Below are 144,179 nucleotides of genomic sequence, written 5' to 3'. Positions count from 1 at the left end.
CCTAAACCTACAACTATAACAAATATTTAGAATATAACCCCCCACCTCTCCTTTTAAAATATGTTTTATTGTCTATATGTTCCTGTTTTTACTTTGTGTCAGTTACATTTGAGCATTTTGAAGGGATGGTTATATGTACGGTGATCTGTGCTAGCTTGACATCTACGGATGTTGAGTGTACAGTCGTGGCCAAAAGTTTTGAGAATGACAAATATACATTTTCACAAAGTCTGCTGCCTCAGTTTGAGTGATGGCAATTTGCATATACTCCAGAATGTTATGAAGAGTGATCAGATGAATTGCATTTAATTGCAAAGTCCCTCTGCCATGCAAATGAACTGAATCCCCAAAAAACATTAGCTGACATCATGTCAGTGATTCTCTTGTTAACACGTGTGAGTGTTGACGAGGACACGGCTGGAGATCACTCTGTCATGCTGATTGAGTTCGAATAACAGACTGGAAGCTTCAAAATGAGGGTAGTGCTTGGAGTCATTGTTCTTCCTCCGTCAACCATGGTTACCTGAAAGGAAACACGTGCTGTCATCATTGCTTCGCACAAAAAGGGCTTCACAAGCAAGGATATTGCTGCCAGTAAGATTGCACCTACATTAACCATTTATCGGATCATCAAGAACTTCAAGGAGAGCGGTTCAATTGTTGTGAAGGTGGCTTCAGGGCGCTCAAGAAAGTCCAGCAAGCGCCAGGACCGTCTCCTAAAGTTGATTCAGCTGCGGGATCGGGGCACCACCAGTACAGAGCTTGCTCAGGAATGGCAACAGGCAGGTGTGAGTGCATCTGCACGCACAGTGAGGCGAAGACTTTGAGGATGGCCCTCCAGGAAAAACATCAGGGACAGACTGATATTCTGCAAAAGGTACAGGGATTGGACTGCCGAGGACTGGGGTAAAGTAATTTGCCCTTTCCGATTGTTTGGGGCATCTAGAAAAAAGCTTGTCCGGAGAAGGCAAGGTGAGTGCTACCATCAGTCCTGTGTCATGCCAACAGTAAAGCATCCTGTGCCCATTCATGTGGGGGGTTGCTTCTCAGCCAAGGGAGTGGGCTCACTCACAATTTTGCCTAAGAACACAGCCATGAATAAAGAATGGTACCAACACATCCTCGCAACCATCCAGGAACAGTTTGGTGACGAACAATGCCTTTTCCAGCATGATGGAGCACCTTGCCATAAGGAAAAATTGATAACTAAGTGGCTCGGGGAACAAAACATTGATAGTTTGGGTCCATGGCCAGGAAACTCCACAGACCTTAATCCCATTGAGAACGGGTGGACAAACAAAAACCCACAAATTCTGACAAACTCCAAGCATTGATTATGCAAGAATGGGCTGCCATCAGTCAGGATGTGGCCCAGAAGTTAATTGACAGCATGCCAGGGCAGATTGCAGAGGTCTTGAAAAAGAAGGGTCAACACTGCAAATAGACTCTTTGAATCAACTTAATGTAATTGTCAATATAAGTCTGACACTTATGAAATGCTTGTAATTATACTTCAGTATTCCATGGTGACACTGAAGCAGCAAACTTTATGAAAATTAATATTTGTGTCATTCAAAACTTTTGGCCACGATTGTACAGTCCCCTAACCTAACCCTCTGAGTGTCGGAGTGAATCGACAAGGCGTTTCTGAAACCCGCTATTCAAAGCACTCTGAACAAATTAAGGGAATCGTTCACAAACATTGGCACATTCTAAATCCGATGATTGTCTCGTAATGTGTTTTCGGACCTTCCCCTGGTCGTATTCTCGCGGGGCAGAAATCTCAGACCAATTGGTACACTCTGATTTACCCCCAAGATATTCCTGAACGTCTATTTGCACCCCTACTAGATGGAAATTACAAGTGTAATGGCTGTGCTCAATGCAATGGCACTTATAAATGCAGATCCTTCAAACACCCACAAACAGGGAAATCGATCCCAATCAAAGGTGTTATTACGTGCTCCACTAAGGCAGTTATTTATCTTATAACAGTTACAATCTTTTCTTTCTGCTAACAGTATTCTTAGTACCAATCAATCTGGTTTTAGATCTAAACACAGTACCACATCGGCCACTATGCTTGTTGTAAATGATATTGCAAATGCCTTAGACGATAGAAAGCACTGTGCTGCGTTGTTTGTAGATTTGTCAAAAGCTTTTGACACTGTAGACCATGCTATCCTTTTGAGTAAGCTGTCATCCATAGGACTGGGCACTGATGCCTGCCGATGGTTTTATGACTATCTTAAAGATAGAACTCAAGCCGTCATGGTCGATGGGGTCAAGTCTGACCCCTTACAGTTACTTAAAGGGGTCCCTCAGGGTTCAATAATTGGCCCACTATTGTTCTCACTTTATATAAACAACATTGGTGATGATGTCAGATATTGTAAATTCCATTTATATGCAGATGACACAGTGATGTACTCTATTGCTCCAACAGCGGACCAAGCTTTAATGCAGTTGGAGTCTGATTTTAGGATACTACAGGGGTCTCTTTTACAGCTTAAACTTGTTTTAAACGCTAAGAAAACAAATGTCATGTTTTTTTCTAGGCCTAAACTCTCAGTTAGAAAAACGTTTGTAATCACTAGCTTGGATGGTACTCAAATCAATAAGGTCTCTGCATATAAATACTTAGGGGTATGGTTAGATGATAGGCTTTCTTTTAAAAAACATGTTACTGAATTGGGAAAAAAGCTCAAATTCAAGATAGGATTCCTATACAGAAACAGGGCTTGTCTGTCCTCTGTAAATAGGAAAAAAATTGTGCAGGCTACTTTTATGTCCGTTTTAGATTATGGTGATATTATCTATATGCATGCATCGGGAAACACATTAAAACCACTGGATGCTATTTACCATTGTGCACTCAGGTTTATCACGGGTGATAGTTACAGAACTCATCACTGTATCCTATATCAACATGTGGGTTGGGTCTCTCTATCTGTGAGGCGAGAGCAACATGCTCTCCTGTTTATTTATAAAGCACTTCTTTTAAAACTACCTCCATATATATCATCATTAATTTCCACAAGATGTACTAATTTTAAAACCAGATCACAGATGTGGATTACATTAGAGACTCCTGCGGTCTCCACAGAGTTGGGTAGGACTGCCTTCAGTTCCTTTGCACCTTATTTATGGAACAAACTGCAGATCCAACTTAAGTTAGATACTCTGGTGTCCCTTGCCCATTTTAAAATGTTTATGGAGGATCAATATGATGTTGTCTGTGATTGTTTCTGTTGAATTGTGTATGTTTTGAAATGTTCTTGTCTGTATGTCTAAAAACTGTACATGTCAACATGTTTACACAGGGCACAGCCGTAAAAGAGATCCAGGTCTCAGTCTGTTTTCCCTGTTAAAATAAAGATTTAAAAAAAGAAAATAATAACTTGTCCTTGTGGTAAAAATTATGTGGGTAAAACAAAGCGCGAATTTAAAGTACGTGCATCGTAGCACCATTAGGTGCAAAGACTTGAATTACCCAGTTGCGGCCCACCTTTTGGAGGCAGGCCACTCTATTTCGCCCCTTTGTTATATTGACATCGAACACGTCACCCTCCCTAGGAGAGGGGGTGACCTTGATAATTTATTGTTAAAACGAGAGGCTGCCTGGATCTTTAACTTAAAGACCCTTGCTCCCTTCGGTCTCAACGTAGACTTTGATCTGAAGCCATTGTAATTGTTTGTAAGCTTATATAGTCTAAAATGAATCTATGATCGTATGCTATCCATTTGTTTTTTGTATGCTGTCCTTTGTATGTCATTTTAATATTTGAGAATTAACCAATGATATTCGGACACTCTTGGCCATGATTACAGACACCTGTGTGTCTTGACACTATATAAACGAGTCATCCCGCAGTGTTCGTGATTATACCCTGATGAAGACAGATTGGCTGTCGAAACGTTGGTAATTCTCCTTTATTTTCAAGTGACAGAAACTCTACCACAAAGTGTGTTTTGAATATCTGGGCGCAGCAGCGCATCAGAGTAGGTGATTAGAGCGACTACTATACTCATGGGAAACTAGATCCCTGACCAGCCCTCATTTTGCTACGTTCCCCAGCAAGAAAACCAAAAATGTCGCTCAAACAGAATGGGGAACTAACAAAGAGTCACTGACAACATCCAAAACAGGAGGGGTTCTGAAAGACACTCATGGGGGTGTCCACTGAAAGCTGACTAGCAACAACTGAGCACACGCTAAATTTTCCCCAAGAGACAAACCCACACCAAAAACGTAGACAGAAAGCAAACCAAAAACAGGGAAGATCAAACAAAGGAATGTTTTTCTCTAAATCAAATAGGGAGAGCCAACTACAGGTGTTGACCCTCCACATCTCTCAAGACCAACTGGTGCACTGGGCCAGCCACTGTTAAATATCACCTGGGCCAGCACAGGTGAAACACCTTCCCACTAACGAGATGGCAAACCAGCAAAGGTGTAACACATACTGACTAACGAGGTGAAACCAATAAGTGCGCCACACGTGCTAAAGTGTAATACCAGTTAAACAGTAAACTCAGCAGTCAATTTTCCATTACTAAAGAACCATAGCAGATTTGTCTTATTTTATGCGATTTTGTTCCATAATAGTAGGCATATAATACTCCAAATGGTCAAAATGTCCACTTGTTACAAACTCAGCAACAACAAAAAAAAGATCCTCTTATAAACTGCGTTTATTTTCAGAAAACTTAACATGTGTATATATTTGTATGAACATAACAAGATTCAACAGCTGAGACATAAATTGAACAAGTTCCACAGACATGTGACTAACAGAATTTGAATAATGTGTCCCTGAACAAAGGAGGGGTCAAAATCAAAAGTAACAGTCAGTATTAAGTACTGCAGTGTATCTCCTCCTCATGGACTGCACCAGATTTGCGAGTCCTTGCTGTGAGATGTTACCCCACTCTTCCAACAAGGCACCTGCAAGTTCCCGGACATTTCTGGGGGGAATGGCTCAAGCCCTCACACTCCGAGCCAACAGGTTTCAGATGTGCTCCATGGGATTGAGATCTGGGCTCTTTGCTGGCCATGGCAGAACACTGACATTCCAGTCTTGCAGGAAATCACGCACAGAACGAGCAGTTTGTCTGGTGGCATTGTCATGCTGGAGGGTCATGTCAGGATCCAAATCAAATGTATTTATATAGCCCTTCTTACATCAGCTGATATCTCAAAGTGCTGTACAGAAACCCAGCCTAAAACCCCAAACAGCAAGCAATGCAGGTGTAGAAGCACGGTGGCTAGGAAAAACTCCTTAGAAAGAAACATAGAGAGGAACCAGGCTATGAGGGGTGGCCAGTCCTCTTCTGGCTGTGCCGGGTGGAGATTATAACAGAACATGGCCAAGATGTTCATAAATGACCAGCATGGTCAAATAAAAATAATCACAGTAGTTGTCGAGGGTGCAGCAAGTCAGCACCTCAGGAGTAAATGTCAGTTGGCTTTTCATAGCCGATCATTAAGAGTATCTCTACCGCTCCTGCGGTCTCTAGAGAGTTGAAAACAGCAGGTCTGGGACAGGTAGCACGTCCGGTGAACAGGTCAGGGTTCCATAGCCGCAGGCAGAACAATTTAATCTGGAGCAGCAGCACGGCCAGGTGGACTGGGGACAGCAAGGAATCATCATGCCAGGTCGTCCTGAGGCATGGTCCTAGGGCTCACGTCCTCCGAGAGAGAGAGTCACACAGGACACTGGATAAGACAGGAGAAGTACTCCAGATAACAAACTGACCCTAGCCCCCGACACAAACTACTGGAGGCTGAGACAGGAGGGGTCAGGAGACACTGTGGCCCCATCCGATGATACCCCCGGACAGGGCCAAACAGGAAGGATATAACCCCACTGTTGAAGGAATTCGTTTCCTATATTTTCATTAACCGATTTAATTATACAAAGCAAACACTCTGTTCATTTATAAGAATTTGTAAGATCCTTATTTGCATAAAATAGACAGAGCCGTGTCCAAATGTAATCAATAGTGTTTATTCTCGAGAGTACTCCCTCCAAAAAACATGTATCTCACTTTATATATCACAAACAGCGTCATAGAATCCCTCCCCCTCCGACGAGGATAAAGATGATCAAATAGTTCATTTCAACACACTCAAGCACATACTTTACACAATATGTCTGCATTATCTCCTGAAATCTCTCCTCAGTTTATTACCACTTAACTGACAGTTCCATCCCCCCCCCCCCCGATACTGAAAACCCAGAGGTCTTGAACTATTCTCCCTTATCTCCACAGAGTTATAGCTGAGTCGGTTCAAACATAGGTTAACGATCCATTTCGTTTTCTTTAGAGACACACAGACATTCCTTTCTACCCTCATACATGTTCCATAACCTCTTATGAACTAACATTATTCCTCCATATAGAAAAACAGTAATTAAATTAGTTATAGCTAAATGTATACATAGTTAAGTCATTTATTCATAACACCCACCCACTTTGCCAAAGCACAGCCCCCACACCATTAGAGGGATATCTTCAACAACCAACTTACCATCCTGAGACAAGGCATAGTATAGCCCACAAAGATCTCCGCCACGGCACAACCCAAGGGGGGGGGGGGGCGCCAACCCAGACAGGAAGATCACATCAGTGACTCAACCCACTCAAGTGACGCACCCCTCCTAGGGACAGAAAGAGCACCAGTAAGCCAGTGACTCAGCCCCTGTAATAGGGTTAGAGGCAGAGAATCCCAGTGGAGAGAGGGGAACCGGCCAGGCAGAGACAGCAAGGGCGGTTCGTTGCTCCAGAGCCTTTCCGTTCACCTTCACACTCCTGGGCCAGACTACACTCAATCATATGACCTACTGAAGAGATGAGTCTTCAATAAAGACTTAAAGGTTGAGACCGAGTCTGCGTCTCTCACATGGGTAGGCAGACCATTTCATAAAAATTGAGATCTATAGGAGAAAGCCCTGCCTCCAGCTGTTTGCTTAGAAATTCTAGGGACAATTAAGAGGCCTGCGTCTTGTGACAGTAGCGTACGTGTAGGTATGTACGGCAGGACCAACTTGGAAAGATAGGTAGGAGCAAGCCCATGTAACGCTTACTAGGTGAACAGTAAAACCTTGAAATCAGCCCTTGTCTTAACCTGTTGGGGATGGGGGCGCTGTTTAGACTATTTATGCTAATTGGATAATTTTTGAAACGGCTTCCCACAAAATCCTTGATCGTACAATATGCATATTATTATTATTATTGGATAGAAAACAGTCTATAGTGTCTATAGGAGTTGAAATTTTGTCTCTAAGTGGAACAGAGCCCATTCTACAGCAATTTCCCTGACATGGATTCAGATTTCAGAAATGTTGGCCACTGTTCTGAAGTCAGTTAAAAGGGCACTGATATTGCTATGACTATACGGACACTTCTTACGTCTTCCCCTGGATGCCTTTACGTGATGACGATTCCAATGGGGTCGATTGCGCGTTCACAGGCCCTATAAATCAAAAAACCCTGTAGCTAGCAAGTCTTTTCTTGGTGCGTCACGCGCGTGGAGGACACCGACCCTCTCCTGTTCCAAGCGTTAGTTTAGCCTGTTATATTTCTCCGGTCATCTTTTCACTCGTTATAGGAGTTAAAAACATCATAAGGTAGTTAATTTAAAGCGTTTTATAGCAATTTATATCCGTTTAGTGCGATTTTGGGACATTTATTTTTGAAACGATGTGAATAGTTGGGCACGCTTTTCAGTTCATCCCGAACGCAGTTGGCATTTCCACATGGCAAGAGGACAGCTTTCCACCAAAAGACGATTACTCCCAAGAAAGGATCCTTTGCCCAAGATACTGATGGAAGAACAGCTCAAGGTAGGACATTTTTATTATGATAAATCGTGTTTCTGTCGAAACATTTTAGTGGCTTAGGACGCCATGTTTTTTGACGTAGCTTCGCTTGGCGCAAACTGTATTGAAAAGTAAGGATAAATTAAAAAATGTAATTCCGCAATTGTATTAAGAATTAAATTGTCTATCAATCCCTGTCCACCCTATATTTTTTAGTCACGTTTATGAGTATTTATGTATAAGAGTAGATCACTGTCTAAGTAGCGCAAGGACATTTTCTGACCAGCTTGTCTACATTTCACATTGTCTAACCATGATTTTGGTGGCTAAATATAAACATTTGCGATCAAACTCTATATGGATTGTGTAATATTATGTTACAGGAGTGTCATCGGAAGAATTCTGAGAAGGTTAGTGAAAAAATTAATATCTTTTGGCGATGTTGACTTTTATCGCTCACTTTGGCTAGAATCAATGCTGGGCTGCTATGTGCTATGTGCTATGCTAATATAACGATTTATTGTGTTTTCGCTGTAAGACACTTAGAAAATCTGAAATATTGTCTGTATTCACAGGATCTGTGTCTTTCAATTCGTGTATGCTGTGTATTTTTACGAAATGTTTGATGATTAGTAAGTAGGTAAACACGTTGCTCTAAGTAGTTTTTCTATTCCATTTGTGACGGTGGGTGCAATTGTAACCTATGCCATCTACCTGAAATATGCACTTTTTTCTAACAAAACCTATCCCATACCATAAATATGTTATCAGACTGTCATCTAATGAGTTTTTTTGTTGGTTAGGGGCTATAAATATCTTAGTTTAGCCGAATTGGTGATGGCTACTGGTGTTGGTGGACAAATAAAAGATGGTGGATTATGCTAATGTGTTTTTAGGTAATAGATGTATATCTTTACATATTGTGTCTTCCCTGTAAAACATTTTAAAATTCGGACATGTTGACTGGATTCACAAGATCTGTGTCTTTCATTAGCTGTATTGGACTTTAATGTGTGAAAGTTAAATATTTAAAAAGAATATTTTTTTGGAATTTCGCGGCACTGGTTTTTCAGTGGGGGGGGGGGGGGGTGTGCCGCTAGCGCCACGCTGATCCTAGACAGGTTAACAGGAAGCCAGTGTAGGGAGGCTAGCACTGGAGTAATATGATCAAATCTTTTGGTTCTAGTAAGGATTCTAGCAGCCGTGTTTAGCACTAACTGAAGTTTATTTAGTGCTTTATCCGGGTAGCCGGAAAGTAGAGCATTGCAGTAGTCTAACCTAGAAGTAGCAAAAGCGTGGATACATTTTTCTGCATCATTTTTGGACAGAACAATTCTGATTTTTGCAATGTTACGTAGATGGAAAAAAGCTGTCCTTGAAACAGTCTTGATATGTTCGTCAAAAGAGAGATCAGGGTCCAGAGTAACGCCGAGGTCCTTCACAGTTTTATTTGAGACAACTTTACAACCATCAAGATTAATTGTCAGATTCAACAGAAGATCTCTTTGTTTCTTGGGACCTAGAAAAAGCATCTCTGTTTTGTCCGAGTTTAAAAGTAGAACGTTTTCAGCCATCCACTTCCTTGTGTCTGAAACACAGGCTTCTAGCGAGGGCAATTTTGGGGCTTCACCATGTTTCATTGAAATGTACAGCTGTGTGTCATCCGCATAGCAGTGAAAGTTAACATTATGTTTTCAAATGACGTCCCTAAGAGGTAAAATATATAGTGAAAACAATAGTGGTCCTAAAACGGAACCTTGAGGAACACCGAAATGTACAGTTGATTTGTCAGAAGACAAACAATTCAGAGACAAACTGATATCTTTCCGACAGATAAGATCTAAACCAGGCCAGAAACTGTCCGTGTAGACCAATTTGGGTTTCCAATCTCTCCAAAAGAATGTGGTGATCGATGGTATCAAAGGCAGCACTAAGGTCTAGGAGCACGAGGACAGATGCAGAGCCTCGGTCTGACGCCATTAAAAGGTAATTTACCACCTTCACAAGTGCAGTCTCAGTGCTATGATGGGGTCTAAAATCAAACTGAATGATTTCGTATACATTGTTTGTCTTCAGGAAGGCAGTGAGTTGCTGCGCAACAGCTTTTTCAAAAAAAAATTCAAGAGGCTTTATTACTGCCACTTTTAGTGAGTTTGGTACACATCCGGTGGATAGAGAGCCGTTTATTATGTTCAACATAGGAGGGCCAAGCACATGAAGCAGCTCTTTAAGTAGTTTAGTTGGAATAGGGTCCAGTATGCAGCTTGAAGGTTTAGAGGCCATGATTATTTTCATCCTTGTGTCAAGAGATATAGTACTATATTTTGGGAGGGGCAGTAAACAGGTTTCAACCATCACTCCCCCTAACTGGGAGGGGGCCAGAGACAATTACTTGATCAGCCTGCATGAGCCTGCAGGAAGGGTACCACGTGAGGGAGGAGGATGTCTTCCCTGTAACACACAACGTTGAGATTGCCTGCAATGACAACAAGATCAGTCCGATGATGCTGTGACACTGCCCCAGACCATGATGGACCCTCCACCTCCAAATCGATCTCGCTCCAGAGTACAGGCTTCGGTGTAACGCTCATTCCTTCGACGATAAACGCAAATCCGACCATCACCCCTGGTGAGACAAAACTGCGACTTGTCAGTGAAGAGCACTTTTTGCCAGTCCTGTCTGGTCCAGCAACGGTGGGTTTGCGCCCCTAGGCGACGTTCCGGTAATGTCTGGTGAGGACCTGCCTTACAACAGGCCTACAGGTCCTCAGTCCAGCCTCTTGCGGACAGCCTGAGCACTGATGGAGGGATTGTGCGTTCCTGGTGTAACTCGGGGAGTTGTTGTTGCCATCCTGTACCTGTCCCGCAGGTGTGATGTTCGGATGTACCGATCCTGTGCAGCTGTTGTTACACTTGGTCTGCCACTGCGAGGACGATCAGCTGTCCGTACTGTGAGACCCCTAAGACGGTGCTAAAGGGAGACAGGACGGACAGCTGATCGTAATTTAGCAATATATTACAATGGGCATTTACCATCACGAATTGGACATGCTGTTACATTGCTGAAATGCCCAGTTGTCTAGCTCATTGAACTCGGGATGGCCTAGCAGTGACAGTGAATCCTCTTCCTCGCTTGTTGGTATTGATTTCAGCCTGTCCATTTTGTGACGCTAACTCCATGTTTAAACATATTGGTAATGGACACTGTCCATTTCCAATATGACAATTAACCTAACTTATTGCTGATGGACAAACATCATACAGAAAATTACAGAATCACATAGGCTAGTTTCGGAGCTCTCAACTGGATCTAACTTTTTTCTCAATTTTTTTATTTATTTTAACCATCATGAATTGTCACTTAAACAATGGTAGATAAATTGCTTGTTCTATTTTTCCTTACAATGTAGGTTTATGTACTTTGACATGCAGCAGTAAAATTTGCGCTGTATTACTGTTTCAAGCTTTAATCCCAGAAAATGTGCATTAACCTCTCTTGGGTACGTGAGACATTAGCGTCCCACCTCTTCAACAGCCAGTGAAACTGCTGGGCGCCAAATTCAAATACAGAAATACTCATTATAAAAATTCAGAAAACAAAACATGTTTAAAGATTAACTTCTTGTGAATCCAACCACGGTGTCAGATTTAAAAAATACTTCACAGCGAAAGCATACCTTACGATTATTTGAGAACATAGCCCACTAGACAAATCATTACAAACAGTAACCAGCCAAGTAGAACAGTTACACAAGTCAGAAATAGAGATAATATTAATCACTTACCTTTGAGGATCTTCATATGGTTGCACTCAGCAGACATTAATTTACTCAATAAATGTTCCTTTTTGTTCGATAAAGTCTCTTTATATCCACAAACCTCTGTTTTGTTTGCGCGTTTTCTTCAGTAATCCACAGGCTCAAATGCAGTCAAAACAGGAAGACAAAAAATGTATCCGTAAAGTTCATAGAAACATGTCAAACGATGTTTATATTCAATCCTCAGGTTGTTTTTAGCCTAAATAATCGATAATATTTCAACCGGACAATAACGTTGTCAATTTAAAAGGTAAACAAGAAACGCACTCTCTCTGTCTCGCGCATGAAAAAGCTCTGTGACACTTTCGGGTCCACTCATTCAGACTGCTCTTACTTCCTAATTTTTCAGGATACAAGCCTGAAACATTTTCTAAAGACTATTGACATCTAGTGGAAGGCATAGAAACTCCAATTTGAGTCCTAAGTCAATGGATACTACAATGGCATTGAATAAAAAACTACTGGATTCTTCTCAGGTTTTCGCCTGCCAAATCAGTTCTGTTATACCCACAGACACTATTTTAACAGTTTGGGAAACGTTAGAGTGTTTTCTATCCAAATCTACCAGTTATTTGCATATCATATCTTCAGGGCCCGTGAAGCAGACAGTTTAATTTGGGCATGCATTTCATCCAAAATTCCGAATGCTGCCCCCTACCCTAGAGAAGTTAACACAAAGAGCGTTGTGGCCTCAAAGCCATCTTGTTGCTTGGCAAAACATTTATTTGGACGCCCCTCGGCTCATCCAGTTTCGTCTTATGAGAAACGGCCATGTCCATTTGGTGATGAAGTGTCTTTTTGCCATATCTCTGAAACCGAGTGTCCTGAAAACGTTATTTTGTGACTTCCTGGAAGACAGCTGTCTGCCTATTTTTAGCGTATATTTTTAGGGCATAGGCCAAGAAGCCTGGATGTCTGGTGGTTCATGGAAGAATCTAACCTCTTAGGCCTAGTGAGAGGTCAAGGCAGGTGGGTAGGGAATGTAGGCCAAGAGGGCTGGATGTCTGGTGCTCCATGGAGGAAGCTAACCTCTTAGGCCCAGTGTGAGGTCAAGGCAGAGGGGCAGGTAGTGTAGGCCAAGCGGTCTTGTCGTCTGGTGGTCCATGGAGGAAGCTGACCTCTTAGGCCCAGTGAGAGATCAAGGCAGGAGGGCAGGGAGTGTAGGCCAAGATATCCAATAAATAGAGTACACCAAAAAAATATGCATTACAATTATACTTTATTTAACACCAATCAATTCTTCTATCAACATCAAAGCTTGATTAGCAAGTTATAATGTCTATTATGAGTGTCCAGGGAATGTAGCATGTGTCCACTTATAATTTCCCTGTCTTTAGCACTCACTTTTTCGTAGTTCAATGTGGAACTCAAACACAGCAGAGTGCCAAATGTCACATTAGAACCTATGTCATATTCTTGAAAGATTTGGCAGAGTGTAACCCCCAAAGCCTAGGCAGTTCCTTGCCCATGGCTGGTTCCGAGTTCCGATAACCATTTAACGTGAGATAGATTTTGTGAAAGTGCTGGAGCCAGGTTAATTCCTCTTTTGGATAAGACAAGTCTTGATTCGCCGACAGCAAAATTAGTTTTGTGCTGATATACACACAGCTGGTACCTGTTTCCTTTTGAGGCTATTTCAAGAAATTCTCACTCACTGAAGGACAGGAGTGGCCCCCTACGTGATCCATTGAAACGGCCACATAACAGTGCTACAAAATGGATGACATCTGACCTCAATGCTCCAGGCGACCTGAAAAGATAGCTCAATACATATGCTGCTTTTTTAATCTAAATTCCTGCAGCTGGGCTTCAGGATGGAATCCCAGCATTTAATGCGAAAGTGTGCCCGCTGTGCGGCCAGCTCCATCCGGAAATTCCGATCCATCTTGGATAGTGCTAGTAATGTTTTTCTATCTCTCATCCCACTGGCTCGAAAAGGAGTTGACCTATATTCTAAGAAAAACTTGATAAATTGTCTCACATCGGCACGGTAGCTTTTCAGCGTGTCTTCCTGCACAGTGCCGAACCACTCGTGGATTCGTTTGTAGTACTCCAAAGATTTTAAACCGACATCCGGGCCTGTCCCTGTCATTTTAGTTAAGAACTCCTTGAGCCTCGAGACTTTTCGATCGAGTATTGTCTTTACGTCTACTTGTAGGATGGCTCCCCAAAAGGTAATCTGTATATTACAAAAGAATGTGCGATCTGGAGTAGTCTCTGTCAGCCTCAGTGTCGCTCTCGTCCGTCCCTGGAAGGTCGCTCTCGTCCATCCATGGAAGTTCACGGTCGGCCGTACATGAACGTTTCCGGGGGGGAACGTCGGTTGCGTCCGTCCCTGGAGTTTGCTGTCGGCCATATCTGAAAGTTGCCCAGGGGGAAGGTTGGTCTCGTAACCGGAAGACAGGGTGGCTGCTGGGACTGTATTATCTGACACCTCGGTAGACAAAGGCACCCGCATAGCGTCTTTGATACGTCTGGCTCATAGTGTTAAGTTTGTGAACCGAGCGTAGATGACGATCCAGCCTCGTAAGTTTGCGTTTACCACAGTTCATGCAGTCTCAAATCAATCTGCCAATGGCAACATGTCGACAAGAACTTAATCTGCCATTTAGACTAACCCTAACTCCAACCCCTATTTCCTCTGAAGAAGCACGAATTGCGCAAAACCTCATGATCTTTCCCTACATTTTATTGACCCCCTTTTTTTTTACCCTCAAACGAAAGTGAGAAAGAACAGGATTCCTCTATCTCCTTGTTCCACAGGGACATTTTTCCTACAAACAAAGCCAAGCACATGGACCTTTGGGCCTTCGTTTGAATTGGTATTGAAGAGCCTTTGTCCGTATGAAATATCTATTCTCTGGGTGTGGTGAGTATTCCCATTTTTTCCACCCCAAAAGCAGACTTTAAAGTTTGGAGCGCCTTGAAGACGAATCATCATCATGATTGAATTATAAAAAAGTGATCACCTTAGAGTGTAGTGTTTTTCTCATAGCGTAGAGTGCTTTTTTAGGCAATTTTTTATGGAGTGTCAACTGAATCTACAGTGAGAATTTCGTATCGATTGCTTGTTTCTGTTGATAAAACGTTTACTATTGACAGGAGAACAAGAGGAGACAATAGGACGAGGTGGATCATTTTATAATAAGGCCGTTTAATCACATGTAAAGACATCTTAGTAAAATCTTGCAGCAAGGCTCTTTCTGTCTGATTCTTATGGAACCGTCTGGAAAAGAGGTAGTTTAAGCAGTTGTACAGTTTTATATAGACAACAAGCAAAGTAGGTTGATCTGGAAGTCTGGCCTTCCGATTGGTCGATCTGGGTCTTGCGTAGTCCTGAACAGGCCTGGTGTCAACGTTCCATTGGTTCCTGAGATAGTTCTTTGTCTTGAGCTCCAACCCTGAGTTGTGTGTCTGTGGTTATCATGGGGGAGGGGAATTGGGTGTGTCTGTAGTTGGTGTCTTAATAAATCCAGCATATGTCCAAGAGAAATGAGGAGTATGTGTATTTTGTATTAAAGATGGCTTATGTTGAAATGTTGTTATTACTAGTTTCCAGTATCTATTACAATTTCTTACATTTGTATTCAGCATTTTTGAAGGCCCAAAGCCTGCATAAGGCTGCATTGCCAGTCCTGGAACAACCACTAGATGGCAAGAGAAAATGAGTTGAGTGTTGACCTCCATTCCCCATGATCCTTTTTACATTGGGCTTTGATTATTATTTTCTATAACAGGGCTAATTTGTCATTTTTTTTATTGTTTGTTACTTTGATTTATTTCTTTGTTGATTGGTTCCAATTCTATATTTTGGGGGGGTGGGTTTAATTGTTATGATTTGATCCTTTAAATAGGAATACCCGGCCAGTTCCAATTGTGCACCTCTACCATGGCAGTGCCAGTACATAACCGTTTCAAGGTTATTTAATCTAAATGAGTCCACTGGAGAATCTAGGCATATTCCTAACCCTCACAAAGGGATATTTTAAGGCCCTTCAAGCAATTCATCACTCAGAAATGTTAAATTGTTCTGCAGTTATTTATTCTTTCCCAGCAGGCATGGTCAGACAGGTGAACAAATTGACGGCCTTTATCAAACCCTCTTCTCCTATCCCACAGACTCTGGCAAAGGTAAAACTTAACACAAGTAAGTGGATGGAGAATAATATGCCCATTTTGAGGGAGCATTATGATGGGGTCATTGCTTTATCCATTCAGAATGCTTTAACCTGCAACCAAAAGCTTTTCATAAGGCTGTGATGTGGGCAGAGGCCAGATACAAACACAAATGTACACCTTCCTCAGTAGTTACTCTAAAAAACATGCTGGAAAAACCAATTGACCCACACTTCTACTAATCTGATACCTTCCCCTCAGGCCCCTTCCAGCTATGCTGCTGCAGTGACCAGCAAGCCATCTACTGGCAGGGTCTTAATGGGAGCTCAGGCTCACAATGACTCTGAAACATGCAGGAACACTCCAGGGGGCCCTAGCAACACTTCGGTAAGGAATACAGGGCCCTCTCTAACCCTGTAAACCAACAGATCTACAGGGTTACAGAATATATATGTCACGCCCTGGCCTTAGTATTCTTTGTTTTCTTTATTATTTTAGTTAGGTCAGGGTGTGACATGGGGAATGTTTATGTTTTGTTAGTTTTGGGTGTTTATATGGTAAAGGGGTTATGGGGTGTAGTATATGGGTTTGTGTTGAGTGTAGATGTCTAGCGTTGTCTATGTATGTTTAGTTGTCTAGGAGAGTCTATGGTTACCTGAATGAGTTCCCAATTAGAGACAGCTGATTTCGGTTGTCTCTGATTGGGAGCCTTATTTAGGGTAGCCATAGGCTCTCATTGGTTGTGAGTAATTGTCTATGTAGAACGTTTGTAGCCTGTATGTATGTGCACAACGTTTGTAGCTTCACGGTCGTTTTGTTGTTTTGTTCGTTTTGTTAAAGTGTTTCGTGTTTATTTTTTGTCATCTTTTAAAATAAAAGAAGATGGCTTATTTTCCAACTGCTGCGTTTTGGTCCGTCAATCCCCCACACGATCGTGACAATATAATCTCCACCCGGCACAGCCAGAAGAGGACTGGCCACCCCTCATAGCCTGGTTCCTCTCTAGGTTTCTTCCTAGGTTTTGGCCTTTCTAGGGAGTTTTTCCTAGCCACCGTGCTTCTACACCTTCATTGCTTGCTGTTTGGGGTTTTAGACTGGGTTTCTGTACAGCACTTTGAGATATCAGCTGATGTAAGAAGGGCTATAAATAAATTTGATTTGAACAGATACACGCCAGCCTGACTACCAACAGCAACACCACAGGGTTTGCTGGAGGTAAACAGAGAAGGGAGGTTCAGGTGGAAGTTAATGCTGGGCCTACTTCCCCTCGCAGAGCTGGTACCTTGATTAGGTCACCTATTTTTTTTTTAAATGATCTCCCCTGATGTTGGGCACTTGTCTCACCCATCAGAAGTGAGGTCCTGCTAAGAGCAGAAGGACTAGCCTGAGACTTACCCCAATAACAAAGAAGAGCACAGTGGTACTAAACCCCCAACTTCAGCAGCCAAGACACAATTTGGCTGTGTTTAAATCCCCAGCCTTAACCATCCCAGGTAGAGAGCCCTCCAACTCAGTTCTAACAGTAGAAGCATCTGAGATGGAACAATGGAAATAGTTTACAGCTACCATTGAGTAATGTAGCTGTTCTGGTGGATAACATGGTCTGGATCATGGACACTGGATCTTGGAATGAACCAATATCTGAATCCACAAAAAGGGAAAAAGTTCTCTACCCCACATATCATTCTAGCACTGAAATAAATACAATATTGGAGAATTGCTATAACAAAGCCTGTGGTTTTCATTGGGTATTCCAACCTTGATCACATTCCTAGTTTTCACTAACACTAACATACAGATAGATAGTTTCCCTGGAGCAACTTTCAGACATATTGCAGGAGTGATAGGCAAGCTGGAGCCACAGCTGGACACACAGAATGTTATTCTATCAGTGGGTCTTGTTAATGGTCTGAATCAGCAGTATACCACTGCAGTCAAATGGTTACAACAGCTACTGAATAGAACAGCTTAAGTTTATTTTCCCATCATACATTTTTCAGGTGATCTCCCAGCATTTTCAGAAAAATTGTACGGAACATTTGGGTCTGAGCAAACTTAGATTCCACACAGTGCAGTACGATCCAGTACATTGGAGACAAGTAAATATTTTAAACTACTGGCTAGACCAATTCAACTATTAACAGGGCAAGAGTGTACCAGTGTTACTCCCCAAGACTCAAATGTCCTTAACTTATCAGTTACATTTAGACTTAGTGGCAGAACAGCAACTTCTGAAGGAGGGCCTCATGTTTATCCCTACACCCGCTAAGATCGATAGCATGGAGCTCAGGACTTATCATAGGAAATTAAAACTAGTTGATCATTTTTATTATAATACTGATAATCAAAGATTAGCATTTATTAGTCCATCCCATTGGGAACGTAAGCTACAGTCCGTGTCTCATACAATGCAGACTTTAATTCAAAAGGACTCCACTTTTAATAAATGTAGGTTGCATGTAGCAGAGACAGATAATCTTACAAAACAGGTAAAGCTTTAAAGTCATTAACCAAGAATTCTAACAGTTATAAAAACCAGCGGATAAAGGATACAAAAAAATGGTTAATGGATAAAACTCAGTACCTCAGATGCTAAAAGTAAATAGAGTAATTTTTTACTTCTTGACGCTAGGGGTCAGATTTATTTTATAATTTAAAAAAATATATAACGTTCCCAAGGTAAACCGACTATTTCTCAGGTCCAGATCGTAGAATATGCATATAATTTACAGATTAGGATAGAAAACACTCCAAAGTTTCCAAAACAGTCAAAACAAACTGATACTGCAGGTGAAAACCTGAGAAAATAACCCGAAAGTGATATATATTTTTTTTAAGAATCTGTGTTTCCTGGCCAGTCTTTCTTCCATTTAAAGGGGTATCAACCAGATTCCTTTTCCAATGGCTACCTCAGGCTGTGACCAGGCTTTAGACATAGTTTCAGGCTTTTATTTTGAAAAATGAACAAGATTTTTTAAAAGTAGTCAGGTGTCCTCTGAATAGTTCCTGCGTCAGAGGGGAGGGAGCTCTCCATTTTCCTTTTCTCTCTTATTGAATAGGTTACGGTCCGGTTGAAATATTATCGATTATGTTTGTTAAAAACAACCTGAGGATTGATTATAAAAAACATTTGACATGTTTCTACGACCATTACGGATACTTTTTGGAATTTTCGTCGAACGGAACAAGGCTATAGTTTTCTCAACAGAACGCTCAACCCAAATGGCGTTCTTTTGTTATAAAAGTAATATTTATCAAACAAAAAGAACATTTCTTGTGTAACTAGAAGTCTCGTGAATGCAAACATCCGAAGATTATCAAAGGTAAGCGATTCATTTTATTACTTTCGTGACCATGCTAATTTGGGGCTAGCTGTTGTAGCATTGATTGATACTCACAAAAGCTTGGATTTCTTTCTCTGTAAAGCATATTTTCAAAATCTGACACGATAGGTGGATTAACAAGCTAAACTGTGTTTTGGTATATTTCACTTGTGATTGCATGATTATAAATATTTTAATTTGGCGCCCTGCAATTCAGCGGTTGTTTAGGGAAATGATCCCGTAATCGGGATCTGTGCGCAGAAAGGTTAACATTAGACCACTGACTAATTCACTGCAGCAGGACACTCAAGACTAATGAGGCAGATCATAGGGGAACTTTATGAGAACTACATTACTGACAAACTACTATTTTATTTATATGCACCAGACAGCCCACGCCCTAGACAACTTTATTTACTACCTAAAATCCATAAAACTCCTGAGACTTGGACAATCCCTTCTGAGGTATATTAAGGATTTGCGTCAATTCAAATCTGGTATCAGGACAAAATGTGATTCAGTCACCGAATATACTTTAAGTATTTTTATTCAACTCAAGCGATAAATGGTAAATGCAATTTTCGTATAAACAGGTTCACTGTAACACCTCGCAGGGTAGAACAGAAAACTGGCAGGATGTAAGTAAACAGCTGTTCTTATACTGTGATAGACGTAGTTCCAACCCATCTGTTGGCCTATCACAGTAAAGGCTGAGCGTGGTTTAAACTTGCTCAGCCTGGCACTCAGGCTGGTCCCCAGCCTCTTGGCCCTCCTTGGTGTCCGGCGCTGTTGCTGTGTAGATTACGCTCCCACACCCTAGAGACTGGGGCCAGCCAGTTCTGTAACATTGTTTGAGCTATTTGCACCTGCATAGAAAGCATACTGTTCTCGCTCAAGGTTAACCACAGCTTCTCAGCACACTTATCTGGGGCAAAATGTTACTTCCAGCACACACACAGGAACCCAGACCAACAGTTGCTAATATTCAATTATAGCGCAATAAACACAGATCCGCACAGGTACCATGTAGTAGGCTGATTGTGGCTCTGAATCTTATAGAATAGCTGAGTACTTAGATCATTTTATAAATCCTGTCACGGAAACATCCAAGCTTTATTAAAGACACGTATGAATTTGTGAAATACTGAGAGAAATTTGTGTGCCTCAATAAGCGTTTGTCACGAACCGGCTCAAAGCCCGTAACAAAAAGGGAGACAACGTGGAGATAAGGAATAACAAAATATATTTATTTAACTAAGTACAATGGTGTGTGTAATCAGTAGTGTAAGTGAGTGTTTTGCATGCTTGAATGTGATAATGCAGGGTGTTGAAAGGTGCTAAAGCAAACAACCAAAAACCACCAAGATACACAACAAAATCTGTAAAGGTGTCTGCATGGAGAGAGTCTCTTCCGTGAATGGGGAAGTGGTGTATTTATCCTATGACACAGCAGGCCCAGGTGTTTCCCATGTAGCTGACGACCCTCCCAACTCCGCCCACCGGCATCCTAATAAGGAAACAAGAGCAAAGAGAGAGAATACGGCAGACAGGGTGGGAGTCGTCACATTCCCCCCCCATAAAACCGGGGACCAACAGGGACCCCGGAATGACATACCGGCCCCTGCGTCCCCAAATTGACACAGCCTCTGCGTCCCAAATTGATACAGCCTCTGCGTCCCAAATTGATGAGGGGTTACATGTTCACACTTCCAATTTGCCCCAGCCAACCTCCTCCTCCCCAGACCTCAGCAACCTTTGCGCACAGGAAGCAGCATTTAAGAGGAAAGAAGAACACAAGACCAGGAGGGAAGACAGCAAAGATAGAACATGACAATACCAAACAATGGTTAGTCACGTAAACCTCCAGGAACAGGGCACACTAGAGACCACATCAGCTACAAACTCCAACGTAAAGAACATCAAGGTCCTTAATTTTGTCAACTCCCGACGATTCCTAGTCACTTCCCAACGATTCATAGTCACTTCTCAACGTAACAGACTAACTCATTTCAGTCATAATGTTCAACGCTCTTCAACAGCAGTACATCATTCTAACAGATCCTGATGGAAAGCAAATTAACTCGTCCACATAAAATGCCATAGTCATTAGCAAATAACCTCGTTCAACCCCTCTGCTGAGCACATCAGACCACAACCAGAGAAATGACAATCACCCTGAGCACCACAGAGAGATGAGATACGGAGCTTTCCCAAAACCTACAATAACTCAACCCTAGTCTTCGTGCGGATTTGCGGTGGGTATTTACGCACTGTAGCCCGCTGGCAAGGAAATAAACTCCCCAGCACGCTGGCAGATTCCACCAAGCCACAGATGCGCCCCCGAGACAACTGCTCAGACTCCACAGACACCACACAAAAATAACAAACATTAACCATGCCCAACATATTCCAAAAATGAAGCACGTCGCTAAGCCTATCAGGGGTAAAAGGCTATAGCTCCGGGTAGCAAGTTCCACTACCCTACCCAAATCTCCCACTGAGGTACACAGCCGATTACTCACCTCCTCAGACCGATGTCCCAACAGAAAGTAGAACAAGAGTTTCCAGGCTGGGCAGGGCCTGGAAACTAACCATTATACTCTCTCCAACACAGCACACAAACCAAACAACAAAGGCAACCAATACTGGGCCTATCAAACTCAAACAACATATGCAAACCAAGCACGTACCTCCACATTCTCCCAAACCAATACGTTCAAAAATCCCGGATGAGCCCCCACTTGTCTCGAACCGGCTCAAAGCCCGTAACAAAAGGGAGACAACGTGGAGATAAGGAATAACAAAATATATTTATTTAACTAAGTACAATGGTGTGTGTAATCAGTAGTGTAAGTGAGTGTTTTGAATGTGATAATGCAGGGTGCTTAACGGTGCTAAAGCAAACAACCAAAAACTACCAAGATCTTTTTTATTTTCTTTAGAAAAAATAATTTATTACTTTCAATACCAGTCATTTATACAAACTCATAATTTTCATCAAACTCAAATGATGTTCTTTTAATTTAATTCACATAACGAAAACCCCAAACCAAAAACTCAGGGGAGCATCTTCCCTCCCCGTCATACCTAACCAATACCTTTCCCTATCTCCTCGTACCTAATTTATCCTCTAATGACATCTAAATTACCTCCAGTCCTAAACCCCCTTCCACCTCTCCCGAGCAGCATGCTGCCCCCACTTCCTTTCCTCCCTCAAATCTCCTTCCACCCTCCTCACTATCCCTTTCACTCCCCCATCTTGACCAAGTTCTGCCTGGCTTCCCACAGCCCCCGCTTAAAGAGACTCATGAGAAGCCAGGGCAGAAATCTATCCCTATCCGTCCCCCTCGCTCTCCCTACACCTCTCTCTAATCTTGCCCACGTTAACACATACTCACCTCTTACCCTACCTAACAACACCCGTGCCCTAGCCCAAACTACTCTGGCAAAGGCACAGTCCCAAAAGGCATGGCGCACAGTCTCCTCCCTGCCACAAGAGGATCCTGGACAGGTGGGGGATCTCGCCAAACTATGCCGGTACATGATGGAACATACCGGCAAGCACTTGTGGAGGCTCAACCAATTCAGGTCCTTGAGCCTGTTGTCCAGGCCCCACACCTGCACTCCCTCCCAGACCACCGCCGAGATGCCCACTACAGGCGCTGGACTCCCTGCCTGTCTGACCTCTAAACCTACTCGGGCAACTTCAACCTCGGGGTGCGCACGCAGACACTTGGCCGCATGGCCGAAGTGCCACGGCAGCTGTGCCGCCCGAGGACCCGTGTTAGACCACACCATCACGCTTCTCGCCTGATACGAGAAGAACACCGGCAGGAGATAACCGGACGGGTGTATCACTGGATGAGCAAGCTCCGTCAACAAGAACGAAACAAACAGCGCATCCAGCTTGAGGGGGAGATGTGGTACCCCCCTACCTCCCTCCTCGATGGGACAGAGCATGCGTGCCCTGGCGACCCACTAGTACCTGCCACCCCACATGAACTGAAACACAAGCCTCACTAGAGGCCTCAGACAAGCCGGCAATGGGTAGATGTACGCCAAATACAAAAGAGACGCCATTACATCCACCTTGAGAACCAGGACCTTGCCTATAAAGGACAAAGACCTAGCCCTCCACGTCGCTAGCTTCCTCCGTACCACTGCGATACCCATGTTCCAGTTCAGCGTCGCTGAGCCGGAGGTCTCAAAATGGACCCCGAGAATCCTCAGGGCCCCGTTACAGAGAGAACCCCCCGGGCACATCCGTCCTACCACGCCATCTTCCGAAAAACTTGACGGAAGACTTACTGTGGTTAAGAACCGCTCCCGATGTTTGGGTGAAATCCCCAATTATGGCAAGGGACCTAGTCAGGCACGAGTCCTTGCAAAGCAGCAAGGAAGTGTCATCAGCGTACTGCGTCAACTTGACGCGCAAACCACCGCTTCCAGGGATCAACAAGCCCTCCACTCCTGTGTCTGCCCTAATGGCAGCCCCCAGAGGCTCCATGTACAGAACGAAGAGGAGAGCCGAGAGCGGGCACCCCTGCCTGACCCCAGACGAGAGGTCAAAAACATCCCCCATGTGACCGTTTACGCTAACTCGGCACCCCGCTCCGACATATAAAGTACGGATCCATCCTATAAACTTTTCCCCAAATCCTAACCTACCTAACACCCTGAATAGAAAAGATCTATTCACGCGATCAAAAGCTTTCGCCTGATCAAGCGCTGCTACCATTAAAGGCAGACCTCTATCTTCAACCCATGCGATGGAGTCCCTGATCAACTGTAGGTTCCATCTAATAGAGCGTCCCTCTACCCCGCACGTCTGATCCTCGTGGACGACGTAGGGAAGGGCTGTGCGCAAACGGTCCGCTAAGACCTTTGCAAGCAGCTTGTAATCTATACACAGCATGCTCAATGGCCACCAGTTGCCAAGGTCTGTTGCAACTTGAGATAAAACTCTGCCGGTAGCCCATCCATCCCAGGCACCTACCCTTTTCCCATCCTCCTGAGGGCGCTCTCAACCTCGTCGAGGGAGATCTGAGCCTCCATCGCTTCTCTAACGTCCTCCGGCAATCGCCGGGACAGGTGTTCAAAAAACACATCTCCCTGCTCTACATCTATATCCCTTTCTTTAAATAAACCTCGGAAATGGTCAGTTGTCACCCTGACCATTTCCTCTGGTTTAGTCACTACAGTCCCATTTTCTTCCCTAACCCCGTACATTACCTTCCTACTCTGTCTGATCCTAACTGACTTAAAGAACATGGCGGAACAAGTCTCGTTGTGTTCTAAAAGGCCACTATGTGCACGCTCCAGGAAAGCTCGAGCCTTCTGCTCCTGCAGCTCCCTGAGCTGCGCCTTCAGGGCTGTGGATCTCTCCCAGTCAATCGACTCGCCGAGATTGCCTGCCTCGTACTCGAGTTCGATTAACCTGTTGGGGATGGGGGCGCTGTTTAGACTATTTATGCTAATTTGGCTAATTTTTGAAACGGCTTCCCACAAAATCCTTGATCGTACAATATGCATATTATTATTATTATTGGATAGAAAAGTCTATAGTTTCTATAGGAGTTGAAATTTTGTCTCTAAGTGGAACAGAGCCCATTCTACAGCAATTTCCCTGACATGGAGTCAGATTTGAGAAATGTTGGCCACTCTTCTGAAGTCAGTTAAAAGGGCACTGTCGTTGCTATGACTATACGGACACTTCTTACGTCTTCCCCTGGATGCCTTTACGTGATGACGATTCCAACGGGGTCGATTGCGCGTTCACAGGCCCTACAAATGAAAAAACCCTGAAGCTAGTCATTCTTTGGGAGCTGCGTCATGAGCCTAGAGGACACCGGCGCGCACCTGTTCCAAGCGTTAGTTTAGCCTGTTATATTTCTCCGGTCATCTTTTCACTCGTTATAGGAGTTAAAAACATCATAAGGTAGTTAATTTAAAGCGTTTTATAGCAATTTATATCCGTTTAGTGCGATTTTGGGACATTTATTTTTGCAACGATGTGAAAAGTTGGGCATGCTTTTCAGTTCATCCCGAACGCAGTTGACATTTCCACATGGCAAGAGGACAGCTTTCCACCAAAAGACGATTTCTCCCAAGAAAGGATCCTTTGCCCAAGATACTGATGGAAGAACAGCTCAAGGTAGGACATTTTTATTATGATAAATCGTGTTTCTGTCGAAACATTTTAGTGGCTTAGGACGCCATGTTTTTTGACGTAGCTTCGCTTGGCGCAAACTGTATTGAAAAGTAAGGATAAATTAAAAAATGTAATAACGCAATTGTATTAAGAATTAAATTGTCTATCAATCCCTGTCCACCCTATATTTTTTAGTCACGTTTATGAGTATTTATGTATAAGAGTAGATCACTGTCTAAGTGGCGCAAGGACTTTTTCTTTACCAGCTTGTCTACATTTCACATTGTCTAACCATGATTTTGGTGGCTAAATATAAACATTTTCGATCAAACTGTATATGCATGTTGTAATGTGATGTTACAGGAGTGTCATCGGAAGAATTCTGAGAAGGTTAGTGAAAAAATTAATATCTTTTGGCGATGTTGACTTTTATCGCTCACTTTGGCTAGAATCAATGCTGGGCTGCTAATTGCTATGTGCTAAGCTAATATAACGATTTATTGTGTTTTCGCTGTAAGACACTTAGAAAATCTGAAATATTGTCTGTATTCACAGGATCTGTGTCTTTCGATTCGTGTATGCTGTGTATTTTTACGAAATGTTTGATGATTAGTAGTTAGGTAAACACGTTGCTCATTGTAATTATTCTAGTCCATTTGTGACGGTGGGTGCAATTGTAAACTATGCCATATACCTGAAATATGCACTTTTTTCTAACAAAACCTATCCCATACCATAAATATGTTATCAGACTGTCATCTAATGAGTTTTTTTGTTGGTTAGGGGCTATAAATATCTTAGTTTAGCCGAATTGGTGATGGCTACTGGTGTTGGTGGACAAATAAAAGATGGTGGATTATGCTAATGTGTTTTTAGGTAATAGATGTACATCTTTACATATTGTGTCTTCCCTGTAAAACATTTTAAAAATCGGAAATGTTGACTGGATTCACAAGATCTGTGTCTTTCATTAGCTGTATTGGACTTTAATGTGTGAAAGTTAAATATTTTAAAAAAATATTTTTTTTGAATTTCGCGGCACTGGTTTTTCAGTGGGGGGGGGGGGGGGTGTGCCGCTAGCGCCACGCTGATCCTAGACAGGTTAACCTTTGGATACGATCCACCTCCCTCCTTTCCTCCCTTTTTTTCCTCTTGCAATATCCTATAATAAAAGCCCTAATCCTTACCTTTACTATATCCCACCACTCTAACACCCCCTCACACATGGGCCGGAGGCCTTCAAGCCCCCGAAACACCACTATAACGTCCTTGACAAAAGCCTGCTCCTCCAGTACATCCCGGTCTAACTTCCAGTACCCCCTACCGAAGAGGCAGACTGGCGACCCCACCTGCAGGAATACCCCGTCGTGGTCCGAAAAGAAGACAGGCAACAGCCGCCCAGACATCTGACCCAAAGACCTGGATACAAAAATGTAGTCCAGCCTCCGCGCAACCCCCCTGGAGTTGCGCCATGTAGGACCGCCCATTGCCGGAGTAGTGTGCAGGCCACCATCAACCAGACCATGGCAAGCCATTAGCCCGGTGATGGCGCCTGCACTGCTATCCCCTCCTACCCCTAAATCTATATTAAAATCCCCTATCACCAAGTGCCTATTTGTTACACACAGGGGCGCCAGACAGTCCACCATCTCCTTCCTGTCTTCCGCCACCTGTGGCCCATACACCCCAAATAACCTATATGTGACATCTACCCCCAAAACCCTCCCCTGCATCACAACAAAAGTGCTCTCTACTTTTACCTCCCTATTCCCAAACAAAATCCCCACCCCCGTTGAGTGAACCCCAACTACACTCCAAAAAGACTCCCCCTTATCCCACTCCCTCCTAAACCTTTCAACATCCCCTCCATCCCTCAGGTGAACCTCCTGTAAAAAACAAACATCAAAACCAACCCCCTCTAAAAAACTAAAAACCGCCCTCCTCTTAACAAAATCCCTTACATTTAAGGGAAAGTCCCATTTAAGTTAAAGTCCCATTGCAAATGTACGGTCCCTTACCTGACGTCTTAATACGTCGCAGAAAATCGTGGGCGGCGGAGAGCTCTTTCAGGAAGTCACTCAAAAAAACGTTTCGGAATTTCGGTTTCCGTTTTATAAAAATGACAAATTTTTGACTTTTTTCTGCATTCTCGAAAATTCCCACAAGAGAGAAAATAAATCATATTGCAGCCGCACGAGCACGTGGCAAACGAGCGCGGCCTTTTCTCCTAAACTGAAAATATTTTGAAGACGAAACTCGGCGAGCGTAGGTTTGGAGTAATGGGCAATTGGCCCCGAACAAGATGGCGTCGAGACCTCAGCGCTTTTTGAGTTATGGCCATTTTTCTGGGATTAAAGGGTTAAAACGCAAGTAGGGTGCTAATTTGACCGCTTCATGTCAAAGTACATAAGCATACGGTGTCAGGAAAAAAAGAACCAGCCATTTATCTATCGTAATTTAAGAGAAATCGTACATTGACCGTTTGGTGATGTTCACAAAGAGGATTTTTTTTTCTCCAAAAAATCACAGATCCAGTTGCAGTGTGTTCAGACGTACATTTTTAAAGTGGGTCTCGAAGCTCTGCGAGAATCCTGTGATTTTATATGATTTTATGAAATAACACACACTCCTTTAACCCTCTTTAAATAAGTCCGCTCTTAACATAAAGACTTAAAACTCAATATTATATAAGAGTCTACACAGAGGATGATATGTGTTCACTCTCAGCTTCCTATGTAACCTGGAAGTGCCTTAACCTGTCTAGGATCAGCGTGGCGCTAGCGGCCCCCCCCCCCCCCCCCCTGAAAAACCAGTGCCGCGAAATTCAAAAAAAATATTTTTTTAAAATATTTAACTTTCACACATTAAAGTCCAATACAGCTAATGAAAGACACAGATCTTGTGAATCCAGTCAACATTTCCGATTTTTAAAATGTTTTACAGGGAAGACACAATATGTAAAGATGTACATCTATTACCTAAAAACACATTAGCATAATCCACCATCTTTTATTTGTCCACCAACACCAGTAGCCATCACCAATTCGGCTAAACTAAGATATTTATAGCCCCTAACCAACAAAAAAACTCATTAGATGACAGTCTGATAACATATTTATGGTATGGGATAGGTTTTGTTAGAAAAAAGTGCATATTTCAGGTAGATGGCATAGGTTACAATTGCACCCACCGTCACAAATGGAATAGAAAAACTACTTAGAGCAACGTGTTTACCTACTTACTAATCATCAAACATTTCGTAAAAATACACAGCATACACAAATCGAAAGACACAGATCCTGTGAATACAGACAATATTTCAGATTTTCTAAGTGTCTTACAGCGAAAACACAATAAATCGTTATATTAGCTTAGCACATAGCAATTAGCAGCCCAGCATTGATTCTAGCCAAAGTGAGCGATAAAAGTCAACATCGCCAAAAGATATTAATTTTTTCACTAACCTTCTCAGAATTCTTCCGATGACACTCCTGTAACATCACATTACAACATGCATATACAGTTTGATCGAAAATGTTTATATTTAGCGACCAAAATCATGGTTAGACAATGTGAAATGTAGCTCAGTTGGTCAGAAAATTTCCTTGCGCCACTTAGACAGTGATCTACTCTTATACATAAATACTCATAAACGTGACTAAAAAATATAGGGTGGACAGGGATTGATAGACAATTTAATTCTTAATACAATTGCGTTTTTACATTTTTTAATTTATCCTTACTTTTCAATACAGTTTGCGCCAAGCGAAGCTACGTCAAAAAACATGGCGTCCTAAGCCACTAAAATGTTTCGACAGAAACACGATTTATCATAATAAAAATGTCCTACCTTGAGCTGTTCTTCCATCAGTATCTTGGGCAAAGGATCCTTTCTTGGGAGGAATCGTCTTTTGGTGGAAAGCTGTCCTCTTGCCATGTGAAAATGCCAACTGCGTTCGGGATGAACTGAAAGCGTGCCCACCTATTCACAGCGTTAAAGAAATAAATGTCCCAAAATCGCACTAAACGGATATAAATTGCTATAAAACGCTTTAAATTAACTACCTTATGATGTTTTTAACTCCTATAACGAGTGAAAAGATGACCGGAGAAATATAACAGGCTAAACTAACGCTTGGAACAGGAGAGGGTCGGTGTCCTCCACGCGCGTTACGCAGCAAGAAAAGACTTGCTAGCTACAGGGTTTTTTCATTTGTAGTGCCTGTGAACGCGCAATCGACCCCATTGGAATCGTCATCACGTAAAGGCATCCAGGGGAAGACGTAAGAAGTGTCCGTATAGTCATAGCAAAATCAGTGCCCTTTTAACTGACTTCAGAACAGTGGCCAACATTTCTGAAATCTGAATCCATGTCAGGGAAATTGCTGTAGAATGGGCTCTGTTCCACTTAGAGACAAAATTTCAACTCCTATAGAAACTATAGACTGTTTTCTATCCAATAATAATAATAATATGCATATTGTACGATCAAGGATTTTGTGGGAAGCCGTTTCAAAAATTAGCCAAATTAGCATAAATAGTCTAAACAGCGCCCCCATCCCCAACAGGTTAATGGTGCCATAGGGTCAGGTTTGAAGGGTAATAAGGTCAGATCTTTTCAAAACTTCACTTGTGTGATTAGACAACCCTCATGAACTGTAATCAGTCATTTATCCCAACAGATGTCAAAGAAAAGCTCTCTCACTCAAACACACACACAAAAAGGAAGGGTGGAGTGAAAAAGTACAGTGCTTAAAGACACACAAAGCCCAAAATGGCATTACTATTATCTCTAGGCCGTGCCGAGTTCAACGAGATGCCCCGCTTGACCGTAGCTCGCTCGGTCTGAGCGCAGCGACCGTTACAAGAGAACGGACACAAATGACCTTTTGACCTCAATGTCAATTTCATTTGCTTTTGGGACACAGAGAGAGAACCGTTAAGGTTAGAAACACAATTTCACCTCAGGAGTGTTCTTAAGGTCCTCCCGATTTGTGCAAGCCTAACATTGACCTTGTGGCATTAACCCTTCACAGTTAAAAGAAGGTGTTTACATCAAATAGTTTGCAATGAAATGTCTCCCCATTGGAATACATTGACTGCACCTCTAAATTCAACCTAAAGCCTATGTGGGTTTTGATTGTCTTATGAACCTGTCTTTGATGTCAGTCCATCAGGCCACCATGAGGTCTACCTGTGTCGATTCTAAGCTTCCTGGAGCAACCGGAAGTGGTTAAATCACCCTAAAAGTGTTTGCCATACGCAACCTGCAGTTTGAGAGAAATAGTGCATTCAACCCTATGTAAATCAGTCAATTTTTAACATACAGACTTAAAACTCATGATTCTGTAACAGCATACTCCAGTGATGATATGTGTTTATTTTCAGCTTCCTGTGCCAACCAGAAGTGCCATAATTGGTGTCAAATGGGCTGTTTCAAAGGGTTAAAAATGTCAAATCTTTCCAAAACTTCATATATGTGAATAGACAACCCTCCTGAACTGTAAATCAGTCATTCATCCCATCAGATCTAAAAAAATAAAATATACACACCCACACAGAAATGATGGAGGGACACACTGAGGGGCTAAGAGGCAGACAGTGCCTGCAGTAGTTACTTTTGTTCCAACTTTTAAAGAACCGTCAGACCTAGAGTTCTGAAAATGTACAAACCTGTTCTAGACCTCAGGTCGATTGTGCACGGTGAATTATATGACTCTAGAAGGTTCTCGGATCGATAAAAAGCCTTGTGTATTTGCCATGTTTTCAATTCATTTGACCTCAACGAAACGGACGACCTTTAGAAAAGTCCCAGAGTCTCAAGACTAGGTGCATTGAAACCGGCTCGGCCCATAGAGACAGACCCTAACGAGCCTGTTTGATTGCTCATTCAAGGACCCCGTAGCAAGGCAATGAAAAAAGTGGAATTTCAGCACCAATTAGGGTTTTGCTCGGGCACCGAATGACCTATCGAGCCGAAACTTGGGATTCGAGGTCCCTTCACATAGGGCTAAACATAATGTGAAAACTGGACCCGTAGCTAGAACATAACTACGTATTATTTGTTTTATTATGGTTTAAATAGAAGGCGCTGTGAATTTTGGGCCTGCTCTGAAATATGTTATAGTTGGCATCTAAAGGAGTTGGAAAAAGTGAGTTTGGAGTCAGATGGTATCAGTTTGGTGTCTGAAAATATCTATTTGACTGATGGACACTGACTTGCTCGTTGACTTTTGTACAATTGCAATATGTTTCAACGGGGAGGTACCATGAGGAAAAAGCGACATGATGAAATTTCACGAAACGAGCGATGGAGAGGAACCACTATCACTGCCCGGCCATCCTGAGGTCATCAGAACGTTGACTTTTGCATTTCTAAAGTATTTAAGAGAATGCACGTTAGATTTGCAATATGATGTGATGTTTTTCATATTGCAAATGCCTGTTACATTTGCAATATGATGTGATGTTGAATCATATTGCAAATGTAACGTGCATTCTTTAAATACCTTAGAAATACAAAAGTCAACGTCCTGATGACCTCAGGATGGCCGGGCAGTGATAGTGGTTCCTCTCCATCGCTCGTTGCGTGAAATTTCATCATGTCGATTTTGGTGATGGTAGCCCCGCGTTGAAACATATTGAAATTGTACAAAAGTCGACTAGCAAGTCAACTAGCATGTGTCAACAAAAGTCAACTAGCAAGTGTCCATCAGTCAATTGGATATTTTCAGACACCAAACTGATACCATCTGACTCCAAACTCACTTTTTCCAACTCCTTTAGAAGACAACTATCACATATTTCAGAGCAGGGCCGAAAATCACAGCGCCTTCCATGAATGCACCAAAATAGCATTCTGAAATCACCACTAAAATGACATCACCATATTCTCCAGGCCGTGCCGAGTTCAACGGGATGCCCCGTTTGACCGTAGCTCGCTCGGTCTGAGCGCAGCGAGAGTGACAAGAAAATGACCATTGACCTACATTTCAAGTCTTCTGCTTTTCATCCCATAGCAACACATTGACTGCACCTCTAAATTCAACCTGAAGCCTAAGTGGGTTATGAATGTCTTATGAACCTGTCTTTGATGTCAGTCCATCAGACCACTATGAGGTCTACCTGTGTTGATTCTAAGCTACCTGGACAAACCGGAAGTGGTTAAAATCAGCCTAAAAGATGTCCTGATAAACATGACTTGCAATTTTGAAAATCACTGCATTCAACCCTATGTAGATCAGTCAATTCTTAACGCATAGACTTAAAACTCAGGATTCTGTAACAGCATACCCCAGTCAAGATATGTGTTTACCTATAGCTTCCTGTGCCAACCGGAAGTGCCTTAAAATGGTGTCATGGTGCTGTTTCGAAGGGTTAAAAAGGTCAGAACTTTTCAAAACTTCATTTGTGTGAATAGACAACCCACATGTACTGTAAATCAGTCATTTCTCTAAGCAGATGTCAAAGGAAAGCTCTCTCACACACAAAAACACACAAAGCAGTGATGGAGTGAAAAAGTACGGTGCTTAACAACACACAAAGCCTGCAATGGCATTACTATTATCTCCAGGCCGTGCCGAGTTCAACGAGACGCCCCGCTTGACCGTAGCTCGCTCGGTCTGAGCGCAGCGACCGTTACAAGAGAACGGACACAAATTACCCTTTGACCTCAATGTCAATTTTCTTTGATTTTGGGAGACAGAGAGAGAACCGTTAATGTTAGATGCACAATTTCACCTCAGGAACAATCCTAGGGTCCTCCCGATCTGTGCAAGCCTAACCTTGACCTTGTGGCATTAACCCTTCACAGTTAAAAGAAGGCGTTTACATCAAACCGTTTACAATGACATTTCGCCCCATAGGAATACATTGAGCGCACCTCTAAATTCAACCTGAAGCCTATGTGGGTTATGAATGTCTTATGAACCTGTCTTTGATAACAATCCATCAGGCCACTATGAGGTCTACCTGTGTTGATTCTAAGCTTCCTGGAGCAACCGGAAGTGGTTAAATCAGCCTAAAAGATGTCCTGATATACATGACTTGCAATTTTGAAAAATCACTGCATTCAACCCTATGTAGATCAGTCCATTCTTAACGTACACACTTAAAACTCAGGATTCTGTAACAGCATACCCCAGTCAAGATATGTGTTTAACTATAGCTTCCTGTGCCAACCGGAAGTGCCTTAAAATGGTGTCATGGTGCTGTTTCGAAGGGTTAAAAAGGTCAGAACTTTTCAAAACTTCATTTGTGTGAATAGACAACCCACATGAACTGTAAATCAGTCATTTCTCTAAGCAGATGTCAAAGGAAAGCTCTCTCACACAAAAACACACACAAAGCAGTGATGGAGTGAAAAAGTACGGTGCTTAACAACACACAAATCCTGCAATGGCATTCCTATTATCTCCAGGCCGTGCCGAGTTCAACGAGACGCCCCGCTTGACCGTAGCTCGCTCGGTCTGAGCGCAGCGACCGTTACAAGAGAACGGACACAAATTACCCTTTGACCTCAATGACAATTTTATTTGCTTTTGGAACACAGAGAGAGAACCGTTAAGGTTAGAAACACAATTTCACCTCAGGAACAATCCTAAGGTCCTCCCGATCTGTGCAAGCCTAACATTGACCTTGTGGCATTAACCCTTCACAGTTAAAAGAAGGTGTTTACATCAAATAGTTTACAATGAAATGTCTCCCCATTGGAATACATTGACTGCACCTCTAAATTCAACCTAAAGCCTATGTGGGTTATGATTGTCTTGTGAACCTGTCTTTGATGTCAGTCCATCAGGCCACCATGAGGTCTACCTGTGTCGATTCTAAGCTTCCTGGAGCAACCGGAAGTGGTTAAATCACCCTAAAAGTGTTTGCAATAGCCAACCTGCAGTTTGAGAGAAATAGTGCATTCAGCCCTATGTAAATCAGTCAAATTTTAACATATAGACTTAAAACTCAGGATTCTCAAACAGCATACTCCAGTGAGTATATGTGTTTATTCTCAGCTTCCTGTGCCAACCGGAAGTGCCATAATTTGTGTCAAATGGGCTGTTTTGAAGGGTTAAAAATGTCAAATCTTTCCAAAACTTCATATATGTGAATAGACAACCCTCCTGAACTGTAAATCAGTCATTCATCCCATCAGATTAAAAAAAAATAAAAAATACACAATCAACAGAAATGATGGAGGGACACACTGAGGGGCTAAGAGGCAGACAGTGCATGTAGTAGTTATTTTTGTTTGAACTTTTAAAGAACCGTCAGACCTAGAGTTCTGAAAATTTACAAACCTGTTCTAGACCTCAGGTCGATTGTGCACGGTGATTTATGTGGCTCTAGAAGGTTCTCGGACCGATAAACAGCCTCGTGTATTTGCTATGTTTTCAATTCATTTCAGCTCAACGAAACGGAGGACATTTAGAAAAGTCCCAGAGTCTCAAGACTAGGTGCGTTGAAACCGGCTCGGCCCATAAAGACAGACCCCAACGAGCCTGTTTGATTGCTCATTCAAGGACCCCGTAGCAAGGCAATGAAAACAGTGGATTTTCAGCACCAATTAGGGTTTTGCTCGGGCACCGAATGACCTATCGAGCCGAAACTTGGGATTCGAGGTCGCCTCACATAGGGCTAAACATAATGTGAAAATTGGACCCGCAGCTAGAACATAACTACGTATTATTTGGTTTATTATGGTTTAAATGGAAGGCGCTGTGAATTTTGGGCCTGCTCTGAAATATGTTATAGTTGGCTTCTAAAGGAGTTGGAAAAAGTGATTTTGGTGTCAGATGGTATCCGTTTGGTGTCTGACAACATCCAATTGACTGATGGACACCGACTTGCTAGTTGACTTTTGTACAATTGCAATATGTTTCAACGCGGGGGTACCATCAGCAAAATCGACATGATGAAATTTCCACGCAACGAGCGATGGAGAGGAACCACTAACACTGGCCGGCCATCCTGAGGTCATCAGGATGTTCAATTTTGTATTTCTAAAGTATTTAAAGAATGCGCGTTACATTTGCAATATGAATCAACACATCATATTGCAAATGTAACAGTGTGTTATGTTTGCAATATGATTCAACACATCATATTGCAAATGTAACACTGTGTGTTATGTTTGCAATATGATTCAACACATCATATTGCAAATGTAACACTGTGTGTTATGTTTGCAATATGATTCACCACATCATATTGCAAATGTAACACTGTGTTATGTTTGCAATATGATGTGATGTTTTTCACTGTTGAATCATATGCAAATGTAACGTGCATTCTTTAAATAAACCCTATGTGGGTTATGAATGTCTTATGAACCTGTCTTCAATGACAATCCATCAAGCCACTATGAGGTCTACCTGTGTTGATTCTAAGCTTCCTGGAGCAACTGGAAGTGATGAAATCACCCTAAAAGTGTTTTACCCAACCAGCAGTTTGTGATATATAGTGCATTCAACCCTGTGTAAATCAGTCAGTTCTTAATGTATAGACTTAACTCAGGATTCTGTAAGAGCATACCCCGATCAGGATAGGTGTTTACTTATAGCTTCCTGTGCCAACCGGAAGTGCCTTAAAATGGGGTCATAGGTGCTGTTTCAAAGGGTTAAAAAGGTCAGATCTTTCCAAAACTTTAAGTGTGTGATTAGGCAACCCTCATGAACTGTAAATCAGTCATTTCTCTAAACAGATGTCAAAGAAAAGCTCACACACACACACAGAGACACACACAGCAAAGATAGAATCAAAAAGTATGGTGCTTAAAGACACACAGAGCCTTAAATGCTTTTAGGGGGGATCCAGACTTCCATACCCGCTCTGGGAGCACTATACTACGGGCAAAAAACAATGGGTGCTGGCCTGAGTGATTTATGGAGGTTTTCAAAAAAATGTAAAAAAAATCTGTTTTTACTTGAAAATATTTTATGTTTTTTCTTCTCGAGTCAATGGACTGAGTGATTTGTGGAGTTTTTCCAAAAAACGTAAAAAATATTCTAAGTCCAAACTTTTGGTGCACCTGGTATTTTTTTGGGTTACCAGGTGCCATGGTTGAAATTGCTTTTAGGGGGCATCCAGAATTCCATACCCGCTCTGGGAGCACTATTCTACGGGCAAAAATCAATGTGTGCTGGCCTGAGTGATTTATGGAGGTTTTCAAAAAAATTCAAAAAATATTCTATGTTTCATGTTTTGGGTTACCAGGCGTAATTTTTCAAAACCGTTTTAAATGCTTCATTTTGGCCTTTTAAAAACAAAATGTTATTTTTGACTATGAAATCCAAAAAGCACTTTTTTAAAGGGGTTGATAAGTTTTTTCTAATTTATTCACATTTTTGACTTCCTATGAAATCATATTCCAAATGCACAAAACATATTCCTTAAGTACAAGTAAACATTTCAAAAAAAATTATGATAATAAAATGTGACTAAAGTATCTTCATATAGTTCTTATACATGTGTAATTGACCTAAAAATCGAAAGAATTTCGAAAAACGGTCCAGAAAGCACTTTAAGGGGGTGATACGTTTTTTCCAAATTTTTGACATTTTTGACTTTTGACTTCCTATGAAATCACATTGCAAATGGACAAAACATATACCTTAAATTCAAAAAAAAATTGCAAAAAAAATTGTTAATAAAATTTGAAAAAAGTATTTTCATATAGTTCTTACACATGTGTAATTGACATAACTCGAAAGAATTTCGAAAAACGGTCCAGAAAGCACTTTTTTAAGGGGGTGATAAGTTTTTGGCAAAACTTTCAAAATCTCAAAATTTTACTCTTGGGTCTTGACTTGCGTTACATAAAGCCTATGAAAAATTTAGATAGAACACATTCGCCCACTATAGGAATTTTGGAGTGTTACACAGCTCATTTGCAGCATGGCATTTGCCATCAGCTTTGGATGAAACACCGCCAGAAGTAGTGTACTTGTCCATCGTGTATATGCTCCGCTCGGTGCCAATAAGTTGCCATGTTATTTTGTACAATTGGGGGGGACTTCCCTTACACAACTAAACATCACTTCCAAACACTAAACCAACAAAAAAACAGGAGGCTCACCCGATGCTCCCCTGCTCCATCTCATCCGGCAGGGACGTCTTCTCCTCTCCCGACGCCCCCCCTCCCGACGCCCCCCCGTCCTCCTCCATCTCGCCAAACCAGGATGCGGGCAGTGTGTTAGGCCTCTGAGTGCCCTGCATCCTGGGTTGTCCACCACCCAGCTCCTCCACTTCCCTTGGCTCACTGCAGAAAAAAGGGGACACTGCATCCTCATAAAGGGACTGTGACCCCCCAGGCGACCACTCCTGAGCCACACTTGGGGGATCCAGTTCCCCCAGCAGTCCAGAGCCTGAAGTAACCAATGAGGCCCCCCGAGGTAACCAATGAGGCCACTGAGGTTTCCCCCGCCTCACCTCCCCTTTTTCCCATTGGTCGCTTGGCCTCCCCCTGCACCCCCCCCCCACCGCTCTCCCTCTTGTCTTCCTTGGAGCGATCCCTCTTTCCCTTCTTCGGTGTGGAGACAACGCCCTCCCCCCTGCCAGCTCCTCCAACATCCCCCTTATCTCCTCCACCAGAGCGCTCGATGTGTTACTATCCCCCCACCCCTTTACCCCCTCTTCCCTTTCCACCTCTCCCTCTGTTCCTGTTGCCGCGCTGTTCTCCACCTTCTTTCTCTCCTCTGTCTTTCTCTCCTCCTGCCTCTCCACTCCGTTGTCTCCTTCTGCTCCGTCCTTGTCGCCCATTTCTTTCGGTGCCTCCTTCGCCTCCTCCTCCTTCCTTGTGGTCTTTCCTTCTGGGCCCGATCCGGTATCCGGGACCCCTCTTCCTCCCCCATCCCCTGCTCCCCCTCCAGCTGCAGACGCGTACGACCTCTGACGAGCCGAGCAATCCCGCCACAGGTGCGCTGATGAACCACACCCGTGGCACGCCTTGGGCTCGTCGCAGTCCTTGGCCTCGTGCTCACCCGACCCACAGAATCTACACTTCCTTGTACTGCACGAGGCCAAGACATGACCGTAGGCCATACACCGCCTGCAAAAAGGAGGCTGACGGGCATAATATAATGTTCCCCTGTCAGCCCCCAGGGAGAACATCGCAGGAGGATGGAGGTAGCCACCCACACCCTTTGGGTCCTCCCTGAGCAAAGCCTGGAACCCTCTCCTCCCGTTCCAGAAGCCCAGGGAGTCCCTGAGGAGCCTCGCTGAGGAGATATTGTCCATGTACCTCCCCAGAAAGGCCCTCACCTCTTCATCCTTTACATGGGGGTTATACATATTCACGGTGACCACCCTGAAATTGTTTTTAGCCAGGCTGGTCACCTCATAATGGCCCAACGGCTTTTCCTTTCCCACCTCTCTTGCCCTCTTCAGCATTTCTTCGTGTTTTTCCTCGTAGGCCTCCTCCATTGGAGGAGTCACATCGTAGGCCTCCTCCATTGGATTCGCTTGGAGGCACAGAACATCTTTCACCTCCACCTTCATGGTCCCAATCAAAATCTTTCTTCCAAAAGTCTCCCTCCCAAAAGGTTCCACCTCCTTGTTCCTCTAAGCGAACCGCACCGTATTCACTAATCCAATACCTGGCATTTTGGTTGCGGAGTTGCGTGCCATTCTACACAAAAGAAAGACACTCTCCCACGAAAAAAAGCTCTCTCTCACAGAAACCACTTGGGAGAAAAAAAAACGTAAATTGAAAATTTTCCTCACCCAAAAACAAAGCACAGATACTCACAGACCAACGGACATCTGTAAAGGTGTCTTCATGGAGAGAGTCTCTTCCATGAATGGGGAAGTGGTGTATTTATCCTATGACACAGAGGGCCCAGGTGTTTCCCATGTAGCTGACGACCCTCCCAACTCCGCCCACCGGCATCCTAATAAGGAAACAAGAGCAAAGAGAGAGAGAATACGGCAGACAGGGTGGGAGGGTCGTCACACGTTTTTACTCAATTGATATTGACTCTTTGTATGCCAACATTGACACCAACTTGGGTCTTAGAGCAATTTTTATTTTTATTTTTTTATCATAGATGTCCAGACACAGATCGGATGAGGCATTATTACAATTACTAGAACTTAGCGTAACAAGAAATTACTTTAAATTCAACTCTAATAATCTTTCTTCAAATTCATGGCACAGCTATGGGGAAGAAGTTTGCCCCGTCATATGCCAATATTTATATGGCCAAAAGGGAACAATCAGTCTTCTCTAAATGCATAAATCTTGTCTCTACGATATTTAGATGACACATTTGGGTTATGGACACATTCCCTCTCAGAATTTATTGAATTTGTGCAGATTTCGAATACATATCCATCAATTACGATTAAACATAATGTTCAGCCGGAACGAATAGATTTTTTGGACAGTTTTTTTGTAGAGGGTAATGATAACATGAAACAATTAGCAACAATGGTTTATTTCAAACCTACAGACACCCATGCCCTCTTACACAAATCTAGCTTTCATCCAAAACACACATACAGAGGATTGATAAAGTCGCAGCTTATCAGATTTCACAGGATTTGTACACAGGAAAATCATGTGAAGGGTCCTATAGGAATTATCTTGAAGGCTCTTAGGCCTAGAAGGAATTCCAAATGTTTCCTCCGCACCATACGAGTAGAGGTGGACACTATGTTTGGGACCGAACCTGTATATGAGGGGACCAGTAATGATGTTAATGTTATCCTTTTTGTCGCCACATATTCAGTCTTCTATGAAGTTTAACTCTGTAGTGAAAGGTCATTTCCAGCATGCAAAAGGGGGATGAGGAGGTTCTCCAACAATTCAGAGTAATATCAACATATCAGCAAAACACAAATTTGAAAGATATGCTGGTACATTCTGAATGCAAGGATAAGTTGTTACAGTGGATCACATTTTAGACAAGTAAAGTATATTCATAACAAACTGTCAGGTTCAGGAGCTCCAGTATGTGAGGTTTTTCAACTGAAGACCACTAACATTGTTCTAAACTTTATTAAAGTAAGCGAATTCAACATATAAAACCAAATCGCCCAGTGTTACCATTTTTCACGAACACCAGGTTTGGGCGCCGCAATTCCCCGGCACGGGTCTTGCAACACATTTCTTTGATGACGTTCCATCCGGCGCTTTCGGCTTCACTTGCCAACAGGTCACACAGTTTGTGATTTCGCTTGATGCGACTATCCTTTACTGCAGGACACTGTCCGAGAATGTGCGTGCAAGATTCAGTTTCTGATAGACAGTGGCGGCAGACTTTAGGTAAGACTTTCCTGCCCCTAGACAACGCCTCGCAAGTTGGATATACATTTGCCATTAATTAGAGACCTGCAATATAGTGGGGTTGTTTGAATCGCACCGCTGCTGAATTTGCCAACCAGTGATTGCTGTTTATGTCTCTACCAAACGCCAGTACTCCAATTCCTTGCGATGTCAGGTTCTGCCATCTTAGGAACTCTACTTGCCTCCAGTCCGGTGTGACTGAGCATTTTGGCCTCACCGAGTTGGCAGGGTCTGTACTCCCGGCAGCTCCCTCTACCAGCACCTCAAGGTGAGGCAAACTTCCCTCATCCCCAACGGCTCTCAGCCACATCCCGAGGTACTCCTTTGTTTCAAATGTCCTGCGGGTAACTAACCGCGTAATGGCATCCTCAGAATGCCACAAACGGTAGACCCTTATGATGGATGGGATTTCACAAGCTAGCATTACTATGCCCAGCCCCCCATCCTGGCATCTCGAGTAAAGCAGCCTGTCACAGGTACACGGCGGAAGGTGAAGCCTTCACTTTCACCGATTTCCTGATCATCCCATCGAGTACATTCAGGACTTTCTCCCCCAGCCAGCCATGATCCGCCTGATATACCATCCTTGGAATTGCGTAGACATTCAACATCCTCACCTTCTGTGAAGGCTTCAGTGGTGACCACCCGATCAATCTAATTCTGTTACGGAGTCGTTCGACAGGATCTGGCTCCATAATGCCATACCACGGACTCACCCTCAAGCCCAGGTATGCAACCAACTCCTCTGGCCCGACCATGTGTAGCTCTTCGTCACCCATTATCCAAGGCTTACAGAGGTTGATCGAAAACCGTGGCACTTTCTGGTCTGAAATCTCAGCCCAATCAGTTGGCAAAATTCTTCCGAAACAGGATATTGTGCGCCATGCCCTCCCAAGAACCGCTCACCAAGACTAGATCATCAGCAAAGGCCAAGGTTGCGATCTGACGATCGCCCAGTTTGTACCCCAAGCCGTAGCATTCGAGGGTATCAATCATTGGGTCCAGGGCCAGATTGAACGACAGCAGAGACATTGGATCTCCCTGTTTAACCCCTACCCTCATGTCAACAGGAGGGGACAGCTCCTTGTTGACTTATCACAGTCGTTACATCGGTGTACGAGTCACCTACGATATGTTCATCAAGTCCTCTCTGCCTGAGTACCTCCAAGATGTGCAAATGACTAACCGAGTCAAATGCACGCGCGCAATCAACCAACACCACGGCCAACGTCTCACCCCTCGTCCTACTCAGCTTGATTAATCCTCCCAAGATCATCACATTGTCTAAACATCCAGGTGAGGAAACAAATCCTCTCTGATGTGGGTTGATGGGACACGCCCTCGCCAGCCTGTGTTTCAGAATGCGAGAGTGTAGCCTCAACACTATCGACCCGATAGTAAGGGGCCTCCACCCAGACACCTGGGTGAGTAAAATCGGGCCATCGGTCTTGGGTATCAAAGACCTCTTAAAGGGACCAGGCAGGGTACCCGAAGTCAGCCATATGGAAAAGGTATCGGCCAGTTTCGCATCAGAGGGATCCCATTCAAGCAGTGCCATTTTTGTTATCCCATCTGGCCCAGCTGCTGTACCGTTTTTGATTGCCCTAAGGTTCTCACATACTTCGGCTGCTGAGATAAGCGATCGATGGTCCGCACTCCTGACGTCTCCCCGTCTTCCTCCATCTCGCCAATCCAGGATGCAGGAATGGTGTTTGGCACCGGAGTGCCCTGCATCCTGGGTTGACCCCCACATTTCTCCACTTCCCCAGCCCCGTAGCTGGTTGGGTAGAGAACAGGGGAGCCCATGTACCCAATCAGGAACTGCGACCCCTAATCAGCCTTGTTTGGTGTATCGAAATCCACCAGGAGTTGAGGGGCTGGGGAAACCAGCGAGGACACAGAGGGTTCTCCCACCCCCATCGCTCGCTTGGCCACCTTCTCCCACCTCTCGCTGTCTGTCGAGCACCCCTTCCTCTTAGGCGTTGTCGGTAGCGGGGAGACACCACCCCCCCTCCTCGCCAGCTCCTCCACCATTCCCCTCATCTCTTCCACGAGAGCGCTCGACATTATGCTGTCCCCCCACACCCCCTCTTCTACTGGTCCTTCCGTCGTCTCATTCCCCCCCACCTCTTCCTCCTCTGCTGCTCTTTCTGGCTCCTCCACTTCCTTGCTTCTTCCAACCTCCTTTCCCTCCTCTCCTCTCGGTTCTCCTGCTCCCGTACCATCTCCGTCCCCCTCTCCTCCTACTGCCGGTATTTCCTCCTCCTGTGAGGCCGTCACCTCTGGGCCTGTGGTCGGGTCTTGGTCTGGGCCTCCTCCCCCTCCCCCATCCCCCATTCCCTGATCCTGCCCCCCTCCCCCAGCTGCAGATGCGTATGACCTCTGACGAGCCGGGCATCCCCGTCACAGGTGTGCTGACTAGCCACACCCGTGGCACGCCTTAGGCTCATCACAGTCCTTAGCCTCGTGCTCCCCAGATCCACAAAATCTGCACTCTCTTGTGCTGCACGTGGATAGGATACTGCCGTAGGCCATACAGCGCCTGCAAAACGGTGGCTGACGTGCATAAAATAATGTCCCCCTGTCAGCCCCCATGGAGAACATACCTGGAGGATGAAGGTAGCTGCCCAGCCCCTTCGGGTCCTCCCTGAGGAGGAATCAATTTAATATGTAGTCCCCTAATGGGGGACGTATGAGATATTAAACTGATAAGAACAGATTTTTTTTTTGAATAAATTATGTATTACTTTCAATGCCGTTCAATACAAAACCATATATTATAATCAAAATCAAACTTAGGCATTTTTAAATTACAACACAAAAATAAATCCTCAAAACAAAACTCAGGGGAGCATCTTCCCCCCCCGTCATACCTAAACAATACCTTTCCCTATCTCCACGTCCCCAATCTATCCCCGTAAAATATTTAAATTAATCCCAGCCCTAAACCCCCCTTCCACCTCTCCCGAGCAGCATGCTGCCCCCACTTACTTGCCTCCCTCTTCATCCTCCCTCTCAAATCTCCTTCCACCCTCCTAACTATCACCTCAACCCCTCAATCTCTCCCTGTCTTTACCATGTTCTTCCTGGCTTCCCACAGCCCCAGTTTAAAGAGACTCATGAGAAGCCAGAGCAGAAACCTATCCCTATCCGTCCCTCTCGCTCTCCCTACACCTCTCTCTAACCTTGCCCACGTCAAAACAAAATCCTCTCTTACCCTTCCTAACAACACCCGTGCCCTAGCCCATACTACTCCGGCAAAGGCACAGTCCCAAAAGGCATGGCGCACGGTCTCCTCCCTGTCACAAGATGGTCTTGGACAGGTGGGGGATCGCGCCAAGCTATGCCGGTACATGATGGAATACACCGGCAAGCACTTGTGGAGGCTCAACCAATTCAGGTCCTTGAGCCTGTTTTTCAGGCCTCGCGCCTGCACTCCCTCCCAGACCACTGCCGGGACGCCCACTACAGGCGCCGGACTTCCTGCCTGTCTGACATCCTCGTACAGGTGCATGTGATCTAAACCTACTCGGGCAACTTCAACCTCGGGGTGCGCACGCAGCCACTTGGCCGCCCGAGGACCCATGTTAGACCTGAAATTGTAAAGGACTTAGATAAGATTCGTTACAATTTTATTTGGAGGAACAAGCCTCACTATCTACGAAAATATATTCTCACCAATACCAAAGAACAAGGAGGTCTTGAGGTTTTAGATTTCAATACTCTAAATCAGGGGTGTCAAACTCATTTTCACCGAGGGCCACATCAGCATAATGGCTGTCCTCAAAGGGCCAGATGTAACTTATAAATGTAATCGAATGTAATGTAAAATAAATGTAACTCCTCCTTAATGTTAAATAACTCATTATTTATTATAACTTATTCAAGTGACAATTACAGTTGCATAGAAAATATATGTGTGCTTGTAGCTCTAACATAAATCCTTTTACATTTTGTCAGCTTATGAAAACCCACATAACTCCATTAATGAAGGATCAAACTGTCCAAGTGAATAAAGAAAAATAACATAAAACTGAGCTGCAAAGAACATGTATGACACATGTAGCATTTTACAAAAAAAAGGCTGCACACAGCCTTGCACCCAACTGATGGTTTGATGACAACAATTTGTCTGCATACACACATAAACCTGCAAACATGAAATAATTACTACACAGCTACACAACTATACCAAGGTGGCTTAGCAGTTCAGACGTATTGTTCCGTGTTGTCGTGTCGTGTCCTGTATATATATATATTTACACCTTTTCTTCACATATCTTTTATTTATTTTATTATCCAAGAACTCAACTACAAAAGCTTTCCTGCAAAAGCTTTCCTGCAACCCGCTTCACCAATTACAATAAGTATTATTTACCTCAATCTGAAAATCCATCGTGGAAGATAGCCAGGGGCTAATTCAGAAGCTAGCCTGAAAGCTAACCAGAAGCTACTCCGATAGCTAGCCAGAAGCTAATCTGTAGCTGCCCCGAAATTAGCCGGTTTGCTGGCTAGCGTTGGTGTTTCAGCTGCCCACGTTTGGCGGTCATCAGCTATTCCTTTAGCTCGATAATCTACCGGCACTTTTGTGCAACGCGACTCGGACCGGAGCATTCCGGGACTTTTTCTCTCAGTTTCCCCGGATTCCAACCGCAGCCTCTGGACACTTGCACCTTGATTTCGCAGCTAGCTAGTGTTAATAATTCGTTTTACTTGAGACAGGAGACCAAGTGGAGACATAGGACGAGGTGGATAATTTTATAATAAGGCAGGTTTATTCAAGTGTAAAAATATTATGCAAAGCGTGCAGCACGGCTCCTTCTATCTGATCCGTATGGGGTCGTCAGGAAAAGAGAGCGAGTTTCCAGAATTGTTCAGTACTATACAGACAACAAGCAAAGTAGGTAGATCTGCGAGTCCGGCCTTCCGATTGGTCGATCTGGGTCTTGGGTAGTCCTGATCAGGCCTGGTGTCCACGTTCCATTGGTTCCTGAGAGTTCTTTGTCCTGAGGTCCAACCATGGGTTGGGTGTGTCTGTGGTTATTATGGGGGAGGGGAATTATGTGTGTCTATAGTTGGTGTCTTAAGTCCAGCATATGTCCAAGAGAAATGAGGAGTATGTGTGTTTTTGTATAATATATGGCTTATGTTGAAGTGTAGTTATTGCTAGTTTCCAGTCTCTATTTCAATTTCTTACAAATCCCTCTCTTCACGTCTCACAAGAGACGTGACATAAAGTATATAAAAAGACAAAACTAAAGGATAAAATTTGTCAGAAGACAAATTTTTGATTCCCTCTCTTCACGTCTCACAAGAGACGTGACATAAAAGTATATAAAAAGACAAAGCTAAGGGATAAAATTTGTCAGAAGACAAATTTTTGATTCCCTCTCTTCACGTCTCACAAGAGACGTGACATAAAAGTATCTTAGTCCTCAAATAGATATACAGGTCCAGCTTCCCCATCCTCAAGCAGTGGGAACATTTGGGCCCTTTCCTGATTAGGGTCTATGGCTGCAGTTATAACACGGCTAGCAAGCGTGCGCGCACATGGAATGCAACAGCATCCACAAAGTACAAGAATGGCCGCAAAAACAGAAATTGATACTAGGACGGAGGAAGCCAGCGTCTTATATTTCCCAAAAGCATCCATCCATGAGTCCCACATAGTAGTGTCCACTCCAGAATGCTGTTTCATCTTACCGTTAAGGGTACGAAGTCCCTCCAATGCTACAGTCAGACTCCCATCCGTAGCTGTGTTATTGGGAATGAAAGTACAACACTGTTCACCAAACATTGCACAGACCCCCCCCCGTTCAGCCAATAACATATCAACCGCGATTCTATTTTGAAATGCCATCAGGGACGTAGCTGCCAATTGTCCATGGACCGCCTCGAAGCCTTGTTGAGTCCAATTGCCCAGTTTCTGGACATTAAAATAAATGTAGTTAATTCTGTCCACATTTTTATTAACTGTACACCACCAACAAAATGGTGATTCAAACCCAGCTGTCACTTGGTCCGCCAGTTTATATTCATCTGGCACCCCCTAGGGACACCAATAGCATCAATGTAAGTTGAGTCGTAAATGAGCAAGGACCAAAAAGGAGACCACTCCAATAACTACCCCTGGAGTGGCCAACCACACATTAGTAAACCAAAAAACGAGAATATGTTAAACCCTCCGGTCCATCCCTCTATACAACCTGTACCAGGTGGGCTCGTCGCCACCCGGGAACTTCAAACCTTCACAACAGGGAGGACAAACATCACTTTTTATTCATTCAACAACATCATCTACAGCAAACCATGGGTCCTCCTCTGTCAGCCCACTCTCCTGCGGAAGCTCGTTTTCGTATCAGCCTCTCCAACTGGAGCATCAACCAGAGGCCCCTTACACATCTGTAACAAACTTCTTCAAACAAGGTATGATACAGGCAACACAGAAATGAAAAACCACAACTAGTGTCAGAAATCCAGTAATCGTCCTTGCAGTGTACTTACCAAAACAACCACCCAGCCAGGGGAACAGTCCACTCTCCTCCACACCTGCAAGACCCTTCATCTCCACTGATAACCTTGCCAACCCACTCAGAGCTTTTGAAATGCTCCCATCCGGACTAGTATTGTTAGGAACAAACGTGCAACACTGTTACACCTCCCTTGTTGGCCAGACTTATGTCCAGTGTTAGTCTATTGTGTCTACTGGTTTGTGAGGCAGCATCCAATTGTTCAGCCATCCCTGTAAGTCCTGTGTGGGTGTGTTTATAATTGATCCAGACCTTTTGTTTTAACATCAACAATAGCTGGGCCAAGGATGGGCATCAGATGCCACAGGCCATCATTCCTGGTTAATGTCTGGAATTTGTGGGGGACCCCTATTGGGACCCCCAACAGGTTGGTGTGCATGTTATCTGTACCCTCGGACCAAGGAGCGTCACGTTTCTGCCGTCTCCTGGGTTGGTCCCAAGCCTCTGTGTCCTGTGTAGCTTCCCAGAAGTTGATTAGCTATCATAATAGGCAACGGTGGTATCAGACTGGCCAAAACACATGAGCAACGACAATTTCCTTTCAAAAATGGGGTCAACCGCCTGGCAGGTCCACACATCCACCATACATCAGCAACACCTCTAGTTAATAGTGGTATTAGTGATGCAGGTAGTAGCAGGGAGCCTTCCATGTCTATACCTCTACCTGTACCAGTGTTACAGCTGTTATGTCCCCCATATGCCTTAACTCCCCACGGTCCTTCTGGGGAGGGACTTCTGGGAACACAAGACTCAGAGTTTTGCACAGGGTTAAATTTGGATGCACATCCAACCTTCCCCATTACTTAGGACAAATGGGTGAGCAGCCAGAATAGGTCTGGCATGTCCACATACGACACAGTCCTTTCTATTAAGTGTTTTGTAGGCCAAACACATATTCTCCCTTTCCTCATAAACAGTTTCAGTCCCCAAATGTTCACTATCTGAGATGTCTTTTATATTTATTATCTGTACCAGATTGGAGAGCTTAGGTGATGGCGTGGGACTTGGTCTTGAAGTGGTGGAGGAGGCCGGCTGAACCCTGGTCCGTTGGAACTGGTGGTGGTTCTGGCAGCACTGCGATGGTATCATCCCCATCGTATCCTGATCAGACAGCTCAGGACTACAAGCAATCCTGTAAAACCCCACCCTCTCCCAGAGAACACATCATCAGCCAGAGATCAAGCAACACTTTCACTTCTATGAACGAACACAGTGAGGAAAGGTCGGGGTCAGGGAATTCTTCATTAAGGAGTTGACCCCTGAGCTTTATTAGCAACAGTTCTTCTCCTTAACTCTGTGATCATTCGGCAGTGTCAGTGTGTCTCACCCTCCAAGTGCGATATGCCCCCAGGTCGAGTGATTCACCTTCTCCCTTAATTCACCTGCAATGTATAAACTCTTGGACATACAGGTCTGGTTAGCAAACAGTTCCTCATTTGTTCTTTCTGATTATATATTTAACTTCTATGCCTAATTTTTTAGTTTATTATCCAATAGGCCCCATCCTTTCCTAATCCACAATGTACCCTCCTTCGTTTGATACCTGGCTCTGGCCAGGTATCAACCTTACCTACTCTAAATAATAACTTAGTACATCATATTCTAGGAACGTCCCTTTTATTCCCCGCATATCCAATTCTCCCTTGGGCGTACATTCATATCTATTCTTTTCCAATTCTCTGTCAAGTGACTTATCTACTTTGAAATGTATCTGTGCTGCTTATATATGTTAACCCCTTTCTCCTATCTTATTTCACAGCCTACCTTGCTCATTTCCTGGTCCACCCTCCCCACTCTGCTCTCAAACCTTCAAGGTCTGAACAGTGCGGGGTAGACCCATCTGTCTGCCTTTTTGTAATAATAGTCAATAACAACTGTGTGCTCCTTCACAATATTAACTAAGTGTCTCACTGTTTTGACTTTATCTGCATGGATTTAAAAATAACCACAGGTCTTATAGTGTCAACCTTTAAAGTCCTAACATAACCTTAATTAACCTATCTCTATCTTCTAATGGCCAATACAAATGCTTACCTTATGGTCAAGAGTTATAAACTCTATTATAATCAATTTACCTCAAAACTAGTATCCCAAATGACACAATCTCATTATTCTCACCACATTTCCCCGCGAGTGATCAAGTCGCCGGAAAATGCAATGGAAACAGAAAACAGGTCAAAATGTTACACCTACATTCGTGTTCCATATCTAAACATACCAAAAGAACCCTTTATCTTCTCAAAGTCCCTTGCCTAAATAAAATTCAGAAAGTAAAACTCCTATTCCCATATGAGTGTATTCTTTTAAGATATCTTATCTCTGGGTACACGGAAACCCTTAACCTTAATGTTTACTCCAAAAAACAAAATTATGTCACCAGCATTCAACCAGTCGGCTGGGAGACCATTTGGGTGCTGCAATACTGCCATCTTCTGTCCATTCTCTGCATAGCTCTCCACCCACTCTCATTCAACCTTCTCAATTTGAGCCATATTAGTTTCTTATTTTAACTATTGTTTTCTAAATTTTTGATTTTTTAAATTTTTTAATCTATTATTACCTAGTTAGACTAGAGTGTCCGTGACATACATCCATGGGGATCCGGTTATAGTTATTCTATTAACCATGTGAAAGTGCCCAGGGACACCCCAAATGTCAAATAAGGGGCCAGATATCCCTAGCCTCGCCCAGGGAGGGAGAAATATCCCTCTAACTGGGCGAGGTTCCTTTATCAGGGGAGGCGGAGTTTGATACCGCATCACCTGAGTCAGGAATGTCTTCATTTGGAATCGAATTTAAGCTGTTTAAATCAGCTCTGACTTCTGTCCGTGTTCTAGAAGGGATTGGGGCTGGAGTGCAATGTGTGAGGTGGTGCCAAGGTGCGCCTGATTTACCTTTGACCTGGACTGAGTGTGAAGTAACCTCCCTCACTTCGTACTGTCCAGTCCACCTGGGTTCTAGCCACTTTCTCTTGTGGACATTAACCCCACCCAGTCACCAATTTTTACCTTCCGTGTGCCAGATCTCCCTTCTGCTTCCCCGTTGGACCTTGTGAATCTGTGTGGAGAGAGCTGCAGAAAGTTCCGTCAATTATCAAACATTACAATTTGTTGTACATCAAGGGCGGGCATATGACCTCCCTTCCTTGGTGAACCCAGCATGACTCCTCCAGCCATTGTCTCATGAGGAGAGAGATGGGTGCCTGCACCTGGAGAGGCTATCATGGCCAGCAACGCCAGGGGCAGGACTTTAACCCAAATCAACTTCAAACCTGCACATACATTTGATTGGCGCGTTCCACGAGACTTATGAGATTGTGGCCTGTACACTAACCCCATCATTAAACCACATCCATTAATCAGTTGACATTTACACATCCGACCCTATTGGTACATGGAGCGTTTGTCATTAAACAACACACATGAGTTCGGTTTGCAGCCACTTAATGACCTATTTTGCATCCTCCCCTGCTGTTGGTATTGCCTCAACCCATTTAGAGAACCTGTCTACCATAACTAACAGGTACCTTTTTTCATTTGTCACATTGTCTTTCCCCATATCTGTGTGTGTTGGTGAGTGGTTCGTTCCCCAGGTCAGGTCTCCGTTTCAGTTCCTGTGCAGCTCTTTCTGCACAGGAGTGGGGTAGACCTTCAGCATTGAGTGCGTCTGCCGTGTTTTTGTCAGTGTTGACAAATGTGATGTGTGATTGTGTGCATTTATTCTGTATTTTCGTTTTCCTTTCAGCGCTGAACGTGAATTCTTTGCTCATCAGATATGCTGCAACCCCATGGTGGGTGTGGATTTCCAATGGATGGCACATTATCATTGTGGGCTGTTTTCCCAATAGCTTTTGCCACTGCAGCCACATACCTGGAGCATGTGGTTTGTCCTGCTTCAATGTGGTCCAGTTTGGAGGAGTGATACCTCAACACTCTTCTCTCCCCCTCTAGGTTCTGGAAAAGGATGGATGATGTAAATCCTTCTTTTTCAGAAACATCCAGATGGAACTTGTTTTTTTTTTAGTCAGGTGCTGTTAGGGCTACTGCCACTTAGAGATCTGTTTTCAAGAGTGCAAAAGCCTTTGATGCTTCAGTAGTTCAGGTCAATGATGAGTGTAGGTTAGTGGTGAGCAGCTTCAGGGCCATGGGGCATATTCGTCAGCCATGCCCTGAAAAGGGGGAGGTGATTGCTGATTCGGGTCTGGATTGGGGTGATTGTATGCGGGTTGAAGGGCCGCACGTGGTTGATACATCATTGGCCTGACTCCCCCTTAGTCTAGGGGCGTATCCTCGTCCCCTTTTGGCCAGAAACTGGCTTTGGGCCGGGGTTATTGGGTGCGGACACTGTCGCACCATATGCCCAGCTTGTTTACAATTATGACAGCTTCCATAAGATCCAGAGTACCTCTGGGGCTGTCCCCATGTGGGTGAATAGTTTGATTGTGGTAGTGGGTAGTAGGGTTGTAGTGGTGGTTCCGATGAAGGGTATGGCTGAAACGGGTAGGCATACGGCAGTTGGAATGGCTGCTCCTGGGGTGGGTGTATAGGTGGTCCCTGCTGGGTGAAGATGGGTAGTTGTTGTTGCTGTATCATTCGGGAAACAGTTTTTTCAATGATTTGTGAGATTTCTTGTTGGTCTTCAGCCACCATCTGTTTCTTGGGTTTCTCTCCTTTCTGGGCCTCTTTCAATTGTAGTTTCAAAAGTTGTACCTGTAGGGACTGGATTTGTGTTTCAGCCCCTCCCTTACCCTTATTGTATTGGGTAATGTGGTGATGCACATGGGAGTTGAACTGAGCCTGGGGAATTGCCATTAACCCCACAGTGCCCCTGAGATGGGTTGGGGCCGATGGGGCTGCTGTGGTGGTAGGTGGGGCGTCATTATTGTTGGGCCTGCCCTCTTTGGTGTCAGTTGGTGCTCCAGTGACCACTCCCATCGTATCAGGTTTCCGGTAAGGGAGAGCTTTTCTAATTTCCTCAATTGCCACATTCTATCCCTTGCTTCACTGCTTCCTCCAATTCTTTCTCCATAATGAGGAGTTGCCCTTTTGATGGGGCGACTCCACTAAGGAAACCTGTTTGAGTCCATCTTAGCCTCACTTCCTCCCAATTTTTTTTAACGGGTTTGTAGTGTAATTTCCCGCCTGCTCTGTCTTTCATTCTCTGATCTAAATATTCGTTGAATTTGTGTTTGGGGACGATAGTCGTGGTCATTTTGTCGTTAAGCTATGTCTGGGTCTATTATTATCTTTGTATACTTTAGCCCGTCACTGATCGAAACCAGCGATGTATTTTTCTTCCTCTAACCTCCCCCAGTCTGGTGTCCGACTCGCGTGGACAAAGGATTTTATTGCCGTGTATTCGATGAATTATTTTCGTTTTCCAACAATATTTCAGCTATATCTTTTTGAAACAATATACGAATGTATTCATGCGCTCCTGTTATAATTAGAATGACAGTTTTGGGTATTTATAATAAAAAAATATTATTGCTTTTCGCTAAATTAATTAATTAAATACTTTGGCAAAATATTTCAGAAGTTTCCTTTGGGGACAATATACTAATGAATTCAGGCGCTCCTGATATAATTGGAATGGCAATTATAAGACCTTTAACTCGAGAGATATTATTTCTTTTAACTTTCCCGGTTAATTTAAACTTTTTCCGATTAATTAAATACTTTGCCAAAACATTTCAGAAATTTTCCTTTGGGGACAATATACTAGTACTTCACGCGCTTCTATAATAATTTTCAAATGAATTCTATCCCTTAAGGATTTACCAACAGTATAAGAGGGGAAAACCAGGTCAACTCATCAACCGTAAATGGCTGCTTCACCGTGGCACACAGATTCCGACTCGGCGGTCACCACTAACGGAGCCTGAACTTAGCTTATAGCTAATTAGTAGCAATAGATCTCGTGGAACGCTCAATCACGCACATTAATTTGGAGAGTTTCAGGTTTAATACCCTTGCTCCTATTTCAAGCTTAGATTTATCACTGATGCTCCTAGTTGAAAAATGTTTCAACTAGTCCCAGATTACTAATGCGACTTGAACAGCATTAATTTGGAGAGTTTCAGGTTTAATACCCTTGCTCCTATTTCAAGCTTAGATTTATCACTGATGCTCCTAGTTGAAAAATGTTTCAACTAGTCCCAGATTACTAATGCGACTTGAATCCCAATACGCCAAGCTTAGATTTCTCACTGATGCTCCTAGAGGGGTGCCATTTCCACTAGTCCCAGATTACTAATACGACTTGAACAGATCACATTACATTTCAAATACATTTGAGTTTCAAGTTTAATACCATTACTCCTATTTCAAGCTTAGATTTATCACTGATGCTCCTAGTTGAAAAATGTTTCAACTAGTCCCAGATTACTAATGCGACTTGATTTTATACTTCGCAAATATCTTTACACAATGCCTTAGATTCTAAACAATTCCACATAAATTTAGCAACAATTCACTCACCTCAGTACTTCTGATCATTGAATTTAGATATTGGCTATAATACAATATGCAGATTTTGATTAAACCGGCTCTGCTTACCTTAATATTTTCGAGCTCTTTGATCAGTTTCCTGGGTGAGTTGAATCGCCGACGTCTCCCTCGAGCGGGTCACCTCTCCTTCTTGAATCTTTCTCCCTCTCGTCTCCTGTCCGATGAATTTTCTATTGGGCCGAATTGAAATATGTTTTGACCATCCTCTGCTTACCAAGTCTGTTAATAATTCGTTTTACTTGAGACAGGAGACCAAGTGGAGACATAGGACGAGGTGGATAATTTTATAATAAGGCAGGTTTATTCAAGTGTAAAAATATTATGCAAAGCGTGCAGCACGGCTCCTTCTATCTGATCCGTATGGGGTCGTCAGGAAAAGAGAGCGAGTTTCCAGAATTGTTCAGTACTATACAGACAACAAGCAAAGTAGGTAGATCTGCGAGTCCGGCCTTCCGATTGGTCGATCTGGGTCTTGGGTAGTCCTGATCAGGCCTGGTGTCCACGTTCCATTGGTTCCTGAGAGTTCTTTGTCCTGAGGTCCAACCATGGGTTGGGTGTGTCTGTGGTTATTATGGGGGAGGGGAATTATGTGTGTCTATAGTTGGTGTCTTAAGTCCAGCATATGTCCAAGAGAAATGAGGAGTATGTGTGTTTTTGTATAATATATGGCTTATGTTGAAGTGTAGTTATTGCTAGTTTCCAGTCTCTATTTCAATTTCTTACACTAGCTGCATACCGTGTGACTATTGGCTTACGTCGACCCCGGAGCTAACTCAAATCATGCTGGAGCTAGCCAGCTGAGGAGTTCCATCACCATCCGGACCCGTTTCTTTGTTGCTGCTGCAGATACGGAACCCCACCGGGCCTTCACGACTGACTGCCGACGTTATCTGCCCGAGGGATTTATCCAACCGGCACCTCCGTCCCGGCGTTACCTGAACGCTCATCTGAGGCCCGCTAATCGTTAGCTGTCTTATCGGCTGCTATCTGAACAAAACCCCACTACACGGAACCTACCGACGGAAACGCACGAGGTATCTACAAACAGACCTCCATCCTATGCTGCTACCGATAGCCATATACCCGGCCAGCTATCTGGATCGCCACGACCCCAACCAACCTCTACTCACTGGACCCTTATTGATCACTCGATTAAGCTTGCCTCTCCTTAATGTAAATATGCCTTGTCCATTGCTGTTCTGGTTAGTGTTTATTGGCTTATTTCACTGTAGAGATTCTAGCCCTGCTCTCTATACCATATCCAACCCTGCAGTTCCACCACCCACATATGCGATGACATCACCTGGTTTCAATGATGTTTCTAGAGACAAGATCTCTCTCATCATCACTCAATACCTAGGTTTACCTCCACTGTATTCACATCCTACCATACCTTTGTCTGTACATTATTCCTTTAAACTATTTTATCGCCCCCAGAAACTTCCTTTTACTCTCTGCTCTAGTAGCTCTAGGCGACCAATTCTCATAGCTTTTAGCCGTACCATTATCCTACTTCTCCTCTGTTCCTCTGGTGATGTAGAGGTGAATCCAGGCCCTGCAGTACCTGGCTCCACTCCTATTCCCCAGGCGCTCTCTTTTGATGACTTCTGTAACCGTAATAGCCTTGGCTTCATGCATGTTAACATTAGGAGCCTCCTCCCTAAGTTTGTTTTGTTCACTGCTTTAGCACACTCTACCAACCCGGATGTTTTAGCCGTGTCCGAATCCTGGCTTAGAAAGACCACCAAAAATTCAGACATTTTTATCCCCAATTACAATATTTTCAGACAAGATAGAACGGCCAAAGGGGGCGGTGTTGCAATCTACTGCAAAGACTGCCTGCAGAGTTCTGTTATACTATCCAGGTCTGTTCCCAAACAATTTGAACTTCTACTTTTAAAAATCCACCTCTCTAAAAACAAGTCTCTCACCGTTGCCGCCTGCTATAGACCACCCTCTGCCCCCAGCTGTGCTCTGGACACTATGTGAACTGATTGCCCCCCATCTATCTTCAGAGCTCGTGCTGCTAGGCAACCTAAATTTGAACATGCTCAACACCCCAGCCACCCTACAATCTAAGCTTGATGCCCTCAATCTCACACAAATTATTAATGAACCTACCAGGTACCACCCCAATTCCGTAAACACGGGTACCCTCATAGATATCATCCTAACAAACTTGCCCTCCAAATACACCTCTGCTGTTTTTAACCAAGATCTCAGCGATCACTGCCTCATTGCCTGCATCCGTAATGGGTCAGCGGTCAAACGACCTCCACTCATCACTGTCAAACGCTCCCTGAAACACTTCAGCGAGCAGGCCTTCCTAATTGACCTGGCCGGGGTATCCTGGAAGGATATTGATCTCATCCCGTCAGTAGAGGATGCCTGGTAATTTTTTAAAAATGCCTTCCTCACCATCTTGAATAAGCATGCCCCATTCAAGAAATTTAGAACCAGGAACAGATATAGCCCTTGGTTCTCTCCTGACCTGACTGCCCTTAACCAACAGAAAAACATCCTATGGCGTTCTGCATTAGCATCGAACAGCCCCCGTGATATGCAACTTTTCAGGGAAGCCAGAAACCAATATACACAGGCAGTTAGAACATCCAAGGCTAGCTTTTTCAAGCAGAAATTTGCTTCCTGCAACACAAATTCAAAAAAGTTCTGGGACACCGTAAAGTCCATGGAGAATAAGAACACCTCCTCCCAGCTTCCAACCGCCCTGAAGATAGGAAACACTGTCACCACCGACAAATCCACTATAATTGAGAATTTCAATAAGCATTTTTCTACGGCTGGCCATGCTTCCACCTGGCTACCCCTACCCCGGACAACAGCACTGCCCTCCCCTCTGCTACTCGCCCAAGCCTTCCCCATTTCTCTTTCTCCCAAATACAGTCAGCTGATGTTCTTAATGAGCTGCAAAATCTGGACCCTTACAAATCAGCCGGGCTAGATAATCTGGACCCTTTCTTTCTAAAACTATCTGCTGAAATTGTTGCCACCCCTATTACTAGCCTCTTCAACCTCTCTTTCGTGTCGTCTGAGATCCCCAAAGATTGGAAAGCAGCTGCGGTTATCCCCCTCTTCAAAGGGGGGGACACCCTTGACCCTAACTGCTACAGACCTATATCTATCCTACCCTGCCTTTCTAAGGTCTTCGAAAGCCAAGTCAACAAACAGATTACCGACCATTTCGAATCACACCACACCTTCTCCGCTATGCAATCTGGTTTCAGAGCTGGTCATGGGTGCACCTCAGCCACGCTCAAGGTCATAAACGATATCGTAACCGCCATCGATAGGAAACAATACTGTGCAGCCGTATTCATTGACCTGGCCAAGGCTTTTGACTCTGTCAATCACCACATCCTCATTGGCAGACTCGACAGCCTTGGTTTCTCTAATGATTGCCTCGCCTGGTTCACCAACTACTTCTCTGATAGAGTTCAGTGTGTCAAATCGGAGGGTCTGTTGTCCGGGCCTCTGGCAGTCTCTATGGGGGTGCCACAGGGTTCAATTCTTGGACCGACTCTCTTCTCGGTTTACATCAATGATGTCGCTCTTGCTGCTGGTGATTCTCTGATCCACCTCTACGCAGACGACACTATTCTGTATACTTCTGGCCCTTCTTTTGACACTGTGTTAACAACCCTCCAGGCGAGCTTCAATGCCATACAACTCTCCTTCCGTGGCCTCCAACTGCTCTTAAATACAAGTAAAACCAAATGCATGCTCTTCAACCGATCGCTGCCTGCTCCTGCCCGCCTGTCCAACATCACTACTTTGGACGGCTCTGACTTAGAATATGTGGACAACTACAAATACCTAGGTGTCTGGTTAGACTGTAAACTCTCCTTCCAGACCCACATCAAACATCTCCAATCCAAAGTCAAATCTAGAATTGGCTTCCTATTCCGCAACAAAGCATCCTTTACTCATGCTGCCAAACATACCCTTGTAAAACTGACCATCCTACCAATCCTCGACTTCGGTGATGTCATTTACAAAATAGCCTCCAAAACCCTACTCAATAAATTGGATGCAGTCTATCACAGTGCCATCCGTTTTGTCACCAAAGCCCCATATACTACCCACCACTGCGACCTGTACACTCTCGTTGGCTGGCCCTCGCTTCATACTCGTCGCCAAACCCACTGGTTCCAGGTCATCTACAAGACCCTGCTAGGTAAAGTCCCCCCTTATCTCAGCTCGCTGGTCACCATAGCAGCACCTACCCGTAGCACGCGCTCCAGCAGGTATATCTCTCTAGTCACCCCCAAAACCAATTCTTCCTTTGGACGCCTCTCCTTCCAGTTCTCTGCTGCCAATGACTGGAACGAACTACAAAAATCTCTGAAACTGGAAACACCTATCTCCCTCACTAGCTTTAAGCACCAGCTGTCAGAGCAGCTCATAGATTACTGCACCTGTACATAACCCATCTACAATTTAGCCCAAACAACTACCTCTTTACCTACTGTATTTATTTATTAATTTATTTTGCTCCTTTGCACCCCATTATTTCTGTCTCTACTTTGCACTTTCTTCCAATGCAAACCAACCATTCCAGTGTTTTTTTTATTTTTTTTATTTTACTTGCTGTGTTGTACTCACTTCGCCTCCATGGCCTTTTTATATTTTTATTTATTTATACATATATCTGTTTGCCTTCACCTCCCTTATCTCACCTCACTTGCTCACATTGTATATAGACTTATTTTTTTTTATTTTTTTCACTGTATTATTGACTATATGTTTGTTTTTACTCCATGTGTAACTATGTGTTGTTGTATGTGTCGAACTGCTTTGCTTTATCTTGGCCAGGTCGCAATTGTAAATGAGAACGTGTTCTCAATTTGCCTACCTGGTTAAATAAAGGTTAAATAAAATAAAAAAAAATAAAAAAATAATATGTAATCAACTAAAAATACCAAAATAAAGGTTGACTCAGTTCACAACTATATTGGTCAAGTTTTTCAGTTCGTCTTTGATGAGGAGATGCTGCCTGTCCTTGAACACACCAAGTGGATTCTCTCTCTACTATCGATTGATCATGTTCTGAAAATGATAAACACAAAACAAAATGCACGCACAATCATTAAATTGCACACAGTTACAGTTTAACTGTAACGGTGTTCCTCCCCCTCTTCATACGAAGAGGAGTAGTGATTCGACCAACATGCAGCGGGTTGTGAATACATAATGATACTTTATTAACAAGACGAAACTAAACACACGAAGAACACTTGATAATTTTACAAAACAACAAAACGAAGTAGACAGACCTGAACGAGAGTACTTACATAAAACACGAAGCACGTAGAAACAGGTACAGACTATAACAAACGAACGAACAAACGCTACAGCCCCGTGTGGTGCGCAGACACAGACACGGACGACATTCACCCACAAACAAACAGTGAGAACAACCTACCTTAATATGACTCTCAATTAGAGGAAACGCCAAACACCTGCCTCTAATTGAGAGCCATACCAGGCAACACTTAAACAAACATAGAAACAGAAAACATAGACTGCCCACCCAAAACTCACACCCTGACCATCAAACACATACAAAACAACAGAAAACAGGTCAGGAACGTGACATTAACTGTTCTTCTTCATGGTTGAATTACATTTTATTATATTTTAATTAAGTTTTTAAAAAAAATGCTTCCCTGTGTGTTTTCTGACCAGATGTCTGACACCGTTTTCCCGTTACCAGTGTGTCAATGTCTGGTTTTAGGTCCTGTGCTGAGGCAATGCGTAGAACAGCATGGAGGTTGTCATCCGTGAGGCGTGATCTGTGCTTGTTTTTGTTCAGATTCATTATGGAAAAAAACTGTTCGCACAGATAGGTGCTCCCAAACATGGACAGAACACGGGCAGCATGAAGTCGAAGCTGTGGCATCAAACCAGGAGGCAGCAGACGGTAAAAGTCCTGGATTGTAGCATCCTGAAACTTTGCTCTCAGGCCACTGTCGCTTTGAAGCTCAATTAGCTCCATCTGAAGGTGTTGGGGTGCAGTGCAGACATCGGTGGTTAAAGGATTGGCAAAGATGTCAAAGCCAGACTGTTGTGCTCTGAAGTCAGAGAAGCGCCGATCAAACTCAGTCTTTAACCAGCTCAGTTTGGTAGCCAACTGAGCACATGAAAAAGTCTCAGGAAATGAGGCTGACATGCTCTGACAAACAGGAAAGTGAACAAAATTGTCCTGTTTCACTTGCCACATCCATAAGTCCAATTTACGCTGGAAAGCCGTGATCGTGTCGGACATCTGCGTGATGACTTGTTTGCATCCCTGCAGCTTCTGATTCAGCTGGGCGAGATGGTCGGTTATGTCACACAACACAGCAAAGTCACACATCCACTTTGGATCTGATAGTTCAGACATGAGTTTTCCTTTACTCTGCATAAAAAGAGCAATGTCTTTCCTGAGCTCGAAAAATCGCTTGAGGACTTTGCTCCTACTCAGCCACCGCACTTCTGTATGGTACAGCACATCCCCGTGTTCCGAGCCCATCTCCAGCAAAAACTGCTGGAACTGACGGTGATTCAGGCCACGCGCCCGAATGAAGTTCACTGTTTTCATGACTGTGGTCACAATGTCCTCCATCCCCAGCACCTTCCCACACAAAGCTTCTTGATGGATAATGCAATGATACGTTATCAAAGGCATGTGACAGTTCATTTTTTGCATTTTCCCCTTCATTAGTCCAACCAAGCCCACTTTTCCTCCACACATTGCCGGTGCACCGTCTGTAGTTAATCCTACCAAGGTTTCCCACTGCAATGCATTTTTACTTACGGACTTCTCTACCGCATCAAAAATGTTCTGTCCCGTCATGGTCCCATGCATTGCAGCCACATCCAACAGCTCCTCAGTGATAGAGAGGTCCGACTTTACGCCTCTAATAAAAATTGATAACTGCGCTGTGTCCGTGTTATCTGTGCTTTCATCAACAGCTAATGAAAAAGCTGTGTAGCTGCGTGTCTCCTCGGCCAGCTGTGTTGTAAGATTTTCTGCTAGTTCCTTCACTCGGTCGGCGATGGTGTTTCTTGATAAACTGACATTTTTAAAAGTCTGTAACTGGTGTAACACACCTGCTCACAGACCTTCAGCATGCACTGCTTCAAAAACGCTCCCTCTGAAAAAGACTTGGAAGCGTGGGCGATTTCTTCAGCCACAATGAAGCTAGCTTTCACCGCGGCCTCGTTTTTGGCTGTGGATTTCATGAACAAACTCTGCTGCGACCGCAGTTTGCCTTTTAATTCTTGGGCAATTTGTTGCTTTTTTTGAAGGCTAGCTTTAGCGTACTTAGCTCCGTGTTTGGTGTCAAAATGTCGACGCAGATTGTACTCTTTGATAACCGACACCGCCTCGTAACACAAAAGACATACCGGTCTTTCTCCTTGAAGCACAAACAAGTATTCACCTTCTCATCTTTCTTGAAACAGTCTTCCGTCTGCATCAACTTTTCTCTTTCTGGACATTTTGGGATCATTATTTATATCTCAATTCCACTCGTTGGCATGGACACTGCCGTGGCTAGCGTAGTCGAAAGGCATTGTGGGAATGTAGTTTTTGGTCAAAGCACGCTCTTAATTTATTTTTTGGTATTTATTTTTAGACACTCAAAACTTTTAAGCTCTCGCGGGCCACATAAAATGACCTGGCGGGCCTTGAGTTTGACACATGTGCTCTAAACAATACTTTTAAAATAAATTGGATTCTGAAGTATGTTAACATCTCTAGGGTATGTGGGACGTTAGCGTCCCACCTCATCAACAGCCAGTGATACTGCAGGGCGCCATATTCAAAACAACAGAAATCCCATAATTTAAATTCCTCAAACATACAAGTATTTTACACCATTTTAAAGCTACACTTGTTGTAAATCCAGCCAAAGTGTCCGATTTCAAAAAGGTTTTACGACGAAAGCAGACCAAACCATTATGTAAGGTATGAGCCAAGTCACAGAAAAAGACAGCCATGTTTCCAGCTAAAGAGAGCATTAACAAAAAGCAGAAATAGAGATAAGATTAATCATAACCTTTGATAATCTTCATCAGATGACACTCATAGGACTTCATGTTACACAATACATGTATTTTATGTTCGGTAAAGTTCATATTTATATCCAAAAATCTGAGTTTGAAAAGCCTGAGAAAATGCATAGTGCCACATTAAAATGAATGACTATGAAAATTACTATAAAATCAAACTTTCATTAAATCACACATGAAAAATATCAAATTAAACACTGGTTGTGAATCCAGCCAACATGTCAGAATTCAAATAGGCTTTTCAGCGAAAGCATACGATGCTATTATCTGAGCATAGCACCATTGTAAACAAAAGAGAGAAAACATTTCAACCCTGCAGGAGCGACACAAAACGCAGAATAAAAATATAATTCATGCCTTACCTTTGACGAGCTTCTGTTGTTGGCACTCTAATATGTCCCATAAACATCACAAATGGTCCTTTTGTTCGATTAATTTCGTTGATATATGTCCAAAATGTCCATTTATTTGGCGCGTTTGATCCAGAAAAACACCGGTTCCAACTTGCTCAAACATGACGACAAAATATATCAAAGGTTACCTTTAAACTTTGCCAAAAAATGTCAAACTACTTATGTAATACAACTTTAGGTATTTTTTTTACGTTAATAATTGACAAAATTGAAGACGGATGATATGTGTTCAATACAGGATTAAAACGATATGTAGCATGCCTTCTGTTTGATTGAAACGCATGTCTAGGACACCAGGAGTGCCTCGACTTCAAGATGGCCGTATTTCTTCATTACACAAAGGAATAACCTCAACATATTTCTCACGACTGTTGACATCCAGTGGAAGTCGTAGGAACTGCAAGCAAGTTGCTTAGAAATCTGGTTCCCCAATGAAAACTCATTGAAAAGACAGTGACCTCAAAAAAAAAAAAATCTGAATGGTTTGTCCTCGGGGTTTCGCCTGCTAAATAAGTTATGTTATACTCACAGACATGAAACTTCAGAGTGTTTTCTATCCAAATCTACTAATAATGTGCATATCTTATCTCCTGGCGATGAGGAACTGGCAGTTGAATTTGGGTATGTTTTTCATCCAAACGTGAAAATGCTGCCCCCTACCCTAGAGAAGTTAAGAACCAGAAACGTATTTGGAATGTCTTCACTAAGTATTTATTTGACTGTTGGTGGTTTAGAATTTTTGCTTCAATGTAATTTTGATAAAATCCCAGTAAAGTTGGCAAAATTTCATAAGCAGGCAATTTTAACTTGGATGTTAGCGTATAAACACTATTTTTCCCCTCACAGATACTTTTTATGGAACAAAGATATACGATTTAAGAATAGGTCTTTTTTTTCATAACTGGTTTGAGAATAAAATTATTTTGGTTGGTCAGTTACTGAATAAGGATGGATATCTACTCTCATATGGGGAATTTCTTGATAAGTTTAAAATTCCAATAACCCCGAAAGAATATGCAATTGTTTTTGATGCGATTCCAAGGGGGGTTGTCTCTTTTAAATTCCTCTGTGGTTAATGTAAGTAACATAGATTTACATGAAAATATATTAATTGGCAATATTAACATCAAAGATAAATGTAGTAATAAACAGATTGGGAATATTGTTTGTGATACTACAATTCCCTCAGCAAGTTTATTTTGGTCAGATATCTATGGTGATATACAATGGGGGAAAGCATGGAAAATTGCTAACAAATATTATATCAGTAACAAAGGAAGTCGATTTAAAATGTTATACTTAGAATTTATACTGTAAAACATGTTTTGGAAAGATTCAAGCTGTCACAACCGTCGTATGAATAGTTAGACTGTAAACTCTCCTTCCAGACCCACATCAAAAACATCTCCAATCCAAAGTCAAATCTAGAATTGGCTTCCTATTCCGCAACAAAGCATCCTTTACTCATGCTGCCAAACATACCCTTGTAAAACTGACCATCCTACCAATCCTCGACTTCGGTGATGTCATTTACAAAATAGCCTCCAAAACCCTACTCAATAAATTGGATGCAGTCTATCACAGTGCCATCCGTTTTGTCACCAAAGCCCCATATACTACCCACCACTGCGACCTGTACACTCTCGTTGGCTGGCCCTCGCTTCATACTCGTCGCCAAACCCACTGGTTCCAGGTCATCTACAAGACCCTGCTAGGTAAAGTCCCCCCTTATCTCAGCTCGCTGGTCACCATAGCAGCACCTACCCGTAGCACACGCTCCAGCAGGTATATCTCTCTAGTCACCCCCAAAACCAATTCTTCCTCTCCTTCCAGTTCTCTGCTGCCAATGACTGGAACGAACTACAAAAATCTCTGAAACTGGAAACACCTATCTCCCTCACTAGCTTTAAGCACCAGCTGTCAGAGCAGCTCATAGATTACTGCACCTGTACATAACCCATCTACAATTTAGCCCAAACAACTACATCTTTACCTACTGTACTTATTTATTAATTTATTTTGCTCCTTTGCACCCCATTATTTCTGTCTCTACTTTGCACTTTCTTCCAATGCAAACCAACCATTCCAGTGTTTTTTTTTTTGTTTTTATTTTACTTGCTGTGTTGTACTCACTTCGCCTCCATGGCCTTTTTATATTTTTATTTATTTATACATATATCTGTTTGCTTTCACCTCCCTTATCTCACCTCACTTGCTCACATTGTATATAGACTTATTTTTTTTATTTTTTTCACTGTATTATTGACTATATGTTTGTTTTTACTCCATGTGTAACTATGTGTTGTTGTATGTGTCGAACTGCTTTGCTTTATCTTGGCCAGGTCGCAATTGTAAATGAGAACGTGTTCTCAATTTGCCTACCTGGTTAAATAAAGGTTAAATAAATTTTTAAAATTTTTAAAAAAAGACCAAGGCGCAGCGTGAGTAGAGTTCCACATTTTAATAATAGTGAAACTTCCAATAACAACAAAGATATAACGATCGTGAACCACGTAGCGAACATAGGCACTCACACAAAACAATATCCCACATCGCAGGTGGGAAAAAGTTCACACTAATAAGTATGATCCCCAATTAGAGGTAACGATTATCAGCTGCCTCCAATTGGGAACCATACACACACACCAACATACAAATATAATACCTAGAAACTTCCCTAGTCACGCCCTGACCTAAAACACCATAGAGAACCCCGAGGGCTCTCTATGGTCAGGGCGTGACACAAGCTGAATATTGAATATAACAGATTTCTGTGGAATGGAGAAGGAGACCATTTTGCATTTGTTTTTTACCTGTATTTATAGCAGAATGTTTTGGATTGAAATACAGAATTTTGTTACAAAAAAAGTTAGGTACTATAATGGTTTTGATATAATTATTTATTTCAGAAATTCTAACAATAATAGGTACATTTCATATTCACAAATGCAAATGGTCTAAATCAAAACCTAACTTTGTTTCAATTTATAAATGAGTTTAAACAATATGGCACCACTTTAACTAAAATGAAAAACAAAAAGGCAATTAAAACTTGTTGTATTATTAATGAATATGATTTGTTTGTTTAGGATTCCTGGCAATGTAAAAAGTTTTATTATGCTTGTTTGTTCTTTTGTTTGATGATATTTGTTCATTAAAAAAAGAGAAAAAAGAAAGAAAAAAAGAGTGCCCTGTAAAAGTTGAGGTCATATTGAACAACTACCAGAGAGAAGCTTCTCTACATAGGAATTGCATACCATATTTTTTCCATATATCAAAATAATACTTTATTGTCAATCAGCAACTTCTTACTTAGATAAGGCCTCAACTTGGCCCCAGTTAATGGCTGAAAATAACTTATTTCAGTGGCAATGAGTTACACTGAGTGTATAAAATATTAAGAACACCTGCTCTTTCCAGGACATATGTTGACCAGATGAATCCAGGTTAAAGCTATAATCTCTTATGGATGTCACTAGTTAAATCCACTTAAATAAGTGTAGATAAAGAGGAGGAGAAAGGTTAAAAAGTATATTGTAAGGCTTGAGACAATTGAGACATGGATTGTGTATGTGTGCCATTCAGAGGGTGAATGGGCAAGACAAAATTTACGTGCCTTTCAACGGGGCATGGTAGTAGGTGCTAGGGATACCAGTTTGTGTCAAGAACTGCAACGCTTTTTACGCTCAAAAGTTTCCCGTGTGTATCAAGAATGGTCCACCACTCAAAAGACAATACAGCCAATTTGACACAACTGTGGGAAGCATTGGAGTCAACATGGGCCAGCATCCCTGTGAATGTTTTGTACACTCAGTACATTAATAGTATTGGTACCGTGTTCTTGCCATAACCTGTAGAGCTGGAGCAGCCTGCGAGGCAGGGGGAGGTGTAGGTGATGCCATTGTCTGAACACACAGGGTTCCACTCCCCAGCCAAGCAGGAGCAGTCTCTGTTACACTCTGACAACAGGCTGCCATCGTACACCAGGAGACCTGGGGGACAGAGAAAATGGCTGGTAATAATGATGTTTAAATAATTGTTGCTGAACTATCATTGACATAGGCACAGTGACAAAACAGCCAGGAATCCTGGCTCAGTAACAACCATACTGTATATTCCCACAAGAGGGAGCACCGGCACAAGCCCATGTGTGTTTTGGTCTAACTCTCCCTCATATTCCACTGATCAAAACTTTTGTTTTTATCAACCCACCCGCCAACCAATCAGATGTCATATTTACTCGTTGTAGGACACGGTCAGACCAGCCACCTGAACGTTGTCACACTTAGTGCCAGACTGCAGAGGGAGGAGGAGGTAGGCCATGAAGGAGGGGACGAAAGACAGCTGGGCTCCAGACACCGTCTAGCTTATACCTCTTCATTAGTAGACCTTCCAGGAATGTCCCCACCGCACCCACAGGAAGGTTCAACTCACCTGGAAAAGTTATACTCACACATCTATAGTGCTACCAGTGTGCTGGAGTTTCATATCAACTCATGTTCAACAAACCTACAGGGGATGGGAGAGAACAAAAAAAGTGTATTTAATGCCATTCAACATCAGTACTGACAGGAGGGAACATTTCAGTTGGAGCATGTCCAGGTTTCTATGGCTTCGTTGAGACAGGCAGCCCAATTCAGCCATTTTTTTTAGTAATTTGTATTTTGACCAATCAGATATGCTCTGAAAAAGAGCTGATGCGAAAATATCTACTGTGATTGTTCAAAAGACCAATTAGTGGAACAAATATCATATTTGGGCTGCCTGTCTAAACGCATCCCTTGTCTCTCTGTCTCTGACCCAAACTTGGAGTTGGCCCTAGGAGCCCAATTCTTCACCAAACTGGACCTCCGCAACGCTTAAAATCTGGTGAGAATCAGGGAGATGAGTGGAAAACTGCCTTTAACACTCCCAGTGGTCACTGAGTATCTAGTCATGACCTTCGGAATATCTAACTCACCAGCAGTCGTTCAGGCATTGATCAATGACACTCTTAGGGAAATGTTGAATCGGTTCGTCTTTGTTTACCTCGACGACATCCTGATCTTCCCCAAAAACTCTTCTGGAACACATACAGCCCTGTCCCACCTCACTTAAGCAGGTTTTTGCTGGAATCCCGAGGCTGACAGGGCATTCATAGAGCTCAAGGGACGTTTCACCTCCGGACCCTTCCTCGTTCATCCTGATCCTACTCGTCCCTTTGTGGTAGAGGTGGAGGCCTCGGACACCGGAGCTGGGGCGGTCCTTTCACAGCAAACGAGGAGGACAAGAAACTGCACCCATGCACCTTTCTCTCCAAGCAGTTCTCGACCAGCGGAAGGCAACTACCACGTAGGCAACCGGGAGCTCTTGGCAGTTAAGTGGGCCCTTGAGGAGTGGAGACACTGGTTGGAACCACTGCTTCATCTTCTGGTCTCTTCTCTGCGCCTGGGTCCAACCTTACCACGTCACAGTTATAGCATCTCTTAATCCCTTCTCTTAACATGTATGGCCCCAAAACATAATCAAGCAGCTGACCAATTACGCAAGACTTTAGTTCTAAGTTAACTGAGATTAATCAACAACTGGATACATTTCTTTATTTCTAAAGTAAAACTATCCTCCGCATTGGAGTATCTCTACAAGTACAAGTTTAACCAGTATTTCAGTTGTTTTACCGTCCCATGAAGAAGTGTGGCAGGCCTGTGAGGAAGGATCCTACAGCCATGAGGAAACAGCCCATAGCAATGAGCCTGGGCCGGTGCAGCTTCGCCCCAAAATGGCTGACCACAGCCAGGAACAGCAGGTTACCTGCAAGAAACCACAACACTACAGTAGCCAGGAATCGCAAATTATAAACACAGTTAAAAAAAAAAAACTAAAAATGGCATATCAGTTTGGATACTAGGCTGCAACAACATAGCAATGTTAGGGGTTTGACAGTAGAGTTATGGACAATCGCCAGTCAATCAATTAATAGGAACAACTATAAAAATGGACAGTATTGAGAGCAGACTCTGATTGAACCACAACAAAAAATTTATCATACTGTAGTTTGTATCTGGTTTTAAATACATGAATTTTCAAGCAACTCAATGTTATTGTTGAAACCCATCTCAAAGCTGCCGTCTATGAGTCCAATGAGAGAGCTGGACAGGTCAAAGTGTCTCTCTGAGTGATGGCACTCTTCATGTAGGTCCCTGACTGAGCTTTGGTGAAGGAGGCGAATGACAGGGCCACGATGAACTGCTGACAAACACAAGAGAGAGAACATTAGTGTGTGTTTGTCCATGTGTATGTGCATGCGTCGATGCGTGTGCAGACAGAGTGCATGTGTAGCTGAGCTGGCCTGCAATAGTAAAAAGAACGGACACAAGTTTACTCTGCAAAGTTCTGCCTCTTTCTTTATATGGAGAAGGTTTTTTTTCTCTTGTTCAATTGTCTATTTTCTTGTTAGTACTTTGAAAATATTCCCATCAAACAAGTGCACACTTTAAATTACACAACATAAATGCACTTTACCTAAAGCAGAATTCAAAAATGTTCCACAAATAACCCTGTCTTAGTGTATGGTTTCACATGAAAACCACATTGTATTTCACATTCATACAATAGAAACTAAATAACTGAATGTTTTTCTATATACCGCTACATTATAGAAAACTGACAACAATACATTCAGCTTTAAGATAGTGGCACCTATAGAAAATCGTCTCTCTCACTGTATGCACTAAAAGTCCACCAGACTGAGCGTGCTCGGCCAGTTTACCAGCTAGTGAGCACAATTTTACACAAAACCAATAACATGTCAAACGAACTCAGAAATCCCTAACAAATGGATTCTTTATAAAAAATCTTCTAGACAAAATCCAGTACAAGTAAGCTACTCAGTAAAAAATAGTCTCTGTGACTCATAAATCGTTTTTTACCTCAGCTAGCATCAAGCTAACATATACTCTCACTCAATGTAAATCACGTTCCTCACTCAGTTCGACACAAAGCAAAACCTTTCCTAACGTGATAATATCTTGACAAAGTTGTTAAATAGCATGTTATTACATATTGTGAATATATTTGAACGTTTGGAAGTTCTGTTACATGCCTGTAATAGTAAAAAGAACAGACACAGTTTACCTCTGTAAAGTTCTGATCCTTATTCTGCAGAATGGTGAGCGCTTGGCCAGAACTTGCTGTTTCTCTTGCTACAACAGTGCAACAGCGCCATCTATTGGCCTGATGGACTGCTAACGCTAAAGTATGAAGAAAATACAATTTAGATTAATTAAGACAAATACATAAACAAATTGGGGGGGGGGGGGGGGGGTATAATAAATGGGTGTCTGTTTTTAGTGGCTTTGTTTTCAACCCATTACACATGCACTATTGTACATGTGCATTTTAAAGCATTATTAAGAACCTTGAGTGAGGAACTGCAGGGCGTTTACTCAAAAACCACATGAATTTCACATGTGAACATGGGAAGTGTTCCAAAAACATGTTTTCAGGTAATATTATGTGAAGATAATGTGATAACATGTAAAGCAACGTGTGATTCCATGATTCCATGATCACGTTGTGTTCCAAAACATGTTTTCACATAAAATGTTAGTTGAAATCATGTGGTTTTTCTGTAAGGGCAGGAATATAAGATGCATTTTGATGTTATGTTTGATGTTACATGATCTTGAAAATGCAATGTTCTTTGAGCTTCTTCCATGTTCCTTTCCATGTATTTTACATTTTACTTTCCCTCAGTCCTTTTCACTTTCCTTTGCAAAACAAGCTCTGTCTCCGTCAAGACTTATTCAGAGCTACCATGAATTGAAAGCAGCTTCTGACGGATTTTAAACCATTCAACAAATAGTTTTATAATGAAGAGTAGACCCAACTAAACACCCTGGATTCTTTACACACACATTGAAAGCCAAAAATCTCACATTTGGACTCATCAGACCAAAGAACATATTTACACCAGTCTAAGCTCTATTGCTCGTGTTTCTTGGCCCAAGCAAGTCTCTTCTTATTATTGGTGTCCGTCCTTTAGTAGTGGTTTCAATGGAGCAATTCGACCATGAAGGCCTGATTCACGCAGTCTCCTCTGAACAGTGCATGTTGAGATGTGTGTGTTTCTTGAACTCTGTGAAGCATTCATTTGGGCTCCAATCTGAGGTGCAGTTAACTCTACTGAACTTATCCTCTGCAGCAGAGGTAACTCTGGGTCTTCCTCATGAGAGCCAGTTTCATCATAGCGCTTCATGGTTTTTGCGACTGCACTAGAAGAAACGTTCAAAGTTCTTGACATTTTCTGTATTGACTGACCTTCATGTCATAAGTAATGATGGACTGTTGGTTCTCAGCATTATATGGACTTGGTCTTTTACCAAATAGGAATATCTTCCTTATCAAATATATTTTGATTTATTTAACACTTTTTTGCTTACTACATGATTCCAATTGTGCTATTTCATAGTTTTGACGTGTTCACTATTATTCTAAAATGTAAACAATTGTAAAAAAATAAAGAAAAACCCTTAAATGAGTAGGTGTGTCCAGACTTTTAACTGGTACTGTATATATTGTGATATTGCAAATATGGTACAATGTCTCGACTCCGACCGAAGGTGACTCCCCTTCCCGTTCGGGTGGAGCTCGGCGGTCGTCGTCGCCGGCCTACTAGCTGCCACTGACTCTTTTTCCTCCCCCTCCTTATGTGTTTATTTGTTACACCTGTGTTGAGGTGATTATAATTAGTTGGGCTTTATTAGTCAGCCATTCTGTACGTTTCTTTGTGCGGGATTTATTCAGTTGTACATTGGTATCGGGAGTAGACGAACGAAGGAGGCAAAAAGACTGAAGGAGAAGACTCCCACAGGAACTCTATGCTAAACTGTTCTGCCACATTCATTTCAAATGTTACATCTTTTGATTTGTAAATAATAGGGAATACATCTGCAAATAATTGAAACTGACTATTCAAAATACACTGTACAGCTTTAGTGTGTCTGTGCATCATAGGTACAACTGCAAGCAATTCCGTTCTCAAATGTGTTTAATGTGAGAAACCAAATGAAAATCACCTGTTAGACCATTACAATGCGGACTGTCATGCAATTTTACTATTACCAACAAGACAATGAAGTGATACGTGCCATGGAGACTTATAACGGATACTTTCCAAACACCAAAGTTCCCACGCTGAGCGATATTGTTTACTACACAATTATGCATACAATCCAAGTTATACGTTTATTGTCATTCATACTCTTATTTTTAACCGAATATCTTTGCAAAAGTGTTCATTGTGTCAATTCAGAGCTCGGAAATATTGGAATAATGTGCTTAAGGGAACTGACACTCAAGGCGCACAACAGGATAACACAACAACCACATTTTCAATTGACAATCAGTTTTAAATGGATGTGGTCGATTGTTTATATATGCCTATACAAATCTATGTATTTTACTTGTAAACCAAGGTTGGATTAGTAGGTCTAAGCAACATGCACCTGGATAATCGCTTCATGAATTGGGACGGGCTCCTACGTCCTCATATACACATTATGACATAATAAAGAGCTTAATCTTTCACGAAATAAAGACATAGAAGCATACCCAATTATACAGGTTATACACATTCCATTTCTCCATGGCAATAGAATGTAAACATTCTATTTTGCGCCAAACGTAGCCTACAACTCAATTCTAAGTGCAGCATATTGGACGACTCCAGTCATTGATCATTCGCGACTTTAAGTCATTCCTGTTATCTCTAGAGCATCCCGTATATCTATAGCGCTGCATTTCTTCCCCATCTTACCATGGATAGGGTTTGCTGCATTCCGGAGTTCACTTATGGTCCCACAAAGGTAATCTTAGGAGAAATTAATTTTAGCAATCTGTAAATGCCTGTGCATAACAAAGCATAATTATTTTCATTATCTTCAAAGGAATTCTGTAGAAGCAGCCTTTATTTTCAGACTCTGCAGGCCTGCTGGGAGGAAACATATTACAATAAACAGGTAAGATTCATCCCACAAAAACATAAACATCAGAAAGAGAGTTGTATTTCAAGACAGTTTAGAGAAGTTGGTCATAAGAGTTCTTAATATCACTTGCAAATTGTCAGGCATGAGCAGTTGTGAAATGTTGCGAGAGGCCCTTCTGAAAGCACATGATATGGTATTTCGTGGCACGGTCTCACACCTTACCTCATCTTGCAGAAGAAGCTCATGGTCCACTATCTGCTGCTTCAGAGTAAAGGCCAGGTCCCGCCCCTTGTCACCACGGAGCACATGAGCAACTGGCTGGTGTCTCAGGGCAAAAAATCCCTTAGGGAGAGGTGAGTACCACGTCAGCACTCACCTTCACTGCCATTCCCTGCCACCAGCAGCACTCCAGGAGGTGTGGGTAAAATAAACAACAGAAAAATCAGGAGCCAGGATAGTTGAATTGCTCTGTGTTTTATTTGAAGGGTGTGGAAGGAAACACTGGAGGAGGGAAACGACCTCGCTCGGCTGGTAAGAGAATGAGAGTTAGAGACATACTACAAGTTAGTAAGCTCTTTACTAGCCTTTCAACAACTAGTTAGTACAGCAGGATAGATCTGTTGTGAAATTACACTAATGGGACTTCCTGTTTCACACTGCAGGCCTGGGAAGTAAACACTTGCCTAAAAATGATGGACATAGAGCACGAGGCAATCTGCAAGCTCCGCCGCTCCATGCACCCCACCTCGCCAGCTGACATGTGAGTTCCATGTACTGCCCTGCATATGACTTGATCCATTTATCTACACATCTGGAACTACGCAGAAACAGACTAAGACAGTGTTCTATGTGAGAACATTGCACATCGTTTAGCTTTGTCTTCTCCTTTTTGTTGATTTCAGCGATCCTAAGGTCCACAGCATCGTGGAGAGAGCTGTGAGGAGCATTCTGGGCGAGCAGTCCAATGAGCCCCGTAGCAACCTGCTCAGCCCATCTCAGGTGGTGGTGGAGGTGGTGCCCAGGCTCCTATTGGCCCTGTGGCTTCAGACAGAGGAAGGCCATTCAGAGCACCCAATCCTTACAAGCGGGATGGCCGTGGGCATGGTGGCAGCCGTAGTGGAGAAGCTCTCCTGCATGTTAAAAGACCCTTCCCCTCACATCCCTTTCTCCCGGGCTGCTGCTTTTGACTCTGTGCGGTCGATCCTCGGGAGAATCAGTCAGTCCTTCTCCACGGATGACCTCCAGAGCCCTTTTTATATGAGCACTGTCTGTGCCTTTGTGGCGGACGAGGTGCAGAGCTGCTTCCAGCCCCTTGCAGCCACCCTACCAGTCCCCCCTGTCCTCGCGGTGGCCGTCTCCACCACACTACCAGCTGACATCCAAGCAGGTGAGTAGCAATGATAGAGAGCACTCTGACAGATGCCTGTTCTGATGACATCTTGGTGACTTGTAGTAATAGAACTCATCAGAATTGTTGTTGTCACCCATAACACAGACGCAGACCCGGCTTCCTCCCACCTGGACGTTGTGGACATCACCCCTAACATAGAGGCAGACCAGGCTTCTTCCCACCTGGAAGTTGTGGACATCACCCCTAACATAGAGGCAGACCAGGCTTCTTCCCACCTGGAGGTTGTGGACATCACCGCTAATACAGAGGCAGACCAGGCTTCTTCCCACCTGAATGTTGTGGACATCACCACTTACACAGAGGCAGAGCCCATCTCTTCCCTCTTGGAGGTAGTTGATGTCACACCTGAAGAAAGGACTCTCACGATGGCCGTCTTCGCCCCTCTGCCAGCTAACATCCAAGCAGGTGAGTAACACTTAGAGAGCACTCTGACAGGTGCCGTTTGTCATGACATCTTAGTAGAACCTTTCAACTGGCCAGTGTTTAGAACCTACGGTTTGCATTTGTTTACATTCTGTCCCTCTTTTTCCCTTTCCAGAGGATGTTGCTGTGGTCATCCCGGATGTCACCCCACACGTCACCAAGGATGTGACACTGGATGTTCCATGCAGAGCAAGGAAAGGGGCAGTCCGGCGATTTTTTTGCAGACTTTGGAGGGCGGTGTGCTGCTGCGCCTGCCACAAGGAAGAGGAGGAACAATATTAATTATTCATCAGACATTCAGAAATGGGATTGAACCATAGAACATTAAATTATTCGCATTATAATTGGACTCAATTCTGCTTTTCTTCTGTTTGCTACTTAATTTCAGAACTTTTCTATAAACTTTCACTTTGCAAGTGTAGGTTGTGTAAATACCTGGGAAACATCACAATTTTAATGCTTTTAATAATTTACTTAGTACATTTAAAGATATAAATATTATTTGACAACAATAAAAAAAAGGGTGTTCTACCAATTTGAGTTGAGGTGCAACCAAAAACATGAATCATCATAGAAAAGGAAAAAGCGCAACTCTTGTTCACTATAAAAATGCATTATTTTATTAAATTAAGGTTAAAAGATTAACGTTTCGGCCTAGTCTATGACGAATGCAAGTTGTGTTTGCCCAGTAAAAGGGTGACCCAGACACCCTGGTTCTTGAGGGTTGAAGACAGTGAAAAATGATCATTAAGTAAATGGGACTTTTCAATTCTTGAATAAAAATCTTTAATGCACATGAGTTTAAATAGAATTGACTTGAGGATCAGAGCAGGCAGGCTGACTGGCTAGCCCTTTAGGAAGGAAGGAATAGCCTCTGGGGTAACCTCCTCTATCTAACGCCTCTTCCACCTCCTCTTTCTGACTGTGTTCGACTGAGGTCACTCGTTCTCTCTCCCTGGGTGTTGGATAGTTCCTCCTCCTCTGTGTCTTTGTGAGTTTGGAGGGAGTTATCCTGTTCCGGCTCCCTCTAAGGGTGTGCACTGTAATCTCTTTCGGTGTGTTGAGGGGTTCAGTGGTTTTGGAGGGAGTCTGAAGTTTGATCTCTAGCAATGAGTCTGTCCCGTGGTAGTGTCCCCCTCCCTCCTAATGAGGAGCCACTGAGACATGTGATGAGGCCAAGGAAGATCACTCTGCAAGGATGGGATAGGACACATCACAGCACTGCTGCACATTCATATTCAAACACACCTCAGAGTAAGGACACAAACATGGACGCCCCACCCACACACACAATGAACTTACCTGTACATATCAGAATCATACATTCGACAGCCACCTTTTCCCCCACATGTATTGATCCCCCACCTCAAACATGTTGAGTCAATTCCAGATGCTGGAATGGTGCTGGAATGCAGGTGCAGTAGGGCCTAGTATGTAATAATGTGATACCATGTGTACCCCATATCCTGTGTTTGTCTTGATGTTTTTTTAAATTGTATTTAACTTTTATTTAAACAGGGAGTCACATTGACATTAAACATCTATTTTACAAGAGTGCCCGGTTGTGCTCAAGATGGCGACATGAGAGGGTGTAACATTTCTAGCTGAGGAACAATTTTAGGGTTTTCTCACAAAGTTTATAGTTTTAGACTGCAGTTGCAATTCGTTTTTTTTTTTCTCACAAAAAATGATATCTAACCATACAATGTAGCTATTTTGAATAATTTTGTAATTAATCAAACCATTGAAATTTCCAACGAACAAGCTACCTATAGAAAAGTTTCAGCGTGTGTAGTTAAGTTAGCCTGCTAACGTCTTCATAGCTAGTAGCATGTAATCAGGACATGACCAAACTGTTGCTGAGATAATGGATGTTGAAACTTCCAAGGAGAAAAGAGGCATTGTTAAAACTCACTCATATGCTTGCAGTGTAAAAAAAGGGGGTGAATGCGATTCATACCCGAATACCCCAACCAAGGAGCAACTTCCAAAGAAGCTGAGAAGTGAACCATCAATGAGCCAGCTACAGGACAACATCGTCCGCATCCTCATGGCTAAAATCAAAGAGAGCGCAGATGACATCACGAATTTGGTGTAAAAGAACACTATCAGTATCGTTATCCTGAAGAAATCGATTGATTTCAGGGCTGAGGAAGTAAAAACTCTGAAGCAGCAGAACGCAACATTGAATATTCAGGTTGCAAAGCAGGAGAACAAACTCACTGAAATGGAGTCAAAGGTAAACGAGAATGACCAGTATAGTCGAAGATGGAATCTTCGAATTTATGGAATAGCAGAAAAATCTGATGAGAACATCAAAGCAAGAGTGAAGGACATTTGCAGAAGCTCGGAATCGTCTGTGGCCGATAATTGAGAGAGCAAGGAAGGAAGGGAAAAGTGCATACTTTGCGGGAGCTAAGGCTTTTGTTAATGGAAGGGAAATTCACGCTGACGCCTAGTTTGTTGACTGCTGGACTTATCAAGTGTGGTGTGCAGGACTGAGTTTTATTTGCATTTGATAAAACTTTATATTTCTTGAGGAATGAGCATTGTTTGTGTGAGCCAAACTTATTTTATGTATATATATTTATTTATGGCAGGGAAATTCGCACTGACACTTAATGTTAGCTAGATGGTTATTCATTTTTACCAATATGGTACAATGTTATTTGCAATTGTATAAAAATATATATATAATTTAGGTCAACCACTTGCGTGGTGCAAAGGACTGTTTATATTTGCAACTAGTAACAACTTTTCTTTTTGTGAGACCCTGATTCATGTGAACGTATACAAGTTTAATATTCTTCATATAGTCACTGTGATAGTAAATGTTCATTTCTGTTTTTTCTATTAATGTCAGGGGAATCCGTAATATTTTGAAAAGGAAATCTTTATTTTTGTACTGTAAGGGTAAGAGTGCCGACTTTTATTTCATTCAAGAAACTCATGCCTGTTCCACAGATACTGCGTTTTGGAAGTGTCAATGGGGGAATGATATTTGGTACTAATCGGTCAGCAGGTGTCGCTCTTTTAAAAGGCAACTTTAAGGGTCATATATTGAGTCATGAAGCAGATAATACAGGGAGATGGATTATACCATTTGTAGATGTCAACCATGTTCAATTCATTGTTGTAAAAACTTATGCTTCCAATAACAAGTCAAGTAACTGTATTTTATTTAGAGACATTGAGAGGAAAATAAGTTAAATTATGTCTACATTTTCATTGGCAAAAGTAATATGGGGTGGAGATTTTAATACAGTTTTACATGATAATCTAGATAGATTGTAACGATCGTCGTCTTCTTCGGACGAGGAATATGAAAGATCGGACCAAACTGCAGCGTGGTACGTGTCCATGTTAAATTTATTACAACTGAACACTGAAATACAAATTAACAATAGTGAAACAACGAAAATCGAAACAGTCCTATCAGGTGACACAACACAAAACAGGAAACAACTACCCACCAACACAGGTGGGAACAGGCTACCTAAGTATGGTTCCCAATCAGAGACAACGATAGACAGCTGCCTCTGATTGGGAACCATACCAGGCCAAACACAGAAATACAAAACATAGAACAAAACATAGAATGCCCACCCCAACTCAGGCATAGACCAAACCAAAATAAAGACATAAAAAAAGGAACTAAGGTCAGGACGTGACATAGATGGCCTCCTAAGGATAGCAATTCTGTTTGTGAGATAGACATATATTCCTTAAGGTTAGGTGTTCTAGATATTTGGAGACATAAGAACCCAGATAAAATTATGTTTACATGGAGTACCAAATATTTATCTATACAATCCCGAAATTGATTTCTGGTTGATATCTGAAGATATGGCTGATAAGGTTGATACAGTCTCGATTGAACCATTGATTTTAACAGACCACAAAGGGATCTCAATAAAGATAAATATGCATGGTTTGTCAACAACAAAAAGTTAGCAAAGGTTACTGGAAAATGAACAAGACTTTACTAGAGAATTAAGTATTTAAGAAGGAAGTAGCAGGAATTAATGGTAAATACTGGAATTGTGCCTGTGTTATGAATACGTTTGGAAGTTACTGGGAGCTAAAGAAATTTGATTACGGCTTTTGGCTATTTCAATGGGGAAAGAAATTGCTCGTGCCAAGAGAGAAAGAATATGACATCATAAAGGGAATAATGGATTATACTAAAAACAGTGAACTAACTAATCAGGAATTACTGGAGCTATCATCATTGCAAATGCAGTTAGACTGTATCTACGAGGAAAAGGCCCGGGGAGCGTTTGTAAGATCAAGACAAAAATGGATGGAAGAGGGAAAGAAAAATACTAAATATTTCTTTAATTTAGAAAAAAGGCCAGGCAAAAACACTTCCATATGTAAATTAATGATTACTAATACTCCCAATGAAAATCCAAAAGAAATCTCTCAGCATGTTGCCCAGTTTTATCAGAATCTGTATACTTCAGCCCAGCCAACTTCCAATATGGATCTTTTCTTAGACAATGTAGCAAACATTGCTAAGAAGATAGATAATGATTTCAGGGATTTTTGTGATGATGAGTTATCTGAAATTGAGATAAAAGACTATTAAAAGCCTTAAGGTGTCATGGTCGTGATAATGGACGGACCAAGGCGCAGCGTGTGTTGAGTTCCACATCATTATTTGCAGTGAAAACTTAAAAAAAAACAATAAACATACAACGACCGTGAACTACGTGGTGCTGAATGCACTCACACAAAACAATATCCCACAAACACAGTTGGGAAAAAGGGCTACCTAAATATGATCCCCAATTAGAGGCAACGATAACCAGCTGCCTCTAATTGGGAACCATACAACCGCTAGAAACCCCCTTAGTCACGCTATGACCTATACACCATAGAGAACCCAGAGGGCTTTCTATGGTTAGGGCGTGACATAAGGACAAAAGGTCCCCTGGAAATGATGGTTTAATAAGCAAGTTTTATAAAGCATTCAATGATAAATTGATTCCTTTCATTCTTGCTATGTTTCAAGAATCAATAGAAAAAGGGGAGTTACCGGCTTCCTTAAAATGGTGTCTAATACTTGAAATTGAATTGAGATTTTTGTTGATTGAATTTGGCGCCCTGCAATTTCCAGTCCTAGACAGGTTAATCAGACTCACTTTGACTTTATATAGTGTACCAAGAGATGTTCTCTCGCTTACGGCCATACCAGCCTGAGTACCCAGATCTCGGAAGCTAAGCAGGGTCGGGCCTGGTTAATACTTAGATGGGACACCGCCTGGGAATACCAGGTGCTGTACGCCTTTTGTCCACTAGGACGTGCTCTTGCATTATTTCATCAGTAACACTGCCTTGTGTAATCATTTGATACTGAATGTTTATTTGACTAAATTAATATTGTATGGGCTAGTCTCCCCTGTCCTATTAATAGGATCATTGATCCTTTTGTTGTCAGGGAGCAACTGCCTTTAATTTATAAGACAAATAAGAATATTGTTACTGAATGCAGCTTGTGTGCTTTGTGCTCCCTCACCCTGTTCAAATGATCAAAGGAAATAACGCTGGTTAGTGGAACTGGACTGGTGTCTGATGGCAGTGTGTTTTCCATGGTCGAATTTAAACCCTTTGTCCGTTTTTTCCCACAAGGCTGAAATATGTGCCCTCGCTTTGAAATGTAAGCAAGGTTTGTTTGTATTTCATCCAACTATCTGTGCTACAAAGTGATGGCTACAGTAAATGCAATTTCTTCCACTTTTTGAGTGACACAAAGTTGAAGCTGCTTGTCTAATATGTGAAAAAGCAACATCTGTTAATCAGACTCACTTTGACTTTATATAGTGTACCAAGAGATGTTCTCTCGCTTACGGCCATACCAGCCTGAATACGCCCTTCCGGTTTGGAAAAAAGACAGGTGTCGGTGATAGAGCTGTGAGGGAGTGTTTGCTTGAGAGCTTTTTTGGTTATATTTCAAACTTTTTCGAAGTATAATTTTGATTTTTGCATTTGAATAAGTTCAAGTTTGGTTCGTTTTTCCCCCCTTGCAGTTTTTCTGCTAGGAGGAGAGCTTTGGGGTCCTATTTTGGTTTACTATGACGGACAACATGCAAAGACTAACGGAATGGACAAGGACAAAGGCAATGCACAACGGAAAAAAACATGGACCTGAAGGTGGTTTAACCCCTCCATACTTGACCACACAATTCCAGAAACAAAGGTATACCTTCCTTCCAGAGAACATTCTGGTGTGTGTTGAGATTCAAATACATTTCCCTGAAATTCAAAATAAAAGGATATTGTAAAAAGTATTTTTTTGTAGCATTGGTTTAGTTCCACATTGTGGGTTTAATTTAATTCAATCCTCATTGTTACCAAAGAATTAAGGGAGCTGTGTAATTTCCTTACAACCTTGTCTTTATTTACAATACTCATATTTATATTTGGCAGCATGCCTTTTATTAGGCACTACAACAAAAAAGTCAATAAGCAGAAAGAAAACATCACTCGGTTATATTGCTACAGTGCATTGAGTGCAAACATTCCAACGGATTCCATTCTTGCTCAAATCTAATATATATTGTATTGCACAATACTGTGACTTACACTGAAAGTGACATCAGCAGCTCTGTACTCAACAGACCCCTAGTTGCATTCTGGTCTTGCGGGTTGGTAAAACTGAGCAAAATCAAAGAAATACTGCAGAACGAGACCTTTTAGCCATGTATGGAAAGGATTTGTTCAACTTGTATCAAAACTGCTTTCTAGTCAACGACAAACCCACTGACAAGTAAGGGTATCCCCACAGTCCATCTGAAAGTCCCTTTTCTACAGCCTAACACCAGCAGCACATGACAAAACTTCTACAAGTGACTGACCTCACTGTAGCCTCATCCCAGATCTCTTTGTGCTATATAGCCATAATGCATATGGTTGCTGTCAGCTATACAACACAAACATCTGGGTCCAGGCTAAATGCATGGGTCTTCAAGCAAACTATCGGCTTGATGCTTCATCTGATAAATTGCTGAGACAACACTGCTCTGTTGGTTGAGAAGCAGAACCACATACCAACAAACTTACTGAAACGGTTCAACACATACACATAACAATATCCTTTATGTATGCATTTCCTTCATCAAATCTAAACATTCCTATCTATTACACAGAGATTTAGAGTTATCAAAGCATATACAGTTGAAGTCAGAAGATAACATACACTTAGGTTGGAGTCATTAAAACTCGTTTTCAACCACTCCACAAATGTCTTAACAAACTATAGTTTTGGCAAGTTGGTTAGGACATCTACTTTGTGCATAACACAAGTAATTTTCCCAACAATTGTTAACAGATTATTTCACTTATAATTCACTGTATCACAATTCCAGTGGGTCATAAGTGTACATACACTAAGTTGACGGTACCTTTCAACAGCTTGGAAAATTCCAGAAAATTATGTCATGGCTTTGGAAGCTTCTGATAGGCTAATTTACATAATTTGAGTAAATTGGAGGTGGACCTGTGGATGTAGTTCAAGGCCTACCTTCAAACTCAGTGCCTCTTTGCTTGACATTATGGGAAAATCAAAAGAAATCAGCTAAGACCTCAGAAAAACAATTGTGGACCTCCACAGGTCTGGTTCATTCTTGGGAGCAATTTCCAAAAGCCTGAAGGTTCCACGTTCATCTGCACAAACAATAGTATGCAAGTATAAACACCATGGGACCACGCAGCCGTCATACCGCTCAGGAAGGAGACACGTTCTGTCTCCTAGAGATGAATGTACTTTGTTGCGAAAAGTGCAAATCAATCCCAGAACAACAGCAAAGGATCTTGTGAAGATGCTGGAGGAAACGGGTACAAAAAGTATCTATATCAACATAACCTGAAAGGCCGCTCAGCAAGGAAGCCACTGCTGAAAAACCGCCATAAAAAAGCCAGACTACGGTTTGCAACGTGCATAGGGACAAAGATTGTACTTTTTGGAGAAATGTTCTCTGGTCTGATGAAACAAAAATAGAACTGTTTGGCCGAAAAAGGGGGAGGCTTGCAAGCCGAAGAACAAAATCCCAACCGTGAAGCACGGGGTTGGCAGCATCATGTTGTGGGGGTGCTTTGCTGCAGGAGGGACTGGTGCACTTCACAAAATAGATGGCATCATGGTAGGAAAGTTATGTGGATATATTGAAGCAACATCTCAAGACATCGGTCAGGAAGTTAAAGCTTGGTCGCAAATGGGCCTTCCAAATGGACAATGACCCCAAGCATACTTGCAAAATGGCTTAAGGACAACAAAGTCAAGGTATTGGAGTGGCCATCACAAAGCCCTGACCTCAATCCTATAGAAAATGTGTGGGCAGAACTGAAAAAGCATGTGCGAGCAAGGAGGCTTACAAACCTGACTCAGTTACAACAGCTCTGTCAGGAGGAATAGGCCAAAATTCACCCAACTTATTGTGGGAAGCTTGTGGAAGGCTACCCGAAACGTTTGACCCAAGTTAAACAATTTAAAGGCAATGCTACCAAATACTAATTGAGTGTATGTAAACTTCTGACCCACTGGGAATATGAAAGAAAAAAAAGCTGAAATAAATCATTCTCTACTATTATTCTGACATTTCACATTCTTAAAATAAAGTGGTGTCCTAACTGACCTAAAACAGAATTTTTACTAGGATTAAAGTGTATTTGCCTAAGATGTATGTAAACTTCTGACTTCAACTGTATGGATACTGAGGCTGTTAAAATAATAGGGAAAGCGGAAGAAAAGCATTCAAAACCTTCCTAAAATGATTTCAGCATAGAGCAATGGTGGCTTGTCGTACAATAACTCAAATAGTAATGAATAAATTAGCAAAACTTCTGTTCATGAATACAGTGTTAAGATTACATCCTTTCAGTACAGCAACAAAAACAGTTGTGTCCCAACATTTTACTTCAATGTTCCCTTTTACCAAATATAATTTCACTTTTAATTCGTTTGGAAAGGGAGGATTAATTGTTATATTTATTGAAAGAAAAGGTAGGTAGGTAGGTAGGTAGGTAGGTAGGTAGGAGAGTGTTATACTCAATTCAGCCAGTGTTATATTGAGGCATTCTGGGTATCTGGAGGGGTTTGGCAGTAGGGTTGTGCAAATAGTTTAGAGCTTCTTTGATGCAGCCATCCCAATGAGTGCAGCCAATCCAGCGACGCCAAGGCCGACTCCTCCAACTATCCCTCCAACTATCGCCATGCCGACCAAACCATCTGGGGAGACAAGCAAATGTTTTTGGCCTAATATATATAGCTACAGTTGAAGTCAGAAGTTTACATACACTTAGGTTGGAGTCATTAAAACTTGTTTATCAACCACTCCACAAATATCTTGTTAACAAACTAGTTTGGCAAGTCGGTTAGGACATCTACTTTGTGCATGACAAGTCATTTTTACAAACAGATTATTTCACTGTATCACAAATCCAGTGGGTCAGCAATTTACATATACTAAGTTGACTTTGCCTTTAAACGGCTAGGAAAATTCCAGAAAATTACATCACAGCTTTAGAAGCTTCTGATAGGCTAATTGACATCATTTGAGTCAATTGGAGGTGTACCTGTTGCTGTAGTTCAAGGCCTACATTCAAACTCTGTGACTCTTTGCTTGACATCATGGGAAAATCAAAAGACATCAATCAAGACCTCAGGAAAAAGTTGCAGACCTCCAAAAGTCTGGTTCATCCTTGGGAGCAATTTCCAAACACCTGAAGGTACCACGCTCATCTGTACAAACAATAGCACGCAAGTATAAACACCATGGGACCATGCAGCCGTCATACCGCTCAGTAAGGAGACCTGTTCTGTCTCCTAGAGATGAACGTACTTTGTTGCGAAAAGTGCAAATCAATCCCAGAACAACAGCAAAGGACCTTGTGAAGATGCTGGAGGAAACAGGTGCAAAGTATCTATATCCACTGTAAAATGAGTCCTATATCGACATAACCTGAAAAGCCACTCAGCAAAAAAGAAGCCACTGCTCCAAAACCGCCATAAAAAAGCCAGACTACGGTTTGCAACTGAACATGGGGACAAAGATCGCACTTTTTGGAGAAATGTCCTCTGGTCTGATGAAACAAAATAGAACTGTTTGGCCATAATGACCATCATTATGTTTGGAGGAAAAAGTGGAAGCTTGCAAGCCGAAGAACACAATCCCAACAGTGAAGCACGGGGATGACAGCATCATGTTGTGTGGGTGGTTTGCTGCAGGAGGGACTGGTGCAATTCACAAAATAGATGGCATCATGAGGGTGGAAAATTATGTGGACATATTGAAGAAACATCAAGACATCAGTAAGGAAGTTAAAGCAAATAGGTCTTCCAAATGGACAATGACCCCAAGCATACTTACAAAGTTGTGGCAAAATGGCTTAAGGACAACAAAGTCAAGGTATTGGAGTGGCCATCACAAAGCCCTGACCTCAATCCTATAGAAAATATGTGGGCAGAACTGAAAAAGCGTGTGCGAGCAAGGAGGCCTACAAACCTGACTCAGTTACAACAGCTCTGTCAGGAGGAATGGGCCAAAATTCACCCAACTTATTGTGCGAAGCTTGTGGAAGGCTACCAGAAATGTTTGACCCAAGTTATGCAATTTAAAAGGCAATGCTACCAAATACTAATTGAGTGTATGTAATGTTCTGACCCACTGGGAATGTGATGAAAGAAAAAAAAGCTGAAATAAATCACTCTATTATTCTAACATTTCACATTCTTAAAATAGTGGTGATCCTAACTGACCTAAGACAGGGAATTTTTACTAGGATTTAATGTCAGGAATTGTGAAAAACTGAGTTTAAATATATTTGGCTAAGGTGTATATAAACTTCAGACTTCAACTGTACATTCAAGCAAGCCAATCCCCGTAGAGTATCTATCAAATTTCATACTTACGCATTTTTAAAGCGTAACATTTCTGTTAAACTACACCAGGTGTTCAAACACACCTATGGTTGTTTTGACTGTAGACTTAAATTGTACCTACTGCTATGCATATAACATTGAAGATTAATCTTCAATACCAAATATTGCTGATGGATGTGTGTGACACACATCTTACAGAAAACTCCTGATTGACCACTCTACCCTACCCTGGTTGCCATGTCTGTTTCTGCTTTCCTGCCAACTCTTTAGAGAATTCTTTGGCATGACAGTGATTTACAAGGAGTTGGCATGATAACACAAACAGACTGGTACTCAGACCTCACCTTTCCTCATGGCCTTCACTATGAGCTTCTCCAGATCCAGAGCTTGCGTGTTCCCTGGTTCATTCTTCAGGAGGATCCGGATGCATTTCAGGCCCCTCTCATACTCCTGTGGCGTGACATCAGGGATGGATATTAAGCGTTGCCTTATTGCCTGGGGCAAGTACACTGAACATGCTTCGAGGTTACCCCATTGGGTAGATGATAAAAACAACCAAACAGCTAATAATTATAGTAGTCTAAAACTGTTCCAAAAGACAAAGAATTCCAGCACGGAACTTTCTGATTCCTCCCCTGTAGGGGAAAAGGCAAGCAATGTATTTTAGAGTGTAAATAGCTATTTTACATTTTCGGACAAGTGATCATAATCTTTGGGAAACAAAAAAACGCTCCCGACTTGCCAGATGGGCAAGTGCCTTTCAGACTTTAACATCAATCCCTGGACACGGTCAAATTAAGACATAACTGTATCGCATGCACCCATTAAGTGCTTTGCAGTAACCCAGCCTAGACCCTCAACAGCAAGTAGGACAGTAGCAAGGGTAAAAACTACATTCACAGTAAAAACTACATTCACAGCACCTTCAGTTTGTAGTTTCCAATAGCCAGGTAAAACAAGTAGTCCCTCTGGTCATCCTTGGTACCCTTGTGAACCAGCTCTGTAGGGACAGAAAAAAAACATTAGCATCTCTGTTCACTTTCAGTTTAAATGGTGGGGGTGTAATGTTAGTAGCCTGGTCCCATATCTGTTTGGCATTGACATCGATCATAACAGTCGGGTAGATGCACAATCATATCTGTGACTAAGCTAATGAGTCGGTGTCCAATTGATGTTTTACCATCCAGCAGAACGATGCCCTTATTGATGTCATCTGGGAATTTGCTCCTGATCAGACACCACGCATACTCAAACTTTGTGTCTTTGGTCAAATCCCCTTTAGCCAACTCTGTAGAATACTTCTTCTCAAATTTCTGCAAAAAAAAAATGTCCAGCAATAATGGCTGATGGTGAATGATGCAATGGCGGCTATTAAATTGCAATAATGGTTGAGCTTATGACACGTTCTCTTAGTTAGCTAGAGCTTCGTATTGTCGCTCACATCTGATTCATTAGCTATCTCCAAAAACATGGCTAGCTTGCTAGCGAATAATGCTATCTATAACCACTGTATAACATAACTTTAATATTCAAACAACAACGACAGGCTAGTTAACGTTAGTTAGAAGCTACAGTCACGTTAACTAGCTAACGTTAGTTTCCGTTACTGTAACTAGTTCTACTGAATTGGCCTCGATATTTCCAATAAATGATACCCCGATAAGGCCAAATTAAACGTTCAATGTCAGCTAGGTCAAATCGCCAAATAAGCCATGTAGGTCGAATAAAACTTACCAAGAGATCCTCTGGTGAAACAACATCACAGACGACAGCCTCCATGTTTCCGGATGAAGTAACAAGGGTGTATTCATTACGCAAATTCTGTTGCAAAAGTTTCGCAAAATATACCATTTACTCAAACGCTTTTAAAGTGGGTATGGTTTCCACACGTTGCCATTCCAATCGGAATAGTCCGACGTTTTTGGCATAAGCTGCGCATAAATGATAAATTCATCCATGTGAAGTCTACAGGGTTCCTTCCAACTTCTTGCTTATTTTTTGAGGAGAGACAGGACTGAACAACAACTTCAGTTTAATAACTAAATAGAGCTGTTTGGAGTAAACGGTTTCTGTTACAAAACGCTTAACAGACGAAGCGTTTAGCAACAGAAGCAGCGTAATGAATACACCCCCACATTTTGGGGAAACGTGTCATTCAGGACAAACCATTCCGCAACGTAGCAAACGTTCAAGTTAATTGAACGCACATCTAAAGTTTTTGCAAATTCTCTGACATCGCGGGCTATTGACCAATCTCAACTCACTATATCTTCCATCACCTACAAGATTGGCTGGCTAGCTCCATTTTATGGATTTTAGCGCGTTGCTAGAAATGACGGCCTCTTCCATTGGAGGAGAAGTTCAGAGGGGAGGGACCTTTGGCTTTCTCTTCCAATTGGTTTTGAGAAGGATTCAAGGAGAATGCAATTGTGACTGTATTATCATTTTTTTATTTCAATTTGGGTGTCGTAATTTATTTTATTTTTTTGCCACAATATAACAGTATTACACATCAATACAGGGACATTCCTGTGAATACAATAAATAAAATAATAGAAAACCAGGCTGCAATTGAGATCTTCCCATAGTGTAAATTCTGTCAGACGAATGGTTGCGCGCCACATTATCGGCTGTGTCATCGACTGACAGACTGCTGTAACAGATGATGTGGTTAGCTCATACTTAAAATTCCAATCAATGCGTTGTAAGATCTGGCTTGCGTCAACAATGCCTGGGCAGAGAAACGCCCTTGTTATTCCACCTGGCTCATGAAGCTGAAAATGAGCGCTTTGTTTCCCCTTTGCATTACAATCTTTGAATGAAAATGCTACAACAACATTGCCATAATTACTATTAGTGGGGAAGTCTTGACTGTAATATAGCTTAAAAAACGGTAGATACATAGCCTATGCAATTAGGCTAATTGTTGATTCACCTGCCAGGTGTGTGGTCCTCACCCAGTCAAAATGGCAGCTGATAAGACAATGTGCCTGATTCAAGAGTACAACAAATGTGAAAGAAAAAATGAATTTTGGAATTATAAGTTAACTTTACAAATGCACAAGAACCTTGTTGTTTATGAAATCACAATTATGAAAGATGAAAGAGTTATCTGGTGAGCTGCTTTGGTTTTTTAAAAGTATATTAGGCCTACGAATGTAAAAAAAAAAAAAAAAAAAAAAAAGGGTCCAAAGCGTTGGAGTGTAGTTGGTATTCAGATTTGACTGTTGTAACAGTTGATATATTGCATGGCTGTATTCATTACGGAAACCGTTTATTGTTTAAGAACCAAACTAAAGGAAACGGACCAAACTAGTTTCTGTTGGACAAATTGGGCTCCCGAGTGGAGCAGCGATCTAAGGCACTGTATCTCAGCCCTAGAGGTGTCACTACAGACCCTGGTTCGATTCAAAGCTGTATCACAACTAGACGTGATTGGGAGTCCCATAGGGCGGCACACAATTGGCCCAGCGTCGTTAGGGGTAGGCCGTCATTGTAAATAAGAATTTGTTCTTAACGGACTTGCCTAGTTAAAGGTTAAAAAGAAAATTCAGGTAGGTCCTTCCCAATTTTGTTTGCTTCAGTTTAAGAAATGTTTTGCAACAATCGGTGGAATGAATACACCCCAGAGCAAACCTAAAACAGGGAGGGACTTACTGAATTTGTACAATAGAAACTCTCGTTTTATTTTTGAATTAAATGGTTTGTTGCGAAATGTTTTGCAACAGAATCACCTTAATGATTTCACACCTGATGTCATGCCCAAGGAATTCATTTGTGTGCTGTGACTGACTTATTTGATTTTTTTTTAGTGTACTTTTGCTTTGCATACTTCCCATCTATGCTACTGACACCATACCCATTGGTAAGTTGGTATCAAACCTGCATCCCTCTAGTCTCTACTCACTTCATAACTAGTGACAACCTGATTATCTTTTATTTTGTGAAGGAATGTTCAGAACTGAGTGTCAGGATCGCCACTTCTGGCTGTCAGTCAAGTCGAGCCTCCTTGGTCAGAAGTTTAGGTTTGATGTTGAAGGTGAGTGAGATGCCTAGTAAGTAACTACACTTTGAAATAGTGGTGATATGTGAATGCAACCCATACATACAGCTGTTAGACAGGAGGTAGTGTAAAGCATAAAACAGAGAATTCAGCCAACCTTGGCGATACTTCCTAAATTCCCGACTTGTAAGACAACACATCTTCTGAACTTCCATGTCTAGTTGCAGGGGGTTCGTTTGAATTTAGAAAATGCTCCATTTAAAAAAAAAAAAAAAATGATTTTTTTGCTCCATGAAGTAATCCAACAATGTGTACACAATGTCTTGTTTATTTCAAATCTTCTCATTGATCGAGACTGGTGAATTTCATCCTGACATGCGGCACTTTGGGGTGGACAGCCACCTGTCTCAATCAGTGAGAGAAGATTTTAAATAGACAAGATGGCAGAGTACAATATTGTTGGATTACTTCACGGAGCAAAACATTTAATAACAGAACATTTTCTACATTTAAACTAACCCCCTGTAACTAGACATGAAAATGTAGAAGACTTGTTCTCTTCCAAGTTAGGACTTGAGGAAGCATCGCCAAGTAAAGGTTGGTCGTAAATTCTCCATGCTATGCTTTACGCTACATACTGTGTAACGGCTGTATGGAATAATTCACGTATCACTGCTGTTTTAAAATGTAGCTACCAAGTATCAGGCTTGTATCACTGCATCACATGAACAGGTCATAGAAATGACCACTCTACTCTACCCCCCCCCCCCCCCCCCCCCTCTCCCCACCACCAACCAACCAACCAACCAGACGGCAGTGGTGCCCACACCCTCTCAGGCCAGGGGGCTGCAGAATGTGGCTACACCATGGTGCTGGACTCCTGGGGGGACCTGGTCCTCCGTGCCTCCTACCTGGCTTGTCATGTACACAATGAGGTGATTATTGCTATCAGTGTCTGGAAGTCACAGTTTGGGGATTCATAACGAATAGGGGGGAATCTGGGGGCAGCCTCTAAAGAACTAAGACCATCAACTTTTAATTGTGAGTGAATGTTCACCTGTTTTTCTTCTAAGGGTTCCTAATGATTCAAGTGTGAACAAAATGATCATGTGTGCCTGAGTCAGTTTCTACCTTTAGCATTTTCATTAGTATGCCTCCTGCTATATTATGTTCTTCAGAAAGACACTGCTTTCCGAATGCTGGTGTGGTTTGTGAACAGAGATGTTGACGGTGAGGAGATGTCCTACCCTCTCCAGCTGACCTGCCCTTTACAACAGCCATGGAATCCCCGGGAGATCGTCTGTGAGGAGAACTATATGGAGGTCATGGAAAATTTTAACTGAGCTATATGTGACTGACTGTACCTTTTTGATGTATTATCGTCTGACATGATTTACTCAATATTCATTAGGATAGAATGTTTTTGCATATCGTTGTTCAATTCTTTATTTTCCAATATTAGGTGTCTGCCATTAAACAGGTCCCTCCCGCCAACCACAAGGGTCTGGAATGGATGACACCACCACCTGTGGTACATATTCCCTTTCACACACAGAGGCCAACGAGAGGGCCATTCATGCTTTCAAGTGCTTTCCACTGTGATCAAATACACATCTTGTAGATGTATACTTTATCTGTTGGTCAAAATTAAATTAAATTCAATAGTGTTTTGTTTTTCCCCAAATCCACCTCTTTCAATGCCTTTGAATTCTTGATTTAATACCTTGTGATCTCTCTCCAGTGGTCGGAGGAGGGTCTGAGGGAGTGGCGTGTGGTGTTCCGGGTGCCAGGTGACCAGCAGGGGAGTGATGGGAGACCCTCTATGAAAGAGAAGACCCTGCCTGTAGAGATGGCCCATCTCCTGGGTTACCACATCAACACCACAGAGACACGTGTTCTGCTGCGCTGTGCCTATGGCTCCCGCCTCGCCTACACCCTACAGGTCAGACTGCAGAGCCAGGGCTGTAGATCTGTTTCCATTGTTATATCAATACTGCTTTAGGTCAGTTTGCTTTGCTCTATTTCCTATGGATTACTGGTCAGATACACCAATATCCTTTTCACGCTATCGCGATAACCTAAACCATGCTGTTCTGGATTGGATATTTTCTTTTCACAATGTCCTCTCCAGTGCAGTTCCAACAACTGTCCAGTGCAGCTTGACTCGGTTCTGCTTGGCTAAGTAATGTGAAACCTTTTCTAACTATTTCAGGAGAAAGGTATCGAGGTGGAGGTGGTCAGTGCCACCATTCTTTACAAACACCACTGGACACTTCTAAGAGTGGACGCCTCGGTTGCTTGCACCACAAGTACATCTCTTTTGATCATTGGAAAATAGACGGTTTCTAACTGAATTTCCTTCATGTAATTGAATGCATGATATGTGAACATGACCCCATTTGCCTCTAACCTGGTCCCAGATCTGATTGTGTGGTCTTGCCAACATACAGTTGAAGTCGGGAGTTTACATACACTTAGGTTGGAGTCATTAAAACTCATTTTTCAACCACTCCACAAATGTCTTGTTAACAAACAAGTAATATTTCCAATTGTTTACAGACAGATTATTTCACTTGTAATTCACTGTATCACAATTCCAGTGGGTCAGAAGTTTACATACACTAAATTGACTGTGCCTTTAAACAGCTTGGAAAATTCCAGAAAATTATGTCATGGCTTTAGAAGCTTCTGATAGGCTAATTGACATCATTTGAGTCAATTTGAGGTGTACTTGTGGATGTAGCCTACCTTCAAACTCAGTGCCTCTTTGCTTGACATCATGGGAAAATCAAAAGACATCAGCCAAGACCAATTTCCAAACGCCTGAAGGCACCACATTCATCTGTACAAACAATAGTACGCAAGTATAAACACCATGGGACCACGCAGCCATCATCCCGCTCAGTAAGGAGACGCGTTCTGTCTCCTAGAGATGAACATACTTTGGTACGAAAAGTGCAACTCAATCCCAGAACAACCGCAATGAACCTTGTGAAGATGCTGGAGGAAACGGATACAAAAGTATCTATATCCACAGTAAAATGAGCCACTGCTCCAAAACCGCCATAAAAAAGCCAGACTACGGTTTGCAACTGCACATGGGGACAAAGATCGTACTCTTTGGAGAAATATCCTCTGGTCTGATGAAACAAAAATAGAACTGTTTGGCCATAATGATCATTGTTATGTTTGGAGAAAAAGGAGATGCTTGCAAGCCGAAGAACACCATCCCAACCGTGAAGCATGGGGTTGGCAGCATTATGTTGTGGGGGTGCTTTGCTGCAGGAGGGACTGGTGCACTTCACAAAATAGATGGCATCATGAGGCAGGAAAAGTATGTGGATATATTGAAGCAACATCTCAAGACATCAGTCAGGAAGTTAAAGCTTGGTCGCAAATGGGTCTTCCAAATGGACAATGACCCCAAGCATACTTCCAAAGTTGTGGCAAAATGGCTTAAGGACAACAAAGTCAAGGTATTGGAGTGGCCATCACAAAGCCCTGACCTCAATCCTATAGAAAATCTGTGGGCAGAACTGAAAAGGCGTGTGCAAGCAAGGAAGCCTACGAACCTGACTCAGTTACACCAGCTCTGTCAGGAGGAAGGGGCCAAAATTCACCCAACTTATTGTGGGAAGGCTACCTGACACGTTTGACCCAAGTTAAACAATGTAAAGGCAATGCTACCAAATACTAATTGTGTATGTAATCTTCTGACCCACTGGGAATATGAAAGATATTAAAGCTGAAATAAATATTTCTCTACTATTATTCTGACATTTCACATTCTTAAAATAAAGTGGTGATCCTAACTGACCTAAGATAGGGAATTTTTATGAGGATTAATTGTCAGGAATTGTGAACAACTGAGTTTAAAAAAAATTTTTTTTGGCTAAGGTGTATGTGAACTTCCAACTTTTACTTTATATGGTCATTGTAACTCCAAACACACCTGCCCATAACCATAAGAGTTGGCAAGACTGCATAAACTGTTCTGGGATCAGGTCTAATTGGCCTCTACAGCAGTTTTAGTACCTTACCCCCTCTTCTCCAGACAAGGCCTCCATGGATGGGAATCACATTCTGTGGAGGTTCCCCAAGGTGCTGTCCACCCTGGTGCAGCCCCCCTTCAGAGACAAGGGCCTGACGGTGGGAGTGGAGGGACGCTACCTGAGTGACTGTGTGGCCCGTCAGAGAGGATATGACATACAGGAACAGGATGGAGCTGTGGAGATCAGGATTCCATTTGGTGCAGAAGGTGGCTACATCAAGGTATTACAGACAAAGGAGATGGAGCTTTAATTTCACAGTTTTTTTTTTTTTAGTTCTTATCCCAGTTTTTTTAATCACAAACTGTACTTAGTTCATTTCCTAACAAATACAGGTGGTATGTCAGTCAAGTATTGATTATTTTATTATTATAAATAATTGTATCAACTATTTTAGTGAAGAAATGGGTGGCTTGATTTGAAGTGTGAGCAGGTGACAAGCACAACTGACAAATGTTTCTATGGAGTTTCTATGTTTCTATTTTGTGGGGAATAAAGCACTCAGAAGCAGCATATGTGCAGTGTCCCAGCCTCTCCTTTCTTTGATTTGTCTCCTTGATGCTGCAGCTTCATTATGCTTTTGATTGATTGATTGATTTATGTTGCCTTAACCATTACTCTCTCCCTCAGAGCCAGGTGGTGGATGGCCAGTACTCCCAGTCGTATTTCATTGACCTGTTCTACATGCACCAGTGGGAGGATTCTCAGTCGGCTCACACTGAATACCGCTCCTTTAGACCCCTTTCTATCATCCATCTGCCTCAGACACCAATCCTTATCAACGGCAAGTAGTCCTCATACCATACAAATTAAAAAGAAAGTTGCTTATCTCCCCTTTCTGTCGCTTTGGCCAACGTTTCACTTAAGAGCCTCCAGCAGGGCAGGGTTTCCCATACTCGGTCCCGGAGCACCCTCCTAGGTGCACATTTTGGTTTTTTGCCCTAGCACTACACAGCTGACTCAAGTAACCAACCAATCATCAAGCTTTGATTATTTGCATCAGCTGTGTAGTGCTAGGGCAAAAGCCAAAACTTGCACCAGGGGGGGCAGGATGAAGTTTGGGGAAACTCTGCATCCGGGTGTACTCATCCCTGTCTTGCCAAATCCTATGGTCGTCGTCTGACAACCACATGACCATAGGAGTTGGCAAGAGGGCACAAACGGGTCTGGAACCAGGTTAACTTCCACCAACATGTTAATGAGAGAACATTCCATACTGTAAGTTATGACTGTTCTTCCTCCTGCAGAAACCAATCCCTCTGAGGGACAGTTCTCTGTGTCTCTGGGCTTGTTCCCCCATGACGTGTCTCTGTCCAACATCACCGTGGGGGACCAGTCCATGGCAGAGCAGCTAGGGGTTTCCCTCTCACAGGTCCCCTTCCCCAATGGCACCCATGCCTACCTACTGAAGACCCCCTTCTCACACCATCTGGTCTCCCAGAAGGTGAGGGCATGTTAGTACCAGTCAGTGTGATACTAGAAACACTGAAGCAGTTCATGTATGAGATTAAGGAACAGTGAAACTGCTCTGTGTGTGTGTTCAATACTTAAGCTCTGACCTTAGTCTACATATTTTTTGCTGATATCCTCCTGTCTCTGGTCCTGTAGTATCTTGGGCAGGGGTACAGGAGGTACAGTCTGGCAGTGACCTTCACTCTTTCCATCTCCCCCCACTCTGACCTGTACCACCATCCTGCCACCGTGGAGGCTGTCCTACAGGATGTTGGTATGTATGACTCGCATGCATTCCCATACAAGCACAGACCCTCTGTGAGCTTATAAAGTTAAATTAAACTCAAATGGTAGGCTAGTGTAAGGTAGGCTAACACCTGAAACGATCCCATGACTTGAGAATTATGCCTATCCATCAATCCCTCCAACTCATCCATCCCTCCTTCTGTTCTCCCTCCCCTGTCCTCCAGTCCTGCCCAGAGTGGAGGGGGGGTGCTCTGATAAAGGGGTGCGTCTGCAGCTGCACTACGGAAACATGGACACCCAGTGGGAGGTGTACGTGGGGGGTCGCAGGCTGGACTGGGAGCTGGTGGAGATGGGCGACTACGCCCTGGAGACCAAGAAGGACTACTTCAGTATGGTGATCCCTCTTTACGGCCTTGGCATGGCCTACGAGGTGTGGGGACTAAACCAGTTTAGCTGTTGGGTTCTATTTGTTATGGGTGGCAATGTACATTTTTGTAGTGGGTATAACAAAGTCGACTCAAAGTGGCTCTATACCCATATTTAGCCTTCATCTCTTGATCCCAGCTGGTTCCTCTTTTTTGCTCTCTCGCTCTCCGTCAGGGTCTGAGTTTGCAGGGGCTGGTGGTAACTGTGAGAATGACACTGGAGGACAGAGAGACGGCCATACAGGAGCACACCTTCACCCAGCGCTGTGTCTTCCTTGTGAAGGAACTACTGGGTAAAACAACCAATGCATTTACAGGACCATCCTACATGCATACATATTATGCATTCGGAAAGTATTTTTCCACATTTTGTTACGTTAAAGCCTTATTCTAAAATTGATTAAATAAATGTTTTTCCTCATCAATCTACAAACAAAATGACGAAGCAAAAACAGGTTTAGACATTTTTGCAAATGTATAAAAATAAAAACTATCTTATTTACATAATTATTTGGACCTCTTGCTATGAGACTCGAAATTGAGCTGAGCTGCATCCTATTTCCATTGATCATCCTTAAGATGTTTCTACAACTTGATTGGACATGATTTGGGAAGGCACACACCTGTTTATACAAGGTCCCACAGTTGACTTCGTTTTTGCTCTGACATGCACTGTCATGAGGTTAAAGGAATTGTCTTTAGAGCTCCGAGACAGGATTGTGTCGACATAGATCTGGGAAGGTCCCCAAGAACACAGTGGCCTCCATCATTCTTAAATGGAAGAAGTTTGGGACCAGCAAGACTCTTCCTAGAGCTGGCTGCCCGGCCAAACTGGGCAATCGAGAGCGAAGGGCCTTGGTCAGGGAGGTGACCAAGAACCCGATGGTCACTCTGCGAGAAACATCCAGAAGAACAACAATCTCTGCAGCACTCCACCAATCAGGCCTTTATGGTAGAGTGGCCAGACGGAAGCCACTCCTCGGTAAAAGGTACATGACAGCCCGTTTGGAGTTTGCCTAAAGGCACCTAAAGAACTCTGATCATGAAACAAGATTCTCTGGTCTGATGAAACCAAGACTGAACTATTTTGGTCTGAATGCCAAGTGTCACGTCTGGAGGAAACCTGGCACCTTCCCTGCGGTTAAGTGTGGTGGCAGCATGCTGTGGGGATGTTTTTCTGCAGCAGGAACTGGGAGACTAGTCGGGATCGAGGGAAAGATGAATGGAGCAAAGTACAGAGAGATCCTTGATGAAAACCTGCTTCAGAGCCCTCAGGCCCTGAGACTGGGATGAAGGTTCACCTTCCAACAGGACAATGACCCTAAGCACACAGCCAAGACAACTCAGGAGGGGCTTTGGGAGAAGTCTCTGAATGTCCTTGAGTGGCCTGGACTTGAACCCGATCGAACATCTCTGGAGAGACCTGAAAATAGCTGTGCAGCAACGCTCCCCATCCAACCTGACAGAGCTTGAGAGGATCTGCAGAGAAGAATGGGAGAAACTCCCCAAATACAGGTGTGCCAAGCTTGTAGCGTCATACCCAAAACGACTCGAGGCTGTAATCGCTGCCAAAGGTGCTTCAACAAAGTACTGAGTAAAGGGTCTGAATAATTACTTAAATGTGATATAACCGTTTGTTGTTTAATACATTTGCAATAATGTCTAAAAAACACTTTTTGCTTTGTCATTATGGGATATTGTGTGTAGATTGATGACGCGAAAAACTATTTAATACATTTTAGAATAAAGCTGTAACGTAATGCAATGTGGAAAAAATGGTCTGAATACTTTCCGAGTGCCCTGTATACAATACGCTAAAGATTATAAACCGAGGGAAGATCTCCTCTTATAATGCCGTGACAATTTTCTTTCATTTTAGGCTCAAAAGAAGCATGTCATCCTCTCAAATGGTATTATCCAGTTTATATTCCGCTGTGTTTTTTTGTTTGGAATAGCACGGTTACTATAGCATCATCCTACCAATAGTTCCAGCCGGTATTCTTTTAATAATATGGAATTCCCCTCAACCACGTCCACGAATTGGGGAAAACCAACATTATTTCCTATTGACCCCCATTGTAGAAGAGGCAACTTCATTGTTGATTTTTTTGTTGTTTTATTATACAGAAAAAAGCTGAGGTGTTGTTCAATGTACAGTACATGTAGCCAGGTCAAAAATCCTGACCTGGGGTTCGCAATGCTCCCATGTAGGGAAATAGAGCCTGAAAGAAGAGCCCTGTGGCTTCAGGCTATTTGGTGTGGAAGACTGGTAAATGTGGGCATGGGGTGTCCAAGTAGAAAAAAATAAAATAAAATTGGCAACATCAAATGGTTTTGATGAATAAGCCATCTGATTCGACTGAAGATGGAGTTTAACTTCTTTCTACCCATTTTAATTTAAAGTATTCCAATGTTTTCCAGAGATCTCTATATAATTGATTTTGGCTTCATAATACAATTTCTTATTGTTGAGTTTAGTCACACAATTTCTCAATTTGCAGTCAGTCAGTCAAATGTTCAGCCAGACCTATTAGCCACTCGTTTTCCCTCATCTATTTCAACCATATTTTTTCAATTCCTCCTCAATCCATGTAGCCTTAACAGTTAGTTTCTTAACAGGTGCATGTTTATCAATAATTGGAAGAAGCAATTTCATATTTACAAGTGCAGCATCTGGATGCTCCTTATTAATCACATCAGACCAACAAATAGTTCTTACATAATCGACATAAGTCACAGCAAAATCTTAGACCCCTTTCTAAAAAACATTCCTGGATAACAGCAGCTATATTGTGATCACTGCATCAAATTAAAAGGGATACAGCTTCAGTAAAAAACTCTACAGTATTAGTACAAATGTGATCAATGCATGTGGATGATCTTGTTCCTGTAGTGTTTGTAAACACCCTGATAGGTTGATTTAATAACCTGATCCAGATTACAGGCACTGATTACACATGGGGTGAACAGCTGCAGTGATTGTTCTCCATCCAATAGCATAGACCGTGAGACAGACCTGCCCAGCAGTTCCGACTTTGTTTACATACAGTTTTGGGAAAAAACTGACCAGATACAATGCTATTTCACAGTAAAACAAATTGACAACAGAATTTCAGCATGCTTATAGGGAAGGACAGTCAACAAGCACGGCACTTACACAAATGACTGATGATTGGCTGAGAGAAATTGATGATAAAATGATTGGGGGGGCTTGTTAGACTTCAGAGCAGCTTTTGACATTAGCGATCATAGTCTGCTGCTGGAAAAACGTAGGTTTATGGCTTTACACCCCCTGCTATAATGTAGATAAAGTTACTTTTCTAATAGAACACAGCGGGTGTTCTTTAATGGAAGCCTCTCAAATATAATCCAGAATCCGGAATTTCCCAGGGTAGCTGTTTAGGCCCCGTTCTTTTTTCAATTTTTACTAATGACATGACTTTGAGTAAAGCTAGAGTGTCTATGTATGCGGGTGACTCGACACTATACACGTCAGCGACTGAAATGACTGCAACACTCAACAAAGAGCTGCAGTTAGTTTCGGAGTTGGTGGCAAGGAATAAGTTAGCCTTAAATATTTCTAAAACTACAAACATTGTATTTGGAACAAAACGCTCACTAAACCCTTAGCCTCATCTAAATCTTTTAATAAATAATGTGGAAGTTGAGTTGACTAAACTGCTTGGAGTAACCCTAGATTGTAAACTGTCATGGTCAAAACATATTGATGCAGTAGTAGCTAAGATGGGAAGAAGTCTGTCTATAATAAAGCGATGCTCTGCCATCTTAACAACACTATCAACAAAGTAGGTCCTACAGGCACTAGTTTTGTCGCACCTTGACTACTGTTCAGTGGTGTGGTCAGGTGCCACAAAAAAGGACTTAGGAAAATTGCAGTTGGCTCAGAACAGGGCAGCACGGCTGGCCCTTGGATGTACACGAGCTAATATTAATAATATGCATGTCAATCTCTCCTTGCTGAAAGTAGAGGAGAGATTGACTTCATCACTACTTTTATTTATGAGAGGTATTGACATGTTGAATGCACCGAGCTGTCTGTCTTAAACTACTGGCACACAGCTCGGCCACCCATGCATACCCCACAAGACATGCCACGAGGTTTCTTCACAGTCCCCAAGTCCAGAACAGACTATGAGAGGCACACAGTACAACATAGAGCCATGACTACATGGAACTCTATTCCACATCAAGTAACTGACGCAAGCAGTAAAATTAGATTGGGAAAAAAAAACACAAACAAATCCTTGGCAAAAACGTCTAAATGAATTACAGATTTCTTGAGTTATCTTCGATTTCATTTTAGGGATTTTGAGGAAGTGAAATAGGCTTCCGCATCTACTGTGTCTCATGGGGGACAAACATCATTAACCAAACGCGGAATCGGTCAGGAAACACACCTCCAAGACTGAAATTTCAGATAAACACAGGTGCCAATCGGTTTGTTCAGTTGCAGTTTAATCTACAGTGCCTATAGAAAGTGTACACCCCCTTGAACTTTTTTCACATTTTGCTGCCTTAAAATGTATTCTTAAAAGGGATTAAATGGGATTAAATAATAATAATTTTGCTCTACACAACCTTCAAAATGAAATAAAGTTGTGTTCACAATTAAGAAAAAAAAATTGTTGGGGGAAGCACCTTTGGCAGACATTACAGCTGTTAATCTATTTAATTAAAATTCTACCAACGACCAAATATATCCGTTGTTTATTTTTCTAAATTGCTCAGTAAATCTGGTTGGGGGTCATTGATGGACAGCAATATTTAAACTGGATTTTCTTATGCAGATTTAAGTCAGGACTAGACCACTCAGGAACATTCAAGACCTTTTTAGAAAGCCATTCTGGTGTCTTTTGCATGAACACATTTGTGTAATTGTTCCGCAGAGCAATAAAACCCTCAACTCAGGATTAGGTTTTCAGAAGACTGAGGTGGGGTTTCCTCAACTTTTTACCTAGGCTTTGCCTTTGATATTTCATGGATGCCAAAGGAAGCCAGGCTTCCCCAAATATTTGACCAATAGAAACATTTAAATTATACAATTTATTTTGTTTCTCTGTTTTCATAATGTTCCTTCAATTCACAAGTGACTGAATCCCACCGGAGCGAGGGGAAACGGCACACCTCTGTCTCCGTATGTATAGCTCATGTATCTGTTGCTGTCTGGACCAAATTACTATGACATGTAGGCAATCAGCACTGAGCTCAACTGTAGGTTGCCTCCCCCCCCCAGCTTGCTTGCTAAATCATCCCTTTCCTAAACCATGGATTGGGAATTTGGATTTGTGGTTTTCAGTTAATTATCTGTACAGGCCAATGATCAAGACAGCGATTCTGTTCCACTGGCCTGAGACGATTGAAGTTCAATTTGTAGCCTAGTAAGCTCCCTTTAACTAGCTGGCTAGCTTAGCTGATTCTTTGTTGCCCATGAGAGGAAGTTAGGCTAGCAAGCTTTTTAGCTAGGTAGCCCATGACAACAATAACTGTATGACAAAGCCATAGACTGTTTTGCCAACATGAGAGGATGGCAACAACTAGGCTGAGTCAACTTGAATTCTTTACTTGCCCGGCACACACACAGACAGAAATCAGTACCATGAACAGCAACATGATATTTAGGAACATTGATTGGACTAAATAGTTTTTGGTGTCTTTTAAGATTGTTTTCATTGTATTAATTAAACTAAGCATATATAGCCTAGTTGATTTGATGATTAAGTTGAAATGGTGCTGGAATAGCAGAGGCAGTGCTCCTGACTTGCGGTAACTCTGGTTCTAAATCAGTTTAGTAAAGCGACAAACATGGAATCAAATCACATTTTATTGGTCACGTACACATATTTAGCAGATGTTATTGTGGGTGTAGCGAAATGCTTGTGTTCCTAGTTCCAACTGTGCAGTAGTATCTAACAGATATCTATCTAAATATCTAAATGTAAAAATGGAATTAAGAAATATATAAATATTAGGACGAGCAATGTCAGTGACATTGACTAAAATACAGTAGAAGAGAATACAGAATATACATATGAAATTATTAAAGCAGTATGTAAACATTAAAGTGACCAGTGATTGTATGTATATAGGGCAGCAGCCTCTTAAGGTGCAGGGTTGAGTACCTGGCTGGTAGCTGGCTAGGGATGGCTATTTAACAGTCTGATGGCCTTGAGATAGAAGCTGTTTTTCAGTCTCTCGGTCCCAGCTTTGATGCACCTGTACTGACCTTGCCTTCTGGATAGTAGCGGGGTGACCAGGCCGTGGCTTGGGTGGTTGATGTCCTTGATGATCATTTTGGCCTTCCTGTGACATTCGGTGCTGTATGTGTCCTGGAGGGCAGTCAGTTTGCCCCCAGTGACACGACGGGCAGACCGCACCACCCTCTGGAGAGCCCTGCAGTTGCGGGCGGTACAGTTGCCGTACCAGGCGGTGATGGAAGTTGTGAGTTTGTGTTTATACAGGACCTCCCGCCCTCACATACCATCAACCAATTATGTCAATGCGGAGATATACGGTGCCCTCCGCATTTGTTAAAAATTTGAGGCGCATGGCGATGCGGTACGGAGCTCAATTTGGCCTCTGCAAACCTGTGGAGGCTTCGCAAGTGCGTCACACCATCCATATGGTGCCTCCGAACACATTTTCGGATCAAGCATAAAGTGGCTTTGAGTTGTGCATGTCAATGCAATAGAATCCTACTCCAATGCGCTCTGCCTACAAGAAAACCACTTGCACAGTTTCACATAGTTCATTTGTTTCGGTATGTTACATTAAAAGTGCCTAATATTACGTTGATTTGAGCACAATTCCCACAACAGAGCGAACCGTTGATAGTGAGGAAAATTCTAGAAAGTTGCGTGAAGTTCAATCTCGTGCTTCTCAGGGCGGGCTGAAATTTCATCTGCACGGCAATCCGAGGGCAGCTATATTTATTTATCTTTAACCTTTACTTAACTCGGCAGGTCAGTTAAAAACAAATTCTTATTTACAATGACAGCCTACCAAAAGGCCTTCTGCGGGGACTGGGGTTAAAAATAAATAAATAAAATATAGGACAAAATACACATCACGACTAGAGACACTACATAAAGCGAGACCTAAGACAACCACATAGCATGGCAGCAACACATGACAACATGATAGCAACACATGGCATCAGCACAACATGGTACAAACAATATTGGGCACAGACAACAGCACGAAGGGCAATAAGGTAGAGACAACAATAGTGAAGCAGCCACAGTTGTCATTAAGCGTGTCCATGATTGAGACTTTGAATGAAGAGATGGAGATAAAACTGTCCAGTTTGAGTGGGGTTTTTTGCAGCTCGTTCCAGTCGATAGCTGCAGTGAGCTGGAAAGAGTAGTGATCAATGGATGTGTGTGCTTTGGAACCTTTAACAGAATGTGACTGGCAGAATGGGCGTTGTATGTGGAGGATGAGGGCTGGATGAGGGCTGCAGTAGGTATCTCAGTATCTTTTGCAACGGTGACCCAAATAATGCATGCACTGGAAGGTAGTTCATAACATTGGATGAAATCGTACTCACACAACTATTTCATGTTTCTAAACTATTTTTTATCCAGACAAAGGGTACTGCTATGGGATCCCCCTATGGCTCCTAACAATGCTAATTTGTATGTGAGTTACATGGAGAAACAGTAAATTCTCAATCCTCTCAAAAAAATTTGGGGCATAACATTATTATTTGGAAACGTTACATTTTATATTTTTGGTTCTATGGAGGGGTGATGCAAAACAGTTCCAGGCGTTCCATGCTTTTCTTAACTCTTGTTCTGAGCACCTGAGATTTACTATGCAGTTTGAAACACGTCAAATCAGTTTCCTTGAACCTTTGATTTTGTGTGAGGATAATGTTCTGTACACTGATCTTGACAGGAAATCACCCGCTTCCCTTGAAAAACAGTTTGCCCTACAGCCAATTCTGTGGAATCTAAAGAATTAGCAATTTTTTTCTCTCCAGATTTCGACAGAAAACATAGCTGAGATGCAAAGACAATTCAAGGAGAGGGGTTACAAAAATGGTCAGATCAGTAGTGCTATTGAGAAAATCGAAACCTCTCAAGGACAGTGTAGAAAAAATAAGCTTTTTTGCTTTCTTACTACAAACTATTCAAAGTGCTCTGAACAAATTTAAGGGAATCGTTCACAAACATTGGCACATTCTTTGATCCGATGACAGTATTGATAATGTTTGCCGGTTGTATTTTTGCGGGGCAGAAATCTCAGATCAATTGGTAAACTTTGATTAACCACCCTAAAATACCCCTGCACACCGCCTATTTGCACCTCTACCGGATGGAAACTACAAGTGCAATGGCACTTCCAAACAGGGAAACAGATCTCAATCAAAGGGGTTATCACGTGCTCCACTAAGGCAGTTATTTATCTTATTACTTGTCCTTGTGGTAAATGATGTGGGTAGAACAAAGTGCAAATGAATGGTGCAAAAACTCGCTGTACCCATTTGTGGCCCACTTTTCTGGAAGCTATTTTGTCTCTTCGCTATATCGGTATCAAACATGTCACCCTCCCTAGGAGAGGGGGTGACCTTGACAATTTATTGTTAAAACGGGAGGCCTTCTGGATTGTTAATTTAAAGACCCTTGCTACCTTCGGTCTCAACGTAGACTTTGATCTGAAGCCATTCTTGTGATTTGTGTTTTTGCTCTCCATTGTTGATGTTTGTATCTATGATCATATGTTATCATTCATGCTTTTTTTATATGTTCTGTAAATCAACCAATGAAATCACGTCACACCCGGTCATGATTACAGACACTTATGTGTGTCCTTTTCAAAGTATTTAAATTAGTGACCCACAGTGAAATTATACCCTGATGAAGCTATACAAATATTGCATCTGAGCTCCTAGAGTGTGAGGCTCTCCTTTTTCAAGTGTAGAGATGTTAGTCTGCTTAAATATTATTAGATTTCTCTTTGACTTCAGTCAATATATTATCACTAGTGATGATACTGTATATTGACTGAAGTCAAAAATCTGTGGCTCCTTATGAAATGCATGTTATCAGTGCTCACAGAAGTTTAGAAAGTGGTCCTCCCAAAAATAAATAAAATGATATTCCTCTGGTGGTCCTTTTGCTTTTCTGAAGTCTGGATGTTCTTCCCTTCTCTCTCCATGCAGTGTGCCTCCCAGACAACAGGATGGTGGTGTTGGTGGATACATCCAGGGTTTCTTCAGCCGTCAACCCCAGGCTAACATCCCTGCTGGATGCCTCCTGTGTTCCCATAGAGACTGATGGAGCTAGGGCTCTGTACAGCTTCTCTCTAGACTCCTGTGGCACCTCCACAGCTGTGAGTGGTCCTCATCTCGACTCTACAGCATCAGCAACTTTGATTTCCTCTGTTCAATAATACCGTATTACTTTTGTTGGTCTTTTGTTGCGAGATCTGACTAAATGAGAAATATCATGGGATGGGTTCGATGAAGGGAAGAGTTGAAGAATCTCTACTCTTGTGCCATTGTTTTGGATTTTATTCTCTACAACACCTGATGACTCTCCTTTCTACCCAGCTGGTGGAGGATCACCTGGTGTACACCAATGAAGTCCGGTATCGGCCCAAATTCCCCATAGATCTGAAGACCCTCAGCTCCCCATATCCCCACTTCAGGTGAGACATATTTTCTCCACCTTTTGCAACCATATTACAATATTTCCACTCAGTCTGTTTTTGATTGATTGGCTCGATTAATTCCTTTATAGTATCCCAATTGGTTGCATCCACCCAGCGAATGGGACCCATGCCCTGACAATCTACCAGCCCCGGGCCCTCCCTGCCTGGCCCCACAGCCGAGCCTCTCGCTCCAACCACCATCACCCAGGGTCCCAGCAACACCCCTTCATCAGAGGTGAGCTTCATCCATCTGAATAGAATAAGGAGTAATGTCAACTCTATTCTTGACATTTCTATTGGCAACATTTGCCAATACTGTCCCTTTTTTAATGCCTCTATTCTGACATGGCTACGATTGCATTTTCCAACCACTTGTCCTCTGAGTCCCTATAGGAAGAAAACGTAATGGGCTACCAGCTGGAGGTTGACATCAGTAGCAGGTATCTGTCTCTCAGTTCAGTCTTTACAGATTACACTATTTAAGCATTGCTATCTTTTACTGTTGAGCAACTTTTTTTTACATTTTTATGTTCTCTGGAACATATTTCATGTTGACTTAAATAATTTCCCACAACTTTCAATAATTAATACTACTACTGTACACAGCTTTGATACCTTGAAGACATTGGAGAGGCAACTACCTATGATAGGACATTTAGTGACTGTTTATCTTGTTTGTGTGTTGCATGGTATTGTATTCGCAGGCCCCCTGTCCTCTGAGGTGTACACGTACCAATGATAAACCTGGTCACCATGATGCCAGGGGGTCCTGGCATTATCGCTGTATACTGGGCTGTTCCTGATTTGGCCAGTCACAGCCCAGCCTTATACAACATCATGACACGTAATGTTTGTCTAATAAAATAATAATTTGGCATATAAACATGTTTATTGATTGATTTTTGTCTAGGAAAGATTTCCATCAATACAGTACATCAAACAGTGGATGGGGAGCATTTGGCAGCAGGTGTAGGTAAGAGTAGTATAGCACTATTAGTTTAACTAATACAGCTACAAAAGTGTATGTATATGATGCACTTGAGTTCAAGTTCAAGTGCAAACAAGAAAAAGAGGGTTAGAGAAATCCTTGGTTTGACATAGGCTTTGTCCCAAATAGCACTGTAATACCATTTTATAGTGCCCTACTTTTGACCAGGACCCATTGACCATTTCTCCAAACTAGTGCACTATATGGGGAATAGGGTGTGATTTGGGACACACATACAAATATGCAGGTAGTTAGTTCTTTGTGACTTTAGCTGCAGCTTGAGCGATGCGGTACTGCTCCTGAAGGTTCCGTCTCCTCCGATGCTCGTTGGTTATCTCCACCACGCTTTTGCTAGGGAACCAACCCTTCTCTCCGTCAGACAGACGCATCCCCTTGTACCAACCTGACGGACGCAGGGCATACCAGTAGTCATAAAGGGGAAAAGAGAGATTTAAAAATGTACTGTGGTGACAAAATATACTTCAGAGGGAGATTACATTGTGATTAATGGAAAAGGTTTTCACATTGTACAGTGCATTTGGGAAAGTATTCAGACCCCTTGACTTTTTCAAAATGTTACGTTAACCTTATTCTAAAATACATTTTAAAAAATTCCCTCAATCTATACACAATACCCCATAATGACAAAGCAAAAACAGTTTTTATTGCATTTACATAAGTATTCGGACCCTTTACTCAGTACTTTGTTGAAGCACCTTTGGCAATGATTACACCCTAGTGGTGGCTTCTTGGGTATGACGCTACAATGTTGTCAAACCTGTATTTGGGAGTTATTCCCGTTCTTCTCTGCAGATCCTCTCAAGCTCTGTCAAGTTGAATGGGGAGCGTCGCTGCATAGCTATTTTCAGGTCTCTCCAGAGATGTTAGATCGGGTTCAAGTACGGCCATGGCTGGGTCACTCAAGGACCTTCGGAGACTTGTCTCGAAGCCACTCCTGCGTTGTCTTGGCTGTGTGCATTGTCCTGTTAGAAGGTGAACTTTCACCCCAGTCTGAGGTCCTGAGTGCTCTGGAGCAGGTTTTCGTCAAAGATCTCATTGTACTTTGCTCTGTTCATCTTCCCCGTGATCCTGATTAGTGTTCCTGCCCCTGAAAAACATCCCCTAAGCATGATGCTGCCACCACCATACTTCACCGTAGGGATGGTGCAAGGTTTCCTCCAGATGTGAAGCTTGGCATTCATGCCAAAGAGTTTAATATTGCTTTCATCAGACCAGAGAATCTTGTTTCTCTTGGTCTGAGATTCATTTAGGTGCCTTTTGGTAAACTCCAACCTGGCTGTCATGTGCGTTTTTACGTAGAAGTGGCTTCCATCTGGCAACTCTACCATAAAGGCCTGATTGGTGGAGTGCTGCAGAGATGGTTATCCCATCTCCACAGAAGAACTCTGGAGCTCTGTCAGTGACCATAGGGGTTTCTTGGTCAACTTCCTGACCAAAGCCCTTCTCCCCGCATTGCTCAGTCTGGCACTGCGGCCAGCTGTAGAAAGTCTTGGAGGTTCCAAACTTCTTCCATTTAAGAATGATGGAGTCCACTGTGTTCTTTTGGACCTTCAATGCTGACGAAACTGTTTGGTACCCTTCCCCCAAATCTGTGCCTACACACAATCTTGTCTCGGACAATTCCTTCGAACTCATAGCTTGGTTTTTGCTCTGACATGCACTGTCAACTGTGCGACATTTGTATAGACAGGTGTGCCTTTCCAAATCATGTCCAATCAATTGAATTTACCACAGATGGACGACAATCAAGTTGTAGAAACATCTCAAGGATGATCAATGGAAACAGGATGCACCTGAGCTAAATTTTGAGTCTCATGGCAAAGGGTCTGAATACTTATGTAGATAAGGTATTGTTTCTTTGAATTTCCAAACAATAAAAAATAAAACCGGTTTGCATTGTCATTATGGGGTATTGAGGGGGAAAAAAACAAAATCCAATTTAGAATACGGCTGTAATGTAATTTTGGGGGGAAAATGTCAAGGGGTCTGAATACTTTCCGGATGAACTGTAAGTCTTCCAATAAAGATGCTTGACAATTCAGTAGAAATTTTGTACTGAAAGTATATTCCCTTGTTTGTTCCACCTACCCTCATGGGTCTTGCGTAGCACGTTGATGATGTCAGCAGGCTCCATGGTGAGCTCATCAGCCTGCTGGGCAACGTATTGTTCCACACACTGCACCTGGGGACAATCTTTAATCCCATGAAAGGTTAAAGCTACAATTTCACTTCAGGGAAGTATGTGCATCTAACTAAGAATGTTAATATTTTATAACTGGGTCAGTCACATCTTTTTACTCACCCCAGTCCTCATAAATCACCTCTTCCTTCTTTCTGTTTGGGTCATTTATGGAAGGGAATGCTGCCATCCACCTGTGCATATCTGACCTAGAGAGAGAGAGCGAGAGAGTAGAAACTTGGTACAACACTGTGTAATGCATTTTTGTCTTTACTCTTTAGTGTATAGTGCATTATCTGAGAGGTGGTTGGTTGGGAGGCTGTGTGTGTGTTTTCTCTCACTCTGAATGGGCCTTCAGCAGGTGTTCACAAGCCAGGCCTCGGTGGTTCTCCAGCAGTAGCAGACAGAAGGAGTGCTCCAACTTGGGCCCTGGGTCCTCCGCTCCAGCCCCAAACCCCGTGGGCTGGACCTGCACCAGGGAGCGGTGGGTGTGGTCTGTCACCATATAGCGCTCTGAGCTGGAAAGGAAAGGGGGAGAGAAACTATACTCAACTTGCATATTCACCACCCAGCAGGCAAAACGAGGATGAAATATGACAACCAGTTGCCCACAGCGCATTTACTTAAATGGTCAGAAAACATTGTAACGGTTGGTCAGTATGTGGAGTATGTCCTTTTGCTTGCCTCTTTTTGCATGTGATGATGAGTAGGTCATTGAAGAGGAAGAGGTAGATGGGGGTGAGTTTGAGACGAGCACTGAAGAGGGAGGCCCCCTTGGATAGCTCATATAGCTCTCCTCTCTTCTCCAGGAAGCGAGCCTTCGAGACAATGGGAACAGCCTGCATGTGGACATGGTGGAGAGGCAGGGTCTCAATCAGTAAACTTCATCCAATCATTTATAAAGACCTTTTCTGCAGTTGTCACAAATCCTTCGTTTACACAAGCAGCCCAATTATGACATTTTTTTTCTCTCACTCATTTGTCTTTTGACCAACTGGGGACCGATTTCCCAAAAGCATCTTAAGGGCATTTTCACCAGTTATGGAAAAAAAAAGTTAGAACGGCCTTATTTCTATTACAGCACATTGGATTACTCTCATTCATATTCCATTCACCCAGTTCAATGTAACATCAATAGGTTTAGGCTACTACATAATACTCAAATGATCCCTATACCCATCATGAGGTTGCTACAACCTAGCTTATGATTGAAAGTTTACAACGTAGGTGCACACAGGTCGAGAGACGGTAATCATTAGTCCAACAGTTGCAAACTAGTTTCTATTGGAAAAATGCAGGCGTTTATCCCCATTTTTGTTCTGTTTGCTTCAGTTTAAGAAACGTTTCAACAGAATCAGTGGAATGAATACACCCCCTGATAACACCTGAACACAGTTCACTTTCATAGCAGCCACGTAACCGAAAGGTTGCTAGATTGAACCCCTGAAAGATGAGGTAAAAATTCCTATTCCTGGCTCTCCTCTCACCTCTTCCCTTCATGTGTGGACTTCAATGCACAACCCATCAGCTCTATGTGACTAGGTGAAAAAATGTTTCCAAGCCAAAAAGCTGCACACAGCCTACATTGTTGTCACCATATTAGCTAAATAAAGTCATAGTCAGCATAGCTAATAGAACTAACGCATTAGTAAACATACTACAATCACGCAGTAACGTTATTGTGCAGTCACACCGGCAAATAAATTTGTAATACCAAAAGCTTACCTTGACTTAGAGTTCCAGTGTTGTGTTGGAAAGTCATAGCGAGCTACTGTAGCTAACATAGCATCCCTCTGTTTTAAGCAGGGTGTTTCAGTAGGCTAAACTAGCTAGCTGCATTTGCTAGCTAAGTAAGTGAAAGTGAAAAAGTGTTACTTGCTTCTTAATTTTGGAAGAAATTCATTTGTTCAAAACTGTTCAACTATTGTCTTTCTCTCTCTTTGAGCCAAGTACTCACCACATTTTATGCACTGCAGTGCTAGCTAGCTGTAGTTTATGCTTTCAGTACTGGACAACATGTACAGTTCATGCTGCAAGAGCTCTGATAGGTTGAAGGACCGGAAGTTGTTATAATTACTGTGTAAGTCTATGGAAGGGGATGAGAACCAAGAGCCTCCTAGGTTTTGTATTGAAGTCAGTGTACCAAGAGGAGGACGGAAGCTAGCTGTCCTCCGGGCTACACCATTGTGCTATCCCTACAGAGTACTGTTGCGGCTACTGTTGCGGCCATGCAGTATAGAGAGAGAGGGTTTCACGGTAGAACAAACTTCTTCTACATCACATAACTTGAGAACTGAACAAAATCCATGTTTTGGAGAATGTGTAAACGGTCGGTGGAGAAGCCAGCTACGACCCGGTCCGTTTTGTTTCATTTTTGTGACCTCATAAAAGACAATACAGCCACATTACCATAACTCTGTTTATGTTGGTGCCTCCATTATGAGGTTTGCGCCTAATTATTGTATAAAATGAATGAGTAAAGATTTACTCTAAACTATTTGTGTAATGATATGTGAGTTTAACTAAGTCATTGGCCCGCCCCCATGAGCACAGACATGATCTGGCATAATGGAACAGCTCTTTTCTACTGTTACGAATAAAAACCCCACCTGAAGAAATACCTGTACCTCGGTCAGCTGAGGTGGCAAAGGTTTGAGTAGAGACCACAAAAACCTCAGTGTAAGCTATTGTAATGGTTGTTGAATTCCTAGCCATAACACGCGGAGCATTGGCTACACGGGTGGAAATGGTTAAACTCTGAGACTATCGAACCCGACAGAATAAGAGCAAATCTTAGATAATAATTACTAGTATGCAGCTAGAAATTGTTAACCTGAGATGCGAAGACCGTCAACCGCCGAAACACCTATTCCATGAGAACATTTCTGAATGGTACTCTGAAGTATCCATTCTAATCACGAAATACTTCAGGGAAGCAAAGAGAGACCCTCGGCTGAAACTTCCAACATAGGGACTGACGACTCCAACAGAGATCACGACGACACACTGGGTGTAAATATATATTGATTGCAATTATTCCTGAATGAGTGAGCGTTCATGTGCAAAGGATTATCATTTCAATTAATGTAATTATCAACTGTGTAGTGACTGTGTAGTTACTGTGTAGTGACTTTTGTAATTCCCGCACTTCTCAGTCCACACCCACTTCCCTTTGTCCACCAAGCCGTCATATCGGCTTAGCCCACTAGGGAACCTCCCCTATCATTTCCTTGTAACCATATCTACTGTTTGTTTGTTTATGCATGTCTGTGATTATTTAGTTAGTTAGAAAATAAATGAATAAGACAATTGGTGTATGGATGATTCATAGTAAAGGCTGGGTTTGTGCAGATAACCAACAATTTACGACGTTTGGAATGAGAATAACGTGAGGTAAAGAATAATTAATTGATTAGAAGACAAATTGATAAGATATTAAAATATCTGGAGTTATTTTAGGAAAATTGTAACTGTAATCTGAAGATTTTCCTTGGTGCCCTAAATTCCTAGTTAATTACATTTACATGATTAGTTGAATCACGTAATAATAATTAGAAAATTGATTTGATAAAGTAAGTCTTCACTTTAATGATGCCAAAGACACGATAACTACATGAACAAAGGTGTATGGGCATTTGCTAGTCAAACATCTCATTCATTCATCTCAATTACAACCATTATTGGTCACCTCAATACCGTTCCCTAAAATATGTTGGTGTTACCTTAGTCCTTCTTGCAAACAGTCTTTCAAGATACACGAAATTAAGTATGTGGACACTGCTTGTCAAGGATCTTATTCCAAAATCACAGGCATTAATATGGAGTTGGTCCCCCCTTTGCTATACCAGCCTCCACTCTTCTGGGAAGGCTTTCCACTAGATGTTGGAACATTACTGCAGGGACTTGCTTCCATTCAGCCACGAGCATTAGTGAGGTCGGGCACTGATGTTTTGCGCGATGCGATGAGGCCTAGCTCGCAGTCAGCATTGCAATTCATCCCAAAAGTGTTCGATGGGGTTGAGGTCAGGGCTCTGTGAAGGCCATACAAGTTCATCCACACCGATCTCAACAAAGCCTTTCTGTACTGACCTCGCTTTATGCACGGGGGCATTGTCATCTGAAACAGGAAATGGCCTTCCTCAAACTGTTGCCACAAAGCACAGAATTGTGAAAAACCACAACTTTGCAGTTGGCACTATGTATTCGGGCAGGTAGCGTTCTCCTGGCATCCGCCAAACCCAGATTTGAACATGCTTCCACTGCTCCAGAGTCTAACTGCGGCGAGCTTTACACCACTCCAGCCAACATTTGGCATTGCGCATAGTGATCTTAGGCTTGTGTGCGGCTGCTTGGCCATGGAAACGCATTTCATGAAGCTCCCGACAAACCGTTCTTGTGCTGAAGTTGCTTCCAGAGGCAGTTTGGAACTCCGTAGTGAGTGTTGCAACCGAGGACTGACGATTTGTATGACCTACGCGCTTCAGCACGTTATGTGAGCTTGTGTGGCCTACCACTTCGTGGCTGTAGCTCCTAGACGTTTCCACTTCACAATAACAGAACTTACAGTTGACCTGGGCAGCTCTAGCAGGGTAGAATTTTGAGAAACTGACTTGTTGGAAAGTTGGCATCCTATGACGGTTCCACGTGGAAAGTCACTGATCTCTTCAGTACGGGCCATTCTACGCCAATGTTTCCTATGGAGATTGCATGGCTGTGTGCTCGATTTTTATACACCTGTCAGCAACGGGTGTGGCTAAAATAGCCAACTCCAATAAGGTGTGTCCACATACTTTTGGTGATGTAGTGTGGATTGACGCACTGGTGCCTCAATAGACTTTAGGAGGTTTTAACAGGTGACATCAATAAGGGATCATAGCTTTCACCTGGATTCACCTGGTCAGTCTATGTTATGGAAAAAGCAGGTGTTCCTAATGTTTTATACACTCCGTGTATGAGATGGGAGTTCCATGCAATCATGGCTCTGTATAATATTGTAGGTTTCCTTGAATTTTTTCTGGATCTGGGGACTGTGAAAAGGCCCCTGGTGGGGAAAGTGTGTGTGTGTGTGTGTGTGTGTGTGTGTGTGTGTGTGTGTGTGTGTGTGTGTGTGTGTGTGTGTGTGTGTGTGTGTGTGTGTGTGTGTGTGTGTGTGTGTGTGTGTGTGTGTGTGTCAGTGCTGTGTGTGTGTGTGTCAGTGCTGTGTGTAAGATGACTATGCAAACAATTAGAAATTTTCAACACATTGCATCACTTCTTGCTTTAATAAGAAACAATCAGTTTATCCTCAAATTTTAGCCAAGAGAGACTTACATGCATACTATTGATATTAGGCCTCTGATTACAAAACGTGCCGCTCTGTTCTGGCTAACTGCAGCTTAACTAGGTCCTTCTTTGCAGCACCTGACCATATGACTGGACAATAATCAAAATTAGATAAAACAAGCCTGAAGTACTTGTTCTGCTTTTTTGACACCACAATCCACAAAGCATCTGAAGATAAAACTAGAGCCTGAAGTACTTGTTCTGCTTTTTTGACACCACAATCCACAAAGCATCTGAAGATAAAACTAGAGCCTGAAGTACTTGCTCTGCTTTTTTTGACACCACGATCCACAAAGCATTTGTTTATCACGGATAGACCTCTCCCTATCTTTACAGTCATAGAATCAATATATTTTGACGATGGCCGTTTACAATCTAAGGTAACACCAAGTAATTTAGTCTCCTCAACCTGAGGAGCCACACATTTCATTACGAGGTCTAGAACTTAGCGAATTATTTGTACCAAATACAATGCTCTTAGTTTTAGAGATGTTCAGGAACGGATAACTACTGCCCCCCCATTCTAAAACTGACTGCAACTCTTTGTTAAGGGTTGCAGTGAATTCACTAGCAGTGGTAACTGAAAATTATAGGGTTGAATCATAAGAATCCATAGACACACAGGCTTTGTTTAATGCCAGTGGCAGGTCATTGGTAAAAAGAGTAAAGAGCCTGGAGAGCTGCCCTGCGGTACACGACACTTTACATGTGTAACATTAGAGCAGCTTCAATTAACGAAAATCACCTGTGTTCTAGTAGATTGCCATATCTTGGATTCATAGCTATCTGAGGTTCAAAAGCCATAACACATACAGTACCAGTCACAAGTTTGGACACACCTACTCATTCCAGGACTTTTCTTTATTTTTACTATTTTCTACATTGTACAATAATAGTGGAGACATAAACTATGAAATCACACATATGAAATCATGTAGGAAACCATTTTTTTAAACAAATCAAAATATATTTAATATTTGAGATTCTTCAAAGTAGCCACCTTTGTCTTAAAGACAATTTTGCACAATCTTGGCATTCTCTCAACCAGTTTCATGAGGTAATCACTTGGAATGCATTTCAATTAACAGGTGTGCCTTGTTAAAAGTTCATTTGTGGAATTTCTTTTCTTCTTAATGCATTTGAGCCAATCAGTTATGTTGTGACAAGGTAGGGGTGGCATACAGAAGATAGTCCTATTTGGTAAAACACCAAGTCCATATTATGGCAAGAACATCTCAAATAAGCAAAGAGAAACAACAGTCCATTACTTTAAGACATGAAGGTCAGTCAATACGGAATATTTCAAGAACTTTGAAAGTTTCTTCAAGTGCAGTCATAAAAACCATCAAGTGCTATGATGAAACTGGCTCTCATGAGGACCGCCACAGAAAGGAAGATCCAAAGTTACCTCTGCTGCAGAGGATACGTTAGTTACCAGCCTCAGAAATCGGCATTAACTGCACCTCAGATTGCACCTCACAGAGTTCAAGTAACAGACACATCTCAGAGGTCATACAATAAGTTTTGTTGTGATTCATATGTTGATGATGTAAAGAATATTTGCTGGTCTGTGGTCTGTGGTGTGTGATGAGGAGCAACCAGACGCTGCACTTGACGCATTTATGAAACTACTTGTTCCAGTTACTAATAATCAAGCACCCATTAAGAAAATGACTGTAAAAACTGCTAAATCCCCTTGGATTGATGAGGAATTGAAGAATGTTATGGTTGAGAGGGATGAGGCCAGAGGTATGGCAATTAAGTGTGGCACCCCAACTGATTGGCAAACGTTCTGCAAATTAAGAAATCATGTGACTAAACAAAAAAATAAACTACACTATGAAACAAAGATAAATTATATAAAGAATGATAGTAAATAGCTTTGGGGCACCTTAAATAAAAAAATTGGGAAAAAAGCAAACTCAGCTCTTTCATTCATTGAATCATTCATCACAAAGCCCACTGATATTGCAAACTACTTTAATTACTTTTTCATTGGCAAGATAAGCAAACTAAGGGATGACATGCCAGCAACAAACGCTGACACTACACATCCAAGTACATAGGACCAACTTATGAAAGTCAAGAATTGTACTTTTGAATTCCGTAAAGTCAGTGTGGAAGAGGTGAAAAAATTATTGTTGTCTATCAACAATGACAAGCCACCGGGGTCCGACAATCTGGATGGAAAATTACTGAGGATAATAGCAGACGCCACTCCTATTTGCCACATCTTCAATTTAAGTCTACTAGAGAGCGTGTGCCCTCAGGCCTGGAGGGAAGCTAAAGTCATTCTGCTATCCAAGAATAGTAAAGCCCCCTTTACTGGTTCAAATAGCCGACCAATCAGCCTGTTGCCAACCCTTAGTAAACTTCTGGTAAAAATTGTGTTTGACCAGATACAATGCTATTTCACAGTAAACAAATTGACAACAGAATTTCAGCATGCTTATAGGTAAGGACACTCAAGAAGCACAGCACTTACACAAATGAATGATGATTGGCTGAGAGAAATTGATGATAAAATTATTGTGGGGGCTATCTTGTTAGACTTCAGTGCAGCTTTTGACATTAACGATCATATTCTGCTGCAGAAAAAACTTGTGTTAAGGCATTACATCCCATGCTATAATTTGGATACAGAGTTAATTGTCTAACAGAACACCGAGGGTGTTCTTTAATGGAAGCCTCTCAAATATAATCCAGTTAGACTCAGGAATTCCCCAGGGTAGCTGTTTAGGCCCATTGTTTTTTTCAATTTTTACTAACGACATGTCACTGACTTTGAGTAAAGCCAGAGTGTCTATGTATGCGGATGACTCAACACTATACACGTCAGCTACTACAGCAACTGAAATGACCTTGTTCACTCAGCAAAGAGCTGCAGGTAGTTTCAGAGTGTGTGGCAAGGAATAAGATAGCCCTAAATATTTCTAAAACTTAAAGCATTGTATTTACAAAACACTCACTAAACCCTAAACCTCATCTAAATCTTTTAACAAATAATGTGGAAATTGAACAAGTTGAGATGACTAAACTGCTTGGATTAACCATAGATTGTAAACTGTCATGGTCAAAACATATTGATGCAGTAGTAGCTAAGATGGGAAGAAGTCTGTCTATAATAAAGCAATGCTCTGCCTTCTTAACAAAACTATCAACAAGGCAGGTCCTACAGGCCCTAGTTTTGTCGCACCTTGACTACTGTTCAGTGGTGTGGTCAGGTGCCACAAAAAAGGACTTAGGAAAATTGCAATTCGCTCAGAACAGGGCAGCACGGCTGGCCCTTGGATGTACACAAAGAGCTAATATTAATAATATGCATGTCAATCTCTCCTTGCTGAAAGTAGAGGAGAGATTGACTTCATCACTACTTTTATTTATGAGAGGTATTGACATGTTGAATGCACCGAGCTGTCTGTCTAAACTACTGGCACACAGCTCGGCCACCCATGCATACCCCACAAGACATGCCACAAGAGATCTCTTTAAAGTACCCAAGTCCAGAACAGACTATGGCAGGCACACATTACAACATAGAGCCATGACTACATGGAACTCTATTCCACATCAAGTAACTGACTTAAGCAGTAAAATTAGATTTAAAGAACAGATAAAAAAACACCTTGTGGAACAGCGGGGACTGTGAAGCAACACAAACATTGGCACAGACAGACACATGCATACTTACACACACACACGATAACATACGCACTATACATTTAGTACTGTAGATATGTGGTAGTGGTGGAGTAGGGGCCTGAGGCCACACAGTGTGTTGGGAAATCTGTCAAAGTATAAACATACCTTGAGTTGTGGAACTCCAGTGTGGTAATGACATGTATATGAACATACCTTGAGTTTGTGGAACTCCAGTGTGGTAATAACACAACAGTCAAAAGTTTGGACACACCTTCTCATTCAAGGGTTGTTCTTTATTTTTACTATTTTCTACATTGTAGAAAAAAAGTGAAGACATCAAAACTATGAAATCACACATATGGAATCATGTAGTAACCAGAAAGTCAAATCAAATGACATTTTACTGGTCACATTGTCACGTTCCTGACCTGTTTTCCTTTGTTTTTGTATTTGTTTAGTATGGTCAGGGCGTGAGTTGGGGTGGGCATTCTATGTTATGTGTTTCTATGTTCGGTTCTTTTCTATTAGCCTTATACGGTTCTCAATCAGGGACAGGTGTTTGACGTTTCCTCTGATTGAGAACCATATTAAGGTAGGCTGTTCTCACTGTTTGTTTGTGGGTGATTGTCTTCCGTGTCAGTGTTTGTGCCACACGGGACTGTTTCGTTTTCGTTCGTGTATGTGTTCGTTCCTGTTCGTGCGTTTTGTTCTCAAGTTCAGGTCTGTTCACGTTGTTTGTTATTTTGTAGTTTATTCAAGTGTTCTTCGTGTTCGTCTTTATTTAATAAATTCATTATGTATTCAACCCACGCTGCATATTGGTCCGATCCTTCTCGCCTCTCCTCGTCAGATGAGGAGGACGACTTAGACGAGCGTTACAGAATCACCCACCAACCAAGGACCAAGCGGCGTGGGATAAAGCAGCAGCAGCGATCGCAGGATTTCTGGACATGGGGGGAAATACTGGACGGTAAAGGTCCATGGGCACAACCTGGAGAATATCGCCGCCCTCGTGAAGAGCTTGAGGCAGCTAAAGCCGAGAGGCGGCGGTATGAGGAGGTAGCACGGAAACAGGAGCAAAATCTGGACTACACTACGTGGGAGGAGATCGACAGGTGGGCGATCGACCCAGGGAGAAAGCCGGAGCCCGCCTGGGATTCTCTGGCGCAGTGTGAGGAGGGATACCGGCGAATGGAGGCAGCACGACGACGCGGTAGGAAGCCTATAAGTCAAGCCCAAAAATGTATTGGGGGGGGGCTAAAGGGTAGTGTGGCGAAGGCAGGTAGGAGACCTGCGCCTACTTCCCGATCTTACCGTGGAGAGCGAGAGTACGGGCAGACACCGTGTTATGCGGTAGAGCGCACGGTGTCTCCTGTACGTGTGCATAGCCCGGTGCGGGTTATTCCACCTCCCCGCACTGGCAGGGCTAGATTGAGCATGGAGCCAAGTGCCATGAAGCCGGCTCAACATATCTGGCCTCCAGTACGTCTCCTTGGGCCGGTGTACATGGCACCAGCCTTACGCATGGTGTCCCCGGTTCGCCAACACAGCCCAGAGCGGGTTATTCCACCTCCCCGCACTGGTCGGGCTACGGGGAGCATTCAACCAGGTAAGGTTGGGCAGGCTCAGTGCTCAGGGGAGCCAGTACGCCTGCATGGTCCGGTATATCCGGCGCCACCTCCCCGCCCCAGCCCAGTATCACCAGTGCCTACACCACGCACCAGGCTTCCTGTGCGTCTCCAGAGCCCTGTTCCTCCTCCACGCACTAGCCCTATGGTGCGTGTCTCCAGCCCGGTACCACCAGTTCCGGCACCACGCACCAAGCCTCCTGTGCGTCTCCAGAGCCCTGTTCCTCCTCCATGCACTAGCCCTATGGTGTGTGTCTCCAGCCCGGTACCTCCAGTTCCGGCACCACGCACCAGGCCTACAGTGCGCCTCAGCCGGCCAGAGTCTGCCGTCTGCCCAGCGGCGCCTGAACTGCCCGTCTGCCCAACGCCGTCTGAGCTGTCCGTCTGCCAAGCGCCGCCTGCGCTGCCCTTCTGTACTGAGCCTTCAAAGCTGCCCGTCTGTCCTGAGCCTTCAAAGCCGCCCGTCTGTACTGAGCCTTCAAAGCCGCCCGTCTGTCCTGAGCCTTCAAAGCCGTCCGCCAGACAGGAGCCGCTAGAGCCTTCCGCCAGACAGGAGCCGCTAGAGCCTTCCGCCAGACAGGAGCCGCTAGAGCCTTCCGCCAGCCAGGAGCAGCCAGAGCCTTCCGCCAGCCAGCCTAAGAGCAGCCAGAGCCGCCAGCCAGCCATGAGCAGCCAGAGCCGCCAGCCAGCCATGAGCAGCCAGAGCCGACAGCCAGCCATGAGCAGCCAGAGCCGCCAGCCAGCCATGAGCAGCCAGAGCCGTCAGCCAGCCATGAGCAGCCAGAGCCATCAGCCAGCCATGAGCAGCCAGAGCCGTCAGCCAGCCATGAGCAGCCAGAGCCGTCAGCCAGCCATGAGCAGCCAGAGCCGTCAGCCAGCCATGAGCAGCCAGAGCCGTCAGCCAGTCCGGAGCTGCCCCTCAGTCCGGAGCTGCCCCTCAGTCCGGAGCTGCCCCTCAGTCCGGTGTTGCCCCTCAGTCCGGTGTTGCCCCTCATTCCGGTGTTGCCCCTCATTCCGGTATTGCCCCTTAGTCCGGTGCTGCCCCTTAATCCAGTGGGGTTAATTTGGAGGGTGGTCATTAGGAGGAGGTTACGAAAGCGGGGATTGACTATGGTGGGGTGGGGACCATGTTCTGAGCCAGAGCCGCCACCGTGGACAGATGCCCACCTAGACCCTCCCATAGATTTTTGGTGGTGCGCTCGGAGTTCGCACCTTGAGGGGGGGGGGGGGGGGGGGGGGGGGGGTTCTGTCACGTTCCTGACCTGTTTTCCTTTGTTTTTGTATTTGTTTAGTATGGTCAGGGCGTGAGTTGGGGTGGGCATTCTATGTTATGTGTTTCTATGTTGGGTTCTTTTCTATTAGCCTTATATGGTTCTCAATCAGGGACAGGTGTTTGACGTTTCCTCTGATTGAGAACCATATTAAGGTAGGCTGTTCTCACTGTTTGTTTGTGGGTGATTGTCTTCCGTGTCAGTGTTTGTGCCACATGGGACTGTTTCGTTTTCGTTCGTGTATGTGTTCGTTCCTGTTCGTGCGTTTTGTTCTCAAGTTCAGGTCTGTTCACGTTGTTTGTTATTTTGTAGTTTATTCAAGTGTTCTTCGTGTTCGTCTTTATTTAATAAATTCATTATGTATTCAACCCACGCTGCATATTGGTCCGATCCTTCTTGCCTCTCCTCGTCAGATGAGGAGGACGACTTAGACGAGCGTTACACACATAAACATATTTAACAGATGTTATTGAAGGTATGGCGAAATGCAGTAGTATCTAAGAATTCACAACAATACACACATATCTAAATGTAAAATAATGGAATTAAGAAATATATCAACATTAGATTGAGCAATGTCGGAGTGGCATTGACTAAAATACAGTAGAATATAATACATATGAGATGAGAAATGTATGTAAACATTATTAAAGTGACTAGTGTTCCACTGAATCCAAGTCTATATATATAGAGCAGCGGTCTCTATGGTGCAGGGTTGCATAACTGGGTGGAAGCCGGCTAGTGATGGCTATTTAACATTCTAATGGCCTTGAGATAGAAGCTGTTTTTCAGTTTCTCGGTCCCAGCTTTGATGCACCTGTACTGACCTCGCCTTCTGGATGATAGCGGGGTGAACAGGCAGTGGCTCGGGTGGTTGATGTCCTTGATGATCTTTTTGGTCTTTCTGTGACATCGGGTGCTGTAGGTGTCCTGGAGGGCAGGCAGTTTGCCCCCGGTGATGCGTTGCACAGACCGCACCACCCTCGAGAGCTCTGCGGTTGCGGGGCGGTGCAGTTGCCGTACCAGGTGATGATACAGCCCAACAGGATGCTCTCAATTGTACATCTGGGAAGGTTTGAGGGGCCAAGCCACATTTCTTCAGCCTCCTGAGGTTGAAGAGGCGCTGTCTTTCTGGGTGGACCATTTCAGCTTGTCAGTGATGTGTATGCCGAGGAACTTGAAGCTTTCCACCGTCTCCACTGCGGTCCCGTTGATGTGGATAGGGGCGAGCTCCCTCTGCTGTTTCCTGAAGTCCACGATCAGTTCCTTTATTTTGTTGACGTTGAGTAAGAGATTAGGGCCCTCACCTCCCAGGGCCCTCACCTCCTCCCTGTAGGCTTTCTCGTCATTGTTGGTAATCAGTCCTAATACTGTTGTCATCTGAAAACTTGATGATTGAGTTGGAGGCGTGTGTTGCCACGCAGTCATGGGTGAACAGGGAGTACAGGAGGGGGCTGAGCACGCACACTTGTGGGGCCCCAGTGTTGAGGATCAGCGAAGTGGAGGTGTTGTTTCCTACCTTCACCACCTTGGGGCGGCCATCAGGAGGTCCAGGACCCAGTTGCACAGGGCGGGGTTCAGACCCAGGGCCCCGAGCTTAATGATGAGCTTGGAGGGTACTATGGGGTTAAATGGTGAGCTATAGTCAATGAACAGCATTCTTACATAGGTATTCCTCTTGTCCAGATGGGATAAGGCAGTGTGCAATGTGATGACGATTGTGTCATCTGTGTATCTATTGGGGCGGTAAGCAAATTGAAGTGGGTCTAGGTGTCAGGTAAGGTAGAGGTGATATGATCCTTAACTAGCTTCTCAAAGCACTTCATTATGACAGAAGTGAGTGCTACGTGGCGATAGTCATTTAGTTCAGTTACCTTTGCTTTCTTGGATACAGGAACAATGGTGGACATCTTGAAGCAAGTGGGGACAGCAGACTGGGATAGGGAGAGATTGAATATATCTGTACACTCCACCTAGCTGGTCTGCACATGCTCTGACGATGCCGTCCGGGCGGCTAGGGATGCCGTCCGGGCCGGCAGCCTTGCAAGGGTTAACCTGCTTAAATGTCTTACTGACGTCGGCCACAGAGAAGGAGAGCCGACAGTCCTTGGTTGCGGGCCTTGTCAGTGGCACTGTGTTATCCTCAAAGCGGGCGCAGAAGGTGTTTGGCTTGTCTGGGAGCAAGACATCGGTGTCCGCTATGTGACTGGTTTTCCCTTTCTAGTCCGTGATTGTCTATGGACCATGCCACATACGACTAGTGTCTGAGCCATTGAAATGCGACTCCACTTTGTCCTCTGTACTGACGTTTTGCCTGTTTGATTGCCTTACGGAGGGAATAACTACACTGTAACTGGTAATATTCCCAGCCACCTTGCCATGGTTAAATAAGGTGGTTTGTGCTTTCAGATTTGCGAGAATGCTGCCATCTATCCACGGTTTCTGGTTTGGGTAGGTTTTAATAGTCACAGTGGGTACGACATCTCCTATACACTTCCTGATGAACTCAGTCACCGTATTCGTCAATGTTATTCTCAGAGTCTACCTGGAACATATCCCAGTCCGCATTATCAAAACAATCTTTGAGCATGGATTCCGATAGGTCAGACCAGCATTGAATAGACCTTAGGACAGGGACTTCCTGTTTTGAGTTTCTGCCTATAGGAAGGGAGGAGCAAAATGGAGTCGTGATCAGAATTGCCGAAGGGAGGGCAGGGGAAGGCCTTGTAGGCACCAGCCTTCTAAAAGTTGAGTAGCAGTGGTCCAATGTTTTTTCAGCACGAGTACTACATTCAATGTGTTGGCAGAACTTCGGTAGCGTTTTCCTCAAATTGTTTTGTTAAAATCCCCAGCTATAATTAATGCGGCCTCAGGATATGTGGTTTGCATTAAGTCCAGCGTAGTTCTTTGAGGGCCGTCATGGTATTGGCTTGAGGGGGAATATACACGGCTGTGACTATAACGGAAGAGAATTCTCTTGGGATGTCATTTACATGAGGTATTCTAGGTTGGGTGAACAAAAGGACTTGATTTTCTGTATGTTATGACAATCGCACCATGAGTAGTTAATCATGAAACATACACCCCCAGCTTTCTTCTTCCCGGAGAGTTCTTTTTTCCTGTCTGCACGATGTACTGAGAACCCAGCTGGCTGAATGGACGGGGACAGTATATTCTGAGAGAGAGAGCCATGTTTCCCGTGAAACAAAGTATGTTACAATCCCTGATGTCTCTCTGGAAGGAGATCCTCGCCCTGAGCTCATCTACTTTATTATCCAGAGACTGAACATTAGCAAGTAATATACTCTGAAGCGGTGGATTGTGTGCACGCTTCCTGAGTCAGACTAGAAGTCCACTGCAAACACCTCTTCTCCGCCGGCGGTGTTTTGGAGTAGCCTCTGGAATAAGTTAAATTGCCCTGGGAGGTACGAACAAAAGATCCAACTTGGGAAAGTCGTATTCCTGGTCGTAATGCTGGTTACCGGCCGTATGTAATAACACAAAACATTTTCTGGTCTAATAATGTAAGAAATAACACACAAAAACAAAATACTGCAAAGTTGCTTAGGTTGCTTAGGAGCTATATCTGTCGGTGCCCAAATCAAAATATATTTTAGATTCTTCAAACTAGCCTTTGCCTTGATGACAGCTTTGCAACCAGCTTCGTGAGTTAGTCACTTCGAATGCTTTTCCAACAGTCTTGAAGGAGTTCCCACATTTGCTGAGCACTTGTTGGCTGCTTTCCCTTCACTCTGCGGTCCAACTCTCCCAAACCATCTCAATTGGGTTGAGGTCGGGTGATTGTGAAGGCCAGGTCATCTGATGCAGCACTCCATCACTCTCTATTCTTCTGTTGAGATGTGTCTGTTACTTGAACTAGGAGGTCCAATCTGAGGTGCAATTAATTACCAATTTCTGAGGCTGATAACTCTAATGAACCTATCCTCTGCAGCAGAGGTAACTCTGGGTCTTCCTTTCCTGTGGCGGTCCTCACGAGAGCCAGTTTCATCATAGCGCTTGATGGTTTTTGCTGCACTTGAAGAAAGATTCAAATTTCTTAAAATGTTCAGTACTGACTGACCTTCATGTCTCAAAGTAATGATGGACTGTCATTTCTGTTTGCTTATGTGAGATGTTCTTGCCATAATATGGACTTGGTCGTTCACCAAATATGGCTATCTTCTGTATACCACAACACAACTGATTGGCTCAAACGCATTAAGAAGGAAAGAAATTCCACAAATGTACATTTAACAAAGCACACCTGTTAATTGAAATGCATTCCAGGTGACTACCTCATGAAGCTGATTGAGAGAATGCCAAGAGTGAAGGTGGCTACTTTGAAGAATCTCATTAACACTTTTTTGGTTACCTCATGATTGTGTTATTTCAGAGGTTTGATGTCTTCATTATTATTCTACAATGTAGAAAATAGGACAAATTTAATTTAAAAAACTTGAATATTAGGTGTGTTCAAACCTTTGACTGGTACTATATATGAAGATACCTTGAGTTTGTGGAACTCCAATGTGGTAATAATGACATGTTTCTGAACATACCTTTCATTTGATGAACTCCTGTGTGGTAATGACATGTATATGAGCATACCTTGAGTTTGTTGAACTCCAGTGTGTTACTGACTTGTATGAGTTCCTCCATCTGCTTCATCTGGCCCACCTGGGTGTTGGACTCCTTGATGATCTGGAAGAGGGAGAATAACAACAAAGAGTGGAGGTGTAGTGGAGCACATTCTGGTAAGGTTTTGTTGGCCCAGTATTTTGAAGAAGTATCCAACAGAAAGACTGCTGTCCATTTCCTAATGGATTTCAAATCTTTTCAACAGGCCTACTTATTTTCAATGGCACATTGTTCATAGTGTATGTGTAATATTTTATACTGCTTGCATGTCTACAGTGACCAATACGTACTGTTAGGTTCTAATTATCAGAGTAAATAACTCAACGGACACTATGAAAGCTTAACCAAGTTTAATTCTTCCCAACATGAAAACAGGTTTCCACCACCACAAGTATATATACTCCAATTTAGCCACTCCTCCTTCTCTCCAATCCTTACATATTTTATGGTTCGACAGGAAGACGAAGTGATTGGGTAATAAACCATTGTTTCTCCCTCAAGGGGATCTGACCTAACCTCAACCCTGTTGATGCCTAATCCAAAGATCTCCACCTGTATCCCCTATAGCAATCCTGTGATTTCCTCCTGTCCACCCAGCACATTCCAAAGCCATCTGGCTCCTACAGATAACCATTAACTTCTGATGTAAAAACCAGTCTCTAGGATAGCAATGTTCCAAGTTTAACCCAGAATCCAACGGTACACTATATATACAGAAGTATGTGGACACCCCAAATTAGTGGATTCGGTTATTTCAGCCACACCCTTTGCTGACAAGTGTATAAAATCGAGCACACAACCATGCGATCTCCATAGACAAACATTGACAGTAGAATTGCCTTACTCAAGAGCTCAGTGACTTTCAACATGGCAACATCATAGGATGCCACCTTTCCAACAAGTCAGTTCGTAAAATGTCTTCCCTGTTAGAGCTGCCCCGGACATCTCTTCATTCAAAGACTCAACCATGGACACTTACTGACAGTTGTGGCTGCTTCGCGTGATGTATTGTTGTCTCTGCCTTCTTGCCTTCGTGCTGTTGTCTGTGCCCAATATTGTTTGTACCATGTTTTGTGCTGCTACCATGTTGTGCTGCTACCATGTTGTTGTCATGTTGTGTTGCTACCATGCTGTGTTGTCATGTGTTGCTGCATGCTATGATGTTGTCTTAGGTTTCTCTTTATGTAGTCTTTTGATGTGTCGTGATGTGTGTTTTGTCCTGTAAAGGGGGGACCAGTTCCATATTAATGCCCATGATTTTGGAATGAGATGTTCGATGAGCAGGTGTCCACATACCTTTGGTCATATAGTGTATCAAATTGGGGTGGATGGAATAGGTGTTACCTCAGACACTGAGGTCAGGGCTCTAGAGGCAGTGTTCTCCTCCCTAGTTCCCTCTTTAGTCCTCTTCAGGATGTTCTGTGTGGAAAAGCAGACTTAGGTTGTGTCCCAATTGCACCCTATTCCCTATATATTGAAGTACTTTTGACTGGTCAAAAGTAGTGCACTGTATAGAATAGGGTGCCATTTGGGATGCAACCGTACAGTAAAGTGAGTGCATACATTTTTTTGCATTGCTATGTAATTTGACCTGTGACCTAGAGATGGTGCCAGCCACTGTTACTGACCAGGGCCCGATGCCTCTTTCTTACAAACGCAGAAGATGCACCACTCGTTTCCCGAAAACACCACGCAGAGAGAACGCTCTCTAAGTGCATCGTTGAGGCATTTTTCGATACCGATGGGATCGAAAGAAAGACAGCGCCGCTCTCGGGAACAGTTGTATCCATTGAAATCTTACCCTAACATTCAAATTATTCCACAATGCCGACGATGCTTACCCTGTAATAATGCACTAAATCAAGATTTGGCACGTCATTGAGCACATGTTATTACACATCATGAAATGTACTGAGGTAAAATCACAGACAGTAATAGAACTGAAATTGATTTCAATATGATTGTAATATATTGGTCTACAAGGGATGTAACATATACAAGGGCAAATGACGCACTTAGCCGGTCTATGAGTGGCTGAGGCAGTCGTTAAGTAACGAGCACTTTCAAGTATTACTTCAGCAAGCAGTTTAACGATTAACCTATGAAAGCTCTAACAATTAACTTAGCCTTAAGATGCTTTTTGGAAATCGGACACTGGATGTTGATGCATGTGATGGAATTACCACTATCTAATTTATTCAAATTATAATTGCATTATGATGATTCAGGGTTGGTGAGATGCAGCCACTGACCTGTACAAGGATCTTGATGCGTGTGATCCTCTGGAAAGGAAGGAGCAGAAAGGAGGAGAAGGGAAGACGACGACATAGAGGAGACTCCTCCAGCCTCCGCATCACCAACGCAAACGGGTTGTTGGTCTGCCTGCAAAGTGGATTGGTGGGTTAACGAATAGTGACGGGAAGGTCGGCTCTTTTTACTGACTCTGATCTTTCCGACTGAATCTTTCGACTGATTTTGTTCATTTGAGTCAGTAAAGGACGATTTATGCTTTATCCACCAATCCAGAAACCGGAAAGACCATGCAGAGTATTTACCGCATCGTCTTGCCCCCCCCCCCCCCCAAAAAAAATAACAATGAGGAGGGCTCCGTATAGCTCTGCATTGACATAATTGGTTGACGGTAGGTGAGGTTGGTAAGATCTGTATAAACACAAACTCACTTCCTTGACAACTTCCTTTACAACAGTTCTGCTCCGCAAAGCACACGAAGTATGAATGTCCTGACTTCTGCAGAGGCCGCATCGCAGTAAATGCTGTATGGCCAATGCAGATTCCAGAAAGACCACAAATTGGTTTTAATACCCAGAGCACGCAGGACCCCTTACCGGTGAACGATGAACTAAAAACAAAATAATCATGATTCTACAAGCCTCTTGTTCACATTAGGTGGCTTATTGGAGCTGTCATCTGTGACTGAAACTTATAAAACTATGCTTCAAACAATGCACATTTTGGATTGCTAGGCATACAAATAAGATAATTTATTGACACCTTTTAAATTAGGTCTAGTTCCTGCCGCAACCAGACTAGATTGTGAATGACTTGGCGGAATGCAATTGCTTGACTGCCACGAAGTAGATTTGCCCAATAGCCTAGTTATCATTCGCGAACTGCAGCAGCCCCCGAAACGATTCTTCTTGAGTTTGAGAGTTGAGCAGAGGCAGACTGTGTATGTTTTGGTTCTACAAAGCTGTGTCCATCGATAACGTTCAATAATCAATTGATTGCATTCATTCTTACACCATGCGATCTCACAATGATCACGGACATACTTTTTTTGGGGTGGGAGTGGTCGAGTGGGGATTTTTCCTCTGCCATCTTCTTTTCAGAGGGTGGGTTAATGGGTTGTTGTTTTTTTGTGGGTACTTGTAGGTGGAATGGCTTGTCACTGTGTCTACCTCAGGGTTTGTGTGGGGACTTGGGGTAGGGACAGGACATTATTTAATTCCATTTGCTGTTGTGTCTTTAAATATGTTTTATGAATCATTTCACACCGCTGTCTTGGAATGTAGATGGTTTAAATATGCCTCGCAAGCGGGCTAGCAGCTTAGATTTATTAGGAAGGAAAAATGTTACAAAACTCGGCAACACGCAATATCAAGTGATATCCTCGTACAACAAAAAAACAAGAGGGGCAATGATAGTAGCAAAGTGAAATGTACAATTCATTAACTTAGGTCATGACTCTGAGGATATACCAACTTTTATCAAAACTACAATCATTATGCATACGATTGCTCTGGTGTCAGTCTGTGCACCAAACACATTTGAGAAAAACTTTCATGGCTCATTAACAAATATTTTGCAACAATTGTATGATTTCAGGCTGATTATTGGTGGTGATTTTAATGCTAAATGGGATCATGTGCGTAATAGAACTGGACCAACAGAAGTGAGAGACCAATAACTATCAACTATGGTGCTATGGTGCTAGGCTGATGAAATCGACCTCTGGCTCTCTTAATCCTACAGCCAGAGTTTTCTATTTTTATTAATTGAGACACCGCAAGAATCAAATATATTTCTTCCTCTAAAGATCTGTTTGATAACATTCAAAATGTTGGAATATTACCCACTGCTTTATCTGACCACAAGGGTATTTTATGCAAAGCCTCTCTTGGTGAAATCCTCAGCTCATGTCTCGGATGGAAGAGCAATTATCTGAATTCATTGATAGAAACAATGACTGTTCAGGGACCATCGAATACTGTGGTATGCGGTCAAAGGTTTTATTAGCTCATACTCTACCTCGTATTAATCTAATTTAAACAATGACAAATGACGGATTTGGAATATAAATGATCACCACTAGAAACAAAAATGCACTCTGACGTATCCACAAGCTTTTCTTGATCAGTAGACTGTCAGAAAATAACTTAATTATTCACATAGACACTGGGCAGAATCTCAGTTTCCTGAAACACTTCTATTATTTTCATGGAGCTCGCCCAAGCCTTCTATTAGCCCGGAGACTATGTGCCAACCAAAACTTAAAAATATAACTTCAAATAAATCAATGGACGCCATCATACACTCTGACCCAGTATTAATAAATTCAACATTCCGGGACTTTACATAGATCTGAGATCCCACATGATAATGATAAGCGTATCTCCTTACTCCGTGACTTGCAACTGCCACAGCATCACCCTGATGCTCATTTCCTGCAACACTAGAGGCACTTGTTACTCCCTATTACTCTGATTTGAGCTAAAAAAAATATCCAAACAATGAATACCAGGAAATCACAGTTATGTATCTTTTTAGGTCAACTACTCCTAGACATTATTCATTATTTCAGTAATATGGGCTCCTTCAATAGAGACGTGAACACTGCTATAATTTCACTTGCTCTATATTTTTTGGGGGTCTATAAATACTGACTCTCCATCACCTACGTATATTTTCATTAGACGCAGAAAAAGCCTATAATGGGAATTGTTATGGCTCGTCCTACGACGTATGAGAATTGATGAACAAGTCATATCCATGATCCAAGTCCTTTATACCAATCCAAAATACGGTCATCCCACTTCAACATAGGCAGATCTTGTTGCCAAGATTGCCAGAGTCCTTTGGTATTTGCTTTATCCCCCGAACCGCTTGTGCAAGTGGTCCGACAGTCACAACATTATGATCCCATTACTGTACTTGGCACAGACCACCACATACTGTATCTCTGTATGCAGATGATAAACTGCTCTATGTTTGGCAACGCACCTCAGTCATTACCTAAACTTCTCAGCGTTTTTAATAACTACAGCTTTATATCTGGCTATAAAAACTGGACAAAATCTGCTCGATTACCCCTTGAACTAGGCAATGTGTAATTCCCAGCTGCCTCTAAACATTCCCAGAGTCCAGCATTTCCGCAAACTGGAAATAGAAATCTATCCTTCTTTCTAGTCAATAGTCAAAAACAACTTCAATACCATGTTAAGAAGCATAGAGTCGGATGTGGAAAGATGGGAGAAAATCCCAAACTCATTCCAGGCTCAAGACTCGATCATTAAAATGAATATACTGCCATTATACTTCCATGATCCCTCTTTCACCACCATCAGTAGATTGGGATAGGCTACATTCATTGCTTGCCAAATTCATTTGGAAGAGGACCTCCCTCATGTTAAATTCTCTACCCTTCAGTGGGAAAAATGTGCAGGTGACCAAAACCGGTGGCCAAATCTTATTTTACGCCCTCTGTATTCATGGCTAAATCCTAATACCGCTGTATCCCGGCGCCCCCTGGAGGAAAATCGAGTTGCCCCTCACAGACTCCAAGACATAACCCATTCTGATATCCCACGCAAACACTGCAAACTCAAATTTGGCACTGACGTTTCGCAACTTATTTCAGTCTGGCACCTGTTTGGAAAACATATCTCTTTTCCTCAATGGTCTCAGACATTACGGAAGGCTACTGTTTCCGTGCATTACAAGACCTCCAGAAACCTGGCACTTCCTTTTTCTATTACTTACAGCTCTGTTCTGCTTTGCATGCCTTTGGGGGAAAGAATGCTCTATATACCCAACTCACAAATTGTTTATTCAGTACACAGGGATTTATTTTCGAAATGACATTGTCTGTTAATCACAATTACCCACAAAGCAATTCCTTCCCATGCTTCTTGGAAGAAAGACCAATCCATGGGTACTACTGTAATCAATTGGACCAGAGCGTGATCCAATATATAAATTGCTTCAAGAATCTCCGATCATCAAATAAAACATTACAATTTTGCCCATCGGATTTACTGCACAACAATCTCCAAATTGCTCACTGTGCCCTCAGGGGGTTCCTGGCATTTTTTTTCATTTCTGGAGATGTGTTTCATCCTGTTTCTCTGACATAATGGGGAGAAATGTACCATGTTCACCATCTATTTTTACTGTTAAATGATGACACTACTTTGGACCTGTCTCTCAAGCAGTGACATATTTGTCTGGCTGGATTAACAGCAGCCAACAAACGATAGCCTCAAGTTGGTGGGCTCCTGCATTTTCAAACAGACATCAGTGGTTGCTGTCATTCAAAGACATTATAAACATGGAAATATCTGTAGCACATATGCATGAGGCTAGCGAAAGAAACATAACAGCTCTTTCATCAGCATGTGACTCAGTAAGATTGCTAGTATGAACTACTAATCTAACTATTAGTTAGGGAAGTCCTGTGAGTGGGAGGGACATGTTTGTCTTGTCTTGTTCCGTCTGTTAATTTGTCCATGTGTACTTGTTTTACCAATAACAATAAAAACATTTGTAGACAAAAAAAAAAAAAAATATGCTGGAGTACAGAGCAAAATGTGAAAATGTTACGTCACTGTCCAAATACATAAGAGGGAAGCTATAATTTCAAATGTGGCTCTATGCTCCAGCATTTTGGATTGGAGATCAACTATTTGGTATGAGGTGACAAAAGGTCACCTTTTCTTTGAGGGTATTTTCATACATATGTTTTACCGTTTAGAAATGTATCTAGCCCCCGAAGAAGTCATAAGTATTTGGACAAATTCTCTTATAGTACTGTATATTCAGTTCAGTATTTCGTCCCATATTTCTTGCATGCAATGATTACATCAAGCTTGTGACTCTACAAACTTGTTGGATGCATTTGCAGTTTGTTTTGGTTGTGTTTTGGGTTATGTTTTACCCAATAGTCTTAAGATAAATAAATATATATATTTCAAAACTCAGAAGCACACAATCCATAAGTACATTGGCCTTATAAGGTGTTGTGGGTGAACTTATTTACTCACATGAGGGAGCTGTAGGCCCTCTCCTGGTAACCCTGGTTACGGATGTAATCGATGTAGACTGAGAAGTCGTACAGGGCGTATTGGTGGATAATGTCACACACATCAGTTATCAGAATGTTCTCATCGATCCTATTCAGAAGATCCTTCAAGAACCTGTGAGAAGAATTTGAGTGAGGGATGTTTCAACTTACGTAGGTTGGATCTCTCTTTCTTTACAGTCCCCTGTATCATTCTTTCTCCAGACCCTCTCACTCCCTCCCCCTCTCTCTCCAAACCCTCTCCCCATCCCCTCTCTTTCCATCCACTCTCCTTCTATCCCCTCTCCCTCCATCCCCTCTCTCCATCCCTTCCCCTTAATCCACTCTCTTTCCATCCCATCTCTTTCGCCCCCTCTCCTTTCATCCACTCCGTCCCTCTCCCTCCATCCCCTCTCTCTCCCCTTCCCTCCCGCCTTCCATCCACTCCTCCTCCATCTGTCTGTTTTCCAGACAACATTTACCTCTGGCTGACCTCATACACTTGGAGTATGTTGGAGAAGAGGGTCTTCTTGTCATGGATCAGCAGTGTGTCGTCAAGGTCCCGACACATTAGGAAGTGATCAGTGAGAACGTTCAGTGAGTGGAGGTACGAGGCTTCCGATGTCAATACTTCAAACATGCTCTGATAGAAAAAACATTAGTGAAATATTGTTGAACTGTTAAGAAAATGTTTCACATAGGAATTTGGTACGATAAAGGACTGGTATAAAGGACTGGTATAAAGGACTGGTAACTGACGATACAACTGACTCCTCTCTCTGCTCTCCCCTCCTTCCCTCCCTCCTCCCCCTGCCCTTCCCTTCCCTCTCCCCTCCCCTCCCCTCCACCCCTCCTCTCACCTCCTGTCTCTGCAGCTCCTCTGGACTGAGTCTCTCCAGGATCCCACTGTCTCTGACCACCGGTAACTCCTGCCACAGTGTGACCTCCGCGGAGTCCAAAAAAATAATCATATATATGATATTATTATCCCCAAAAAATCATCATATTCGAGTGCTGGCCTTTTTCATTTTTATGTGATACATTTTTGGTTCAAAACACCCTTTTTACTTGTTTACAGGAGAGGATTTAGAGTTGAGCACTCTCATTCTTTACTGAGACTGACCTCTGCGGGGCCCTTCCTGGCCCTAGAGGACTGGCCCTCAGGGGCCCCTAAGGACCCACCGCCCCTCAGCCTCATATGGAGGTCCACAGTGGCCCTGCTGGCACTCCGGCTGATGCTCTGGAGCTGGATCGCCTCCTTGATGGACTTAGCCTGGTAGATCTGGTACAGAGGTTCTGAGAGCGGAGGGGAAGGGGTTGGCAGTGGTGGGGTGAGGTGAGGTGAGGTGAGGTGGGGGAGCAATAACGAGGGAGGAGGGGGGGAGAGAGAGAGGGCCAGGGAGAGAGAGGAAGAGAGGAGAGGTAAAAAGATACACTGAGTAAACAAAACATTAAGAACACCTGCTCTCTGCATGACATAGACTGACCAGGTCAATTCAGGTGAAAGCTATGATCCCTTATTGATGTCACTTGTTAAATCTGCTTCAATCAGTGTCGATTAAGGGGAGGAGACGGGATAAAGAATGATTTTTAAGCCTTGAGATATGGATTGTGTAGGTGTGTCATTCAGAGGGTGAATGGGCAAGACAACATATTTAAGTGCCTTGGAACAGGGTACGGTAGTAGGTGCCAGGCGCACTGGTTTGTGTCAAGAACTGCAATGCTGCTGGGTTTTTCCACGCTCAACAGTTACCCGTGTGTATCAAGAATGGGTGCAACTCAATATGTGTTCCTATTTGGTATACTCGGTGTATATTGTCTCCGTGTTGTAATATCAGAAATAAAACAAAACCGAGAGTCTGTACCGTCCAGCCTCAAAGGTCCCCAGTCTGAGGAGATCCTCCTGGGACTATCTGCCTGTTCCTGTGGCCTGTGGAAGCACAATGCTGAATGTAAAACATATCTATCAATCTTTTAAACGTTTGAGATGATTCATAGCATAGATGTAAACATATGTACAGTGTTTGTGTTGTACTGTATGTTGAGAGTTGCTACTATGGCAGCTCAGACTTACTCCTCTAGGTCCTTCTCGTCCACAGTCACCCAGTCATCCCTAACATCAGCATCTGGGAGGGAAAGTGGTGATTTCATCTGGTTTCTAATATTTCTCCATTGATTCCTTATTCAATTGTGAGCATTTTCCCCATATAAATAGAATTTCTAGATTCATAACCAAATCAACCATAAAATCCATATTTTAAAGTTCTTCTTCTACCCACCTGTGGATGAGTGTAGGCTGGGACGGCTAGGGCCACTGGGCTCAGGGTTAGGTGGAAGAGGTTTCATTGGAATCTGAGGTCTGAGTTGAGGAGGGCGGGGCATGATGGGGCTGGGGAGAAGGCGGAGATCATGTAAAACAGGAAGTGGAGGCAGAGGTCGCAGGATTGGCTGATGGGAGTTGCCATTGGAGATGGAGGGAGGAGTCTGAGGGGAAGGCTTACTCTTCTGGATGTCTGACTTTGAACTTGAGATTAGTAGGCCAGAGAGAGAGGGAGTGGACATGCTCTGGAGAAGGGTTCTCTGGAGATGATCCTTCGGAGGAGAGGGATGCTGCGTCTTGTGCGTCAGTGGAGGTTTCATCAGGCGTGGGGGTGGGAGTGGGGGTGGATGTGGTTCTTCTCTGTCAAACATGGGCATGGCCTCATATGTAACCTCCTCATATGTCTCAGTTTTGTTTTGAGGGGGTCTAATCTGCTTGGTGTGTGAGCTGTGCTGGTGTGAGCTGTGCTGGTGTGAGCTGTGTTGTTGTGTGCTATGCTGATATGAGCTGTGCTGTGAGCAGATCATCAGGGCCAGGGAAGATTCTGCATTGGATGATGTGTTATGTTTTGAAGGGAAGGATATCTGGCTGTTATTCTCGCTGACCTCGTGAACTCTGACCTCTCTGTGCTCACTGAACACTGCAGCTGTCTCTGTCTGGCACCCTGTCTGACTTTTCCCCCCTCGCTCATCTGCTCTGAAAGGTCCCAACATCTCTTCATTCACCTCCTTCCTCTCTCTCTTCTGGTCCTCATTCCCTCGTTTTTCTTTCTCTTCATCCCCTGCCACGTCTATGTAGTCATCTTCCTCCTCTTCCTTCCCCTCCTTCACCACCCTCTTCTGGTGCTCATTTCCTCGTTTGTCTTTTTCTTCATCCCCTATCACCTCTAAATAGTTATCTTCCTCTTCCTCCAGGGGAACCCAGACTAACTTCATGCCAGTTCTCCTCAGGTGACAGATGCACTGGCACTGTGCCGTGTTGCCATGGTGACCACTAGGGGTGGCTGCCGAGCCTGGGGTTTGTCCGCTCTCAATGGCAACACACACAGGCGCTTCATCCACCTCACTACCATCGGGAGCTGAAAGACAGCGCGTGATATTGTGTTGTGAGTCTGAAATACACTGTGCTCGTTTGTTCATTTGTTACTTACGTAGTGCCACATTATTATATCAAATAATCCATTCCGTGTGAACCTAACCTCGGCACCCAGAACCAAACCTCCCGCTACTCAATTTTTACATTGATGTCACAAGAGACTACTAACATAAAACAGATTCTGTACGTCTGAGACATGATCGTTGTTTTCTCTTCCTCATAGACCTATGGACATGGATATATAGGAACATCAATATACCACAAGGTTTCCTCTGTTCCTTCATGTGCAGCAACGCACCCTTTCTCACGTAATTCGTTGTCAGAAAATAGCGCTGACTTCTAATCATTTTACAAAGGAACGTTCTGAGGTTAAGAGATGTGACTCGGCTTACCTGATCTGTTTCCTCGTCCATGTCCAGGTGTGTGAAGTGTACACGGATGGTTGTCTGTCTCCTGCCCCAGGGGCACGGCATCACTCTGTGCTGTGGGTTGTGCTGTAGGTTGTGTGTGAGGGCCAGAACGTGGCTTTCTCAATGGTACCGGAGGTGGTATGATGCTGAGTTCCACAGAAGGGCTCATTATTATAGCATCATGGTCGGCCTGCCGGGCCCTTGTCTGTCCTCTGTTACTGTCTGCCTGCTGTCCTGCCTCTGTCCTTGTCCTTGTCCACCCCACCACCCCACCGTCTCCCTGCTTTGCCCCAGTCACGGTCTCTGCCCCTGTTCTTGTCTCTAGTCCTGCCTGCCCCATCACCTCATTCTCCTGGCTGCTGAACTTACGCACAATCCTCTTCACCTTCCCCTCCGGTGGTTGATGTTGTTTCCTCTCCTGGCTCCTCTCCCCTGATGGGGGTTGGTTCGGGTTTGGTCTGTTCTGGTTTCTGGTCTGGAAGTGGTTTGGGATGTTTGGCCCCAAGGGTTTGAGGTTGGAAGGATTTGGGGGAACGACGGCTCTGGGTCGAAGTCTGGACTTCATTAACAACAAGAACATTGATTAAAAACTTTATTATCAAACCAATTATTCTTACGGCTCACCACTATTTGTTACTTTTACACTGAGCAAAAATATGAACACAACATGTAAAGTGTATGTCCCATGTTTCATGAGCTGAAATAAAAGATCCCTGACATTTTCCATAGGCACAAAAAAATGGTATTTCTCTCAAATGTGGCATATACACAAGCTGAATAAACTGCATAATGATTACACAGGTGCACTTGTGCTGGGGGGCAATAAAGTCCACTCTAAAATGTACAGTTTTGTCACACAACACAATGCCACAGATCTCAAGTTGCCAGATAGTCTCATGCCATCAGAGCTGTTGCCAGATAATTGAATGTTCATTTCTCTAACATAAGCCACCTCCAAAGTTGTTTTCGAGAACTTGGCAGCACATCAAACCGGCCTCACAACCGCAGACCACATCCGGCTTCTTCAACTACAGGATCGTCCGAGACCAGCCACTCGGACAGCTGATGAAACTGTTGGTTTGCACGACTAAAGAATCTCTGCACATATCGGCGTTGTGTGGGCGAGCGGTTTGGTGATGTAAACCGAGCGCACCCATGGTGGCAGTGTGGTTATGGTACGGGCAGGCATAAGTTATGGACAACGAACAAAATTGCATTTTATCGATGGCAATTTGAATGCACAGAGATACTGAAAAGGAGGGGGGCAACAATCCACAAGCCACAATCAACAGCATGATCAACTCTATGCAAAACAGATGTGTTGCGCTGCGTGAGGCAAATGGTGGTCAAACCAGATACTGACTGGTTTTCTGATCCACGCCCCTACTGTTTTTATGTGTCTGTCACCAACAGATGCATACCTGTATTCCTAGTCATGTGAAATCCATAGATTAGGTCCTAATTCATTTATTTCAATTGACTGATTTGCTTATATGAACTGTAACTCAGTAAAATTCCTTGAAATTGTTTCAAGTTGCTTTTATATTTTTGTTCAGGGCAGCTGAAAAGGGCCTCAGCTATTACTCTCTAGATCTTTGAAACGCTACATAGATCAGCTGGGAAAGTAAGTTAAAGATCACCACAAGGGAGTTGACACAGGAGAACTCAATCCCTTTCATAAAATGGTCATTCAGCAGACACGTTCATCCAAAGCATCATAAATAACTGTCAGTGACACTTTCAGCATGTGAAGTTGAACCATGAAGTTGAATAGGGTGCCAATTGGGATGCCAGAATGACTTTGATGATAATTAGTAGATATTATGAATATTTACATACCACGATCATGTCTTTTCCTGCATGTAGTCCTCTGTGAGATTGAGAGTGGTGTGTTGTAGACTACTTTCATTTTACAGTGGGCCAGATAGGGGGTCACTTCTGTGTTTTGTCTGTAGATTTACCCCGTACTCTCTTAGTCATAGGGGAAGTCCTTAAAGGGGAAGTTCACCCAAAAACACTTCTGGGCCCTTTATAACAGTTGCCTGGTCGTTTGTCAGTTCCCCAGACAGTTTTTAGGGTCATTGCTTGAGTATTTAGATGTACAGTGCATTCGGGAAAGTATTCAGACCCCTTGACTTTTTCCACATTTTGTTATGTTACAGCCATATTCTAAAATGTATTAAATATTTCCCCCCTCATCAATATACCCCATAATGACAAAGCAAAAACAGTTTTTTAGATCATAAAAAAAAATATATATATTACATTTATGTAGGTATTCAGACTCTTTACTCAGTACTTTGTTGAAGCACCTTTGGGAGTGATTAAAGCCGCGAGTCTTCTTGGATATGATGCTACAAGCATGGCACATCTGTATTTGGGGAGTTGCTCCCAATCTTCTCTGCAGATCCTCTGAAGCTCTGTCACGTTGGATGGGGAATGCCTGGCCATGCAGTCATGGGTGAACAGGGAGTACAGGAGGGGACTGAGCATGCACCCCTGAGGGGCCCCCGTGTTGAGGATCAGCTTGGCATATGTGTTGTTACCTACCCTTACCACCTGGGGGCGGCCCATCAGGGAGTCCAGGATCCAACTGCATGGGGGAGGTGTTTAGTCCAAGGGTCCTTAGCTTAGTGATGAGCTTTGAGGGCACTATGGTGTTGAACGCTGAGCTGTAGTCAATGAAAAGCCTACTCACAAAGGTGTTCCTTTTTGTCCAGGTGGGAAAGGGCAGTGTGGAGTGCAACAGAAATTGCATCATCTGTGGATCTGTTGGGGCGGTATGCAAATTGAAGTGGGTCTAGGGTTTCTGGGATAATGGTGTTGATGTGAGCCATGACCATGGCTACACTTCATGCCTACAGACGTGAGTGCTACAGGTCGGTAGTCATTTAGACAGGTTACCTTAGTGTTCTTAAACACAGGGACTATTGTGGTCTGCTTGAAACATGTTGGTATTACAGACTCAGACAGGGAGAGGTTGAAAATGTCAGCGAAGACACTTGCTAGTTGGTCAGCGCATGTTTGGAGAACACGTCCTGATAATTCGTCTGGCAGCTGTTACCGGAGGCAGCTATTCTATCTTGCCGATACAGCGTAAAACCCGCCAGCTGTGTTTTATGAATGTCGTCGTTCAGCCACGACTCGGTGAAACATAAGATATTATAGTTTTAATGTCCCGTTGGTAGGATATTCGTGATCATAGCTCGTCTACTTTGTTATCCAATGATTGTACGTTAGCTAACAGGACTGATGGTAGAGGCAGATTACCCACTCGCCTTTGGATCCTTACAAGGCACCCCAACCTATGTCCCCAATATCTCTGTCTCTTTCTCATGCGAATGATGGGGATGTGGGCCTTATCGGGTGTCTGAAAATAAATCCTTTGTGTCCGAATTGTTAAAGAAAAATGATTTGTCCAGTACGAGGTGAAAAATCGCTGTCCTGGTAACCAGAAGCTCTTTTCGGTCATAAGAGACGATTATTCGGTTAACCTTACTTTACCTTCAGAGATGACTAAACGGTAGCCTAGCTAGCTACCATCTCTTTGTTTACTTCCTTTCATTTTGATTTCCTTTCTTGAAGACCAATAGTAAGACACTCCTTCATCCCGCATCCTGTAATTATCCATTTTAGAACCACGAAGAACAGTATCTACCAGATTACAGACCATATGGAAGACTTTTGCGCTAGCATGAAAAAGGTCTTTGTTTTTCTTTATTTTTTACATTAAACACCACATTTATTTGGCAATTCAATGCAGCGACATCAATCGTTGTTTATGTAACAATAAATACACCGTTTTTAATGCATTTTAGGTAAGAAAATCAGCATTTTGATATAAAAATACAGAATGCTAAATACTCAAACAATGGACCTAAAACTGTCTGGGGCATTGACAGGCAATTGTTATAAAGGGTCCAGATGTGTTTTTTGGGTAAACTTCCCCTTTAACTTGTGCTTTTGGTTCACTTTGTTTATGATGTATACTGTGTATCCAACGTGATGTGTTTGTTACAACACATTGTACTGTTTGCCTATGATAACCTACAGTGTCTTTAAACTAATTATTGTATCATTGTGGAGTGACACTTTTTTTTTTTAATCGCTCTGACTATACAACATTATTTTTGTCCTTTACTTTATACTGTATGACAATCAGGGAGAACATTTAGCGATAGATTGGCGTGTCTGATAGTCTAACATGTCTCATCCCCTGGGAGATAAAATATACTGTAGAGTCCATTCTGACTGTGACTGGGTTGGAAGCAGTGTGCTTTTGAGGTAGATGTAGGCACAGGAAGTTTGGAATGTGTTTATCGTATGGGGAACTACTTTCACGCATCTTAATTTCATTTCTCTTTCAAAGATATAATGAGGAACATGTTAAGTGTATTTTTTTGAGAAGTGCTACAGTACACCACAATCCTGGGTACTATGCAGGTTCAGGTTGTACAACTCATGTACACCGCATTTGACACAACGGTTGTAATACAATTCATATTTTTGTGATATAATGGAGAATTTGTCTGCACAAAAATGTTTACCACTGTGCGGTGTTCCCACAACACATACTTTTTTTGTGTGGACAGACTTTCCGTTCTATCAAAACTTTTGTACCAAATGTGTTGTACAGTAGTTGTACAACTTGAGTGTGTACAGAAACCTCTTCTGGATTGTGAGGTAAAACTGAATGAGAATAAATAAGTGTGCATTTACAGGAGTGCATGGCAGGGTTTTATACAGGCTCATACAAGACAAATCAATCTGAAAGTCAACTACAAAGATGTTTTATCTGATGGTTATAAACAACTACAACATATATAAACGCAGCAAAAAAAGAAACGTCCTCTCACTGTCAACTGAGTTTATTTTCAGCAAACTTAACATGAGTAAATATTTGTATGAACATAACAAGATTCAACAACTGAGACATAAACTGAACAAGTTCCACAGACATGTGACTAACAGAAATGGAATAATGTGTCCCTGAACAAAGGGGGGTCAAAATCAAAAGTAACAGTCAGTATCTGGTGTGGCCACCAGCTGCATTAAGTACTGCAGTGCATCTCCTCATGGACTGCACCAGATTTGCCAGTTCTTGCTGTGAGATGTTACCCCACTCTTCCACCAAGGCACCTGCAAGTTCCCAGGTCTTTCCGGGGGGGAATGGCCCTAGCCCTAGCCCTCACCCTCCGATCCAACAGGTCCCAGACATGCTCAATGGGATTGAGATCCGGGCTCTTCGCTGGCCATGGCAGAACACTGACATTCCTGTCTTGCAGGAAATCACACACAGAACAAGTAGTATGGCTGGTGGCATTGTCATGCTGGAGGGTCATGTCAGGATGAGCCTGCAGGAAGGGTACCACATGAGGGAGGAGGATGTCTTCCCTGTAACGCACAGCATTGAGATTTCCTGCAATGACAAGGAGGCGAATCCGACAATCACCACTGGTGAGACAAAACCGCGACTCGTCAGTGAAGAGCACTTTTTGACAGTCCTGTCTGGTCCAGCGACGGTGGGTTTGTGCCCATAGGCGACGCTGTTGCAGGTGATGTCTGGTGAGGACCTGCCTTACAACAGGCCTACAAGCCCTCAGTCCAGCCTCTCTCAGCCTATTGTGGACAGTCTGAGCACTGATGGAGTGATTGTGTGTTCCTGGTGTAACTCGGGCAGTTGTTGTTGCCATCCTGTACCTGTCCTGCAGCTGTGATGTTCGGATGTACCGATTCTGTGCAGGTGTTGTTACATGTGGCCTGCCACTGCGAGGACGATCTGCTGTCCATCCTGTCTCCATGTAGCACTGTCTTAGGCGTCTCACAGCACAGACATTGCAATTTATTGCCCTGGCCACATCTACAGTCCTCATGCTTCCTTGCAGCATGCCTAAGGCACATTCACGCAGATGAGCAGGAACCCTGGGCATCTTGCTTTTGGTGTTTTTCATAGTCAGTAGAAAGGCCTCTTTAGTGTCCTAAGTTTTCATAACTGTGACCTTAATTGCCTACCGTCTGTAAGCTGTTAGTGTCTTAACGACCATTCCTCAGGTGCATGTTCATTAATTGTTTATGGTTCATTGAACAAGCATGGGAAACCGTGTTTAAACCCTTTACAATGAAGATCTGTGAAGTTATTTGGATTTTTACAAATTATCTTTGAAAGACAGGGTCCTGAAAAAGGGGCATTTCTTTTTTTCCTGAGATTACGTTATAAAGCATTAAACATCATCACAATTCTTATCCATTACTTACTCTAACAAGTCCTGTAAGTTTGGAGTAATGGAGTTTGGTCAATCTGTCTATATAGCTATTGGTTGAAGCTCACTGTTAAATTCATATTTCCCTACCATCATATCTAAGCCAATATGACACCAATCACAATGAAAATGCATAATACCAACTTCATTGGAGGTACACAACGTCATGAGCTGTCCTCTGTTACAAAGAAACACATCTAGATTTTTTTACAGGATTGTTAGCAATTTATTTAAGAGTATTTCTTGAGTCTATCTAGATAAAATTCTAGACATCGGATTAAAACGAAACTGTAGCGTCCATAAAGTGACCATTAAATTAAAGAAATTACGGATTGACTCAATTTGAAGGTGCAACAGTTTTCATTAAATGTATAATTTATCACTCTCACATTTACATTTCTGTCCATTAAGAAACAACAATGTGTTACCTTTTTGTGGCATTTCTGACAGTGCTAACATATTTATTCAAGAGTTCTTTCAAACCAGGCCAGCAACACGGTCACCGCTGTCGGCGTACCTGGAAGAGAGCTCGGTCCACTCTTCTCAAGACCACCTCCAAGTATCGTCAACAGGCGGACCGCCACCGGACCCCCGGCTCCCCGCTATCGTCTCGGGCAGAGGGTATGGCTGTCTGCTCGGGATCTGCCTCTCCGGGTAGAATCCCGCTAACTTTCCCCCCGTTTTATCGGCCCTTTCCCCATCTCCAAGATCCTTAGCCCCTCTGCTGTACGTCTTCTGTTGCCTCGCACCCTTCGTATACATCCCACGTTTCATGTATCCAGGCTTAAACCTCTGTCTCGCAGCCCTCTGTCTCTTCTTTCTGCTGTAAAAAGTTAAAAGAGCAAATGAAATGTGACCCTACTTTATCACTCATCATCAATGATGCTTTTAACGCCTATACTGTTTTGCAGTATAGGCGTAAAGTATAGGCGTAAGTATTTAACAGATATTGTTTCAATTCAACCCCCAATAGACCTAGTGTTTCAAGCTCTGGTTGATTTAAAATGTTATGATATTTAGTGAAAAAAAAAAATCTTTGGTTGTCAACACGACCAAATATCATCATCATTTGAAGTAGATGTATCTTCTGCTTGGTTAGTTCCATTTGTACTGCTGCCTTAGTCTGGCTTAATTCCAAACACAATTCAATATCACGTTTGAAATACAATAAATAGCATTGACCACAAGTTAAGAAATTATATGTTGGATTTACGTCTCCAACTCAACCAAAAATAAAAGATAAACAACGGGATTAAGCCAGTTGCTCAGATGGAACTATCCGAGCAGTAGGTACGTCTCCTTTAAATGTTGATATTTACTTGCTTTGTCAACCAAACACAATTCAATATTACTTTTGTAATACAGTAAATAACCTAAAGTTAAGAAAATGTACAAACTAATGTAACATTCAATTTTAAAATGAGTATCACATCCATGGCCACATTGAGGTTACTGTAACTATGCATTTCTTCTTATGTAATCATATAAAGCTTGCATGTTCAAGATAGCATGCATACTGTAGGTCGTTGCAGGTCTGTGGAGATGTTCACAATTGCTGTAATAATCGGTGCAGAATCTCAAACGGCATTGATCACTTGCACCATGTACACCAGGAACTAGAAGCACAAGCATTTCGCTACACTCGCATTAACATCTGCTAACCATGTGTATGTGACAAATATTTGATTTGATTTGTAATGTCATTTCAACTGCAATCCAGATAGTTTGGTTCAGCAATCAAATGAAGCACAGTCATAACATATTCATCTGTTGTATAAATAAACAAAAAATCTGACATTGTTTTTCATTGGAATTTGGTTGTGCTTTCAGATCGTTGAAAGCATAAGGATAACACAATGGAAATTCAACAAACGTTTGGTTTTTGGTCTTTTTGAGTGGGTGAATATCGTTGTAATCTCATTGATCAACGTCTCAAACAAATATTACCCAAGTGTCCACGTTGAAATGATGTGGTGTGTGCCCAGTAGGCACCGTGCCTGACGACTGACTTGCTGATTTTTAAAAACTACGACTAAATACACCTTGTAGTGACCATTCCCCCTTTAAATTCAAACTGACCCCTGAACAACCCAATTACTATGGGGAACAACCAGCAGCACTTACACAGTTTTTAAACATTTGGCTGCCAACCCAGCCATTTTATACATTTTCCGGATTGAACCCGATTGAAAATAAAATAAAAGGCCCAAGATTCCCTCTCACACCCAGCCGCCAGCTGCTTCTTGCTAATGAGCACAGCAGGGGGGCATAGGGGGGCTGGGTTGGGCTGGGCAGCAGGAGAACCTGGGTTTGAGATGGAGACTTCTCCGCTCCACCTCACAGTGTGCAAGGGAGTTCACTGCCAATTCTCACTATTCTCCAGCCTGGTCAATCCACCAATGAAAATAACTACATCATTATGGGAATAAGGAGTGGTAAAGAAATGTGGAGTTTAGTTGCTGTTGTTGAGAATGAATATATATATTTGAGTTTTGCAAGTGTGTGTTTCTATCTAAGTAAAAGCATGTGGTG

At 42.8% G+C, this 144,179-nt stretch overlaps 3 protein-coding genes and 1 long non-coding RNA gene across 4 annotated transcripts; 1 reads left to right on the top strand and 3 right to left on the bottom strand.

Annotated features, from left to right (window-relative positions):
• Window positions 1–64,539: 64,539 nt before the first annotated feature.
• LOC129868758 (uncharacterized) lies at window positions 64,540–69,229 on the bottom strand. The gene is made up of 3 exons (XR_008761808.1): window positions 69,159–69,229; window positions 66,286–68,273; window positions 64,540–66,037 (listed from the first exon to the last, which is right to left on the bottom strand). It is a non-coding gene; the product is annotated as an uncharacterized LOC129868758 (long non-coding RNA).
• A 10,996-nt stretch (window positions 69,230–80,225) lies between these two features.
• LOC129868756 (mitochondrial fission 1 protein-like) lies at window positions 80,226–86,837 on the bottom strand. The gene is made up of 5 exons (XM_055942975.1): window positions 86,461–86,837; window positions 85,907–86,039; window positions 85,650–85,726; window positions 85,071–85,176; window positions 80,226–83,073 (listed from the first exon to the last, which is right to left on the bottom strand). Exons 1-5 carry the CDS (start codon window positions 86,575–86,577, stop codon window positions 82,967–82,969), a joined length of 540 nt encoding a protein of 179 aa, XP_055798950.1. The 5' UTR covers window positions 86,578–86,837; the 3' UTR covers window positions 80,226–82,966.
• Window positions 86,838–87,692: 855 nt separating this feature from the next.
• Window positions 87,693–105,425, top strand: LOC129867849 (uncharacterized). Its single transcript, XM_055941333.1, has 19 exons — window positions 87,693–87,841; window positions 88,539–88,591; window positions 88,676–88,765; window positions 89,540–89,664; window positions 89,908–90,051; window positions 90,192–90,260; window positions 90,471–90,671; window positions 90,942–91,038; window positions 92,784–93,001; window positions 93,409–93,562; window positions 94,026–94,222; window positions 94,387–94,504; window positions 94,701–94,906; window positions 95,077–95,194; window positions 104,086–104,255; window positions 104,476–104,573; window positions 104,666–104,811; window positions 104,970–105,016; window positions 105,281–105,425. The coding sequence occupies exons 1-18, from the start codon at window positions 87,693–87,695 to the stop codon at window positions 105,002–105,004; spliced, it is 2,388 nt and encodes a 795-aa protein (XP_055797308.1). The 3' UTR covers window positions 105,005–105,016; window positions 105,281–105,425.
• On the bottom strand, window positions 105,425–137,317 carry LOC129868755 (rho guanine nucleotide exchange factor 15-like). Its single transcript, XM_055942974.1, has 17 exons — window positions 137,227–137,317; window positions 135,370–135,946; window positions 133,842–134,960; window positions 133,637–133,688; window positions 133,428–133,492; window positions 132,686–132,858; window positions 132,423–132,506; window positions 132,045–132,205; window positions 131,546–131,698; window positions 126,518–126,647; window positions 125,610–125,684; window positions 124,236–124,328; window positions 108,449–108,603; window positions 108,106–108,282; window positions 107,888–107,973; window positions 107,674–107,778; window positions 105,425–105,967 (listed from the first exon to the last, which is right to left on the bottom strand). The coding sequence occupies exons 1-17, from the start codon at window positions 137,233–137,235 to the stop codon at window positions 105,816–105,818; spliced, it is 3,366 nt and encodes a 1,121-aa protein (XP_055798949.1). The 5' UTR covers window positions 137,236–137,317; the 3' UTR covers window positions 105,425–105,815.
• Between the last annotated feature and the right edge of the window lie 6,862 nt (window positions 137,318–144,179).

This window comes from Salvelinus fontinalis, chromosome 13, assembly GCF_029448725.1.
Source record: "Salvelinus fontinalis isolate EN_2023a chromosome 13, ASM2944872v1, whole genome shotgun sequence".
In the NCBI taxonomy this organism is placed as follows: Eukaryota; Metazoa; Chordata; class Actinopteri; order Salmoniformes; family Salmonidae; genus Salvelinus; species Salvelinus fontinalis.
The sequence above is the reverse complement of the archived record's forward strand: the minus strand, read 5'-3'. Positions and strand labels throughout refer to the sequence as shown.

Coding starts and splice junctions, on each gene's coding strand:
- LOC129868756 (XM_055942975.1), bottom strand. CDS start 86,577: ATGGTATATTTTGCGAAACTTTTGCAACAGAATTTGCGTAATGAATAC. Junction 85,177..85,649: donor TTGGAAACTACAAACTGAAG/GTGCTGTGAATG, acceptor GTCACGCCACAG/GAGTATGAGAGGGGCCTGAA. Junction 83,074..85,070: donor AGTGAAGGCCATGAGGAAAG/GTGAGGTCTGAG, acceptor TTGTCTCCCCAG/ATGGTTTGGTCGGCATGGCG.
- LOC129867849 (XM_055941333.1), top strand. CDS start 87,693: ATGGCAGCTGATAAGACAATGTGCCTGATTCAAGAGTACAACAAATGT. Junction 87,842..88,538: donor AAAGATGAAAGAGTTATCTG/GTGAGCTGCTTT, acceptor ATTTTTTTTTAG/TGTACTTTTGCTTTGCATAC. Junction 94,907..95,076: donor GCCTTGGCATGGCCTACGAG/GTGTGGGGACTA, acceptor GCTCTCCGTCAG/GGTCTGAGTTTGCAGGGGCT.
- LOC129868755 (XM_055942974.1), bottom strand. Junction 133,689..133,841: donor CAGCCTACACTCATCCACAG/GTGGGTAGAAGA, acceptor TTTCCCTCCCAG/ATGCTGATGTTAGGGATGAC. Junction 132,859..133,427: donor GGGACCTTTGAGGCTGGACG/GTACAGACTCTC, acceptor CTCCGCTCTCAG/AACCTCTGTACCAGATCTAC.